General features: G+C 38.1%; 1 protein-coding gene across 2 annotated transcripts; it reads right to left on the reverse strand.

Moving 5' to 3' along the window:
* Positions 1-15,895: 15,895 nt before the first annotated feature.
* Positions 15,896-84,854, reverse strand: AP4E1 (adaptor related protein complex 4 subunit epsilon 1). 2 transcript variants are annotated; one of them, XM_043471994.1, is made up of 21 exons: positions 84,615-84,854; positions 82,748-82,819; positions 77,833-77,956; positions 73,465-73,538; positions 70,965-71,086; positions 68,209-68,368; positions 66,267-66,433; positions 63,240-63,313; positions 56,075-56,197; positions 55,862-55,971; positions 51,985-52,124; positions 50,601-50,713; positions 50,375-50,493; positions 43,754-44,056; positions 40,946-41,060; positions 34,085-34,208; positions 29,108-29,366; positions 25,134-25,691; positions 23,926-24,116; positions 19,876-20,033; positions 15,896-18,983 (listed from the first exon to the last, which is right to left on the reverse strand). In XM_043471994.1, the coding sequence occupies exons 1-21, from the start codon at positions 84,762-84,764 to the stop codon at positions 18,823-18,825; spliced, it is 3,417 nt and encodes a 1,138-aa protein (XP_043327929.1). In that variant the 5' UTR covers positions 84,765-84,854; the 3' UTR covers positions 15,896-18,822. The 2 variants fall into 2 exon arrangements, with proteins under 2 accessions (XP_043327929.1, XP_043327930.1); XM_043471995.1 differs by lacking the exon at positions 82,748-82,819.
* Between the last annotated feature and the right edge of the window lie 59,325 nt (positions 84,855-144,179).

The raw sequence follows: 144,179 nt of genomic DNA on the forward strand, positions 1-144,179 counted from the left end.
CTCCTCCATGCTCCAATTTTACACCTAGAGAATTGGACTTATCTATTCTATTGATCAGCAGACTTTGCTTGGAAGCCCACTTTAGAAAAGCAAGTAACAGAAAACTTCTGGCTGTTTCCAATCTAATGGTCTCTCTGAGCTTCTCTTGTTTTATTTTTGGCTTCCCAAACTCTGATCCATTTGAGAAAATGATAATCTCTCAGCAGAAAGGACAAATTTAATGAAAGCACCACATACTTGGTAAAATTTTAAGAGTTCCAAGGAAAAGTCTAAAACTCTAACTTTGGAACTCTTTCTTTTGAGTAAAGCATCAAATTGCCATACATTCCTGAGAAGGATAACACAATAATAAATTATCATGCCCCAACACCTTGGCATAGCTGTCTATCAAATAGCTAGCTGTTTTCTTGGAAAACAATGTAATGAGATACTGATGTGGCAAGTTTTGAAAGGAGATAGAGGATGGGGTATATAAAATACAGAAAACTCAGAAAGGGAGAGCACAATAAGTAGATCACCATCATGGAATAAAGTGGACAATATTAAGCACCTAAGGATTATGGCAAAAAGAAAATAAGAGGCGAGCTCTGAATCAATCAAGATTCAGTCAAAAAAACAGAAAGCACTCCAGATATTTCAAACAGAGAGAATCAAACAGGGAATTGATTATCAAGTTGGTGAAGGCTGGGAAGCCTAACAAGGTACATTAATGCACCCCAGAGATCAGCAATAACATGAACCCAAGATACCACCAATCTCTAGGTCTGAAGGGGCCATTAAAGGAGTCAATGCCACGAACTCTCAGGAGCTAGGGTATCCAATCTGAATAAAAATATGAAGTAGATTTTAGGTATGTTCCCACTTCCATTTCCATGTAACCCCCTTCTTCAGGACTCCGAGCCTGGGGATGAAGATTTTATAGATTATATAAAAGATTAAGGAAAGCCACTGAATCCCAGTGAGCTCAGTCTAGAACCCTCAGGCATCAAAGAAAGGTCGAGTCCTCTCTGGTCTTTAAATAAACAGGAGAGAAATGAATTTGATCAACCCTTGCCATTACCCTCCCCTATACCAGCTGGTTCTCACCCCCAGTCCATCAGAGGTAGGATGACCAGATATCCTTGGTTTGCCAAGGACAACCTCAACACACACGTGTCCTGGCATCACATCTTTTTAGCGTATGTCCTGGAATTTTCATCTTTTAATGAAGTATTATTAAGAGATAAAACTATAAAACTCTTAGAAGGAAATATAGATGAAAAATCTGCATGACTTTAGATTAGGCAATGATTTCCTAGAAATGACACCAAATGCACAAGGCAATCAAACAAAATAAGAGATAAACTGGATTCATCAAAATTTAAAACTTTGTGCTTTCAAAAAACACTATTAAGAAAGTGAAAATCTCAGAGAATGGGGAAAGTATCTACAAATCATCTGATAAGGGTCTTGCATCCCCAATATATAAAAAACGCATAACTAGACAACAAAACAACGAATAACCCAATTTCAAAATGGGCAAAAGGTTAAAAGACATTTCTTCAGAAAAGACATATGAAAAGATGCTCATCATGAGAATTAAGGAAACAAACCAACAGATAACTGGATACATCAAAATTTAAAATTCAAATCAAAATCACAATAATATATCACTGTTTATAAAGGTACCTGTTATATCTTCACACACCAGATATAACAGAAACAACAGATGATAACAATTGCTGATGAGGATGTGGAGAAATCTGAAGCCTCATACACTGCTGATGGGAATGTAAAATGGTACAGGCACTGTGGGAAACCATGTGATGGTTCCTCAAAAAGTTCAATATAGAGTTACCATATGATGCAGCAATTATACTCCTAGGTATATGTAACTAGGAAGACTGAAAACATATATTCATGTAAACATATAAACATTTATACACAAATGTTCATAGTAGCATTATTCATAATTCCCAAAAAGTGGAAACAATTAAAATGTCCACCAACTGGAGCGGATAAATGAAGTATATCCATATAAAGAAATATTAACAATAATAAAGCATTGTTAAATGCTACAACATGGCTGAGCCTTATGCTAAGTGAAAGTAGCCAGACACAAACGACTATATATGGTGTGATTCCATTTCTATAAAATGTCCAGGATAGGCAAATCCACAGAGACGAAATAACAGTGATTGCCAGAATCTGGGGAGAAGGTGAAACTGGTACTAACTGCTAATAGGCACAGGGTTTCAGTTGTTGTAGCTGAAATAATTATTTATTTCATTAAATAATTCCATATGTACCTCTGTGTGCTTTTTTCTCTGGATGTATGCTGCATTAAAAAAAATCACTCATTTATTTGGTGATGATTGTTCTTATAATACAAAGCAACCTACCCCCCCCCAAAAAAAAACAGTGGATAATCAATTATCGATGATTAACTTGCTATAGTTTTCCTCTGCTTTAAAAATACCTTCTTCAATTAAATAAAATAACCACAGTATAATCTAACTTCCTGACACAACTGCCAAATTAATCTAAAATAAAAGGAAATTATTGTAATTTCTCAATTTTCTTTAGCCTAGCTGGACTTTTGTCATTCAGAATGCCCTCCAATCTGAAAGTAACCAAGAAAAGAAAAAGCAAAATGTGTCTCTCTTAAGTAGAAAAAGAAAAACCCTCCTGGTGACAGGCTTGTCAATCTGCTCACAGAAGTTATGGCACCTTTTTATTGGCAGAACTACTAAAAGGCCAGCTGCTCCTCACCAAAGCCAAACAGTGTCAAAAAATTTAAAAAAAGGAAATAAGAAAACGGGCAGAGGATATTCAAGGATGATCATAAAATCCCAATCTAGGTCCTAACTCTACTGCTAGATATGTGTGACCCTAGGCAAGTCACTTAAACTCTCTGAGACTCAGTTTCCTCGTCAATAAAATAGGGAAATAATATCTGTCTTCAGGGAGATTAAGCCCCTGATAGTATTTTTGGAATAAGCCTCTGACCCAGAGGCACTCAATAAATGTTTCCTGGTTGTTGCGATGACAGAATGCTTTTCTTGGGAGGCCTTTTTGATTTAATTAGGGGTAGAAAGTCATTATAGATAGTAGAAACATTATATACAGGGGCTTGCTGAATACAAGTTGGGAATCCCCTAATGTGAGGAAAGTTGATATTTTATTTTTTATTTTATTACTAGCTTTTTAGCCAAACTACGTGGCAAGCAGGATCTTAGTTCTCCAACCAGGGACCGATCTCAGGGCCCCCGCAGTGGAAGCACAGAATCTTAACCACTAGACCTCTGGGGAAGTCCTGAAGGCTGATATTTTAAACCAACTTCATACTCTAATATAGAGAGGACAAATAAGTTTCATTTTGAGTGGCAACTCAGACTAACTAGTAGTGAAGTGCTAGGGCAGAAAGAATTCTGAAGATGAGTCATGAATCCAAGGGCAGAAGGGATGTGATAGATTCCAATGTTCGCCCTGATCTCAGAAGAGGAAGTGATGGCACATGCCATTCCTGATCTTCTATGCACAAAAGACAAATCTGCAGTGACTCTGGTAGCCAACTTCACAAGAGAAACTCAGATGAGTAATATAATAGTACTTCTTAAACAAAGAAATATTTTAGTTGAGAAACAATTTACTTAAAAAAAAACTAACAAGAATGCCAATACTGGTAAGATCTACGGTATTACAGGGACAGCTCTTCAGGGAAATCCTACTTTTCTGACTTCTGCCCTTGAAACTTGAGGAAGAGGGCAGAAAGGGATACTCTGTTGGACAGCCCAGGACCCGACACACTTTAAACATCCATGTTTCTTGTCCTTGGAAGAAACAAAAACTCTCTCCCCTCCTCCCTCACTCCCATGAAAAACCTACTATTTACAGACAAATCAGTAGTTCAAAGTCCACAGCAGTCTCCCACAAAGAACATTTCCTGGGACTTCCCTGGTGGTCCAGTGGTTCAGAGTCTGCTTTGCAATGCAGGGGATCTGGGTTTGATCCCTGTTTGGGGAACTGGGATGCTGCATGCTGTGGGCAACTGGCCTTGCATGCCGCAATGAAAGATCCCAAATAATGCAACTAAGATCTGACGTGCCAGGGCTAAGACCCAACACAGCCAAATAAATATAAATAAATTTTGGCGTGTTTTGTTTTTTTTTTTAAAAAAAAAAGGAAAATTCCCAGCTACAACTGCCAATACTGGGGCAAGTTCAGCTCAGACCAGCCTACCAAGGAGTTTTTAGCCTGGAGTTGCTCCAGCAAAGCCCTCTGCTTGTGCCCTTCTGGCCTGTTGAGCAATGTCTGCTGATGCAAGACTTCAGAGCTTCATTCTGATGGGAAGATTTAAAAAATCCCCTTCTGCTCCCCTTTCTTAATCAACACTTAGCAGCCACAATAAGGGGCTCTTCCTTTTGATGCTAACTGCACTGCCTAATTGTAGGATCATTATCTTTAATAACCTGGCCAGACCTAAAACATACAGAAGAGGGTTCTGTGTCTACAAAGAGTGACACATGCCTCTTTGCTCCAAATTTAATACTGAATTTGATCAAATGCCTCAGGAATTCCTAGCATAGTGTAGGAGTGTGTCCTTCATGAAATCAAAACCTGGTTAGGGCATTACCTCTTTTACAAGAACTAAATTTACCCTCTTGCCTTAAGTAACTAGGAAGCTGGAGAAATTATATAAAATTGTTATTTGTTGAGACATTGAAAACAACCAGCACGAGGCAAATTTCCCTGAGAGAAGGGAAACGAAAGCAAAGCAAGCCCTGTAATCATCTCACCTTACTATCTGGAAGCAGTTTTCAAGGCCCAGGACACAGAGGAAAAGTTCTAAAAGCTCAGGGAGGCCAGAAGGGCTAGATGTGGGGATGGAAATCGTTTATGTTTCCACCAGCCAAAGTGCTTCCATGATACAGAAGTGCAATCCTCAGAAAGGTGTCGCTTTAGCGGAGGATAATTTAACCCTAGACTAAAAACTGTTCTGGACCAAGCATAGTAAGTCTTTAAGGCGGATCTTGAAAAGATCAATCTGATTCCAAGTGCCTTAACCAAACACCAAAACAAATCCCAACACCATGTAAAAGAATACAGTAAAATCCAGCACTCAACAATGTCTAGCATCTAGTTTAAAAAAATACACACACACACACACACACACACACACATATATATATACACCAGACATGCAAAAAAGCAGACAAAATAGGACCAATAACAGAAGAAAATACAATCAATAGAAACAGACACAGGTCCCATATACACTGGTTAGCACTCTGGACTCTGAAACAGACACAGAAATGACAGAGATGCCAGAATTATCTGACAAAGACATTACAACAGCTATTAAAAATACACTCCATATGTTCTAGAAGAAAACCTGAGCATGATGAAAAAAACTTGAAGATATAAAAAAGACCCAAATGGCACCTCTATAGAGAAGAAAAATATTATGTCTGAATTTAAAAACATATTAGTAGCATTTTAGACAAAGGTAAGTTAGATATAGGAAGGAGACAGAGACAAGAACAAATAGATATCAAATTCTTCTAGAAGTTGAGGAAAATCCTTCCTTTTAAAAAGACATAATTCTCTCAGAATTACCATCAAAGATTAAGATTAACAGATTTAATATAAGGATTAGCAGCAAGGAAGGAACTATCACAGATTGTTTTTTCTAGATTAGACCTTTGTAGGTCCATAAATTGAGATCTTGGTTGAATGTTACTTCCAAGACAGCACTATCCTATAGACATATAATAGTCACATATGTAAGTTTAAATTTTCTAGTAGCTACATTAAAAAGAAATATGTAAAATTAATTTTAATGATATATTTTAGTTAGCCTAATATATTCAAATAGTACTTCAATATTATTAACAATTTTAATATTTTATATTTTTTGTACTAAATCTTTAAAATCCAAAGCCCATTTTATACTTAAAATACATCTCAGTCCTGACTGGCCACATTTCAAGGATGCAGGTACCACATCTGGCTAGTGGCTATCATACTAGACTGCATAAGTCTAAGCAGTTGCATTAGTCAGGGTCATGCTAGGTATTGTAACAAACTCAAAAATCTCAATGGCTTAACACAATCCAAGACTTATTTTCAATTTGGGTTACAGTCCAAGGAAGTTAAGAAGGAAAAGAACTCTACCTCATTCAGGGACTCAAGTTTCTTAAAGCCAGTGGCTCCATTGTCTCCTTTCTGGAGACTTTCACTGGATTCTCTTTATCCAGTCACCTAAAAAGCAGAGTAAGGGCATCCCACTAAAGCAGCAGCAGCTATGAGTGCAAACTCTCCTCGTAGCAAATCACCATCATACAAGTCACATATACACTTAAGACCTCCGTTTGTACTACAGGTGCTAACATTCAGCTGGCCACACCAATGAGAATGGAAGGAGAAAAGAGAAGGGGAATGAAATATGCTGAACAAAGATCTATCACAATGTGGACGGTTCAATTTGAAAAACCTCTGAAAGAGGAGAAATTAAAGCTGAGCAACTGATGTGTTTTCCTCGCCACTGGTAACGGTAGCCTTGCTGCTCCCATATTCTCTAAGATATAGCATGGACTAATAATAAGCAAAAATATAGTGTGAAACATGGATCATTACAGAAAATGGCTCAGACTGCATTACTAGGGGCCTCTTAATGATCTACCTTTGTTAGAAAACCCTGTTTTAAACTGTAAAATAAAACACAGACACAGAAAACCATACTATACAAATGGATAATTTCATACATTATTTTTTCAAATTTTATTGAAGTATAGTTCATTTACAATGTTAATTTCTCCTATATAGCAAAGTGACTCAGTTATACATATATATATATTCATATTCTTTTCCATTAAGGTTTATCACAGGATATTGAATATAGTTACCTATACTATACAAGAGGACCTTGTTTATCCATTCTATATATAGTTTGCATCTGCTAATCCCAAACCCCATCCTTCCCTTCCCCAACCCCAGCCCCACTGGCAACCACAAGTCTGTTTTCCGTGTCTATGAGTCTGTTTCTATTTCACAGATAGGTTCATTTGTGTCATATTTTAGATTCCATGTATAAGTGATATTATATGGTATTTGTCTTTCTCTAACTTTCTGTAATACGATCATCTCTATGTCTATCCATGTTGCTGCAAATGACATTGTTTCATTATTTTTCATAGCTGAGTAGCATTCCATTGTGTATATACACCACATCTTCTTTATCCATTCATCTGTCAATGGACATTTAGGTTGTTTCCATATCTTGGCTATTGTAAACAGTGCTGCTATGAACACTGGGGTGCATGTATCTTTTTAAATTATAGTCGTTTTTTTTTTTTGTTTGTTTGTTTGTTTTTGCACACAGGGCTTCCCTGCTTGTTCTATATTGCTGCTGCTGCTAAGTCGCTAGATAGGTCTAATTTTTGTAACTTCCTCACGCATCGAAATGGGATGTGTAGAAATCCAGAGAGTCTTTTACAGTGCTGTGTCTTCTCAGACTCTCGACCAACTGATACCACTTCTTCAAAGCACTCAGTGAGCCTCACATGGGCAGGTAGAGACGGCTGAGCCTTGGACCCCCTTCAGCTTCCTCTGGGGTTGATCTCTCCTACTTGTTCTCAGAGAAAACATTCATGAAGGACTATCACTAGTGCCAAGTACAAGGCCCACATTCAAAACAATCGTCAGACTAGTGATCTCTCTGGAAGAGCGTCCTGTCCACAGAGGCTCATAGGCCACTCCCTGTGTCTGCAGTGAAGGGACCGCTGAGCCGAGTTTCCTGCTCTTGGTTTGAAACAAGGGAAAAGCAGACTCTCTTTCCCTCCCGGAAGGATGTGGAACACAGCTGCCTTGAACAAGTCATTCCCAAAGTCTAAGGACCATTTCAGTCACGTCCTTGGTAAGACAGAGAAGCCACTCACTTTCGTGTAGGAGGGGTCTTTGGAGTCTGGGGTCAGACTCTGTGATGAGCGAGCAGAGTTGTTGCTTTCAGTGTTCATGAATTATAGTTTTGTCTGGGTATATATCCAAGAGTGGGATTGCTGGATCATATGGCAACTCTATTTTTAGTTTTTTGAGGAACCTCCACAGTTTTCCATAGCAGGTGTACCAATTTACACTCCCACCAACAGTGTTAAGAGGGTTTCCATTTTCTCCACATCCTCTCCAGCATTAGTTATTAGTAGACTTTTTAATGATGGCCATTTTGACTGGTGTGAGGTGGTACCTCATTGTAGTTTTGATTAACATTTCTCTAATAATTAGAGATATGAATGTCTTCTCATGTGCCTATTGGCCATTTTTTTGCATATCTTCTTTGGAGAAATATCTACTTAGGTCTTCTGATCATTTAATCAATTGGGTTGTTTGGTCTTTGTTACTGAATGGTATGAGCTATTTGCATATTTTGGAAATTAAACCCTTGTCAGTCACATCATTTGCAAATATTTTCTCCAGGTTCATAGGTTGTCATTTCCTTTTTTGTTTTTTTTCATGGTTTTCTTTGCAGTACATAAGCTTGTAAGTTTGATAAGGTCCCGTTTATTTTTGCTTTTAACTTGAAAAAATTATTTTAACAGGGAAACTGTTATAATACCACCCAGGTCAAGAAACAATACTTTGCCAACCACCCCAAAAAGCCCCTGCATGCATGCTAACTCACTTTAGTAGTGTCTGATTCTTCGCGACCCTATGGACTGTAGCCCACCAGGCTCCTCTGTCCACAGGATTCTCCAGGCAAGAATACTGGAGTGGGTTGCCATGCCCTCCTCGAGGGGATCTTCCCAACCCAGGGATTGAACCCAAGTCTCTTGGGTCTCCTGCAGGGGCATTGTGAGGCACGCTCTTTACCACTAGCACCACCAGGGAAGACACCCTCCCCCACAAAAAGTCCCTCAGTGGGCCTAATTCCAATCACAGTCTTCCCCCTGCCCAAGAGTAACATTACATTTATTACAATCACTTCCTCGCATTTCTTTTAAATACCCAACTGTGCATCCCTAGACACTACAGTTTAGTCTAGCCCATTTTTAAGAAACTTGACATGTTTCTTTTAATGTAAAAACTCCATCCCATCCCTTTCTTTTCCTTATTTGTTGAAGGTTTCTAGAGTTTTCCAGTCTGAATTTTGCTGACTGCAAACTTGTAATGTAGTTTAGTTTATTCCTCTCTCCTCTGTATTTTCAGTTGCAAGCTGGCACCTTCATCCAAACACTTGAACAAACTCAGATTATTCTATCACTTTGGTTAAGACTGTAGGTGATCTGTACTCTTTCATCAGGAGACACAATTTAGCTACTGTGTCCTTTGCTGTGACTTTAGTGGTCTTTGATAGATTCTTTGCTATCTGGTATAAAAAATATTTCAGGCTCATCTTGTATAATTTCTGTCCCAGACCTGGAATCAATAATTTCTCCAAGAAGCCTTCGTTTCTTTCAGGGGAAAATCCAACTGAGCAACTAAACCACCAAACCACCACAGTATAACAACATTCCAGGACCACAACTAGGCACCTGGGGCTTATGTGTATGTGTGTATCCTCAACACAAAATGAGAACTACAGAAGTTATTCACCATCTTCTATATTATTTCTATACTTACTTTCCTTACTCTAAGACTCCTGGTCTCAAGGATACAGACCATGATAAAATTGAAATATCCCACCATTAATCTTTTGTTTTATCCTACATGGTATCAGATAATATTACCACTATTGATATAGTTACAAAAAATATTTTCGATTTTGCATATGCTTTTTCTATTTCACCCCCTTCTTTCAGCTGTACTGCGTCTGCATTGTCAGTGCACACAGCCCTTACATACTCTATCTTCTCCTTTTCACTTATTCCTAGTTCTACAAACAGCCATATACTTAATGCTTACAACCAGCCCTTATGAATCTCATTTCTAGTAGCTTCCTCAGGAAGGGTTCACAGGGTTCATAGGAACCCTATAGGATTCCTATAGGATTCCATAGGGTTCATAGGAACAATATTCCTTGACTACTTATATGTTGATAGTTTGTGCTTGTTAAACTTGGGGATTAGTTTTACTAAGCATAAAATTCTTAGTTCACATCTTCAAGTATCTAAAATATATTATCCTATTTTCTTCTGCCATATATCATTTGTCAAAGTCTGATGATAAGCTGTTTTATAAGTCACTTGCTATTTTTTCTTAGATGGTCAAGGAATTTTTCCAATTTTTATGAGTTTAGTAATCTTACTAGAACGTCTTGTCTTGGTATTTATCAGCTGAGAGTCTCAGGTACACAGCATACTCTCTCTCGTTTCAAATTATTTTTAATTGTACTTTCAGGAATGTTCCCTTCAGTTACCATGTTCAGGATTTGTTTTGGTCCTGTGTTTTGGAATTTCTCCTTCAGGAACTCCTAAAATCCATATGCTGAATCCTCTTTACCTATCTTCAATATTTGTTGCTTTCTCTTGAATATTCACCATTATTTCATTTATTTAAAAAATATATCATCTTCATACTGTATTTCCCTAAGGCATTTTTTTGTGTGTTTATTCACACTTGTGACTCTTCTAGTTGCTTTTAGTTCTGAGATTTTTTTTTTTTTTGATCAACTTTGGCTCCTTTTTATTCAGGAAGCATACGCTATTTCATTTTATACATTTTTTTTTACATTCCAGAAATAAGCGAAAATAGCAGTTTTAAATATGTTACAAAGTTGGCTTTGGGGGCTAAAGAAGCTTTTCGAGAGAGGACCAGCCAACTGACCTTTTCATCAAAGCACCAATGTATCTTCAGTCTTTTACCAAGCTCTACCACAGGTGTGGCCACCTTGGATGTGTTGTACATCCAAGCCACGTGAAAGCTGTTAACGGAGAGTTGCTGCGAGTCTCTCTGCAAGGCACCAAGAACAGACAGTTCCAGCTTCCTTTCTTCAGACTGAATCAAAATTTTGGAAACTTTTCAATTGCTCTCTCAAGTAGTGCTCTCTCAGTGTGAAGACTGCTGCTGCTGCTAAGTCGCTTCAGTCGTGTCCGACTCTGTGCGACCCCTTAGACGGCAGCCCACCAGGCTCCGCCGTCCCTGGGATTCTCCAGGCAAGAACACTGGAGTGGGTTGCCATTTCCTTCTCCAGTGCATGAAAGTGAAAAGTGAAAGTGAAGTCGCTCAGTCGTGTCTGACTCTTCGCGACCCCATGGACTGCAGCCCACCAGGCTCCTCCATCCATGGGATTTTCCAGGCAAGAGTACTGGAGTGGGTTGCCATTGCCTTCTCCAAGTTCTGAGATTTTTTAAAAAATTTAATTTCTTCTCTAATTTATTACTTCATTTCAGAATTTCGACAGCACTAATATATGGTTGTTTTCTCACATCTTAATTTTTAAAATCTCATCTAGCTTGTTTTGAAACAGTAGGCTAACAGTTTTGATCTATTTTGTGAGCATGTTATACTAGTGTACTTTTATTTTCTGTAGGGATATTACCCCACCTCTTAATATCACCCTCTCTCTCATACATAATAAGTTTATATGGGATTTGATCATAGTATTTTTCTGTTGCCTATATTTCCTAAATATTTAGGGACATCATTGAAAACAGCTTTTCTAACTTCATGAAGCTTTCCTTTTTCTGCTTTTTTTTAAAAATTATGTTAAAAACTTTGGCAATTCACCTTCTGATGTTTCCTGGTTCCACTAAATTTCTTCACTTTTATCTGAACTCTTTCTTTCATCTTTACTGCCCACTCTTTTTTCTTTTTTCCATAATGATGTTATTAAACTCATACTTTAAGACATTGAAAGATTATAACATGAACCACTATGTGCCTTATGTCATCTCACAGTAATCCTATAAGGTAGGTATTATTATCCCCCCTATACAGAAAAGAAACTGGGGCACAGAGTGTTTAAGTATTATGCCCAAAAGCACAAGTTTATAATTAGTGAAGCCAAGAATTAAAATTTGACAATCCAACTTCAATTCACATGTTACCTAACAATGTCTACAGTACTTTCCTGCTTGGATGTGAGGGACCCTCATTTCTCAAATCCTACCATGCTACCATTTTAAGAGCAAGCCTAAGCTTGCTAAATTCAAACACTAAGCTGCTACTGTCACAGAACCTACAACTTTTTGTACATTCACAGAAGATTCCTCCTCTGTACCTACCCTAATCTTTCCAAATAATGCCATTACTTACCTTCCAAACACTCAATAGCTATTCTTAATCAGTCTCCATTGCAGGAAGGAGTGTGGGGAAAACATCACCAAAAACAATCCCACTGAGGAAAAGTAGGGTGACACAGACAGCATTTAAAACAGGGGTTCTCAAAGTTGGCTGCATGTTGTAATTATCTATGGAGTTTAATAATAGCATGAGCCTATCTCTGATCCCTCAAAGAATCTGATTCTGGTCTAGGGTATGGGATTTTAAAATTATCCCCAGTCTCGTGGATTGCACAATGATTTTGTGTTGTGTTGTGTATTAGTCGCTCAGTCATGTCCGACTCTTTGTGACCCCATGGACTGTAGCCCACCAGGCTCCTCTGTCCATAGAATTCTCCAGGCGAGAATACTGGAATGGGTTGCCATACCCTTCTCCAGGGAATCTTCCAGACCCAGGGATCAAACCTGGGTCTCCTGCATTGCAGGCAGATTCTTCACCATTTGAGCCACCAGGGAAGAATACCATATTGTATATTTGAAATCTGCTAAGACCCTAAGTGTTCTCACCACACACACAAAAGTAACTGTGTGAAGTGATGGATGCGTTTTAATTAATTTGACTGTGGTAATCATTTCACAATATATATTAAATCATCAAACTGGACAACTTGAAAAAAATCACATTGCACATCTAAATTTTTTTGTCAATTGATGCCTTTTCCCCCCACGCCACCAAGCAATTCTGAGTGGAGGCAAACTGGCTTGTTCTACCAATTAACTCTATTCTGTCACTATACACCTGGAGACAGAATCAGATCTTCTAAGTTAAAGGTTCAGTTCCACAAGACTGCTCCCCTTCAGACACCAACCACAAGTCCAGGTTGTCAACTACACTGCTGACCCAATGACTGTAAACTGGAAGGTCCCACAACCCACTTCTCAGGTTCAATTAATTTGGAAGAGTGGCTCACAGAATCCAGAGAAACATTTACTTACGTATACCAGTTTATTATAAAGGATACAGATGAAGAGGTATAGATGGTGAGAAACAGAAGGGTCCCAAGCACAGGAATTTCTGTCCTCACTGGAACTGGGGTGTGTCCCCTCCCAAAATGTGATATATTCACCAACACAGAAGCTCATCAAATCCCTTTGTTCAGTAAATTTTTTTTTTTTGAGCTTAATCTCCAGCCCTCAAATCTTTCCCTTCCTTGAGGTCAGTGGGTAGGGTTGAAAGTTCTAATTCTCTAAGTACTTGGTCTCTCTGGTGACCAGCCCCTTTCTGAGGCTATGGGTGAGCCACAGTCCAAAGTCTTTTAACTCAGGTGTGTTCAGAAAGGCTCTGTATAAATAATAAAAGACACTACTATTGCTTCTGGAAGTGAAGACTGGTCCAATATTTGGGTTCAAATAATTTCACCTTTCCTTTAAAGGCTCAAAAATTCTTCTACCTAACCCCATTAACCATCAACTAAGATGAAAAAACTAAGTTCTTACACATTGATATCCATGATCAATGAGGACCAGTTTGCTCTAGTCACGGATACTGCCCTTACCTTTATTAAATTACAAGGCAACACATCAGACCAAATGCCCCTCCCTAAGAATATATATATGCCTTGCCTCTGTTCCTATTTGTCATAAAGGGCGGAGTCAGCCATTAAGTATGTACACAATTAAAGTGTGGAGAAGATGTGCAATTAAACTTCTAACTCCTTTTCTCTCATGAAAGCATGAATAATCTCTAGGCTCTAGTCTCTATCCATTTGGCCTAAGACCTGTCAGACCCCATCAGGGAAAAAACTTTCTGAGGTCAGCCATTTAGTCACAAAGGCATCTTAAAGTTTAAGAAAGGAAAAATACTCATCCACTTAGGAAAATAGTTTAAAACAACTAAAGGAAATTGAGTCCTTCTCTTGGAGAAAAGCCCACAATCTAGCCACAATCAGTTATGAGGACCCACTAGTTTTCCAGTGTTATAAGTGTGCCAGTAAACTTTGACTTTCCCCACACACAGGCCCATCCTCTCTGCATCCAGGCCACAATCTTTAAGTGCTCATGGTTCTCTGGGACTCATTTTTGGGGGCATCCTCTTATCTTGGATCCATGTACCTACCATAACATTTCCCGTGTGATACAAATGAACATTTCCTTTTCTTGTGCTCTATCCCAGGCGGCCTGTTCTTTCCCAACTTTCCTAATGCTGTTGACCTTTTTAATATCAGTATAGTTGTCTCTCCCATTACCATAGTTCTCACTTTTCTAAAGAAATGGGTGATACTAATTTAGCTGGTAAATCTGCCTTATATTCATTACCTCCCTATGTTTAATTTCACTGACCAAATGTCTACCACTTTCCATCCTAGAAAAAGTTCTTCTAGACCAATAAGAACTCATGAACATCTGACATATTATAGAAAAGTTCCCCTTCTCCAAGTCATAATTTCTATCTGTAATCACATTTCCTTCGCAGAGAGATCTCTTAAATGACATGGCACATTCTCATGGGACTTAGACTGGTAAGGGTCTCTTCAACTGGTCATATTTCTCCTCCCCTACCTGGTACAAACTGGCACAAGTTATTTCCACTGGAACCCTTTTCTGCTGACTTCTATCTCTAAGCCAGTCAGTTCCCTTTTCTTTATTTCTGGGAGAGCCACAGGATTACTAAAATCAATCCCTGGATATTACCAGGTCTCAGATAGCTCAGTTGGTAAAGAATCCACCTGCAATGCAGGAGACCCTGGTTCAATTCCTAGGTCAGGAAGACACCCTGGAGAAGGGATAGGGCTACCCACTCCAGTATTCTTGGGCCTCCCTTGTGGCTCATATAGAAAAGAATTCCCCTGCAATGCAGGAGACCTGGGTTCGATCCCTGGGTTCAGAAGATCCCCTGGAGAAGGGAAAGGCTACCTACTCCAGTATTCTGGCCTGGAGAATCCCATGGACTATATAGTCCATGGGGTTGCAAAGAGTCGGACATGACTGAGCGACTTTCACTTTAACTTCAGATTACTTATTTTTAGGGAACAGGTCTTTTTAGTCATTCATTCAATACACTGTCAGGTACCAGACAAAAGGGACATAAAAATACACACCTGGTTCCTAGCTCTAAAAAGCTCACAGCCTCTTATTATGCACATACATAACAAGTAAATTTCATATAATCATTACCCCTGGCCCATTTGGCTGCAGGCCATCCTTCTTTTTAATGGTGTGAGGCATTTAAACCTCCTTTACCTTCTGTGCCCAAAATATCAGTTTCAAGCCCCAGAACATTTTCCTGCTGTGCATTATAGCCAACGAGAGTCATCTGTAAGTGAGATTTAAATATCATTTCTTTGTGTCTTAGGATACACAATGCAGAGATGGCCAGGAGACTCAGAGTCTTTAGATAAGAAGTCACCACCTGACTTACCGTGTTTCTTGCATCTTGAGATGAGGCAATATAGAAACAAAACACTGCTTTGAATGCTCTGGTCAGGCTAGGATGAAAGCAGGGGATATGGACAAGTTCCTGAGGATCAATCCATGCTCTAACCTGTCAGAAGCCCAGAAAGTTTTCTCTGAACATCATAAAGAAAGAGCAGTGTCTTTACTTTTAACCAATTATATGACATGCTTTGGGGCTATAATAAGTAAATCACTCTTTTCATCCCATTCCAATTGCTTCTGCTCTTTTTAGCTAATGCCTATCAAATCACTGAAAAGTATTACTTTTAGATGGTAAAGAATATATAGACCAAAGAACAACAACATAGATCACTTTGCATTTATTACATGTTTAACTGAATTTTTTCAAATTACAGAATTCAACTCCAAAATAAGGCAACTAATGCCTGGAAAGCTGTTATTCACTTGCATTTTTCCCTCCTAAAATTTTAAAACAAATGAAAACAACACCTTAAAAGACATGTGAATAGGTTCAGTGCACTTTCAGTGGCTCACAAACATGAGACAAAGATCACATTAATCCATAAAAAAAAAAAAATTGCTTGATATTTTAAAACACAAATGACATGAACTAAAATAAAGGAAAAAATAAAACTGCATTTTAACCAAAATTGTTTCCGTAGATTATAGAATATTTTTTAAATACTGCTCCTCTGCAGAGCACATGCTGTGCTTGGCATGCTTGGCACATCAGCACTTGGTAACTGTTCAGCTTCCATCTGCAGTTTTTTTCAGAAGGACCCCTACTCAGGGCCCACACTCCCCTGCGACTAATCTACTCCTCCGGTGGAAGCCTGCTCCTTCTTCCTCCACTGTCTCTTAAGGCTTTCCTGTCTTCCCTTTATTCTCCCCAGATTCACACTCATCGCCACCTGTGTTCTCAGCAAAGATGCCCAGCAGAGAACTCACCAGCTGCATCTCCCCTCCACAAGAGCTCTCACTCCAGATGTCGCCCCTTTACTTGACTGAATTATAAGATAAAGAGACGATCTTGCCCACAAAAAAATTCGTTCTTCCTACTTCATCGTCACATCTCCTACAATGCAGAAAAAGCTGGTGATGCCTGATCTAGAACTTAAAACATTCATTAGTTTAGGCAGAATATATACTGCTCTGAAGTTCTTTAAAATCTACTCCTTTCTATTATTGTTTTTAAAAACCATAAAAATATAAAAATGTAAACATTCTATTAAACATTCAGCAGAAATCCTTTTATCCTACTTTTTATGCAGTGGGTTCAGAAAGAACAAAAGTGACACCACGTTCCCTCTGACAGACGCAAAATCATACTCCCAGCCCTAACCTACCATTACACATTTCCCACCATTAGCACTGGAGGCCAAGCGTGTCTCTCCTGACAACTGCTGCTGCCACCCATGAACACCCTGTAACAAAGCAGCACAACAGCTCACTGTAATCTCTCCCAGCTAGCTGTCCACCTTACATGTTGGGCACCTTACATCCACTGCTCCACACTCCACCCAGACGTGGTGACCACACAAAAGGAAGCAGGGACACAAAAATATGAAGCACCTCTTTTGCTACACTCTACATTCCTTCGCAAAGTGAGAGGGCACTTCCTATCTCTTTGTCAGAGTATCAACAGGACAAGGTGGGGTGGGAGGGTGCTGCTGACAGAGGCAGCAATAAAGAGAAAGCCAACAGTGTCCACACTCTCCCGTCATTCATATTCCTGTCATCATGACACTGCTGGGAACTTGAGAATGAATCTGATCTTCTATTCAAAAGGAAAAACCTACTCAGGAAATTCTAACCACTTCTCATTGCTCTTGTAGCAAGGTCTTACTGCATGCTTTTTTAGAAGCATGAAATTAACAAGGTGTTTTTTTAATGAGTAACTTAAAAATTAATTTCTTAATGTGGCTTTTGTTTTTAGGAAGAGATATGCTAAACACAAATAACTAGTGAAGTCTATCAGCTTTGGGGAATTCCCTATCAGTTATGATTAATGAGACAACCTAAAACCACAATTCCACACCTGGGTGATAAACAGTACCAATTAACCAGAGTATTAACTACAATATGACTTAAAACTATATTACCTGAATAGTTTCTACCATGAAGTATCAGAAAAAGTGAAATAATAAATATTTTCCACAGCACCATAAGGTTTTATAAAATACTCTGTTTTTAACATAAATGTATAATCTTAAGATTCTGGTCTATCATTCAAATTAGGCTTAACCTCTTTTACTGATAATAGTTCTGACAGAGGTCATATAGGCACAACTGTAACATGAAAATCATGTATTTTACTGAAGAATCTGTATGGTAAACTTAAGACTATCACTCTTCTCATTTCATCCATTGAGTACTAGTGGATTCAAAGGCCAGGAAAGATGGTTTTGTCATTTGTACTCTATTCACAAATTTTAATGTGCCAAAAAAAATCTAAGTGGTAACTAAGATATTTGCCATAAGTGAAAAGTCCTCTTATACCTGTTTACTTTAGTACTGTGTGCTCTTACAGGTTTTGTTTCTAAATAATAATATTATGTAAACGGCTCTGAGTTTTTAAAACAAGAATACAGTGATTCATTTTGAATTTTAAAAATTAACGCAAGTGGAAAACAAATTTTGTAGCCAAATTGTTTGCAATTATGTGTATCAAGTTATAATAAAAACTGTACCACAGATTGGATCCCTCAAAATCCAACGTGCTCATGGGTCTCCTGAAGTATTAGTGTGTGCTGTGCCAACTTAGCTCAATACTGATCTAAGCAAAACATTATTGAAAGTAATGACTTGCTGACCAAAAAGCATACACTGCATTTCAAAGCCAAATATGAATTCGATCTGGGATTATTAAGTTCAGGTCTCCCCTCCATTAACGCAGAGAACTGAGACCTGGCTTTACTATAAATCAGCTTTAGCACTAGAGTAAATCTGCTATAAAATTATTTATAACAAAATAAATTATTTTCAGACCCTCTGCACTAAGTGATATATATAAATCATTAGCAGTTTATAGCATTAGCTTAGGCCGCTTTTTCAGGACCCAAACCTACTGTACAATCCTGAGTAAAAGGTTAGGGGTACAGTTTCTTGGGGATCTTTCTTGATCAGGAACCATAAAGAAAACACATAAAACCACAACCTGTGATAATCCCCATTTTCATTAGAAGTACCATTAATCCTTTTTACTTTGGTAAATAAGTTTATCTATGTAAACCATTTATTTTGATGGAGTAAAATATAAGCAGAGCTTTTGCTAGGATCCCTCCATCACTTTTTGACACTGATAAAGTAAATAGTCAGGAAGAGTAGAACAGGAGGATCTGAACCACAGGGCTAACATGTCACCATGAACTCGAAAATGCAGCAAGCAGGGGATGGATGGGAGCAGTTGACAGGCCAAGAGCCCTTCATTACCTACAACAAAACAAAATCAGAAATCCTTTAATTCAAAAAGACTTCAACAGACAGTTCTACAAAGTATATACAAATATCCAATAAGCACGTGAAAAGATACTCAACAACACTGATCATTAAGAAAATGCAAATCAAAACTAATGATTATGAATAAAATGAACACTACTTCATACCCGTTAAAACAGCAATTATCAAAATTCTACTTTGGGGTATATAACTAAAAGAACTGAAAGCAGGGGCTCAAACACAGATTATTTGTATACCCATGTTCAAAGCAGCATCATTCAGAACAGCCAAAAGGTGGCAGCAAACCAAATGTCCATCAAAAGATTAACTGACAAATGAAACATGGTGTATTCATACAATGTGACTATATTTAGGCTTAAAAAGGAAGGAAATTTTGATACATAACATGGATGAACCTTGAAGACATTAAAAGTGAAATAAGCCAGTCACAAAAGGACAAATACTGTATGAGTCTACTTAGATGAGGTACCTAGAGTAGTCAAATTCATAGAGACAGAAAATAGGATGGTGGCTGCCAAGGGCTACAGAAGAGAGGCAATGGAAAGTCAGTGCTTAATGGGTACAATTTCAGTTAAGAAAGAGGAAAAGGTTCTGAAAATGACAGTGGCAATGGCTGCACAACAAAATGAAATATATTTAATGCCACTCACCAATACACTTAAAAATTATCAAAATGGTAAAATTTTGTTATGTATACTTTACCACACAAAAAAATCTTTTAATAAAGTCTGCATTACACACTTATCAAAAAGATGTTATAAGAGGATATACAGCCCTAAGAAATCAGATACTTTTAAGAGTTTGTTTTCTGATTGTAAGAAAGGCCCCATAAACACAAGATTGCCTTCTCAAAAACTCTACAAACCTATAATGTCAACAACATGAAGTCTTAGTTCCTGTTGCAAGGCCTTTAAGGTAGAACTCAGAGCAGCTTGAGATTCTGACATCTTTACATTTTGTTTCACATCATTTGCGAAGGACAACCAAAGTTTACCAAAGTCTTCAGTCGAGATTTTTAATGGCCTGAAAATAATTGTGAAAATTAGATTTATGTCCATAAGAATGAAATGATTCTAAACAAATACATTTCAAATAACTCATGGGAATAAAAAAAAATCATTACAAATCTAAATCCTATGAAATCTATGTTTTTTAAACCAGATATGATCAGAATGCTTACTATCATCCTCTAACTTGAAGACAATGCTGAAAACAGATGTTATTACAGAACAAATGTCTTTTCAATACATCACCCAATTCTTTTTCTGCTCATTAGTCATTACAGTAAAATTTCACCAAATAATTTCATGAATCATTCAAATATAAAACTTTTCTTTCATGTATACTTTAGATTAGAGCTTCCCAGGTGGCTCAATGGGTAAAGAACCTGCCTGCAATGCCAGAGATGCCAGAGATATGGGTTCAACTCCTGGGTCGGGAAGATCCCCTGGAGAAGAGCACAGCAACCAACTCCAGTATTCTGGCCTGAAGAATTCCACGGACAGAGGAGTCTGGCATGCTTCAGACCATGGGGTCACAAAGGGTCAAACATGACTGAAGCAACTGAGCACACATACTTTAGATTTGGGGATGAGATACTCTATCAAAGTCAAAGTCATGTACAAAAGTATGAATACAAAGATCTAGAACCTTAGGCAAACTGGACCAAGAGAAAGAATTTTAACAAATATAGTTTTTAAATGGTTCAGGCAGCTAAAGATCAAATAGTTAACACTGGGATATCCCAGGAAGAATGGGAAAGTTTTACATTCTACTTATATTTGTCTATAACTTTTAAATTCTTATAATAATTAAATATTGATTTTATAATTAGAAGAAAAAATTTTAAGATATAGAGGATTTTACTCATAAGAACAGAATTGTTTGTGGCACATATGCTGTGCTTCCTCAGGTTACTAATGTTCACCATGGGACATAACCTTCATAGTCACAGAATGTAAGTTTTTTCAAGGCTGGATTTTATCTTTTCAGCACCACAGGTATAAATACATACTCTTTGACAGACTGATAAACATGTTCTCACTAAAAGACTTTGAAGAATGGGCAAAAATTATAGATGGATGTGTGAAGGTTAAAAAAATTTTTTTACAGATATTCATTGGTATTCTACATTCTTGGTTCAGGCATGCTTCATTTTAAAAAATGTTTGAACACAGTACAATATATTCATAATACTAAATGAGAGCAGAAAGTTTAAAAGGTTTACAATTATGTGGGTAGCACTGCACAATGCTAGTGCAATAACTAAATACTGTATGTCTAATAAAAGCTTAATAACTTTACTGGTCATAGCAAACACCCTCTTCCACAACACAAGAGAAGACTCTACACACGGACATCACCAGACGGTCAATACCAAAATCAGACTGATCATATTCTTTGCAGCCAAAGATGGAGAAGCTCTATACAGTCAGCAAAAACAAGACCGGGAGCTGACTGTGGCTCAGATCATGAACTCCTTATTGCCAAATTCAGACTTAAATTGAACAAAGTGAGGAAAACCACTAGACCATTCAGGTATGACCTAAATCAAAGCCCTGAGGATTATACAGTGGAAGTGACAAACAGATTTAAGGGACTAGATCTGATAGACAGAGTGCCCGATGAACTATGGAGGAAGGTTCATGACACTATACAGGAGACAGGGATCAAGACCATCCCCAAGAAAAAGAAATGCAAGAAAGCAAAGTGGCTGTCTGAGGAGGCCTTACAAATAGCTGTGAAAAGAAGAGAAGAGAAAAGCAAAGGAGAAAAGGAAAGATATACCCATTTGAATGCAGAGTTCCAAAAAATAGCAAGGAGAGATAAGAAAGCCTTCCTCAGTAATCAGTGCAAAGAAACAGAGGAAAATAACAGAATGGGAAAGACTAGAGATCTCTTCAAGGTGATTAGAGATACCAAGGGAACATTTCATGCAAAGATGGGCTCAATAAAGGACAGAAATGGTATGGACCTAACAGAAGCAGAAGATATTAAGAAGAGTGGGCAAGAATACACAGAAGAACTGTACAAAAAAGATCTTCACGACCCAGATAATCACGATGGTGTGATCACTCACCTAGAGCAAGACATCCTGGAATGTGAAGTCAAGTGGGCCTTAGGAAGCATCACTATGAACAAAGCTAATGGAGGTGATGGAATTCCAGTTGAGCTATTTCAAATCCTAAAAGATGATGTTGTGAAAGTGCTGCACTCATTATGCCAGCAAATTTGGAAAACTCAGCAGTACCCACAGGACTGGAAAAGGTCAGTTTTCATTCCAATCCCAAAGAAAGGCAATCCCAAAGAATGCTCAAACTGCCACACAGTTGCACTCATTACACATGCTAGTAAAGTAATGCTCAAAATTCTCCAAGTCAGGCTTCAGCAATACATGAACCATGAACTTCCAGATGTTCAAGCTGGTTTTAGAAAAGGCAGAGGAGCCAGAGATCAAATTGCCAACATCCTCTGGATCATCGAAAAAGCATGAGTTCCAGAAAAACATCTATTTCTGCTTTACTGACTATGCCAAAGCCTTTGACTGTGTGGATCACAATAAACTACTGAAAATTCTTAAAGAAATGGGAATACCAGACCACCTGACCTGCCTCTTGAGAAATCTGTATGCAGGTCGGGAAGCAACAGTTAGAACTGGACAAGGAACAACAGACTGGTTCCAAATAGGAAAAGGAGTACATCAAGGCTGTATATTGTCACCCTGCTTATTCAACTTACAGGCATAGTACATCATGAGAAATGCTGGACTGGATGAAGCATAAGCTGGAATCAAGATTGCCGGGAGAAATATCAATAACCTCAGATATGCAGATGACACCACCCTTATGGTAGAAAGTGAAGAACTTAAGAGCCTCTTGATGAAAGTGAAAGAGGAGAGTGAAAAAGTTGGGTTAAAGCTCAACACTCAGAAAACTAAGATCATGGCATCCGGTCCCATCACTTCATGGCAAACAGATGGGGAAACAGAGGAAACAGTGGCTGACTTCATTTTTCTGGGCTCCAAAATCACTGCAGATGGTGACTGCAGCCATGAAATTAAAAGACACTTACTCCTTGGAAGGAAAGTGATGACCAACCTAGACAGCATATTAAAAAGCAGAAACATTACTTTGTCAACAAACGTCCATCTAGTCAAAGCTATGGTTTTTCCAGTACTCATGTATGGATGTGAGAGTTGGACTATAAAGAAAGGTGAATGCTGAAGAATTGATGCTTTTGAATTGTGGTGTTGGAGAAGACTCTTGAGAATCCCTTGGACAGCAAGGAGATCCAACCAGTCCATCCTAAAGGAAATCAGTCCTTAATATTAATTAGAAGGACTGATGCTGAAGCTGAAACTCCAATACTCTGGCCACCTGATGCAAAGAACTGACTCATCTGAAAAGACCGTGATGCTGGGAAAGACTGAAGGCGAGAGAAAGGGACAACAGAGGATGAGATGGTTGGATGGCATCACCAACTCAATGGATATGAGTTTGAATAAACTCCAGGAGTTGGTGATGGACAGGGAGGCCTGGTATACTGCAGTCCATGAGGTCACAAAGAGTTGGACACGACTGAGCAACTGAACTGAACTGAAACATTAACATTAGTTTCTCTCAGAAGTTTTCCATAGGTTGGCCATGGAAACCTATACAGGGTCCCCCACACTACAATCATCCATCACACCATTTACTTCCTGTTCATAGGACAATTCACAGTTATACATGCATTTGTATGACTGTTCAATGTCTCTTCCTAGAATGAACCCTCCCCTCCCTAAAGGCAGAAGTGTGTCTAGTTTTGAGCTGTTATACTCCCTAGCACCTCATATAGTGCTCTGTCCAGAGAAGAGCCTAGTAAATAGCTGCTGAATGAATGAAGAACTTGAATTAATATTCCAAAAAGTATTTACCTAATGAAATCTAACAGTGATAAGTTTACTGAAAATTCAAGCTGAACAGAGTGAGTATCCATCACTTGGTAAGTTATAAAACCAGACAGATTTCCTTCTGCAAAAGGTTTTTCCATCTGCACACTGTATTGAAAATTTTTGGTGCTTTCTGCTTCTATTACGGGCAAACAGCATCCAGGTTGCTCAGTGATCTGTAAATAAAAATAAAGTAAGTACTGAAGAAGGTATCAATACAGACTTTCACATGAATACCAATTTTCTATTTAACTGAAGTGGTACAAAAGCATACTATGGTGAGATATTAATAACAAACCACAACATAAGGATAACTGACAACTTCACTTGAGAAAAATTCACTAGCACAGATAATTAAGAAATAATAATATATTGGTCAGAATTATGTAACAAACAGCATTACAATGAAAATGTCTGTGTGATTTAACAACCACCACCCAAAAAAAAACCAACAGTAGTCATGTGGCTCTCAATACTAACTAGTACCAGGTTTTAAAGCTAGGAGAGTTTAAAGAAAAAAAAAAAAAATAGGTATCTTTCCCTCTCATTCTCCACCCTTACTCAAATCAAGTTCTGATGGTAAAGCTCAGACAACTGAATTGGGTTTTGGTTTGTGCTTTTAGGTTTTTAGAATTAGGTGATTCTAATGCACATCTATGGGCTTCCCTGGTGGCTCAGCAGTAAAGAATCCGCCTACAATGAGGGAGTCGCAGGAGACATGGGTTTGATCTCTAGGTCAGGAAGGTCCCCTGGAGGAGGGCACGGCAGCCCACTCCAGTTCTTGCCTGGAGAATCCCGTGGACAGGGGAGCTGGGCGGGCAACATCCACAGGGTCGCAGAGGTGGGCACGACCGGAGCACCTAACACAGCAGGGCAGCACAGCGCGTGCGCCTCCAGCTCGGGATTCTGCCAGGCCCGGGATGTCCCACTTAACGCCTTCCAGCTCACAGAAGAAACTGGATCAGCTTCCTCAGTATTCTCCAGTACAATCTTTATTATGTTCCCTTGTCTCTTTTGAATTATTTGTCCCACCTAAAGTAATTTTAAAAATCTGTCACACCTTTCACTCTTTTTGCTAAAGAAACAAAAAGGATGTGGGAGAAATTTATAAGCCATCAGAAGAGTCAACAGCAGAAACATTAAGGAAGCACTGTCTATTTAAGGCAGAAATAATAAACCATTCATTGTCTTACCTTGAAATTTTCTGCAGGAGCAATTTCTAAGTTAGCACTTTTCAGTTCCAAACCACTTTTATTAAAAACTGACCAGACCACCAACAAACAATCATCTTTCCAAATTTTGTAAGAAGACACAGATATGGTTTCATTATTACAGACCTCCATAAGATCTGAATGTATGTGCTCACTAGTTTCTTCCAACAAAGAAGAAGCTAAAGAGATTTCATTGGCAACTGAGGCTGCAGTGGCTTGAGGAGGGTGAAAAATTTCCATGTTGTTATCAGCAAACAAAGATGGTGTAGACAGCCTGCAATTTGAGATTTTCTCAACCAAGGGCAGTTCTGTCAGTGACTCCGAATCCAAAAGTTCTGAACTGAGAGGAAACTTCTTTAATTCTTTGTCTCCTCTATCCTGCAAATTATCCAAACAATAATCTTCTTCATAAGTCACATTTGATGAAGAACTAAAGGAAGAACGGATTATATTTTGATCAGTGGTTGTTTCCTCACTTTTGGTTTCTTTGATTTTTGATTTCCTTCTAAACTTGTGAGAAATGGTATCTGCTTTTCCGAGCTGCAAAGATAAAACATAATAATATAAAAAGAAACCATTCTACTAAGCCATGAGTCAAACTTTTTTTTAATAATTTCAAATGAGCAATGTAGTAACTAGCTAAGGTTCTACATATTAGAGATGGATAAAATGTTAAGCCCTAAAATTCTGACAGCTACACAACTCTGAACTATTAAGCTAAATCTACTTCTCATTAAAAACACATAAAATCAGAAAAAGAAATAAGGTCAAAAAGTCAACAATGAACAATTCTAAGTCTTGTTAGACTTCAGAATGCTAGAGTACAGAATTGCACAAATTAAAAACAGTGCAAAAGTTAGCAAATTTTTGTTTCCAGAGTTGTCCTGTAGAAGCTAAAATACCCTTAAACATAGGGATGGCTCAAACTTTGGTTCAGCAATCTATAATAGTCCTATTTTTACGACCTGTGAGTCAATAAACAGGGAAGAAAAACTGACTTTACCTTAATAATCAACTAGCACTGGCTAACTAGAACACACAGAAGGAAAGAATTCTAAAAGTGACTAGTGAAGTATGTTACAGACTCAGGGGATGGGAACAGCAAATTTGCTATTCTTGAGCTAAGCCTCCCAAGGAAATGGCTGAGAATCCATGCAAAAAGAGTGATGACTCAAGCGACCTCTTGCCTCACAAAGTTCTATCTAAAGTCAGTGCAGCAGACTGGCACTACTTTAAGTTCATCCTCCTGCGTGGCCATCCTTCACACTATTCTGGCTAATCAGAATTCTAGCTCCCTTTTCACATCCTCTCATCCCCTCAAGTCCCAACATCTCTTCCAACTCTCAGCAGGTTAAGTCCATCTCTGACCTTTTAATTCAGAAGTCATCAAACAAGAACTAACACTATATTAACACAAAAATGAAAATAAGTTGAGGGATGGGGGAAGGAGAGGACTTTCATTTTGGGTAGCCATGGAACTTGAATTAGATATGTACTAGACCACTCAATTGGAGAAGGAAATGGCAACCCACTCCAGTATTCTTGCCTGGAAAATCCCATGGACTGAGGGTGCTGGTAGGCTACAGTCCATGGGGTCGCAAAGAGTCGGACACGACTGAGCAACTTCACTTCACTTAGACCACTCGATATTGTCCTCAGATCACTAATGCTGTGGGTTTTTTGTTTTCTCTTTTCTTTCCGTGTTTCATTTTGGATAGTTTCTATTACTTTGTCTTCAAGCATAATGATCTTTTCTTCTACACTATCAAACCTGCTATTAGTTAGAAGCTACACAAGCCAGAAGACATGGGAGTAACCTATTTGTCAGATTACTTAAAAGAAACAGTCAACCTCAAATTCACAACCCAGAGAAAATACTTTTTTAAATGATGGTGAAATAAAAGGCAAAGATGTGGGGGAAAAAAAACCTTTAACCCCCACACTAAACTATGCTAAAAAATTAACTCAAAATGGAACACAGACTTAAAAACTAGTTAAAATGAAATACTCAATATAACCTTGATCTATGTAACTGAAAACATTAAAAATTAGAAAAATAGGAAAAGAATAGGATTGGTAGAGAAAAGCAGCTATCCAAAAGACTTGTCCATTTTGCCCCAGTGAGAGAAAAGTTAAGATTGCCAGGTAATTTTACATGTTACCCCGCATGTATTATTACATTGGAAAAGTCCCTAATGTTGGGAAAGATTGAGGGCAGGAGAAGAGAGCGTCAGAGGATGAGATGACTGGACAGCATCACCAATGCAATGGACATAACTTTGGGCAAACTTTGGGAGATGGTGAGGGACAGAGAGGCCTAGAATGCTACAGTCCATGGGGTTGCAAAGAGTCAGACATGACTGAGCAACTGAACTACAACATTATTACATGTAGTATTAAAAAATAATATATGCTAATTTTATGTACTTATTTGCTTCCCCTCCTTTCTGCATGACGCCATCTGAGTTATAACATAGTTCCTCACATATTTCAGGGCCCCCTGAAACAGGGAAATACACTCTTTTTTTCCAACTAATTCTAGTGATAGCTGAAGAAAAAAGAAAAGTGTGAGGGGTAATGCAGAAAGGATTTAACCTAACTTAAATAGAAAAACATCCTACTTACATTTCTTATTTTGAGCCCACCAAAAAAAAAAAAATAAAAGTCTAATTAATTTATCACCCTGAATGTTCTCAGGAGAAATACTCTGAAAGCTATGCACTTTGTTGTGAAGGTAGAAATCCTTCAACACCCGGAAAAAGGCTCACCAATGAGGACTTCATAAGCCTTGGAGCACCCTGACCCTGATGCACTCTGACCACCGAGAACTTGTCCTATTAGTGACAGATCATTCAATGGAAACTTCATCACAGCCTGCCGGAATAGCTCACGGACTCCAGATCAGTCACTGTGCTGCCGAACTACACGTGCTGAGACAACATTAAGATACATTAATTACCTATTAATACTTTTAGGATGAATTCAATTCACTTTTTCTGATAGTCAAGTCTGACAAAAATAAGCTCTGGAAAAGAAAGAGATACAGGCAAAGAATGTAGCCTAGAGACTTGACTAGTGTTGACAGAGATGGAGGGAAAATTCCACTAAGGGAGATGAAGGATGAAAAAAACTGTGATATAAAACTGAACAAAATATAGCTCTAATCATAATTTTGCACTAGATGGGATCATCTGCCCACCAAATGGAAAATTACATATGGAATACGTAGACACTCAAAAATGGCACCTGTCCTTCATGCCACAGTTTATTCTTTTACTAAGAGAATAATAATAATATATCAGCATAAAAAGTTTTGCAAATCATCATAATCAAAATTTCTGAATATAATTATCACTTTTGCATAATTCCTTTCAACCTCAATACACTTTTATCTTAACAGTTATAAGCAATATAAAAAAATAATATTCTGGGGGTTTTTTGCTTGATATATATAAGTATTTTTTAATTTTACAGTGCAGTATTTATCATTTTTAATGACAAAGTCATATTCAGTGCTAATATAATTTATGTACCCATTCTCTTAAGACATCTAAATTGATTCCTATTTTTCATTATTAAAAATAACCATTTTAAGAAGTACTTTTTCCATAGACACATCAATATTGTTGAACTATTACTATTTTTAATTTCCATCAAGTCCACTTTCCATTGAGGCCTGTCCTTTCCACCCATGAGGGTGATAATATACATGGTCATATTTGCAACTTAATCTGGACTCTGACCCTTGCACTGACTAAAGAGAACACATGACTGAAGCTGAGCCAGTAAGATTTTCTCCTTCAGGAATATAAAAGGTATGTCACTTATGGCCCTGGAGCTGCAGGAGCCATTCCCAAAATGTGTATAGATTAACAGTCATGAACTTTTGTAGAACCAGTTTTTTTGTTCAAAACAGGGGACATAAGATTCTCAGAGGTATATAACTGACTACTTACCAAATTGATTGTACTTTCTGATCCTAGCCCAACAAACAATGATGATGCCAGCAGCTGCTTTTCTTTCTCCTCTTTAGATTGGGTAAGGACTTGAGACTGATCCTTTTTTGTTACAGTTTGATCTCCATTCTCCATTATTATACTCTCCTGAGGAACTGGAGGGGCTTCCGTTTCATCACCAGTTTTGCTTTCCTTCTTGGGAAGATAGCCCTCTTTCCCCCACAATTTCTTTATACCTTCCAGCTTCAAGCCATTTGTCCTAAGGAGATTGATAATGAAATCAAGTCAGTTTAAATAACTGCTAAACAGTTACCTTCATGAGGCATTTTTTAAAAAACACATCTTTGTTGTCATCTTTTAGAAATAGCTTTCAGATTATATGCCAGAAATAAAATTGAGATTTGCAGTTTTTTAGTTAAAGCCAACCTCCCAGTCAAAATACTTAATGCAACAGAACTCAAGACTCAGTTTAAAATTTCAGATCATTTAATTTTCATTTAACTGTTTGAATAAGACGTCCAAAAACAGAAATACTATAAATCAGTTCCTTTCAATGTATGGACTTTTCAAAATTATCCTTACTTCTGATGGGTTAAAGATCAGAAATGACATAGTCTCATAGCTATAATCACTTAATGAAGGAATTAACACTCTATAAATTCACTACATAAAATCCTGTGGAAAGAAAAAAAAAAATTCATTCAAATCTACTCCTATGTGTAAATTTACCTTTAATCCAAAAGGTTTTCTTAATGTGAACACAATCTACATTTTCACCTATTATTGCTGTTGTTTAGTCACTAAGTCATGTCCAACTCTTTTGCGACCCGGTGGACTGGAGCCTGCCCAGCTCCTCTGTCCAAGGGATTTCTCAGGTAAGAACAATGGAGTAGTTGCCATTTCCTTCTTCAGGGGTCTTCCTGACCCAGGGATTGAACCCACATCTCCTGCATTAGCAGGCAGATTCTTTACCACTGAACCACCAGAAAAGCCCCATTAACTATTATAATGTACATTAATAAAAATGAATGAGGTTTGACCTATAAAAGATAAAAGTATTAATGATACTTTTGGAAAAAGCATGAATGTGAGGAGTTAATACCTGAGGTGAAGAAGAATAAAGCAGTGATTAGGATTAAGACTCATCTACTGTTGTCCCAAAAGCTACAGCTGCAAATCATAAGTGCAGGCTCAAACAACCAAAGACTGCCTCTACTGTTTTCATTTAAGAACCATGTGTCCTTGGCACCAACTCATGTTAAGTATCTCTGCCATGATCTAAAACTGCATTTTTAAAATTTGCGCTATAAGATAGGCAGACCATGAAATGACTCTAAAATAAGATTTCAGAAATATCTGTACTGATTGTTATTCTACTTCAATTTGTTGGAATCATGGTCAGTTTGATTTTCTGTAGTACACCAGAAACAAAAAAAGATCATTATACTTCATACTGAGTGGAGAACTAATGCTATTAAGTACCAATTGTCTAAAAGAAAGTCTTACGTTAATAAAGAACACCCTACAGGATATCAGTTCATTCCTACTCAACAAATTTTACTGTTGAATGTCCCCTTAAAAATATCTTCATTTCTGTCTTTCAGGTACCAAAGAGTTTTCTAAAAAGTTAAAAAACAAACAAAAACCTGGTATTTATCTATCAACCCTTTCAGAAGAAAACTGGCTGATCTTGTGTGAGCAGATAAAAAAGTCATCACGGGAGCCACTAAAATGATCCCAGCATCTCTAGGATGCTCAACACCAACAACAAGGGATTCACGAATCCCCCAGGAGAATGACAGTGTTTTTGTAAACTTGTTTACCAAAACATATCCTTTAATTATTAAGGGGTAGTTTAAAAAAAAAAACAGCAACTCTCCAAATGATTCAAATATTAGTTTAATTTAAAAAACTAAGTGTAGTAGATCCTGGGATGTTCCATCCAGATCCCCCTTCAATGAAGAAGTCACTGGTGCAGCTGCTGGGAGTGTAGAACCCTTAGGGATTTGCCTCAGTTGCAGAATCACATCAGTTGCAGAACATGCCTTTTCCCAGGCCACCCACATCCAATAATTAATGAACAGACATATAGAGTCCTGGCCACCCATTTCAGCCCAGCTCAGGACAGCTCTGATGGGCCATTCTAGCTCCAGAGCTTCCAAGGGAGCTGGCAGACACTGTTGTTGGCACTGCATTGATTCCTGACTACTTCTTCTGTTCAACCCTCTTCTCCCTTCCTTCCATCGTTGTTGATGCAAAGGACACTCCTTAATATTTTGCATGCTAAATTCCATCTCCAAATGCACTTCCCAGGGAATTCAACCCACAATAACAGGCAAAAATGAGAAAGGGGAGGAAAATGGAGCCTGCATTGTTGCTGTTGTTCAGTTGCTAAGTCGTGTCTAACTCTTTGTGACCCCATGAACTGCAGCATGCCAGGCTTTCCTGTCCTTCACTATCTCCCAGAGTCCGATCAAACTCATGTCCATTGGGTCAGTGATGCCATCCAACTATCTCATCCTCTGTAATAGGCACACATGCCTATAATCAACATAAATTTTCACTATCACGCATTACATATAGAAAGTCTAAACAGGAAGTATATGAGAGCAGCATAAAACCATTTCACACACAAAATATGCTTCTTTCTGATATTAAACATATTGTAAAAAAAATTTTAAACGTGAGTCATCTTTGCCTGGATTTTGACGATAATAATATCAATATAATACATGGTTTTATATGGTATACCTTTGTGCTATTTTTAATCAGGCCATTCAAACACAGATGTAAATTATGGCCAAGCAATCTTCAAAATTGCTGCCTGCCAGGCTCCTCTGTCCACGGAATTCTCCAGGCAAGAATACTGGAGTGGGTAGCTGTTGCCTTCTCCAGGGGATCTTCTTAACCCAGGGATCAAACCCAGGTCTCTCACATTGCGGGTGGATCCTTTACAATCTGAGCCACCAGTGAAGCCCAATGAAGCAACCTTCAGAAAGGGCTTCCCTGGTAGCTCAGCTGGTAAAGAATCCACCTGCAATGCAGGAGACCCCAGTTTGATTCCTGGGTCAGGAATATCCGCAGGAGAAGGGATAGGCTACCCACTCCAGTATTCTTGGGCTTCTCTGGTGGCTCAACTGGTAAAGAATCCACCTGCAATGCAGGAGACCTGGGTTCGATCCCTGGTTTGGGAAGATCCCCTGGAGAAGGGAAAGGCTACCCACTCCAATATTCTGGTCTGGAGAATTCCACAGACTGTATAGTTCATGGGGCCAAAAAGAGTTGGACACGACTGAGCGACTTTCACTCACTCAACATTCAAAATATTGGGAATATACTTTGAACTCCAAAAATTCCCATTTGAGGTAGGGTGCTGCTCTACAATAGGACTTAAGGTAAGAAATTCTAAATTGGCTTGCTATACTTTATTCTCAGCTTTCCAGAGACTGAAGAAGAACCATCATCTCCTCTCTAAAGCTGATTCACCTTGCCAATTACAAGGTTCCTAATCCGAAATACTGTGTGAACTGTGGTCCTTTTTAGATAGAAATTTTAAATTCATCCCTCACACTGCATTTCATGATAATACAGCATATGTATAATTCCTTAGCAGCTTTGCCTAATGTGATTTCTCTGAGAGCAGTACATGTACACATATAGAATGCACAAGGTCCTGTCAAGTCCCCCAGACCCTAGTTCTAATACTAAAAAAGCAGATGCCATCATCTGTTGTTCAGTAAAAGGGACTACGTTTCCTCCCTGGATTGGGAGGGTTTGGGTTTTCTGTTTCTCCTTGCCTTGCCTCTCTATTCCCTGTCTAAGGTACTTAAATGCTATCACCACCACCACCATCACATGTTCATGGACCCTATCTGCACCCCATGCTTGTAATGCTGACATTAAATGTCTGGGAAAGAAAAGGGTGTCAACAGAGCAGGGGAGAAAAAGGTTAGGAAAAAGGTTTTGAACTTATGCCATTTCACTTAGCATATCATTCTACGTTCCTCATATTCTGTCATTCTTCTGATAAATCCTTCTTATAACCATCTCACTGGAAGGCTGACAAATGCAAAGATGAACATAAAATAAGGTCACCGAGTCAGTTCAAATGTCATCTCTCAAAGTTGTCACCGATGAGATTTTATCATTTATTCCAACAATGCTGCCATTACACAAAATATTTTTTAATTCTTTTAGAAGAAGCTACTTCACAAACAAGAAAGCCATTTTCATTATTTTATGTCACACTTGTATACTGACCAGTTATCCAGAGTGACTACTAATTTTATGTAGTAAATTCAGCTTTTGGTTAATAACAATAATGACAGCAATGACAATTATTAATTATATTAGCTACCATTTATCAATCACTTATTATATACTGGGTTGTACAAGGCACTTTGCATACATTATCTCATTTTATTAACTTGATCATAATTTCTACTAATTTATTCATATTTCAAAAATAAAAATTATCTAAAAAGGATGAAGATTTGGTTCCATATCAAGACGTTTAGACAAACATATCACCAAATTTCACGGTGGCTGAAAGAAGCTCTGAAAGCATTCTGAACAAAATATGCAGCTTTCTCAAGTGAAGTCTGTCACCTTATTTTATGTTCATCTATATATTTGGCAATTTCCAATGAGATGGTTTTAAGAAGCAGATTATGAAAAATGTGGAATGATATGTTGAATACTCACCTAGGTATATAAGTTCTGATACACTACTTTAAAAATGTGTGTGTGTATACATGATATATAGTAATAACACACACAAAGCATGTATACTTTCTATACTGTCTTGGAAGTAAGCAAGCTCTCTTAAAGTACAAGGACAGGCTGTACACTATCAGCACTTTGAAAGCAATAAATAGAAACAACAACCCATGCAGAATTTAGCTTTCAGGAACCCTTCAACATTTAAAGACATTTAAACACGCCCATGTTCTCAATTTTAATAAGAAAGGAACTTACTCTTTTAGTCCAGTCTCTGTACTATTCCCAGATATATCTGAACCAAGAGAAATGCCAGCAGGAGACTGTCGTCCAGTGAAGCCAGATGAAGAAAAAGAGAGTCCATATGGTTCAAAATTGAGAACTAGAATTTTAAAACAAAAACAGAGGTTCATATTTAAAACAAAGCAAAAATTATGAAAAAAAAAGCAAAAATTATCAAAAGCACCATTTAATACTGAAATAAAATAACTGAATTTTTTAATTCAGTGACAATTTTTAAACTGTAAAGGGCTTGGAAAATAATCTAATATTTATAGTAATAATAATAACAAAGCAGCTATTATTTACTGAATCTCTACTACAGTTTTCAGACAATTAATTTATCAAAGACAAACAGTCTTTCATTTTTTTATCTCCCTCCAAAGTTAAAAACAATTCAACCAGGAAAGACAAATGATAAACCAGGTCTACTGAAAAGTTGCTCTTCTCATGCAAAAATGTTTAATGAACAATGAAGAGCTGACTGTGTTTTTGTTTCACAAAATGCTCTTAGACACATTCCTGTACCAACTGGACTGATGGAACCTTCAATGTAAAATCTCCCTTACTGACAAAGAACAAGGTTTACCCAGGTTCAGATTCCTTTGAGTCTGTATACCCAAGTGATTCATCCAGAGCCATAAAATTCATATGGTGACTGTGGTAGAGCAGATACTGATATCCATTCTCCTCCTCTTTATAAGTTACAGAACCCTCCATTCTTAACTAGGTAAATGCTGCTGCTACTGCTAAGTCGCTTCAGTTGTGCCCGACTCTGTGCGACCCCATAGACGGCAGCCCACTAGGCTCCCCCGTCCCTGGGATTCTCCAGGCAAGAACGCTGGAGTGGGTTGCCATTTCCTTCTCCAATGCATGAAAGTGAAAAGTGAAAGTGAAGTCGCTCAGTCGTGTCCGACTCTTAGTGACCCCATGAACTGCAGTCTACCAGGCTCCTCCGTCCATGGGATTTTCCAGGCAAGAGCACTGGAGTGGGTTGCCATTAAGTTACAGAACCCTCCATTCTTTTTTTTTTTTTTTCAGTTTTTTAAAAAAATTTATTTATTATTAACTTTACAGTTTTGTGTTGGTTTTGCTATACATTGACTTGAATCTTCCTTGGGTGTACATGTGTTCCCCATCCTAAACCCCCCTCCCACCTCCCTCCCCATCCCATCCCTCAGGATCATCCCAGTGCACCAGCTCTGAACTCCCTGTATCATGCATCGAACCTGGACTGGCAATTCGTTTCACATATGATAATTTACATGTTTCAATGCCATTTTCCCATATCATCCCGCCCTTACCCTCTCCCACAGAGTCCAAAAGGCTGTTCAATATATCTGTGTGTCTTTTGCTGTCTCACATACAGGGTTATCGTTACCATCTTTCTTTTTTTTTTTTTTTTTTTTTTTTTTTTTTATTAGTTGGAGGCTAATTACTTCACAACATTTCAGTGGGTTTTGTCATACATTGATATGAATCAGCCATAGATTTACACTTATTCCCCATCCCGATCCCCCCTCCCACCTCCCTCTCCACCCGATTCCTCTGGGTCTTCCCAGTGCACCAGGCCGGAGCACTTGTCTCATGCATCCCACCTGGGCTGGTGATCTGTTTCACCATAGATAGTATACATGCTGTTCTTTTGAAACATCCCACCCTCACCTTCTCCCACAGAGTTCAAAAGTCTGTTCTGTATTTCTGTGTCTCTTTTTCTGTTTTGCATATAGGGTTATCGTTACCATCTTTCTAAATTCCATATATATGTGTTAGTATGCTGTAATGTTCTTTATCTTTCTGGCTTACTTCACTCTGTATAAGGGGCTCCAGTTTCATCCATCTCATTAGGACTGAGAACCCTCCATTCTTAACTAGGTAAATAGCCACCCAGAAAAGAGATGACATTTCCAGACTCTTCTGCCATGTGACTGAATTCTGACCAATGAAATTATATGCACATTTTGTGCATAACTTTTGGAACGAATCCTCCCAGAAGAAAAAAAAACTTCCTCCCTTCCTTCCTCTTTTATGTTCATAAAGCCATACTAGCCTGCCTACTTCCAGATTTCTTTAATGGGAAAAAGCAATACCCTCTGCCTTGCATAAGGCCCCGTTTTCTAACATGCTATGTAACTAAACTTAATCCTAAGTGGCACATTATCTCTTTGGATTGCCTATTTACAATAAAAAATGAAGTTGCTCAGTCATGTCTGACTCTTTGCGACCCCATGATCTGTAGACTGCCAAGCTCCACCATCCATGGGATTTTGCAGGCAAGAATACCAGAGTGGTTTGCCATTAAAAACTTTCTTAAATAATAAAAAAGTATCTCAGAAAATAAAATGTAAACTTCTGCAATTATTATCCTCTCTTTACAAATGAGGAAACTGTGGTCAAACTGAGCCTACCATGAAGACACCCAAGAGTACAAAGACAAGAAATGAAAGAGGCAGATTCAACATCAGATACTCTGGTTCCAGAGCTGCACCCTCAATCATATTACACACTGTCTCCTTCAAAGGAAACACCACCTAATCCAAGTGTACTAAATAAATCAGCCTGTTTGTTAGCTAAATGAAAGATATAGAAGAGAACTACTTCTCAGTAGAAAAAAATAATGGGCTCATTAATAATAATCAAGAGAACCAGTTCTTGATGTAGGTTGGGTGTTAACTAGATTGTGAAATAGAACTTAATTTCTTTTGTCTGTAAAGTGGAGATCAGCAGTTTCCAAGATAACCAAGAATAAGCTGACTTCACACAACCTACAGATCTTTTTATACCCACAACCAGGCTTTCAGAGACACAGATACAAAAGATATAGGAGTAAGAATCAAAAATCTGTATCATTTTTTCAAAACTCTCTTTGTGATTCTGATTCTTAAACACATTTGGAAACCACTTGTCTAAGTCTTTATAAGGTCCTTTTCAGCTAGAATATCCTCTCATTTTAAGCTTTCAAATCATCTGGTTTAACCTTCTATCCCATATTGGCCTCTTTTAAATAGCATCTGTGACAGTCAGCCGTCAGCCTCTGCACTGACACTTCAGTAATAGTAGAGCTCAAGAAATGTTTCAAGAGTTTAAGACAAAGAGGACATTAAGATAAAAATTTTAAGCAAAGACAAGAAAGAATTCAAAATTAGAGGTAAAAAGTTGAAAATAGAGGGGGGGAAAAAGACTAGACATGAAAGAGGACAATATCTGGAGAATAGTCAGATAAGATTCTGATTGTGATACAGAAGAATTAAAGCTTGTCATCTAAGAAAGGCTGAGAAAGGCTTAACATTGAGAATAACATTCAAACCACATTATTTTTACTAAGTGAAAATTTCCCAAGATTCTTACAGAGATAAATGACTAGAGAGACAAAAAATAGGAGAGAGTTAACTAGATGAATATGTGCAAACTGGGGCGCAGGAAGAGAATAATGCTATACAGAGAGTCAGGAGAAGACAGAAGATGGCTGAATTGAAACTTAGTGAATATGTAGAAGCTAACCAGATGAAGAAGGAGGACAAAGAGCAATTCATACAGAAGAGAAAGCATGAGCTAGAAGCAGAGAGAGTCCTCGGGAGTTGGGAGCTACCAAGAGTAATCCAGGTGAGAAATAAAAATATAAACAATCCTGGGAATAAGTAATTCAATATTTAACTTGTTTATATCCTTCACAACTTTAGAGGCCTTGACTATATGCACATTCCCTCTTTATCTTATCTTGTACTGCAGTTCTTTTATACCTTGATCACTTGGCTATACGTCTCGGACTACTTCCAGCTGTTATTAATTTTATTTTTTGAGAGACGAACAGTCTCAACTTGATGTGGTTTTCAAAAATCCTTAATTTTGTAGATAGGAGTTGCTGCTGCTGCTGTTCAGTTACTAAGTGGTGTCCAACTCTTTGTGACCCCACGGACTGCAGCATGTCAGGCTTCCTTGTCCTCCACTATCTCCTGGAGTTTGCTCAAACTCACTGAGTCGGTGATGCTCTCTAACCAGCCCATTTTCTGCTGCCCCTTTCTCCTTTTATCATCAATCTTTTCCAGCATCAGAGTCTTTACCAATGTCTCAGCTTTTCACATCAGATGGTCAAGGTATTGGAGCTTCAGCATCAGTCCTTCTAATGAATATTCAGGGTAGAATTCCTTTAGAATTGACTGGTTTGATCTCCTTGCTGTCCAGGGGACTCTCAAGAGTCTTCTCCAGCACCACAATTCAAAACCATCAATTCTTCAGCACTCAGCCTTCTTTAAGGTCCAACTCTCACATCTGTACAGGACTACTGGAAAAACCATAGCTTTGACTATATGGACCTTTGTTGGCAAAGTGATATCTCTGCCTTTTAATATGTTGTCTAGGTTTATCATAGCTTTCCTTCCAAGGAGCAAGTGTCTTTTAATTTCATGGCTGCAGTCACTGTCCACAGTGATTTTGGAGTCCAAGAAAATAAAATCACTGCTTCCACTTTTTCCCCCATCTATTTGCCATGAAGTGATAGGACTGGATGCCATTATCTATTTTTTGTTTTTTTAAAGAATAATCTACACCAATTCCTCAATGCTTCTCTTGGGTACAAACTGGTAGTAAGTTTGTTCCCCACTATTCCACCCATTTTTGCCAATTCTCAGTATCTTACAATATTTTCCTGAAACTTGTTGTTAACATGCTTGGCATTTTTCTACCCAAGAGAGTGAAGTACTATATCCTTCATAAAAGTGACATTTAACTATAAATTATTTACAAAAATTTCAAACAAGATCAGCATCAGAACCAATTGACACTTCAACGATTCCAGAATTAACAACTTTTTAGACTGAAAGTACCTATTTTTCACCAACTTTTTACTTCCTGTCATTGCCATCAAATCATAAGATACATGACTTTATAACTTACCACTCAAGTACTTACTAAAGCACTTACTATGTCCTGTCTTGTAACTGATTTCCTTTCCATGACGGAACAGACAGTCTAGGCTCATAAAATTTCAATTTTACCTTAGAGAACTTTTAAGAAATAGATTTGGGAGGAGAGGGGAAGAGTCTAATTTGACAGTTTAAACCCATTTATAACGATGAATCTATGATTAAAAATGTACTTGGCAAATTAATACACTAGCCTGGGGAGTTTCAGAGCTCTTATATTTGTCTCAGCCACTTAACTTATTTTAAAAAAGAAGTCAGGGGGTGCCAGAAATCAGGCTCCTTGTCGTACCTCCCCCTCTCTATTCTAGCCTTGAATTGCAGTAATAAGAGCAACTGATGGGGAATTCCTAATGGTCCAGTGGCTAGGGCTGCATGCTTCTGCTACAGGGGGCGCAAATTCAGTCCCTGATTGGGGAACTAAGATCCCATATGCCATAAGGCACAGTCAAAAAAAAGAGCAACTTATAACCCCCAAACATTTGAAAATAAGGAAATATGGCAACTGGACCACGTCTCCCACTCCAGAACTCTGCATTTTTCACTCTGTGCCTTGGGTATCATAAGACATGCACTAGAGTCAGAGGTTGGGTAATTATAATTTAAAACTTTTATTTCCTCCTCTATATGAGGGTTAAATAAGAAGAAAACTGATTACCCTTTGAAGGAAAATAGAACTTTCTGTGCCATTAGGTTTCACTGTACTAATAATGTACTAAACTATAAAGAGAAGCTGAGCGCTGAAGAATTGATGCTTTTGAACTGTGGTGTTGGAGAAGACTCTTGAGAGTCCCTTGGACTGCAAGGAGATCCAACCAGTCCATCCTAAAGGAGATCAGTACTGGGTGTTTACTGGAAGTACTGATGTTGAAGCTGAAACTCCAATACTTTGGCCACCTGATGCAAAGAGCTGACTCACTGGAAAAGACCTGACTCACTGGAAAAGACCCTGATTCTGGGAAAGATTGAGGGCAGGAGGAGAAGGGGACGACAGAAGATGAGATGGTTGGATGGCATCACCGACTCAATGGACATGGGTTTGGGTGGACTCCAGGTGTTGGTGATGGACAGGAAGGACTGGTGTGCTGTGGTTCGTGGGGTGGCAAAGAGTTGGACACGATTGAGCAACTGAACTGAACTGAAACCGTAAAAGAGAAAATACTTCTACTTCTGCAAAAAAATACCATGAAGCCTATCATATACAAGTTTATACTTTTTGGTTTCATCGTAGGATCATCCATTTACTTGAACTCATATGCCTAGCACAGAGCCTGGATTAACAAGCACTCAACAAAATCATTAAAGAATGAATAGAACAAAAAAAGGACCTTTCAGCATTAAACTTTTTAGTATTAATATTCTGAATTCCTATATATATAATAGTCAATGGTCTCCCTTTATTCATTTCCCATCCACCATCAAATATTTCTATAATCTCCTCTTGACTAAAATCATGAGAGAAGTCTTTCCCTGACACCCTACCTTTTTAAAATATAGTTATTATTTCTTTTCTTAGACATTCCTAAACTCACTGATTAGATACACAAGATTGTTCAGAATGAAAATGAAACTCACTAGTCCATAGTAACCAGCATTTTTTTTCTGAAGCTTTTCTGCAGATATGCTCACAGGAACATCTGTCAGCCCTTTAGCACAGTGACCAACATGATAATTCTACCTTCAAGTTCTTTTAAAATTATAGGATGATCTGAGGCACTTATGTACATGAAACCTAGGACTTTGGGAACCCCTCTTTTTTTTTTCTGTTTACCCCAAATAAGGCCAGGGTGAACAAGTCACAAGCAGATTTAAAGAGGGATAAAAATTCTTCTCAGTTATATACTTACATGACTATGATATTAATTGCATGAAGAAGTGATGTCCCTACAATGTAACTTATTATAAATTCATGAAAAATTACCTTTTTCCTGAGAAAGCTTTTCCTCCTGCCGTTGGTGGTGAGGTTTGTAAGGTGCTGCCCCCTGTGTTAGTTCTTCAGCCACAAAACCATCCAGAAAAGATAAGGAAGCATCTACCTAAGTAAAGCAAAAATTAGGAATTAAAACACTTACCCTAAACAGCAGACTGCACACTCATGTAAGTAATTTTAGCCCACATTTCCTAAAAATAATTTTTAAGTGAAAAACAGAACTTCAATTCTAAAATTGCTACTCAACTCTCTAGCTTTTTGAAACATCAATAATCAAATCCCTCAGCTCTAAGAATCTAATAATATAAGTCATTTGTACTTATTAATTCATTGCACTGCAGAATACATTTTTGAGCATCCAATATGTTAAGGAATCATGTTGGATGTTGGATGCTATGGTTCAGAAAAGGGAAGACACAAGACCTGCCCTCATGAGACTTGTAACTTACTAGAGGAGAAGACATATACACTATGAGCTATACTGTCTTCATTAGTTTCCTCCTGAAGTGAAGTGAAGTGAAGTCACTCAGTCGTGTCCGACTCTCTGCGACCCCATAAACTGTAGTAGTCTACCAGGCTCCTCCCTCCATGGGATTCTCCAGGCAAGAATACTGGAATGGGTTGCCATTTCCTTCTCCAGGGGATCTTCCCAACTCAGGAATTGAACCCGGGTCTCCTGCACTTCAGGCAGACACTTTAACCTCTGATAAACCAGGGAAGCAGGGAAGAAGTTTCCTCCTGCTGGGGGCTAAAAACAAGGTGGTGGCAAAGGCTAGTTCCTTCTGGAGGCTCCAGGACAGAACAGGTTCCGTCTCTTTCTAGAGGCATTCCTCAGCTTGTGGCTATATCACCCAATCTCTGCTTCTATTGTTACTTTGCCTTCTCCTCTCTGACCTCTTGCCTCACTTTTATAAGGACACTTCATGATTATAACATGCCTACTCAGATAATCCACATTAATCTCCCCATTACAAAATTCTTAATCAAACCTACAAAGTCCCTTTTACCACATAAAGTAACACATGCACAGACTCTGGGTTTCTCAGGTGGCACTAGTGCAAAAGAACCCATCTGAGAATGGAGATATAAGAGACATGGGTTTGATCCCTGCGTCAGGAAGATACCCTGGAGGAGGGCATGGCAACCCAGGCAAGAATTCTTGGCTGGAGAATTCCATGGACAGAGGAGCCTGGTGGGCTACAGAACAAGGGGTTGCAGAATCGGACACAACTGAAATGACTTAGCGCACACACACATATGCACAGGCTACAGGGATTAAGATGTGAATATCTTGGGGAGGGCTGTTATCCAGCCTCCCACACTGATTTCACTATCCTATTCCTTTCTATCTAGAAATGTTTTTTCACAAATCTGTGGAAAATTAACTTAATTTCAACAAAGTACAAGAATAGAAAGGTTAAATGAAAAGAAATAAAGAGATGAAAAAAGAGTAAGAGGAAAAGGAGAAAAGAGAAAATTAAGTGAGAAAGGAAAACAAGATACACAAGAGGATACAGCAATAATGACCTCAGAAACCATAGATCTGCTTCTCCTAATTTAGCTAAGCGTATACAACCAGCCCAGATAATTTAGAACAGCAGGTAATTCTCAAACATTTAATTGGCATCTCACACTCTGAATTTGGAAAAGTTTCATTTTGATAAGATTCTTAAATAGATGAAGCTATGTCATCATCATTATCTTTCATTGACAAAAAGGGAAGGAGAGTTACTAACTAGTTTAATAGCATATGTATTCATATAGTCTCAGGAATGTTAAACCAAGGCCTCTGCCCACAAGGAGCTAATGAAAAAAATTAATGTACAAAGGTTTAAAATGAATACAAGCCATGAATGTGCTCAGTCACTTCGGTCATGACCGACTCTTTGCGACCCTATTGACTATAGCCAAGTTCCTCTGCCCATGGGATTCTTCAGGCAAGAATACTGGAATGACATTTCCTCCTCCAGGGGATCTCCCCCCCGCTAGAGATCAAATTTGCATCTCCATCTGAATCGTAATTAGTGGGAATGCCCATCCTCTTCTCTAGAATATGACATCTAACATGAAAATCTGAAAAATCTGACTTCCTCCTCGAAGTTTTCAGATTTACACCAATCTAAGGGAGAACTCGAAGTGAAAAGTAACTAAGTGCTTTGCCTAAAAGGGGCAGGTGCTGAAAACAGGTGGGAGAAGGAAAGATGAGTGATAAAGTTCCAAAGTAGTAAAGATTTAGATAGTAGACGCATAAAATAAAATGGAGTAAATTTTTTTTCTTACATTCTCAAAGAGAGTAATAATAAAATGATATATTTAAGAGAAGTTCGAAGGAGATAAAATTTTGAATTTCTCCAATTATTATATGTTAAAAGAGATTGTCACAGAATATAAACCCCTTCCACAGCAGTTCTCCAGAACAGATTAGTCTTCCTTACTATTTAGGATCACTACTGAACAGAGAAGAAGGGAGCAACAGAGTAAGAGATGGTTGGATGGCATCACTGACTCAACAGACATGAGTTTGAGCAAATTCAGGGAGATAATGAAGGACAAGGAAGCCTGGCGTGCTGCAGTTCATGGGGTCGCAGAGTCAGACACAACTTAGCGACTGAACAACAACAACTGAATAGAAGCTCTCAAATGCTTTCTCACACTAATATGAGAAAAATGCCAATCTTCATCTTAAGTGCTACAGAAATTACATTTTGGTACATTACAGATATATCACAAATGCAAGAATTATTCTTTTCTTTTTAAATACAAGGCAACCCTTAAAAAGACAGAATGCAGATGTCTTACCACCATGTCTTCACAACTCTTATCAATTGGAAGTAAGCTCTTCATCAGTTTTACATTCTCATGCAAGTGTTTTAATTCAAATGCATGCTGTCTCAAGCAAGTATCCAACGATGTGGTAAATTCCTGGATTAATCTCTCAACTATATTAGAAGAGTGTGCTTGGGGTGTCAACTTGGTCACAGCAGCTATTATCCAGGCTTTTGTTTCTGAAGAAATGGAGTCATTCATAAGTAACTTGTAGAGCTTGGTTATAACTTCCTCTGGTGTTTCCTTATTTAAGAGATAGGAATACTCTCCTAACACCTGTAAGTAAAACAAAGAAATGAATATGTGCAAACATCAACTAAGATAGCAATTATACTCAGAAATCTAAACAAAGTGTCTGCAGAGTAAATTTAATCTATACTAAGTATATTCTCATGGTAAAAAAATTATTAAAAATAAAATTGCATATATTAGGTCAAAATTACACCATGAATTGGGGAGGCAGAAATGGCAACCCACTCCAGTATTCTCGCCTAGAAAATTCCATGGACAGAGGAGTCTGGCGAGCTACATTCCATTGAGTCACAAAGAGTCAGACACGACTGAGCAACTAAACACCACTACCATGAACTGGAAGTGAATACAAAAAGGACTTTCACATCTTTATCATTAACAATATATAAAGCATCAAGCCAGACATCCTGGAATGTGAAGTCAAGTGGGCCTTAGGAAGCATTACTACGAACAAGGCTAGTAGAGGTGAGGGAGTTCCAGTTGAGCTATTTCAAATCCTGAAAGATGATGCTGTGAAAGTGCTGCACTCAATATGCCAGCAAATTTGGAAAACTCAGCAGTGGCCACAGGACTGGAAAAGGTCAGTCTTCATTCCAATCCCTAAGAAAGGCAATCCCAAAGAATGCTCAAATTACCGCACAATTGCACTCATCTCACACGCTAGTAAACTAATGCTTAAAATTCTCCAAGCCAGGCTTCAGCAATACATGAACCATGAACTTCCAGATGTTCAAGCTGGTTTTTAGAAAAGGCAGAGGAACCAGAGATCAAATTGCCAGCATCTGCTGTGGATCATTGAAAAAGCAAGAGAGTTTCAGAAAAACATCTATTTCTGCTTTATTAACTATGCGAAAGCCTTTGACTGTGTGGATCACAATAAACTGTGGAAAATTCTTAAAGAAATGGGAATACCAGACCACCTGACCTGCCTCTTGAGAAATCTGTATGCAGGTCAGGAAGCAACAGTTAGAACTGGACATGGAACAACAGACTGGTTCCAAATAGGGAAAGGAGTATGTCGAGGCTGAATATTGTCACCCTGCTTATTTAACTTATATGCAGAGTACATCATGAGAAACGCTGGGCTGGAGGAAGCACAAGCTGGAATCAAGACTGCCAGAAGAAATATCAATAACCTCAGATATACAGATGACACCACCCTTATGGTAGAAAGTGAAGAAGAACTAAAGATCCTCTTGATGAAAGTGAAAGAGGAGAGTGAAAAAGTTGGCTTAAAGCTCAACACTCAGAAAACTAAGATCATGGCATCCCATCCCATCACTTCATGGCAAATAGATGGGGAAACAGTGGAAACAGTGGCAGACTTTATTTTTCTGGGCTCCAAGATCACTGCAGATGGTGACTGCGGCCATGAAATTAAAAGACACTTACACCTTGGAAGGAAAGTTACGACCAACCTAGACAGCATATTAAAAAGCAGAAACATTACTTTGCCAACAAAGGTCCGTCTAGTCAAGGCTATGGTTTTTTTAGTGGTCATGTATGGTAGTGAGAGTTGGACAGTAAAAAAGCTGAGTGCTGAAGAATTGATGCTTTTGAACTCTGGTGTTGAAGAAGACTCCTGAGAGTCCCTAAGACTGCAAGAAGATCCAACCAGTCCATCCTAAAGGAGATCAGTCCTGGGTGTTCATTGGAAGGACTGATGCTGAAGCTGAACCTCCAATACTTTGGCCACCTGATGCGAAGAGCTGACTCACTGGAAAACACCCTGATGCTGGGAAAGATTGAGGGCAGGAGGAGAAGGAGACGACAGAGGATGAGATGGTTGAATGGCATCACCAACTCAATGGACATGGGTTTTGGTGGACTCCGGGAGTTGGTGATGGACAGGGAGGCCTGGCGTGCTGCGGTTCATGGGGTCGCAAAGAGTCAGACACGACTGAGTGAACTGAACTGAACCGAACTGAAAGCATCATATCTTTACAAGTTAGCTTTCTTCTGAACTTCCAGTTTTGGATGTTGGTTTTTACAAGCACTTTCACATTCTGTTACTATTTTCCAATAACCATTTAAACAAGTGGTGACTACACACTAGCATGCATAAAAGCCACCTGAAATGTTTCACAGAAATATAGATTTCTGACTCTACTCCCAGATAATGTGATTTAGTATGTCTGTGGTGGGGATCTACAATACACATTCTGAATAAATACCATCTGATTTTGATACAGATGATCCACACAAGAGACTCTGAGGAACACTGATCTATGTTATACATTCTCTTTTCAACATCTAACTTATTCAGGTCTCAACACCATCACCAAAAGAATTTAATCAACATCTATAGAAAATACCACCCAACAATAAGCAGAATACTTTTCGAGCACCCAGAGAACATTTAACAAGACACACTATATCTTAGGGCCATAAAATAAACCTCAAGAGACTTAAAAGAAGTGAAATCATAAGTGTTTTCTCTGACAACAAACTAAAAATCAGTAACAGGAAGGACAATAGGAAATTTTCAAGACACTTAAAGACAAAACAACACCCTATCTTTCCATTAAATAGTAGAGGAAAGAACACTCCCAAACAGTCTATGAAGCCAGTACGACCTTGATACTAAAGCCAAATAGAGTAGGAAAAACACAAAACAAAACAAAGGAAAAAAAAAAAAAGAACACTACAGACCACTATCCCTCATAAACAGAGATGCAAAAATTCTTAACATGGTCTCAAGAAATCTACAAAAAAAAAAAAAAAAATTCTAGATTAGAAAGTGAATTTAACAAGACTGTAGAGTATAACATCAAAATACAGAAATAAACCACTAATCTATGAAAAAGGAGGCAAGAGTATAGGATAGAGAAAGGAGCAGTCTCTTCAATAAATGCTGCTGGGAAAACTAGACTGCTACATGTAAAACAATAAGATTACAACATTTCCTCGCATCATATACAAAAATAAACTAAAAATGGATTAACGATCTAATTGTAAGACCTGAATCATACAACTCCTAGAAAAGAACATTCTTTAACATAAATTGTAACAATATTTTCTTGGATCTGTCTACTAAGGCAAAAATAAATAAATGGGACCTAATTAAACTTAAAAGCCTTTGCACACTAAAGGAAACCATCAACAAAATGAAACAACAACCTACAGAATGGAAGAAAATATTTGCAAACAATGCAACCAACAAGGACTTAATTTCCAAAATATGCAAACAATCCATACAACTCAGTATCAACAAAACAACTCAGTGAAAAAATAAGCAGAAGACCTGAATAGATATTTTTCCAAAGAAGACATAAAACTGGCTAACAGGCACAAGAAAAGATGCTCAACATCACTAATTATTAGAGAAAGGCAAATCAAAAACCTCAGCGAGACATCACCTCACACCTGTGAGAATGACTATTCTCAAAAAGCCTACAAATAACAAATGCTAGAGAGAATGTGGAGACAAGGGAACCTTCTTATACAATTGGTGGGAATTTAAATTGGTGAAGCCACTACAGAAAACAGTATGGATGTTCCTTTAAAAAATACAAAAGAGCTGCCATATAATCTAGCAACTTAACTCCTGGGCATATATATCCAGAGGAAACCATAATCTGAAAAGACACATGCATCCCAATGTTCAACAAGGCACTATTTACAATAGCCAAGATATGGAAGCCACCTAAATGTCCATCAACATACTGAATGGTTAAAGAAGATATGGTATATACACACAATGGAATACTACTCAGCCATAAAAAAGAATGAAATAATGCTATTTGAAGCAACATGGATGGAACTAGAGATTATCATACTAAGTGAAGTAAGTGAGAAAGAAAAAGACAAATACCATAGATATCACTTATACATGGAATCTAAAGTGTGACACAAACCAATTTATCTAAGAAACAGACTCACAGATAGAGAAAACAAACTTATGGTTATCAAAGAGGGAAGAGGTTGGGGGAGATATAAATTAGGAATTTGGGATTAGCAGATACAAACTACTATATATAAAATAGATAAATAACAATGTGCTACTGTATAGCACCAGGAACTATATTCAAAATCCTATAATAAATCATAATGGAAAAGAATATGCATGTATATGTATAACTGAATCACTTTGCTGTATGCTAGAAATTAACACACTGTAAATCAACTATATTCAATAAAATAAAATAAAAATAATAATAAAACAAACCAGTGGTTACCAGTGGAATGAGGGAATGGGGGAGGAGCAAGTTAGGTATAAGGGATTAAAAGATACAAACTACTACGTATAAAATAGATAAGCAACAAGGATGCATTGAACAGTACAGGAAATTAGACCCATAATCTTGTAATAACCTTAACGGAATATAATTTGCAAAAAAAAAGAATCAACATGCTGTACACCTGAAACTAATATAATAGTAATACTGTAAATCAACTATACTTCAATTTTTAAAAAAAGAATTTGAAGTTTCTCCTAAATTTGTATCACTTTCGCATCACCATAGCCCTAACCCTAACCTGAACTATCTTAAATCAGGGACCATCTGTATCTACGTATAAATCTAACAAAACAGGTACAGGATTTGTATGCTGCAGAAAAAGAAACACTCTAAATATATGAACATATACAAATGGCTACCAAATACAGCAATCAATTTAGGCAAAGATTATCAATGCTAAAACCATTGAGGAAAGACAGCTAAAGGACAGATGTTCACACAGTCTCCTAGAATCACCTCACAGATCAGTTCTAAATTAGTAAGAAGAAATGGCACCTTTACAATGGAGAGAATATGAAGATCACCAGCTTAACCAAAGAAATTAACAATCACCAATAATTGGAGGAACTGATGTTATACGCATCCTAATACAATGTAGTGGGAAGTACATATTGACAATGTTGTATTCCTGCTAAAAATGTTTACCTCAACCAGACATAGTCCAATTCAGAATGCTGGACTTTCTACAAGTCAACAGTATTCATACAAAAAAAATAACTATGTCATGAAAACAAACAAAAAAAAACACCTGAGGATCACTGTAAAATAAAGAGGCTAAAAGAAAAACTAAAAGGAATTTGTGAACCTTGACTGGATATGGGGTAAGGAGGAATAGAAAAATAGTCATAAGAGACATTTTTTTGACAACTGGATTAATGTAAATATGGACTGTATTTTGGGTGACATTAATGAATTAAGGTCATGTTTTTCAGTTGCAATAATGGTTTTATGGTTATCTAGAATGTGACTCTTGGGAGATTCATATTGAATTCTTTTATAGGGGAAGTGTTATGATGTCTGCAACTCAATTTAAACTGGCTCAACAAAACAAATGCATATACGTAGACCCAGCTATATATATAGATGTAGATAAAGTAAAGCAAAGGTAGTTAAAAACATTCACTGGGAATCTAGATGAACAGTACAGGGGTATTTATTATGCCACTTTTTCACCTTTCTAATAGATGAGCAAACAATTCTTAAATAAAAGTCTGGGTAAAATTTAATTTAACATGCTAACATTTGACAAAACCATAAAATATTAAAGTGTGAATATCCTATGACCCAGAGATGCACTTCTCCAAATCTCCGCCTAGAGAAATGCTCACTCACATGCACAGGAAAGAATATACGAAGGTGACAGGATGTATATGATTATGTAGGTTTATACTCTACAAAACTGTAACCTCACTTTGCAAAGAGATGATCTCCCTTGCAGGCTTCGATGAAGCAAGCCACCATGTTCGGAGGCCCACATGGCAAGATATTGAGGACAACTCTTGGAGCCAAGGGCAGCCAACAGGCAACAATCTGAACATCAAACCTTCAGCCTTAGAGCTACAAGAAACTGATTTCTGCCAACAACCACATGTGAGCCTGGAAGCAGATCCTTTACTAATCAAGTTTCAGATGAAACAGCAGCCCCAAGGGACACCTAGAGCCTTAGGTGCAACCCTAAAGAACCTTAAACAGAAAACCCAGCTAAGCCATACCTGAACTCCTAACCCACAGAAACTGTGAGGTAACAAATGTATGTTGTTTTAAGTTTATGGTAACATGATTATGCAACAACAGAAAGCCAGCATACCACAGCTTCATGAGTATTCACATATTCATATATAGATTCACAACAAATGCATTGAACACAGACAGGCATCTAAATAAACACCCATATTTAAAAGACTACTCAAGTGAGATGGCAGAGAGAATGAATACACAAGAAAATAGGTAAGTGATAGAAGGCAGCCAGTGGGAAAGAAAATCAGCAGCTGAAGGAGTTAACAGATCTGAAATAAATGATTTCTGAAGAAATACATTATTAGTGTTTGTCTTTATAAAAAATAATACAATAAACATTTATGAGTCAATGTACTTTGCTTACCCAACTCATAACTTGAAGAAATCTCTGTGGATAGAACACATTTTCCACATCTAATAAAGTAAGATAAGACTGAACTGCATAAAGTCTTAATTGCTGATTTTCTGTTTCATCATCAAAACCTACAAAGGAATTGATATAACATTTTAATTTCCATTAAATTCTCCAAGGACTCTGTAATAAAAACATTTAATTTTAAAATCTTTGCAGAATGCAATAGTTTACTAACCTTCTGCTAGCAGTCTCAGAAAGTTATTGGGAATATCAGGATGCATCACATCTCCTCCCACTGAAAATACAGCATTCATTGTCTGAATAAACCACGCATTATCAGGAGCATATGTGTCCACAGTGTTAAGAACAAGTACATTTCCAAATGCCACTTATTAAAATTACCCTTTCTGAATCAATCTTTAAAAAAATAACCCTCAATTCATCCCAGTTTGGCATTTATAATTTTAACTTCTGCCAATAAATTTTTCTATACCCTAGCTTTGTGCAAAATAGGTGCTCACTAAAGCTTATTTAGTAAACTTAGTAAACCAGTTTATGGTGCTTTATCTAGCACCGTATCTTAGACATAATAGGCACTCAATTAAATGTGAAATAACTGAAAGAAATATTCCAGTTGACTGTGGACAAATACATAATGGAAAATGATATGCACTTCAGAGAGGTTAAGTGTTGTGATATGTCTTTCTGAACAATTGTTTACCCTCTTTTCTAATCTGCTCCTCTTCAGTTCTAAAATTCCACCATTCTGCTAGCCAGGGCTATAGCCCTGGCCAGGACAAAACTATACCTAAGCATTCAACTGACATTACTCATTCATTCATTCAATCTTAAACAACAAACATCTTAAAAAGAATGTTGAGTGACCTTGGGGCCTGTAAAGTTTGTCTGACTCTTTAAAAACAAATGTGAAGAAAAGTAACATGTAAATGGAGTTTGTGACCATTCCCAGTATAAATAATCATGTAAAGGCTAAACTTTAGCATACTGATATCCTCACCAATCTCCCCCAAACAAGAACTTTTACTCAGGAAAGAAACTGAGTAGGAAGTAAAGTCAAAGACAAGAAGGGATAAAAGAAGAATCAGAGATTCCTGTATACTCCTGCTGATAATACTGCCCAGTGGAATAAAAAGAACCAGGAAAAAAGTCATCCCCCAGAAAGTCTACACAACTTTTTTGTTTCTGACAATAAGAAAGGCTTGAACGTCAGGAATGGTTATTGCTGGGCCTCTGAACTTAACCTACAAGTGACTATGTCTATACCAATCATTTTAAAGTCACTGTGTAACACACTGCTATATTTAAAATGGATAACCAATAAAAAACTATTGTATAGCACATGGAACTCTACTCAATGTTATGTGCCAGCCTTGATGTGATGGGGGTTTGGGGGAGAATGGATACATGTATATATATGACTGAGTCCCTTCAGTGTTCACCTGAAACTATCACAACACTGTTAATCAGCTCTACCTCAACACAAAATGTTTTTGGTGACCAAAAACTTCAGTTAAAAAAAAGGAAAAACATTTAGTTTTTGAAAAATAAAATCACTGTGTAACTAAAAAGTGTTTTATGACTCATGGCCCAAAAGATATTTCTCAGCCAGCTCAGCTATTTTTCCAACCAAATTGACGATAATATATTCTTCTTTGCTCTGATGTAAATATTCAAGCATTTTCTGGACAATCACTGTTATATTCTGTGCATTAGTAATTCTGTAAAGAAGTTCCAGAGTCTATTCAAGAAAGAAAAACAAAAGCAGTGTTATAAAACTATGCATAATAACACCAATAAATACTGTAAAATAAAGGTTTATACCCCGCTTTGATTCCTGGTTGGGAAGGAATCCCAACCTGGGTTGGGAAGATCCCCTGGAGAAGGGGTAGGCTACCCACTCCAGTATTCTTGGGCTTCCCTGGTGGTTCAGCTGGTAAACAATCCATCTGCAATATGGAAAACCTGGGTTCGATCCCTGGGTTAGAAAGATCCCCTGGAAAAGAGAAAGGCTACCCACTCCAGTATTCTGGCCTAGAGAATTCTATTGACAGTACTGTCCATAGGGTCGCAAACAGTTGGACACGACTGAGCAACTTTCACTTTCAAAGGTTTATAACAGTTGATTCTTCCACTTTTATGTAGCTCTACTGGGCAGTTAAGAGAAATACACATTTTAACCAGAATAGAACTTTAGAAAGGTAAAACCATTGTTAAAAAAAAAGGAATTATAATCAATTCAAAAGTCTAAAACCCTTCAACTGATACAGATAATTATGATCTGACATCTCTACATGACAGGCCATGCAAACACCAAAAAGTTAAAAGGTTTATAATCTATTTTCCAAAAATATAACAGCTTCTTCAGTTCAATTCAGTTCAGTCACTCAGTCATGTCCGACTCTTTGCAACCCCATGGACTGCAGCACGGCAGGCCTCCCGGTCCATCACCAACTCCTGAAGTTTACCCAAACTCATGTCCATTGAGTCAGTGATGTCATCTCATCCTCTGTCATCCCTCTCTCCCGCCTAATCATTTCCCAGCATCAGGGTCTTTTCAAATGAGTCAGCTCTTCGTATCGGTGGCCATAGTATTGGAACTTCAGCTTCAACATTAGTCCTTCCAATGAGCGCTCAGGACTGATCTCCTTTAGGATGGACTGGTTGGATCACCTTGCAGTCCAAGGGACTCTCAAGAGTCTTCTCCAACACCACACTTCAAAAGCATCAATTCTTCGGTGTTCAGCTTTCTTTACAGTCCAAGTCTCACATCCATACATGACTTCTGGAAAAACCAGTCTTGATAGACGGACCTTTGTTGGCAAAGTAATGTCTCTGCTATTTAATATGCTGTCTAGGTTGGTCATAACTTTCCTTCCAAGCAGTAAGCGTCTAAGCCTACATTACACATGCCTGCGTACTATGCATGTGGGTGTGTTTGTGAGTACATACATACATATACAAAAATCCAGTCTTGCAAAATGCTTTTCCATACTTCCTAAACAGAAAAGTGCACTTGAGTGGATCTGTCAGCTAAAGGCAAATGGTCTCTCATGGATGGATAAGGTAGCGCAAGCACTTCAAAGAGCAGCAAGGCCTATGTTCAGAATCTCAGGTATCAAGGAAGAACTGCTTTACAGTTTTCTCAGTGCTGAGTAATACACCTCTTGCTGCCTCAAGTAAGATGAAGGAAAACCAGTACCAGAGTAAACTCCCATTTGCCTAGCTTTCTGAGGCCCTACATTAAGGTTCCACAAATATCATAGTTTCCAGAAATCAGTATGAAACAAAGGGCAACAATAAGAAAGCATCCTTTACTAGCATTTCAGAATCAAAAATATTAGCTGTAAGAGAATTTCTATATACCCTACTTGTTAAATCTGTTCAGATTTCTTTAGGGTTCTTCCTAATTTTTCAATCCTTATACCCAGGACTTCAAGTACAAAGGATAACAGATTTTGAGTTTTTTTTTTAAACTGTTCCAGTTAATCCTTAACACCATTTAAAATCTATAAATACATAGATCCCCCATCACTAGCTTTCCACTTATAAAGCTGCTTCAGACATCCTTCCTGTAGGCTCTGTAAGTCATGTATTTTAAGATAATCTACACCAAATTTAATTCCTACTCTAAGACTATGAAACTTAGCATTTCCAGGACTGAATGGGGCATGGTATTAGGAATTGCATGGCAGAAGGTCTTTTCTATTAACTCCTTCATGCTTTCTTTTTTCCTGTTATGAAAGAAAGGTAATACAATCAGGTAAAAGAGAATCCCAGACCCAAGCAACAGGTCACTCCATACCCCAGGACCAAAGCTCTTGCCACATAATTACTGATGGAGGTGAGAAATGGCAGTGGAGTTGAGGAAACAGTACCACAGTGCATTCTTTGGGCACCACTGATACCCAGTTCCTTTCCCAAAGAATGCAAACTACTTTTCTCACTGCAGACCAGACCTGATAATTTTAGAAGTTGTCTGTTTCTCTTTAACTTTCCTTTTAAAATTAAATCCCAATAATTAAGCACAGAACTAAGAAAACTGTACCCAAGTCAACCCTGTTCAACATACTACTTAACCACGCAAAGAAAAGGCATGCTCTGTATCCATTCAAAGTAGAAGAGTCATATAATTATTTGTTACTGTCCCTTGGCATCTTTGCATTTTTCTACGATCTCTACACATAGAAATTATCCATAAACTTTCTGGATTCATTCAAGGCAGGTAACAATTTTTTAGAATATCAAAAATATGAATCCAAACTATATATGCATATATATTGCATATATGTAGATGGCAATTTCTCAGAAACATTATTTCAAAAATAGTACCTTTAGAATTCAACATTCACAATCTTATTTTTGTAAAATTATAATTATTCAATGTAATAATGTTCTTTCAATAAACTTTTAATTCAGTGCTTTTAAATAATTTAATGTTTACTAGAATTTATCTTTTTATCTTCATTATTTTTAAAATCAAAAATAAAACAATCACTCTTCTTAATTAGGTCCCAAACCATTTTAAATGAAGGTATAGAATCATGTCTCTACATGAGAATTACCAGATCTAACTAGAACACCCAAGCAGATACTGAAGCAATTTTATTAAAGGAAAAAGTTGAAAAAAATTAAGTAGATTTATACACCTTTCCTTCCAAGAAGTTCAAAACAGTTGAGGGATATCTTTACTAATTCTTTTTATCGTTTTTGGCCACACCATGCAGCATGTAGGATCTTAACTCCCTGAGCAGAGACTGAACTTGTGCCGCTGCAGCAGCAGCATGGAGTCCCAACCACTGAAACACCAGGGAAGTCCCTATCTTTATTAATCCTATCAACATTCTTACAGGTTCAATAACAAATAAAGTAGCCCATTTTACAGATGTTAAGGAAAATAATGAAAAAAATAATTATCCTAAATTATGTCTTAAAATTATACTAATAGGAAGAACTGGAAATAGAATTCTGGCCTTCTATTGATACACTCATTGGACCAATAAGATATTAAGGAATCCTATACAGGTGTGTGCATGCATGTGTGCTGTCACTTCAGTTGTGCCCGACTCTTTGCAACCCTATGGACTGTAGCCTGCCAGACTCCTCTGTCCACGGGATTCTCCAGGTAAGAATACTGGAGTGGGTTGCCGTGTCCTCCTCTGGGGGATCTTCCTGACCCAGGATCGAACTCATGTCTCTTATGTCTCCTGCACTGGCAGGGGGGGTTCTTTACCATTAGCACCACCTAGTTACACCTTCCTCACTTCTCCAACTCACAATTTAAAACCATTCTTGTGGTTATTGGTACAAGTACTTTTTAGAAAAGTCCCTTAAACTTCAGTAGAAAAAATAAAATGCATTCAAAAGTTAAAATACACACATGTGCACATGCCCATAATTTTAATTGTTCTCTGTAAAACCAACAAAATGTTTAAAAATTGTAACATTTCACATATACTACTCAAAATACCAGTTTACCTCTCTTTTAATAATGGGATCAGGATGATCTAAGCATTCAATTATTGTCATCTGATGTTGAAGAGCAAGAGTGGGATCCTGTTGGATAACATAAGTAAGAGCCTTCAGTCCTAGAAACAAAGATTAAATAACATAAAGTGACTTAAAACAAATATTCAGCAAATTTCAAAAAGCTCTCTTAGTAAATTCCACCAAAAGAACCAATCATCTTACCTAAATATTTGAGATTTATTTTAGGTGACAGAACAAACTTTCCAATGCATTTGGCAGCCTTCTCAAGCAATTCCGATTTAGGATAAATAGAATAGACTGTATGTACACATTCAAACAGAATAGCTAGAAAAATAAAATATTATAACTTCAGAGATCATATTAAGCCATAATAAAAATATATCTGTGTAGAACTCTTAACAAAACAAACTAATCAGAAGGTCAGTTTTAGTCAAAAATCTTATGGAAATTTTTCAAAGATAAGAATTTTACTATTTTCAGGCTTTATACGTTGTTAGGATTATGTTGCCACAGTACAATTTAGAGAGAACTATATATATTAAAAGATAAGAATGATATATTCATCCACGCAACAAGTCTTTTCTGAAACCTCCTATGAGTCAGACATCGTTCTACTAGTATGAATACAGCAGAGACAAAAACCCTTACCCTCGAGGAACTCACATTCTAATGGGCACATAAGTAATATATTCATTACTCCTATATAAATAGATACTTCCAACACTCCTTGAATACTTCAAAATAAGTTATTCTCAGGCAGTTTCTACCACTTTTACACAGAAACTGGATATATAGTTTATTTCAATGTGGTTTAGTTCAATATAATCATTTTAGAGTGCTCTAGCATTTATTTCAAAATTTTTATACTCAAAACTCAAGTCATTTTTTAAAAATTAACTTAAAAATTAACCTCCAAGGTTATAGAAAATCTACTGAACATCTTGATAGTCTTCAAATTTGATTTTCTAGTCTCATCAAAGATCTGGTAACTATAATAGATGATCAAAATGGACACTAAAATATTTTTCAAACTCTCTTAAAGATCAAGAGTCAAAGAGCTGGAGCTTGGTCATGGTAAAGAAGAATCATTTAGGCACCATTAAACAAAAATAAGCAGACTTCAAAACTGTTCAACTACACAAGAGTTGAGGGCTTCCCTGGTTGCTTAGACAGTAAAGAATCTGCCTGCAATGCAGGAGACTCTGGTTCAATCCCTGTGCCGGGAAGATCCCCTGGAGAAGGGAATGGCAACCCACCCCAGTATTTTTGCCCTGGAGAATTCATCCCATGGTCAGAGGAGCCTGGTAGGCTACAGTCCATTGGGTCACAAAGAGTCAGACACAACTGAGCAACTAACACACACGGTTGAAGCATATCATATCTTTGAAAGAATCACTCCTGCTCTTTTTCCAAAAGTTTAAAACACAATAATCAAACATTTATTCATATACAAGATATAAAATAGAGCCTGAATATTCAACTAGCTATGTTTTTTACACTGCTAAGTTGCCTATCAACTGATACACATAAACATTTTGGGTAAAAACTTTTTAAAAAATAAATATTTTCTAAATAAGGAGAGAGGAGAAATTGGAAATAAGCATTTTTAAGAAATAAACATCTTTTTAAAAAGTGAATCGACTTTAATTAAAGGAAAACCTATAAAGTCAACTGAACCTAAAAAGATGTTTACAGATATTATGCTGTAAAGTCTTTACTCTGTGCTATGAAAAAAAGTTGACTTTGGACTTCCCCAGTGGCTCAGTGGTAAAGCATCTGCCTATCAAACCCCTGGCCCAGGAAGACTAAGAACAACTGCAGAACAACTAAGCCCCTGCACCACAACTATTGAGCCTGTGCTCCAGAGCCCAGGACCTGTAACTACTGAGCCCAAGTGCCCCAACTACTGAAGCCCACGCACCCTAGAGCCTGTGCTCCCCAACAAGGGAAGCCACCACAATCATCAGCCCTCCCACCACAACTAAAGAACAGTCCTCACTCCCAGCAACTAGATAAAAGCCCTCACAGCAATAAAGACCCAGCATAGCCAAAATAATAAATAAAATTCTTTTTTTTAATAGATGTGTTTTCAAAGAAAATTTTTTTTAAAGTTGACTTTATGACTTCATGAAGTAAACAGAGAAATTCTTGGTCAATTAACTAATCAACTAAGGCAGGAGTAGGCAAAATACCACTAAACCCAGCTTTCAGCCTATCTTTGTAAACTGTGAACTAAGGATGATTTTTATAATTTTTTGAGATATAACTGATATATAAAAGTATTAGTTTTAGGGGTACAATTACATTTTTAAAGGTTAAAAAAAAGGAGAATATATGCAGAAACCTATATGACCTACACAAAACCTAAAAGAACTGCTAGTTTAGGTATAGAATAAAATTAATAGTTCAAAAATTACACTTATTAGTCAAGTTAGGCATAAATGAACTCAAATAAAAATAGGCTTTTAAATTATTTTTAAATGATTTAGAGGTTAAGACTGTTTATACTCCAACTCTACAAAAGTCTAAGTCCACAGATAAAAAAGCAGTCACTTCACTGTCTCCTCACTGCAGTGGTTAAAACAAAAGTGCCTCTGAGGACTTCTAAAGGAAAAAATGCAATGTGGAGCTTTGCTTACTCCTCCACAGCAACCCAGGTCCTAACCAAATCATTAAGTAAAAATTACCAAATTAATAATGTTCTAACATTTGTGATACACTGTGGCTTTATCATAGATATTCTGGGTAGGATTATGCACAAAATTTGAAGAAGTTCTACTGATTACTCTAGCCTTCAGACTAGATTTTACTTTCATTTTAAATAAGTTATCTACTGTCACCACTCTGGCAAGGAGATGGGGGTACCAACCAATGAGGATGGCAGCCCAGTTTCTCCATTCTGCCTCCTTTAACACTTGGAATGTCAGGGGCACCCTGGTACTGCTCCCAATGTGACCTGTACTGGGAACAAGGGGGTGGCTCTAGTGTAACTGAACAGTAGTAAAAAGCCCTATCACTCCACCAAGTTTCCTCTACCACCACCCCAGGAAAGATGGGAGGGGTACCTCATTGTTCTCTGTTCCTTGATGATGTAAAACCCAGGCTTCCCACATCATCTCCACTGGCAATGCCAGGGAGGGTCCCTCTTGACACACGACAGGGATCAAACTGCAGCTGCCCTCTTGGTCTTCACCACTTGGGGCACCTCATTACACCTGATGAGGACGGAAATCTTGATTCTTCATTCAGCCTTTGCTGCTCTGGGTAGTCCATAGTTTTTTCTACGTGGTGCTTGACTGCAATAGAAAAACTATTGTCTAAAAGTTTTCCATCTTACTACTGCTAAGTCTGCTAAGTCACTTCAGTCGTGTCCAACTCTGTGTGACCCCATCCCTGGGATTCCCCAGGCAAGAACACTGGAGTGGGTTGCCATTTCCTTCTCCATTGAATAAAAGTCAAAGTGAAAGTGAAGTCGCTCAGTCATGTCCGACTCTTCGCGACCCCATGGACTGCAGCCTATCAGGCTCCTCCATCCATGGGATTTTCCAGGCAAGAGTACAGGAGTGGGGTGCCACTGCCTTCTCCGTTCCATCTTGCTAGTCTGCCCTTTTTGCCTGAGTCCTCTGGCTAGAGAGTAGGCTTTTCTCAGACCATTTTTGTCTGCACCTGTTGGCATTTTCAGACTGCGGGGTCTCCAGTACCCAGTCTGGGGCATACAAGGCAAAAAGAAAACCCAGGGTACTAACCTTGGAGTCATTCCTAACATGCCAATGTGCCTAATCAGTCTACCTTCATTTATCCATGTTTCAGAGTCTCATGTGTTTATTTTACATATAACGTTCAGAGTTTTGTTTTTTTTTTTTTAATTCATCTGTATTTGTTACAACTTTTTAAAGCAGAATGTGACTTGAGCACTACATTTCCATTCACAAAACTTGCTCCAAGTTACTTTTCCAGCGGCTTTACAACATGCCTGAGCAGGCTTATAAGTTTGCTACTCTAAACAATATTTTTCTTTGGAAAACAAGCCCTATGTACGGACAGTGAATCCAATCAAGTTGGTTCAGCTTAACACACTAACTTCTAGAGGCCTGGCACATGCAGTCATAACTATGTGTACTTAGTGGGTAGAGTGGAAAAGGCAATGGCTCCCCACTCCAGTGTTCTTGCCTGGAGAATCCCAGGGACAGGGGAGTCTGGTGGGCTGCCGTCTATGGGGTAGCACAGAGTCAGACACGACTGAAGCAACTTAGCAGCAGTGGGTAGAGTACACCTAAAGTACTTCTATCTACTTTCAATGGTTCTATCCTTTGTATTTCATTTTATATTATCTCCCAGTTTAGTAAATAGTTTACTAAAAATGTCCTTCTCATCTTATCAGTTTCCTGCTCAAAACTATTCCACATCTCCATATTTACAGAGTATAAAATCCAAACTCCTATGGCTGCCATAGGAGGATGTCTGCAATATACCCTTCCCACTGCTCCCCCTATTAACTGTCCAGTCAAGCTGGCAAGTCACTGTTTCTGAAACAGTGGGGGGTTTTAAACACCCCCACTTCTGCACCTTCTTTCATGTTCCCGTTGCCTAGAACTGCTTTTAACCTCCTTTCCAGCTATCTCAATCCTATCTTTCAAGGTCCTATTACATCAATAAATCTTTAGGTGCCCTGAAGCCCACAGTGATCTTAACCACCTCTGGAATCCTATAATATTTATTCCCTTTACCTCCCCCTTTGCATTCTGCCTTATACTGGTATTATGCCTTCTTAAATAAGTTATCTCCTCCATTATACTGTAAATTCCTTGAAGGCAAAGCTTACATTTTATACTTCCTCATATCCTCTATATCACTTTACAATGCCTGGCACATAGTAGATACACTCAAATCATGTTTCTTGATTTGACACTAAGGTAAGTTATAATAATGAAACTTTAATTTAAATATGGTTTGGAAAGTATTAAGACTGAAACCCAATGAGATAACTGATCAAAAGTAAAATAACTTTTCTCTTCTATTAATTCAATTAAAACATATCACTCACTGATTAACCCAGTGCCAGATACTGGGATATGCTAGCCAATAAGACAGAGACATTCCAGCCCTTATGAAGTTTATAACTTAATATTCATATGTTTAAGCAATATTTACATTAAGTTTATTAGAGAATACTCTACCACTGATAAATGTAAGCTATAAACTGTATCAGTACAAATTTGGGGGGAAATGCAGAACAAACAGAAGTAAATAAAGGAAAAAAGAAAACAACAGAAACTAAGTTTCTCTGGCAAGGTTAAACACTGGACTGACAGACTACAAAGAAACAAACTGTTAGCACTGGTCTCCTCAATCTTAATAAAAGAAGGATGTCCTAATGGAGAACATTAAAAACTATTTCCTCAGGTATACAATATTCTCTAAATCAAGAGGAACAGGTAACAGCAGTTATCTACAGGAGTGGGTGAGAAGGGTTGAAGGGACACTTTTGTTCACTCTATACCCTTTCGTACCTTTTGATTTCTGAACCATGTGCATATATTACCTATCCAATAAAATAATTATATCTCAAACAAAGCCTTTTAATTTACTTTAGCTGCCTGGAAAAATTCTGACACTACTTTGGATTATTCCGACAGCTCCTAGCCAAACCACCTGCCTCAATAAGGATCATCCTTATCTCTGGTGCCTTATTCTTCTCATTGCATAAGAAGATCCTGTGTGTGTGCTAAGTCGCTGTCATGTCTGATTCTTTGCAACCCTATGGACTGTAGCCCGCCAGGCTCCTCTGTCCATGGAGTTCTCCAGAACCCAGGAGTGGGTTGCCACGCCCTCCTCCAGGGGATCTTCCCGACCCTAGGATCGAACCTGCAGCCTCTTACATCTCCTACGTTGGCAGGCGGGTTCTTTACCACTAGCGCCACCTGGTAAGTTCCAGTAAGATCCTAGATGACATCAACTGTTCATTATACTATACACTTAGAAGGGCAGGGCCTGTGTCTACCTTATTTTTCCTTTAATTTCCCACAGTTAGCAGGGAGGAACACGTAAGTAAATCAACTCTTTCCTCAACTTGTATCTAGTTTAAAAATTAAGCTTTTGTTTTGTAGGAATTCAATAAATACTGGTTGAACAAATGAACACCATGCTTGTTACCTTAACTACCATTTATACATGCAAAACATAAATCTATCCTTCAAAATTTACTATCCCAATTCACTACCATATACACTACTTTTCTATACTAGTCTTACAGATGCAATCCTTTCTTCAATTTTATTACAGTTAAAACTGGTTCAACTTCTGCCCTCTAATTTTCTCTACATTTCTACAACCATTATTCTTTAAGATTTGCAGTTTATCATTGCCTGAAAGAACAAATACTCCTCTCTATCCCCTATTTCATGGTATTTCACCAGATTAAGAAATGACTTCTCATTTGAGTTACATGTCTCAATACCTCTTCTACTGCTCATCTCCATAGCAGGCAAAATTCAAACTGTTTCACTTCTATCACTTAAATATCTCAAAATATCCCACTTTCTTCAATAAGCTTTCTCAAGCTGATCAATAAAGAACTAAGAGTTCTTCCCTCAGGCTATTAAGACTGGTTACCTTTCTCAGTTCTTCTCCCTCCTCCCCCATTTTACTCTTGTTTCTTATCACTAAAAGACTTTTAAAAATTGTATTTAACATAAATAGCTGCTGTCTCTTCATTATAAAGTTCATTATTCCACATCTATATATTCTTATCTATCTCAACTTCAAACTTTAGTTGTCTTAAGTATCACTTTTTCAGAAAAGCCTTCCTCATCCTTCCCCTCATGGAAGAATAGCTGCTATATGCTCCACAGTACCCTGTAATTTGCCTCTATAACATTCATAGTACCTGTCCCTTTCCATCTCTCTAGGCTAGGAGCTCAATGATAAGACGGTTTTGTTCACAATTGTATTCCAAGCATCTTGCACAAGGCCTAGTAAATAATAAAACCTCAAATATTTGGTGACTAGATGACTGATTGCTTTATTTGAAAACTGTTTTCTTAAGTATGGAATAGATCTACTGGGTTATCTTCACTGTCAGATGCTTGACTGATGAACATTTTCAATAAATAGACAATTTCTCTTTAAAAATGAAGTCTTTAAAAGAGAGGCAATTATAATAGTTAATTTATGTCAACATTTAAAACAATGCCATAATTTCAAATTATTGTTATTAGTTATTCAATACTTTCAATGAAAATTAATAACCCAAAACCACCTTAAAAATTAACATTTAAAATTTACTGGAATTCACAGTATTCTAACACAGATTTAGCTATAATACTGAAAACATTATTACAGCAGCATTTACACAAATATTACCTACCATATGTGACATTGTGATTTAACTCAGCTCTTCGTAAGGATTCATCAAGAACATCATACATTAATTCACTTGTCCTGTTTAAAAGATATTTTATTTGCAGTAGAATTATAGTATTATAACCCAATAAAACATAGTTTTTCAAACTTCTCTCTCTTTAAAACTGAGGATCTACAGAAAAGAAGTGAAAGAAATTCATTTTATGAAGTTACAGGAATTTCACTTCTTAAATATTCCACTTTCACTTTTAAGAGTTTAACCTTCTGCTTTATCAAAGCTGACTAGCCAATGAGGAAAGTCAATCAACTCTTTCCTCAATCTGTACCTACTTTAAATATGGCTTTTCATGTGATTGAACACTCTATCTTTTATCATTTTCTTTGTAATATATTTCTATCTGTTTAAAGTTACTATAGTAATACTTCACATATCCAGATTATTCCAGACAGTATATTATATGTATTTTAAATACTTTGTTTTTTTAAAAAATATTCAAGTATCAGTCTTTCTTTGAGCAGCAGTAGGTTCTTCAGAAAGAAAATTTTAACTTTCATTTATGTTAAATATAAAGAAATTGTATTTTTATGAAATTAACAAATTAATACCATTCTATGTCTCTATGGTCAGAGATTACAATTACAGTAACTGAGTTGAGATAGAAACTATACAAAAATGCAGTGCCTTATAGACCCCTAGCACTCTGCCACTACACCTTTTCTCCAGGGAAAAGTCCTCTCTAAAAGGCCAATGGTGAAAAATATGGCTTCTCAGCTGATATTTTTGTATGTTTTATAAAATCAAAAAGCACTAATAGAAAAAAAGCACCATCAACAAAGAAATACACAGTAGTTTCTTGTAGAAAAACTATACTACAAAACAAAAAGATCAAAATAATCTTGGGCTATGCAAATTATTTATCATGTATGTTACAAGTTTCCAAGAAAATTTCTTCTTTTTTAAAAAAATATACAGCTATAAAACTCAATTTGAAGTGCATGTACTTTTATTGCACCTTAACTGAAGTATACATATCAACTGAGAATTCAGAACCATATTTTAAAATCCCTCATTTTATTATATAAGCATTTCTTCCAAAGACAACAATCATATAGTAGACATTATAAATATTCCCCCCCGAAAAAAAATCTGGTAATACTACACTTAAGATTACAGTATAATTTCCCAATTTTAAAAGCCAATGTAGGAGTTATAATTAACCACACAAAATGTGGAAACATTTGCAGACATGATGGAGCTAAATGTTAATAACCTAAAAAGCAGGTTGTGATATAAAACACAAGAAAATATTCAAATAGATATAAAAGACCATAAATGTAAGACTTTTCCAGTAAATTAATACTTACAATTAAATATATTAGAATCCTGTTATAAAATAGCAGTTTTACTTTGCCACATTGAGCATAGCATGTCTTAAGAAATACATGTTAACATAAAATCTCATTAGAGTTGGGACAAAAAAGGAGAAAACATTCTAATGTCCGTAACACTGTAAAAGAGATATATTCTTTACTCATTTAATTAAGTCTAATTTCTATTCAACTGAGCTCTCTGAACTCTGTAAATATATTCATTTTTGTATGTATTCTCCAAATTCATCCTTGAAGGAAAGGAGGACAATAATGAGTTAACTAATTTAGTAAATTCACTAATGCCTACAAAGTAACTTTCTGACAACATATGATGGCATTAAATCTTTTTGGACCAATGAGATCTGAATGCATTACTATGAAATTAATGGTTTTAAAACAATTCTAGTGAGCTTCAACTAGAGCTCCAAAATGGACAAACATTTCTAATGTGTGTGTCTGCTCCATCAACTTCAGGTTTTCACCCCAGGGTTCAATCAAGGTTGAGATTCATAAAGATAGAAAAAAGGAAAATAGCAATACCAAGAGTGATACAGCCCAGCTGGTGTTCATTAGGAGCTCACCAAAGATGGATTCTGACTGGAAGCTGAGAGGGCTTTACTAGGAGCAATAGCCTGGAGGACAATTTGGTAGTATGGCAAGACTAAAGAATTAGCAAAATACATGTACCTTACTGTATAAAACAAAACCGTATCTATAAAGTCAGAATCTGATTAATAATATGTTTTCAAGATAGAAACACATCAGGGACTTCAGCCAATGGTCCTTGCTCTTGAGGGGAATAAACTGAATTGCTTTCAAACAGCTCAGAAAAAAAATTTAAATAAAAATAATGTGTGCACACATGCACATACAGGCAAAGAGAGAAAGAATGATAAAGCAAATATAAATAACTGATGAATCTAGGTAGAGAGCTCCCTGTATTCTTGGAAATTTTCTGTAAGTTTAAAAAACTACAGCAAAATTAAAAGTCACAAAACATATATGTAACTGGAAAGACATGCATAAAAAGTTTCATAAAATTACTGCCTAAAAGAGTAATTCAGACAAAATGAATTGTTCCACTATAGCAATAGTGTCAGCAAACTATAGTCGGCATGCCTAATCTGGCCAGATGTCTGTTTTTATATTGGCTATAGGCTAAAATGGTTTTTACATTTTTAAATGGTTGAAAAAAAATCAAAAGAATAAAATTTCATGACACATAAAGTTTATATGAAATTCAAGTTTTAACGTCCATAAAGTTTTTTGGAACTGAGCTGTGCTCATTCATTTACACACTATCTATAGCTGCTTTTGAGCTATATACCACAGCAGAGTTAACACGTTGCAATAGACAACATAGAGCCCACAAAGTCTAAAATATTTATAATCTTGCTTTTTATTAAAAAGCTTCCCAACTCCCAAACTAGAATGATTCAGAAAGTTTCACAGAAGATATGGAGCTCCAAAGGTAACTTTTTCTGTGAGTGGACTTAGATAAGCAGAAAGCCAGGATTATCTCAACAAGCTGAATTTATACACTTCTTACAGTGGCTTACTTATCACTACTAAGTCAACTAAGCATTGGGAGAATCTGGTTTATCATGAACCTCTACATGCCTAAAGCCTAAGACTATTAAATTTACTTAGAAGAGTTTACCTTTGATCATCTTTTCCCAGAAGTCCTAGTATTCTCAACAACTGAATTTGTAACCATGGTGCTGGTACACTGTGGTAATTGAAATCTACTGGGAGCTTTCCTCCAACCACTTGCTTCAAAATCGTTACAAAACTCCCAGTCAAGTCTTTATATGCAGATGAATTCTCCTATATCCAAAAAATAAAACAAAAAAAACTTTCTGTTAGTAACAATATCTTAAAAATAAAACAGACCTGCTTGAAATGTTATGCAGAATCTAACTTAGTATATGCTCATTTAGAAATCTCATGTTCACATTTAATGAAACAGTCCTCTGATTTGTGTAATTTTTTCCACAATGAAACTCTTCTGGTGACCAGATTCAGAAGTGAATCATGCCCCTAAAAGCTTCCACCATTCCCTACTTGTCCCCACACACCAGTTTAATTACCTTTCCAAAGTTCGATAATTACATCTTAGAACTTTTAATAGCTAGTATCAGCAATTAAAAATTGAAAAGAACTGGCATACTGAAAAAAAAAGCAGTAATCTCTCTACTTTAGATGAAAATCAAGGCCGTTTGCAATCTCTGAATTTTGTTTGCAAAAGACTTCCCATGCAATTGAACTAAATTATATTCTGGGTGGAAGAGCACAACCAACATTACTCAAACATTCAAAACTCCCCAAATCAGCAAGCCTGCTTATTAAAAATTAATTAACTCTATAGTATTTAAACATATTTGTGATTCTGAATGAGTGTGCCTTGATTATCTATCAGACTACTCTCTCGGACTTAGGAAATTTTTTCATCTTATATTCTTTAATGAAGTATAGCTGACTTACAATATTATATTAGTTTCAGGTGTACAACATAGTGATTCAACATTATATACATCACAAATTGATCACAACTATAGGTCTAGTAACCATCTGCCTGAATTAGGGAAATTAAATACATATTCCTCAAAATGAATGTTAGACTCTTCACTGTAATTTTTATATGTATCAAGGACAAATTTTTGGAAGGGAAAGAAAAGCTCTCTCAGAGTTTAATAAATGTTAGAGGAAAACAAGATTTAATATCAATTATCTATTTATACCATACTACTTTGGAACATGTAACACATAAAAGTGAAGACAACTTTCAGTTTGTATAATTTTAAATTTATTTCAATAGCATTATGAGGTATGATGTTTGTGAGGTATCCCTCACAAACATATACTTTCAGACACAAAAGGTTTGAAGCAATACACTGGGGCTGAATTAGTATAAACTCATATCACCATTTAGAAAAAAAATTTTTACTATAACATTTAATCTTCCTTCCTCCTCTAACACAGAACCAATGTATGGAATCAACACAACAGACCAGGGGTCCCCAACTCTGAGATCTAATGCCTGATGAGCTAAGGTGGAGCTGATGTAATAATAATAGGAATAAAGAGCAAAATAAACATAATGTGCTTGACTCATCCCCAGAATCATCCTCCCCAAAATCATCCTCCCCCTCCCCAACCCATGCAAAAATTGTCTTCCACGAAGCTGGTCTCTGGTGCCAAAACAATTAGGGACCGCTTCTGCAGACTGTGCCTTACACATTCCCCACCAGCTCTCCTCATTTTTATAAGCTGTTGTAAGTATCCCATGAGGCTGTATAAAAAGGATCCACTTCTTGAAAATCCACAAATCTGCAAATTTCAACCACCTTCCAGAGCTACCATTTTTCCGTGCTTCTTTCATAACATGAAAAAATTTCAGGCATTTAAAAAAGAAGACTAAATCTATAATGTGTCTGCAACTCATGCTATTAACAACATGCAAAAATTACTATTAAAGGGTCAATAATACAAACTTCAATGTGGCTTATGCATTTTACTGAAAAATATGAGTTTTCTTTTAATTATATAATTATATTTTTCTAATGATAGCTACTCAGTAACTTCACAAAATGTCCACTTACCTTAATCATCCTAAAGTATATGTGCAAGGAAGCAGCCATGACTCCAACATCCCTGTCACAAAGTGCTTTTCGGAACTTAACGTGGATATGCTGTACTTGATTAGGAGCAATGAGATAAAATTTATATAATGCCAGAACAGCTTTTCTTCGTATAATCTCCCTAAAGATAAAAAATAAAATCTAAATAAACCATCTGGAAATACCAGGCATTTAGGCTGAAAAGATTATGGACCAGATGATTTCAAAATACCAGCTATTACTTTAGTCTAAAAAAAGAGAGAGAATTACCCATTTATTATTCATTTTTATTCTAATTTACTAAACTATAAAATAGTGGTTATCTCTAGGAGGTAAGACCTCAAGAGACTTTAAGTCTCCATGTTATATAGTTCTTTAGTTACAACATTCTTTGACAACAAGCATATATTACTTTTGAAACCAAAACAAAGCAAGAAAGATAAACACATTTCTTAATTCCCAATTTCCATTTCTGAAAGCCCTATCTCCAAAGATTGGGAAGAGAATAAATAGGAAGTTTAAGTGAGTAAGAGGTAATTTCAGCTAGTAATATTAAACAGTCTCTTCATTAACACTGAAGTCTCCTTAACATTCTAGCTTTTTATATTTCTTTTTTTATATCACAGGTAAACATACTCCAAATACTTAAGTGGGGCAGGGGAGAGTATAAGGGGGACTTACATTAAAAGATGTTACTCCTCTCCTTGCCCAGCTCATGTTTCAAAAACCTCATTACAATGAGGAGGAAAGTATATACAAGTCGTGCACTTCATTTGTAACAGATAATGTCTAGCACACAAGAAGCAAAAATAAAAGAGTTGCTATCCTGTGAACACAATGTCATTTTCAAGGAATTATATTCTTGTTTTTCTCTCTCATGCCTGTTTCCACATGGCTCATATCTGCAGATTATGCTGGCAGTGCTCACAACAGCAGTAGTGAAGTATTTACTTTTAGGATTCCTTAAGACATATTTCTATTACCTAAAATCACAGAATCTCAAAATTGAAATTATTCAATGTAGTCCTCTGTGTTCCATTCAAGAATACCTTTTATAATATTCCTAACAAATGGTCATCCAGCTTCTGCATTAACAAGCAACCCACTATCTTCCTGGGTAAACTATGTCATGATGGAAAATCCTTTTCACATAAAAAGAAAGCAGATTAACAACAGATTTGCCACTAGTATTAATACTATGGTAACTGGAATCTACATCCCAATGTGTTGCTATTGGGTATTAACCAATATGAGTCCTAGGACACAGTAAATAAATGAGGTGAGGAAAAAGAATACAAACCCTCATCAGGCTCAGGAATCCCTTGGTCTGGCCCAAAATGGTGGCAATAACACAAAGTATCAAAAAACCTGGATTTGGGCTATAGGTCTGGCATGCAAAAATATAACCAAGGATTCAAAAGTCAAATCCAAGCCCTGTCTCACAGCTTCGTTGTGACATCTACTGGCCTATCTGTAGCTGTGGCCCACAACTCTGTCTTTAGCTCTTTACTCCACAGCAAGGAAGTAGATACGGCCATAATTGCAAAAGCAGAGTTTCAGAAAGTCTAAATTCTAACTAGTAGAAGACAGGAAAGGCCAGGATTTGAAATGAGAGTAGATGGGAAGCAACATGGAAAAAATTGAACGGGTAAATGGGAAGCAACAAGGAAAAAATCCAAATCTTTCTCAGAAAGATTTCATACAAAGGGTAAGTATGGCTACAACAAAACAGTGGTGGTATGGAAAAATTTCATAAAAATATGCTCAGCTATGATCAGATCAACTTCTAAATAAAGAAAGGCTAATATTTTATTTCCAGTAGTTAACTGTCCATGCCCATCATTTGTTCTAAACACCGATTCAACATAAACAAAACAAGTCTGAAAAATCTATAAAGTTACTCCATAATTCTCAGTAAAAGCTAACATTTTTAGCTGGAAGATTCATGATCCAAGATTTCTTAAAGAACACAAACCATAAGACAACATTTTATAATCTTAGAACACTAAAAATATTGACTTAAAAAAGCATAAAGAGATATATGGGTAACAAAAAAAATCTTTAACAAAAATCTGTATACAATAAAGTACTGCAATCACAAAGGAAAAATGGCTAGTGACTAAACATTTTCCTAGCTATAAAGGTTATGAAATCAAGAGGCTTGAGCAAAAACAAAATAATTCCAAGTCTGGAAAAAAATACTAATCAAGTTAATAAGGAGAGAGTTAAGGAATCATTCAAAATTAGCAAAATACCACAAGTTAAGGTTTATTTGTACATATCCTGCTATAAAATAGAATTTGAAAGCTGCAGTTTTGATATAAAAGCATTTCCAGTACACTGAAGCTATGTATTCATGGCATCTGAACCACTTCCAAATGTTTTCCATTATTTCACTTTATATAAAACAACTCTGTGAGAATGAAGGAGCTTCAATCAACCCCATATAGCCAAGGAAAAAACAGGACCACTAATAGTTAGCAGCAGAAGTGGAAAGAGAGCCAAGGAATCCTGATGGTAAGCCTCACTGTCTCAGTTTAACTTTAGAAAGCTGCCTAACATTTTTCTAAACCCACATAAAAATAAAGGACAGTGCTATTGGGGACTTTTGTATTATACCTGGCAGTCAAAGAATATCCTCTATCCTGGTAGCATTAAAGTTAGAAAAAAATTTTTAGTATAAGTTTTTCTTTTGAAATACACAGTGTAAACACCTATCCAAAAAATAATTTACTTACTTAGAATGTTGAAGTTTATCTTCTATCAATGGAAGAACAGCTGGAATCATTTCTCGAGGGAAAATCTGGCTGACGATAGTAAGTGCCATACATACTTCTACTAGGTTAGTGCTCTGCAAGTCCTGACATAATTATTAAGCAAAGAAAACATTCAGTGCAAATTCTGAAACTAGGGACAGTGAGCTCAACATTGCAATGGTCCTATACACTTAATACTGTAGTTTTCAACTTATTTGTCCATTTAGGAATACCTCATATTTTATAGGAGTATCAGTGTTTCACTTGCCTTAATATAGTCAACAGAGAAAACAGCCCAAAAGTAACTGATCTAAAGGAAACTGTATTTCTGTTCTGACACTGACCAAAGTAGTCTTTTTTATTACAGCCTTTAAAACTTTTCTAAACCAGTAACAAAAAAAATTTATGAATTTTTATTGTTAAAGCAGTAATATGAGTGGAAGTTTAAAAGGAAGCAATTTTTAATACATACTATAAAATGCATGCATTTATATATACTTATATAAGCACAAAGTTTATAAACTATTTTAATAGAAACTGAAACTATGTTTTTGAAAGTTTGGAAAAGTTTAAAGCTACTAGTAACCTTAAGAGAGTATATGACTTAAAATTCAGAAAGTACTACACACACACACACACACACACACACTCTCTCTCTCTCTCTCTCTCTCACATATCAGAACAAGATAAACATGAAAAAGTTCAATTCAATTATACTTCATTACCAATTTTGTCTAAAAGTTTAACAGAAAAAAATACTGCATGTGGATTAAATTGTTTTTATTATCATAATTTCAGTTACCCAATTATACTCTATTCTCCATTAAATTGACTTTTAGAGTTTAAAAGACTTCAATTATTCAGTTTATATCACATCCCTTTAAAATAGATCCTAGAGAAAAAGACAACAGCATGGAAATGCACCTGACTAAGAGTCTGGAGATCTGAATCATAGTTCCAGCTCTGCTTTTTTTATTTTTATTTACCCTTTTACTGACGTATAGCTGGTTTACAATATAGTATCAGTTTCAGGTGTACAGCATGGTGATTTAGAAAATTTTTGCAGATTATACTCCATTGTAGGCTATTACATGATAAATGGGTATAATTAATTCCCTGTGCTATCCTCATTCCTTATCTATTTTATATACAGTAATTTGTTATCTATTAATACCATACTCCTAAGTTGTTCCTCCCCTGTTATCCTGTGGTAACCCCAAGTTCATTTTCTGTCTGTGAGTCTGTTTCTATTTTGCATATACATTCATTTGTATTATTTTTTAGACTATACATATAAGTGATATCACACTGTATTTGTCTTTCTCTGTGTGACTTATTTCACTAAGCACAGTATTCTCTAGGTTCATCCACATTGCTACAAATGGCAGTATTTCACTGTTTTCAATGCCTGAATAATACCCTATTATGTACATATGCCAAGTCTTTTTAATCCAACCATCTGTTGACGGGCACTTGGGTTGTTTCCATGTCTCGGCTGCTATAAACAGTCCTATGAACACTGAGGTTATGTACCTTTTTAAGTTAGTGTCTTCGTTTTGTCCAGAAAGAAACCCAGGAGTGAAACTGCCGGATCATATGGTAGTTCTTTTTTAGTTTTTTAAGGAATCTCCATACTGCTTCCCATAGTGGCTGCCCAATTTACATTCCCACCAAGCATGTATAAGGGTTCCCTTTTCTCCACATCCTTGCCAACATTTATTTTTCACAAACTTTTTGACAATAGCCATTCTCAATGAGGTGATACCTCACTGTGGTTTTGATTTTATTTCTCTAATAATTAGTGACATTGAGCATCTTTTCATTGCCTGTTAGCCATCTACATGTCTTCTTTGGAAAAATGTCTATTCAAGTCTTCTGCTCATTTTGTGATTGTGCTGTTTACTTTTTTTTATATTGAGTTGTATGAGTGTTTGTATATTTTGAATATCAAGCCCTGTCAGTCCCATCATTTGCAAATATTTTCTCCCATTTCGTAGGTTGTCTTTTCATTTTATCATTTATTTCCTTTGCTGTGCAAAAGCTTTTAAGTTTAACTAGGTCCCATTTGTTTATTTTTTGCTTTCTATTTATTCTGCCTTAGGAGACTGATCCAAGAAAATGTTGCTACAATTTATGTCAAAGAGTATTCCACCTATGTTCTCTTCTAGGAGTTTTATAGTTTCAGGTCTTACATGTAGATCTTTAGACCATTTTGAGTTTATTTTCCTTAACTCTGCTTTTTTAAATAAAACCATTATAACAGCAGCAGTAGCAAACGTTGTTCTGCAGAGGGTTTCACTCAACCCTCACAACTTGGGTAAGTTCTATTATTACCCTCATTTTACAGATGCAGAAACTGACCTAAAAGATCTTTCCAATAAACTCATTCTGCAAGCTTACATTCTTTCAAAAAATATAAAAACTGTCAAATGCCTGAAGGAATAATTCAAGACTTTATATTAACCAGCATACAATACAGTACCTTTACAACTGTATTCACAAGGAGAAGCAATAGTTCATGATTTTCATGTAGAAATAAAGATACAGCCAAATAACCTTAAAATTTGAGAGAAAAAGTCTCATTACCACCTGTCAAAAATTAACTCTTCTTAAGAAGTTAAACAAAGCAATAATATATTCCAATGTTTGAATGTCAAAGACAGCAGTTACAGGTAAATATAAAAACAAATAGTAAAATAAGAAAGTTCAAAAAAATTCAGTAAGGAAGATTTCAGGTGTTCTTCATCCTGAAGTCTCTCATAATTAGGTATTTCACAGGATATAACTAAAATGGAAAAAAGGCTATGTGTACCAGCTTAAGGTCTTGTAAATGACATTAGGAATATATACCTCCTATCTTCTGTGCAAATTTCTACACATCAAAACATTTTGTCTTGTAGCCAAATACAATTATCCAAAAACTAACAGCTGTTATAGTCAATAAATAGTGAGTTACCAGCTATTTGTATTACTGAAGGAGCTATTTAATACCAAACCATATGACATAAATAATACAGTAAGCCATAAAAAATACCTTGTTTTCTCAATTTGAAGATGAACTATTGAGTGAATAGATGTTGAGGCAAAAAACACTGTCTACCACATTAAATATACTCGTTGACTTAAGCATTTTTAATAATATCAAAACATTAAAAAGTACATCTTAAAATTGAGGAAGTACTTTAATACCATGACAAATACCATGTGTATGGAATCTAGGTGCCCCATTTCATTTTCCTGTCACCCTTCATATTGATAACATTTGTTAGACAGTTACTATGGGTCAAATACATTACAAGCCTATTGAATCTTTACAATAGCTCTATGAGGTAGATATTATTATTATCCCCAGTATAAAAATGAGGCCCCAAAAGGATAACTGCCCAAGGTCTGCAGCTACTACATGGTGGAGCCAGGACTACAACCAAGCCAGGAGGAGTTAGGTCACGTTTTTAATCCTTATGCTATTCTGTTTCTTCAGTCTCCCTTGAGACCAGATTCCCTGTTTCCCATCCCGGTTGTTTTTCATTCTTTTCAATTCTTCCAGCCCTTTTATTGGGGATTCTAAGGTTAACTATCCCTATCACTACCCAGCATTCATACTGTCTGTGCCTGTTGTGGTAAGTGGGAAAACTGTCAGAAATTTCCTTTTCTCATAACCAAGCATCCCCACTGAAGGTCAGAGGAGCAGAGCTATCACTCCCATAATCAGGACAGAGAAAAAGGAACAAACCAGGACCAGGGAAGAGAAAAATCCTAGACAGCATTTAAAGCAGAGATTCCAGGAGGGGGGAACACATGTATACCTGTGGCCAATTCATGTTGCTGTATGGAAGAAACCATCACAATACTGTAAAGTAATTATTCAATTAAAATCAATAAAATTTTAAAAATAAATAAAGCAGAGATTACATCTTATCAGACTACATACATCTGTTCAGCAAAGATATTATCCACAGTTAAGTCACTAGTACCACAATGCAAGAAGATCAACAAACTAATCCAAAGACCACCTTGAAACCTTACAAAAAATCTTAAATCTATCTGTCAAAGAATGTCCTATTTTGACAACCAGAGAAAACAGGGAAACTATTTTGATAATCCAGAAATAGGGGGAAAAAATATTCTGTGACTCAAAACATGAAAAAGCCTTCAGGAAAAGAAGACTTCCCTGGTGGCTCAGACGGTAAAGCATCTGTCTACAATTCAGGAGACCCGGGTTCGATCCTTGGGTAGGTAAGATCCCCTGGAGAAGGCAATGGCACCCTACTCCAGTACTCTTGCCTGGAAAATCCCATGGAGTGAGGAGCCTGGTAGGCTGCAGTCCACGGGGTCGCGAAGAGTTGGACACGACTGAGCGACTTCACTCTCACTTTTCACTTTCCTGCATTGGAGAAGGAAATGGCAACCCACTCCAGTGTTCTTGCCTGGAGAATCCCAGGGACAGGGGAGCCTGGTGGGCTGCCATCTATGGGGTCACACAGAGTCGGACACGACTGAAGCGACTTAGCAGCAGCAGCAGCAGCAGCATAGGATGAGAATACAGGCTTGGATTCATAGAAACTTGGGTTCATATTTTGGCTCCACCATTTAGTAAGCTCTATGACCTTGAACAACTGACTTGACCTTTCTGAGCTTCAGTTTTCTCCTCTGTAAAACGAAATACCATCTCACAAGATAAAGCACCTAACATAATACCTGACTTAGTGGATTACTGAGATTTATTTATTCAACAATATTCATGTGAAAAACAATAAGACATTATCTTTCAGACAAAGCACCAAAGTTAGCCATAGAACTCTCAGGAGAGTAGATGATGCAGAAGTACTAATATCAAGATATAAAAGATTTAAATGCTACCTTACAAAACAAGGGCTTCCCTTGTGGCTCAGCTGGTAAAGAATCCGCCTGCAATGCAGGAGACCTGGGTTTGATCCCTGGGTTGGAAAGATCCCATGAGGACGGGAAACGCTAGCCACTCTAGTATTCTGGTCTGGAGAATCCCATGGACTCTACAGTCCATGGGGTTGCAAAGAGTCGGACACAGCTGAGCGACTTTCATATCACACATCACATTAAAAAACAAAACTTCCAGTCATTAGCACACATAAAGAACATCTGATACCCACAAACATGTCTCTCTAGGTGGCAAGAAAATACTTTCCTAAGAAAGACCATGAATCTCAATGAGTCTGGGGTCTCCTTAGCCACTTTAACTATGAAATAACACATGTACAAGGTCATTCACTGCAACATTGGTTATGAGAGCAAAAAACAAAAGACAAACTCATATATCCACCAATAGAGACCTGACTGAAAATACTGTGGTATATCCACCCACCCAATGAAAACTATGCCAACTGTATAAAAATATAAAGACATCAAAACAAGGTGTAGAATAATCTCTACAGCAAGCCATTTTTTTTGTTGTTAAGAGAGAGTATATAAATGTGTACTTGTTTGCTTATTTTCAAAAAGCAATGGAAAGATTAATCAGAAACTAGTGAAAATGGTTACTCATGGGGTAAGGGGCAAACCTCATACAGGAGCTAGAAATAAAAGTAAAAATTTGACAAATCAGAAATTTGTCTGATTATACCTTTTTATCAGGTCTTAACTTTGGACCATGTAACACAAGTAATTTTTACATATTTTAAAAATAAAACTTAGAGAATTCCCTACTGGTCCAGTGGTTAGGACTCGGCGCTTTCACTGCTGGTCTGGATTCAAACCCTGGTCAAAGAACTAAGATCCCACAAAGTGCACAGCACAGTCATAAGTAAATAAATTTTAAAAATGTAATTGAAAATGAAAAAATTACATGAAAGTCTAAAAAGAAAAAGACAGCAACAGATGTACAAAGTATTGACTAGCTATTGTTTTCAAAATTTCCTGCTGTCAGAGATTTTAGAATTAGGTTAGAAAAGATAAATAGATGGTAGGAGCCACCTGAGTGGTCACAGAAGAGTTAAAACTTGGTTTGAAACACAGACAGGGAGAGAGAGAGAGGCTGCCAGAGGACACTGTACTTGGAGGGAAGAATATAATGAAAGACAGAAGAGTATTTTTGGTGAAGTGAGGTTCAACAAGTAGAATACTGTGTGAGCACAGTCTCAGAATCTTTACCAAGACATCTCCCACACTTTCCCCATCATCTGACAGCACAGGTCAACATAACATATAACATAAGAAGAATGTTGGTCCCCGACAACATAACAGTATCAACTTCTTTAAATAAAGAATATGTTCTACTCCTATGTTATTCTAAAGTACTTCCTCCTTAAGTTTCTGATATGAAGCTAAAGCTATAAGAAAACAAGATTTAAGTCTTTGAAAGGAGTTTTACTAATAGCCTTGAAGGCTGATTATAGAGATAACAATTTTTAAAAGATACCTGAAATCCTTATAACTAACATTTGTGAAACTAGGAGCAAGATATCTAAAATTATTCACAGCAATTTCAGTCTTATTCTATTAAAAAAATCATATCTGATCACTAAACTGCTGAAATTGAATAGACTTTTTAAAATCAGCTTTACTGAAGTATAATTTACATACAAGAAAAGTAATCCTTTTTAACGGTATAGTTCAGTGAGTCTTGACAAAGTCATCTAACCACCATCATAAGAACAAGCAACTTTTAATCTTCTATGTAACTCCAAAATGCTAAGAATCAGGAAAATTGATTTCATTTATAGGCTGTAAGTTTTTGAAATGTTATCTTTTAAAGGTAAGGAAATCACAAGGCAGTGTTCTAAAAACATACTACATATCAGTCATCATTCATTTTATATAATAGCCAGAACTTTAAGGACAAGATAAAGTGCAAAAGTCTTAAACGCATACATACCTACTCTTTTTTCTAAAAGATTTCCTTGTTGTGCCAACTTGATTGCATGTATATAGCCAAAGGAAGCATCATATCCAAGCATTTCACAATATATAAGTCTCACCATACATTCCTTCATCATTTTCTGAAAAAAAAAAAAAAATCCAGTAATCATATAAATAAATAGAATGCTTTGATTCTTTCTTTAGTATGTTGTAATCATTTAACAGTAGAATTCTCTAATCCTGGCACTGAAGAAACAACATATGTAAATTATCACCCAAAGTCAGACTTTGTAAACAAGTTTCTCCCAAATTTAACTATCAACAGTATTCATTTTAGTAAAATTATTTCAATATTTTGTTAGAGGCAACAATATAAAATAAATCAACTATAGCCATTTCTAATTCTAGGTCACCCTCCTGAAAAATTTGGTTATAATGTGAGACGCATGGTCCTCAGAAAAAATTTCACTCATAGGACTCTAACTTGGCTTCTAGAATGCAGCATATCATTTAATATACTTTGTCAAATGAAAATATCCATGAAACCCTCACAGGTTGGTAACAATTTCTGTAATGAAAGTATTTTTCACATTTAAAGACCAAATTGCATCTGGAGTTTCTTCAGAATTATTATGCTGTATATGATATGCAATAATTTACTGTAAGTATTACTTTTTCAACAACTCCCACAATTATTATGACTTTATTAATGGTATGTGTATCTGTTAGTTGCTTGGTTGCATCCAACTCTGCGACCCCACAGACTGCAGCCCACCAGGAGCCTCTGTCCACAGAATTCTCCAGGCAAGAATACTGGAATGGGTTGCTATTCCCTTCTCCAGGGGATCTTCCCCACCAAGCGATCGAATCCAGGTCTCCTGCACTGCAGGTAGATTCTTTACCGTCTGAGCCACCCAGGGAAGCCCTATTAATGGTAGAGTCATTCCAATATTAAACTTAATTGAGTCTTTCAATATTTACAACATAAGCAAATAACTTGTTTTAAGAGATTCTATAAATTTATTAGTATGAGAATATCTGCATTCTCAATATTGACAGCAAATTTTAATCAAAAATTAAAAATATAAATAAATGTTTCAAAATATATAAAGCTCAGACTATTTTACTATCTAAAAATTAATTAGGGTTAATAAATAAATCCTAATATATAACAGAATTATAGAATTCCTAAATCACAAAATGCTTAAGAAGAAATAGTAAAATAAAATGTTTTAAACTAAGGACAACATTTAATATTTCATATATATTATATATAGATAGATATACACACACATTTAAATATGAAAAGTTTAAAAATAAATCACAGGAAAATCTTAAGGGAATAATATTTAATGATTTAATTTAGGTCACTTGGGTTTAAAGTAATAAAAGTTAATTCATTACCACATTAACTATTAAATATTGAGAAAAATTGGTTCCAAATTGGGAAAGGAGTACATCAATGCTATATATTGTCACCCTGCTTATTTAACTTATATGCACAGGACATCATGCAAAATGCAGGGCTGGATGAAGCACAAGCTGAAATCAAGATTACAGGGAGAAATATTAATAACCTCAGATATGCAGATGACACCACCTTTATGGCAGAAAATGAAGAGGAACTAAACAGCTTCTTGATGAAGGTGAAAGGCAAGAGTGAAAAAGCTGGCTTAAAACTCAACATTCAAAAAAATAAGATCATGGCATCTAGTCCCATCACTTTATGGCAAATAGATGGGGAAAGAATGAAAAGTGACAGACTTTATTTTCTTGGATTCCAAAATCCCTATGGATGGTGACTGCAGCCATGAAATTAAAAGATGCTCACTCCTTGGAAGAAAAGTTATGACAGACCCAAACACCAAATTAAAGAGCAGAAATATTACTTGGCCGACAAAGGTTCATATAGTCAAGGCTATGGTTTTTCCAGTGGTCGTGTATGAATGTGAGAGTTGGACTATAAAGAAGGCTGAGCATCAAAGAACTGATGCTTTTGAACTGTCGTATTGGAAAATACTCTTAAAAGTCCCTTGGACTGCAGGGAGATCAAACCAGTGGATCCTAAAAGAAATCAATCCTGAATATTCACCAGAAGGACTGATGCTGAAGCTCCAACACTTCAGCCACCTGATGTGAAGAGCCAACTCATTGGAAAAGACCCAAATGCTGGGAAAGATTGAAGGCAGGAGGAAAAGGGGACATAAGAGGATGACATGGTTAGATGGCATCACCGACTCAATGGACTTGAGTTTGAGCAAGCTCTGAGAGATGGTGAAGGTCAGGGAAACCAGGCATGCTGTGGTCCCTAGGGTCACAAAAAGTTGGACATGACTGAGCAACTGAACGATGACAACTGAGAAAACATGTGTAAAAGATACTGGAAGTTTCTTCAAAAACTTCTGTATCAGGACTTCCCTTGTGGTCCAGTAGCTAAGACTGCATTCCCAATGCAGGGTGCCTGGCTTCAGTCTCTGGTCAAAGAGCTAGATTCCACATGTCGCAACTAAAGATATTGCAAGCTGCAACTAAGACCCGTTGCAGTAAAATATATATATGTATATTATATATATATATATATATATATATATATATATATATAAAAGCAAACTTCTGTATCAGTGAGGAGTCAAAGTGTTCATTTAAGCCCTTAAATATCAACCTTGATTTTGTAACATTTTATCTCATAGGTTCTCAAAAGTCATTAGGAACTTTAGGTAAAATTCGATTGCATACACTATTATTCTCTTATTTTTGGAGAAGAAAATGCATTCTCCAATGTAGAAATTCAGTTCAGAATTTCTTTAATAAACTGTAACTTCTACATGACCACCTCAAGGATAGACTATTCTATAATATACCCTTAGAGTGATTGGCCATAATTATCATAAAATCTTCCTTCAAACAGTGGCTCCCTAACTTCTATCAACTTGTCTAAATTCTGTCAACACCAGGTTTATACCAAGTAACATGAAAAACTGTACTTAATGATGCCAACTATAGTAAATGGAAATCAAACCAAGTAAAGAAAGAGAAGTCACTGCTTAAAAAGAGAGAAGTCATTGCTTAACATATCTTTCAAGTATCACAATGCACAATGATTTTATTCCTACACATACAAACATATACATATCCATACACACACATATATATACATGTACACACACAGATATATCACATTGGAGGCCTCCCTGATAGCTTGGGCAGTTAAGAATCTGTCTGCAATGCAGGAGACCTGGGTTCGATCCCTGGGTGTGGAAGATCCCCTGGAGAAGAAAATGGCTACCCATTCCAGTATTCTTGCCTGGGAAATCCCATAGACAGAGGAGCTTGTGGGCTACAGTCCATGAGGTCACAAAAGAGTCGGACACGATGGAGAGACTGAGATTGAACACTGTATCATATTGATTATGCTTTGAGTTTCATTTGTCCACCTGGAAGAGTAACTTAGGCAGGTTGACAAGGAGTCCAAACCTAAGTAGGGCCCCTTTAAGGAGCAAGTAAACATTCTTTCTTTCTCACATTCTTTTGCCTTAGACAAGTAGGTCTCACAGGCAGCAGCATCTCTTGTTCAAGGACATGCCTTTTTTTTGAGCTTTGGATGAATGTTATGGGAGAAGGCCTCGGTAAAACTTCCACAGCCTTGAGCTCTGGGTTAACCTGTTCCTTCTGGCTAATCTCGTGCTGATGTCATCCCAGGATGAATGTTCCAGCAAAAGGTCTGGGTGAAATTCACACAGCCTTGAGGCATTTGTTATCTATTCTCAGCAGCTGGTTGAGAAGTATAAAAGGTCCCGCTTAAACTAGTGAGGCAGGTACTCTCCTGCCCCATTCTGATGTCTATGTCAGAAGCTTTTTCTGTCACTTTCACTTTAAATAAAATCTATACAAAGTTCTGAGTGACTGTGACTATCTTTGGTCCTGGAGTTAAATCTCCTCCTTTGGAGACCACGAATCTGGTAGCACCATTCACCATCCTATTCTTATAACCAGAAAAGGAAATACACATATTCTCTCAGACTTTACAAGTGTTATTCACACACATGATCATGTATACACACAAAATGATCACCCTAGTATTTTTATTAGAAGTGTATGCCACAGCAACTTACACAAAGAAAGCACTCACTAAATCTTTGCTAAATAAATGTTGCTTATAAAATCTCATTATCTAAAACCACGTAAAAATTAAAAGAAAAAAAAAAACCTAGGCCTTAATCTAACTATGTAGGAATAGTCCCACAGTGGCCACTGCTTAAATGCTGAATGAATGCTGTTTGAAAATCAAATAATAGGGAATCAATTTTTTTAAACTAGATCTTGATTTAGCTATTATGCAATATACTCAGTTTTACAGCAAGAAAATCATTTTTATACTTTGTCAGCCAACCTATACTCCCAGATGTAGAAATGCAAAATAAGAGATTTTTACAATGTATCAATTCAGGTCTGTATTAAAATAATATTATTTTAATAGCATCATGTTATATATATTGTACATTGTATATATTTATATATTATATATTTTAATATTATATAATGTATATTATCTATATTTATATTTACTATATATTAAATATTATATATTTTATAGTATTATAATACTATTTTAAATTATGTGTCCTAACCTTCTTTCAGTGCACAACATTAAAACAATAAGATCAGTTATGGGGGTCCCAGGAGTATTACCACATTTAAGTTAACTATCATCATGTTGGCACTGAACTGACATCAGTCACGCCAAGTTTTGGTCTGGTGCAGTCAGTCAATAATAAAAACGCCAAAGTTAACATCTGACTTATTATCATCCATAACTGATTTTGACTGTGATATATTAGATTTTAGCAACTCATCAGTTAATGCCACCACTGAGTCAATAGTAGACCAGATTTCAAATTGAAAACACACTGACATTGACTACGTAAACTTACTAGAGTTGTAGTAGGAGCAGAAACAGTTGCTTTCAGATTATTCAGTTCCTGCTGGATTAATTTCTCTTCCTCCTAAAAAAGTGAAAATATTTGACTCATGAATAACTGTCTTTTTAAACTGTTACAGTATTTTTAAAAGGGAAAAATACAACTCACAATATTATAAATAAAAAAGAAACATTATTTTAAAGGAGAGTTATAAAAACTATGTGCTTCAGATTTGCCTAAAGGGATTTCTCCAACCCTCAGAATCATTGCTGCAAAGAATAAATATTTTCATGCTAACTCACCACTCCTCTTTTCTTCACTCAGTTACTGTCCCCTTAAGGACGGTTTAGCAGAAAATGTTTTGGTTTTTTTTTTTTTAACACTGGAGAGTAAGTAGAAAAGAAATTCTTCATGTAGTGGCCCAGAATAAGGTTCTCACACCTTCTTCTTCATGGAATGGAGAAACAGGGTAAGAAGACAAACAGAAACCAATCCTTTTCTCTTAAACTATATTCTTCTTCCCTACCTTTTTCCCTTTATTCCTTGCATCCTTTCCCTATCCTTCCATCTCTTTCTCACACACATAGAATAAATAAACAGATAATGGCTACTTCTATCATCTGTATTGTATTTCACCTCCTTAAGCACTTGAAAATGGGTCCAAATTTTGCCCAATACAATGCTATCTCTAAGTTACACGATGAACTAGCTAGCAGATGCCCATTAAGTGACTAACCAAAAAATACTAGTGAAGTACTGCCACATTTAGATACCTTACATACAGTTTCAAACTGCAATTTAAAACCAAAAATATTTTATTTCATTTACCATCTCACAAAAATTAGCAAAGGACAAAATGTTAAACAATATTAAGTCCACAAATAATTGTTTTCTGTGATTTCTGAATGTGAAACAGATCCTCTCCAGTACATCATCCTATTTCAGTTTTAAAAAAGTCTTTAAACCCTCAAAGCACTTTGAAGAAAAACCTCCTGTCTTTCTCTTTTCTTCTCTCCTGACACATATTTCACCATATAGTGCTTATACCTGTCTTAAGCCCAAGATGAAGGACCAATTCTTTGGAAACGGAATGTTTTAGACTATTTCCTTAGGGTTTAACACACAGCTTCTTCCATAAGTATTTTCTTAACAAACAAATTATGCTATACCGCATGATCTTTTTTTTAAGATACAAAATCCTTGAAGCTTTTTATCAGCATCTTACACAACCCATACAACTACAGAAAGTTTGTGGGAACTTAAAATTTTCTATTATAAATGTTCGTTTTCAAAGCCCATCAGAGGCAGAAACTTACTCAGCAAATACTGAGATTGGGAAGAATTACGCTTTTTCTTTGCCCAATCCAGAGGTCTAACCTAAGAACCTCGAGCTCCCCAAACATATTCAACAGCAGGTTCAGATAGCAGGGTCTGTTCTAATGTATGTTACCTAGCATACACTAAAAAACTGGGCGAAAGCAAGAATAATCCGAGTTAGAAAGAAACTTTTTAGAATAACGCTGACACTTCCATGGCACCTGGTATTTTCAACTGGTTGGTGTCTCTTCTAACCCTCGAAACAATCTATGAAATATGTATCGGTACTTTGACACTTCAACGTTCGAGAAACACATGGAAGCTCAAATACTAAAGATTTTGCCCCAGGTAATAATGAGTCAATGTCAGGGCCAACTGTGGAAACCTGGCCTCCTAGTTGTCTGTCTGTCCGGACAGCCCAAGTGACGCTTCCGGAGAGAAGCCAGGACCGACAGACACACCCGCCGGAGAGACAGCTCCGGGGGTTCACCGGGGGACCAGAGCCTCCCAGAGAGGGGGCCTCCCTCAGGCGCCCCTGACCTCCGGCCCAGCGGACACCTACGTGCTTGGAGGTGAGCGCGGTGATGCCGCGGACCAGGCCGCCCAGCCGGGAGGAGAAGGACGCCTTGGCGGCCGTAGGCCCGCCAACCGACTGGTTCTGTAGGAACAGTCCCGGCAGCGCCGTCAGTGTTTTCTCCACTATGTCGCTCATCGCCGCCGCCCGCAATCCGGTCGCCACCCGGCCTCATGCCCGGCCCCTGACCTGCCGCCGGCCCGGCCTCCGTAGGCACTTCCTGTTTGTTTGAAGAAGAAATCTTTATTCGCGTTCCGCGCGGACAAGTACAATGTTCGTCTCAGAGACGCCGCTAGAGGGCGCAAGAGTCTGCGAGCGAAAGACCGCGCTCCAAGCCTGCGCAGATGTTGTCTTCTTGTGGTGGAGGAGAGGGGCGGAAGAATTGATGCTTTTGAACTGTGATGTTGGAGAAGATTCTTGAGAGTCCCTCGGACTACAAGGAGATCCAACTAGTCCATCCTAAAGGAAATCAGTCCTGAATATTCATTGGACGGACTGATGCTGAAGCTGAAACTCCAATACTTTGGCCACCTGATGCGGAAAACTGGCTAATTGGAAAAGACCCTGATCCTGGGAAAGGTTGAAGACAGGAGGAAAAGGGGATGACAGGGTGAGATGGCTGGATGGCATCACCGACTCAATGGACATGAGTTTGAGTAAACTCCGGGAGTTGGTGATGGACAGGAAAGCCTGGTGTGCTGCAGTCCATGGGGTCATGAAGAGTCGGACACGACTGAGCAAGTGAACTGAACTGAACTGAGAAGGGCCGGACGCTCCCGGTTTCGATGGCAACGCCAGCGTCTCGCGCGTCTCTGGCTCCTCCTAAGGTAACCGCTGCCGCCCGTCCTTCCTTCATACTTCGCCCGCCAAAGTCTCGCTTTCCCTTTAGGCGCCTCCGCGCTGCTGGGGACACCACAGGGAGGTGGACATTCCTGGCCCTCTCTCGGCCACCGCTCACTGCCTGGGGACCGTCGGCAATCCCTACACCTCCCGCCGCCGCACCCTGAGGGGCGGAATCGACAAGGGACCGCGGCACCACGTGCGGCCCTGGTCCTGGGGGGCCGGGACCCTGGTGGAGTTGAATGACAGCGCGGCTGTCCTATGGACTCATCCTGCCGGGTTCAGCCCCCGCCGCGCACGGGGACTCTTGGCCAGTGTCCCTGCCCTTCCGCCGCCCCTCTTCTAGGATCTGGGGAGGCAGCCAGCAAGGGGAGGTGGCCACCGCCACCACCGCCCCCGACCTATCGTCTCGCAATGTTCTGTTATTTTCTATTTTAAAACGGATGACAGTTGCCACTACATCAATATTTATCTCCCTGTACTGAGGATGTCTTATTCATTGCTGTTATCCCAACTTCGGTCTGGAACAGAATCTAGTACAGTGGTTTTGAAAATGTGGTCTGATGACTTCTGAGGATCTCTGAGACCCTAAGACAGGATCCAGGAAGTCAAAACTATAGTCACAACATTACTTTAATGTTATTTGCTGTTTTCATACTTATCCTCTCCAGAGTGTGTAGAGACTTTTTCAAGAGGGTAGATGATTTACAGCCTCTAGTAGCTGGTGAAATGCGTGTTTGAATACTCCTCTTGTATTTTATAGATTCAACTACAGTTTAGGATATGTTGGTAGATAAGTGTGTTTTCAGAGATTAGCTCGTTTTATCCTCAGTACTTCTAGTGGGTTCTTAGCATCTTCGTGATGCAATAAAAATTCATATTTTAAGGCAAGACAAGAGAAATTTAGACATAAAATTTTTCTGTGTCTATTTGGGTCGGTCCCTCCCCTCTAATGTGCATTGTGCAACTGCATTATGCATTAACCAGACCTCCCCAATGGCAGAAATACCTACTCCACCATAAACATCAATTTTTCTTTTCTTTTCTTTTTTTTGGTGCCAGTTATCTAACTCTTAGAAGATAACCTTGCTTTCTCAATCTTGTAAGGGGTCACAATGCTCCACCATTCACCTTGTACCTGTAGACAACTTTGGTGAACTTTATGTACAATGCCAGTGTATCATTTCCTGTACAAATAGCTGATGGTGTGAAACAGACTGGTGAGATGACCAGGGGAGATTCTGGGTCACACCTAGTAGAATTTCTGAGCTTAAATATTTATTCAGAATGTTACTAACTATATTAATTGTATTCTCATTGATTTTTTTCATTATCAACTGTGTGGCCAAGCCTCAGAAAAAATTCATGATGACTATTATTGTTCACTCACTCAGTGGGGTCCAACTCTTTGCAACCCCATAGACTGCAGCATGCCAGGCTTCCCTGTCCCTCACCATCTCCCAGAGCTTGCTGAAACTCATGTCCATTGAGTCGGTGATGCCATCCAACCATCTTGTCCTCTGTTACACCCTTCTCCTCTTGCCCTCAGTCTTTCCCAGCATCAGGATCCTTTCCAGTGAGTTGATTCTTTGCATCCAGTGGCCGAAGTATTGGAGCTTCAGCCTCAACATCAGTCCCTCCAATGAATATTCAGGACTGATTTCCTTTAGGATTGACTGATTTGACCTCTCGCTATCCAAGGGACTCTCAAGAGTCTTCTCCAACACCACAGTCAAAAGCATCAATTCTTCAACCCTCAGCTTCCTTTATGGTCCAACTCTCACATCCATGCATGACTACTGGAAAAACCATAGCTTTGACTATATGGACCTTTGTAGACAAAGTAATGTCTCTGCTTTTTAATATGCTATCTAGGTTGGTCATAGGTTTTCTTCCAGGGAGCAAGCGTCATTTAATTTCATGACTGCAGTCATCATCTGCAGTGATTTTGGAGCCAAAGAAAATAAAACCTGTCACTGTTTCCATTTTTTTCACCATCTATTTGCCATGAAGTGATGGGACCGGATGCCATGATCTTTGTTTTTTGAATGATGATTATGTTATTTAAAACAATTGGTCAAATATGTAGTCCTATGAGATCAATCATCTTAGTAGTGTAATTCTAGATATGGGAAGAAGCAACAAGAGGGAACCATTTCCTGAACCATAACAGACTAGTAAGACAGGCAGTCCAGAGGCTTTTGGTTACCGTTAACAATGCCTAGTCCAGCAATAGCACACAGTGAGGGCCTATCAATGGAATCTGTGCCTGACCTGGGAATGAGCATTCCTAGCACCATGGAAAAAATTGATCATGAAATTACTCCCAAACCTTAGTCAAAATTAAGACCAAAAGAAGATATTTTAAAATAAAGAATGTTAAAAAAATAAATAAAATAAAATAAAATAAAGAATGTTACTCACCATCCAGTTCTTCAAAAATCAGGTCATTAGCCACAGCAGTTGCTGACTTAAAATATACCCTGAAAGGAATTCAAGGCAAAGGTCAGGATGAGGCACTCTGTGCTCTGGAAAAGTGGCAGAACTGGCTCTCAGATAACTATTTGTAGGAAAAAAATTTATGAACCCAGTTTGTTACATCTTCTTATTCTTAGATGTGAGAAAATTGGGAAAGGGGTACGTCAAGGCTATACATTGTCACCCTGCTTATTTAACTTCTATGCAGAGTACATCATGCAAGCTGGTGGGCTGAATGAAGCCCAAGCTGGAATTAAGATTGCAGGGAGAAATATCAATAACCTCAGATATGCAAATGACACCACCCTTATGGCAGAAAGCGAAGAGGAGCTAAAGAGCCTCTTGATGAAGGTGCAAGAGGAGAGGGAGAAAGCTGGCTTAAAACATTCAAAAAATAAGATCATGGCATCCAGACTGTCACTTCATGGCAAATAGATGGGGAAACAATGGAAAGAGTGACAGACTTTATTTTCTTGGGCTCCAAAATCACTGAAGATGGTGACTGCAGCATGAAATTAAAAGACACTTGCTCCTTGGAAGAAAAGCAATGACAAACCTAGACAGCATATTAAAACTCAAAGACATTACTTTACCTACAACGGTCCCTATAATTGAAGCTATGGTTTTTCCAGTAGTCATGTATGGATGTGAGAGCTGGACAATGAGAAAGGCTGAGCACTGAACAATTGATGCCTTTGAACTGTGGTGCTGGAGAATACTCTTGAGAGTCCCTTGGACAGCAAGGAGGTCAAACCAATCAATCCTAAAGGAAATGAATCCTGAATATTCACTGAAGGGCTGTTGCTGAAGCTGAAACTCCAATACTTTGACCTCCTCATGCGAAGAGATGAGTCATTGGAAAAGACCCTGATGCTGGGAAAGATTGAAGGCAGGAGGAGAAGGGGACATCAGAGGATGAGATGGTTGGATGATATCACAAACTCAGTGGATATGAGTTTGAGCAAGCTCCAGGAGAAGTGTGAAGGACAGGGAAGTCTGGCATGCTGCAGTCCCTGGGGTGGCAAAGAGTCAGACACAACTGAGCGACTGAACAACAATACTTAGAAAAGCACTAAAACCATTAACTAATATATTTGTTCCTCACAAACAGCGGTAACCTTCTACCAAGATGAGGGCTTAATTGCACATACCCCTTCATCAAACTCACATATACTACCGGCCTCACCCTGTACCTCTTCAGAACTATTCTCAGAGCTCTCTGAGAGACTGTCTTCCAGGTTATAATCCTCATTTGGCTCAAATAACATTTTCCATTTCCTCTAAGAATTTTGTCAATGTTTATTTATATCTTATTTCTCATTAATCATCCAATAAACGGTATTTTGAAATTCCTAAATTGTGACTGTGCTTATGCAAAAACACAAGGGAAAACATTTTGTTGTTTTGCAAGAATATTTTTAATTTATTAAAAACTTTTCTTAATATTTAAATTTTATCTAAAGCTTATTTTTTAGAATTTAATATTTTATTCTAAAATAAAATTTTATTTGTAATTTTTTAATTTTAGGTTTTTTCATTGACACACAAGAGAGAAATTAAAAGATCTGCTTTCTCAATCTCCCACATGTAAAGATACTAAAAAAGATGATACATCAGTATCAGAGGATTCTGACTCAGGTAAAGGGAAAAATCTAAGTGAACTGTAAATCAGAAAGGAAAGTGTGACCAAATCTTATTTCTTTTCCTTGACTTTAGAGATATTAATGGTTTCCCTCAGTCAGCAGAATATTGTCAAACACTATCATGGTGCCAGGTAGGTTGAGGCATCATTTTGAGACCAGTCATTCTCAGTTTAAAGAAAAGGAAATTGAATATTTTAAAAATGATAATCTCTCTAGAAAAACAAATATCACATATTAACACATATATGTGGAATCTGGGAAAATGGCACTGATGAACCTATGTGCAGGGCAGGAATGGAGACTCAGTCATGAAGAATGGACCTGTGGACCCAGAGGGGGATGGAGAGCGGGGGACGAGCTGGGAGAGTGGCACTGATGTACATGAGCTACCACGTGTAAAGTGGATAGCTGGTAGGAAGCTGCTGTGTAGCGCAGGCCTCAGCTCGGTGCCCTGTGACAACCTAGGGTGAGATGGGCGGTGTGGTGGGAGGGAGGCTCAAGAGACAGGGGATGTGTGTTCCTTATGGCTGATTCACGTTGTTAATACAGTGGAAAATAACACAGCATTGTGGAGCAACTATCCTCCAGTTAAAAATACTATTTTTTAATGTAGAAAAAAAAGCCTGCCGAGAAAGGTGAGAAAACGTTAAAAAAAAATAATAATAAATAAAAATGTAAAATCAAAATGACAACCTCTTTAAAAGCCAAAGCTTTTTTGTTACCACTTTTCAAACTAGAAATGAATAGCCAGCTGGAACATTTTACAGGTTAAATTATTGTATTGGCCTGGCTGGAGAAGGGCATATGATAGCTGAGAGACTAATAAAACCTGCACATTACTGAATGAATGCTTGCTAGGTGAAAAATCTGTGAAAGAAATCATGTTTTCCAAAGATGCAGTTTAGAAATTTAGTTGCAGACATAAAGATTTTAATTTAATACCCTATCTGCAGAATTATACTGTCAAGATAGATAAAAATTATATAATTATAGATGTAGCTAGACTCGTTGCTTTGCTTGTATCTATCAAGTGTCAGCACGAGCTAATCCTTGAAGATCTTTTATATAAATTCCTGGCATTAAACTAAAGTTGCTAAAATGAAGCATTATACATTTCTTTTAATCTCATAGTTTATACTGGAACAATTTTGCTGATATTTTCACTAATTGTATAAAATCAGTACCTGGCAAAACTGCTGGCACCTTGGCACAAATCAAGGCAGAGGCTCCCAACTGTACTCTTCACCACCAAATACTCACATTTTTTAAAAAAATCCAGTTAACAGAAGAATATCTTTTTTAAATTAATTTATTTTTTAATTGAGGGATAATGGCTTTACAGAATTTTGCTGTTTTCTGTCAAACCTCAACATGAATCAGCCATCAGTAGAAGCATATCTTTAATGAAGCAGTGAGAATTTTTAATTTTATTTAAGTCTCATTCAATTTAAGTGCATTTTACCTAAAATGCCTATAGACCAATGATTTTAATGTAACCCTATATGAAAAGTTCACTGATACATTTTCAAATTCCATATTGCAACAAACCTTTAAGAAACTACTGCTTGTTGAGTTTTGGTATGGTGTCAAGAATATCCTCAGTTATTTGAAAAGGCTATTAAAATACTTTCTTTTTTCCTGAGCAACATAATATATGTGAGACTAGGATTTCTTCATAAACTTCAAACATACCAACCCGTGGTAGGCTGATACTGTCTGCCAAGGATATGGTCATATCCTAATCTTTGGACTTTGTGAATGTTACCTTATAGAGTGAAACTTGCACAGATGTGATTAAGGGTCTTGCAAGAAAGCAACTAAACTATCCTGGTTTATCTCAGGAGGCCCTAAGTGCCATCATAAATGTTATAAGAGAGAGACAGGGAGAGATTAGCCACCACACATGAAAGAGAAAAATTTGATATAAAGATAGAAGCAGAGATTGAAGCAAGTCATCACGAGTTAAGGAGCACCAGCAGCCACAAGAAGCTGGTAGAGGCAAGAAATGACTTTTCCTCTAGAGCTTCCAGGGGGAGTACTTCCTGGCACACACCTTCATTTCTGTCCAGTGAGACTGATGTTAAACTTCTGGCCTCCAAAACCATTGTGGTTGTTCAGTCTCTCAGTCGTGTCCGACTCTTTGCTACCCCATGAACTTCAGCACACCAGGCTTCCCTGTCCTTCACTATCTCCCAGAGTTTGTGCAAACTCATGTCCATTGAGTCAGTGATGCCATCCAACCATCTCATCCTCTGTCGCCCCCTTCTCCTCTTGCCTTCAATCTTTTCCAGCATCAGGGTACTTTTCCAATGTTTCAGCTAAAACCAAAAGGGATTACATTTCTGTTATTTTGAGCCACAGATAATTTGTTACAGCAGCCCCAGGAAACTGCTACAAACCCCAAAGTGATGAATTAAATGCAGTACCAGGCATGAGACTATCCAGCTGTCTTATATTCAGCCTGACATAAACAGATATGCAGGTTTGCAAAACAGAGTTACTCCTCTCACTTTTTTCATTTTGAATATATAGCTTTTTTTTAATGTTGCTAACATGTAATATGTTTATTGTTGCTTTTTTTTTAATTTTAGTTTTTTTTATTTGGCTGTGTCAGATCTTACTCGTGGCATGGGGGATCTTCTTGTGTCACTCAAGGTCTTTCATAGCAGACCCCGGACTCTTTGGTTGTGGTGTAAGGGCTTAGCTTGCTCTGTGGCATTGGGATCTTAGTTCCCCAACCAGGGATCCAAAGGATCAAACCCTGCATTGCAAGGTGGATTCTTAACCACTGGATAACCAGGGAAGTCCTTATTGTTTCTATTTTAAAATCAGCTATTAGCTCAAATTTTTCTGTTTTACTTTGTTAATTCAATAAAAGATTATATATATATGTAACCCATATTAGCAAAAGCTGTGGGGGGGTCCTCAATAATTACTAAGCATGTGGAGGGGTCCTGAAACCAAAATGTTTGAAAACTGCTTATGTAGTACTTAGTAGGTGCTCATTTTGTTGAAGTAATCATTATATTTATAATTCAATCATAATTCAGTCAATAGGTGAGTATAGGCTAGTAAACAGCAAAAGAATATAGAGGTAAGGTAAATGGTCACAAAGGAAAAACACAAAAGAGTTCTCAGAAGAGAGAAAAATTTGGGAAAAAATACAAAATTATCTCCAGTTGACTAGGTTATGAACAGTAGTTGCTGCAACATAAAGATCATTGAATATCCACCAATTCCTACTATGCTCCCGCTAGCTTCCACCTCCCAATGCTAAAAATTGAAAGTAGAGAGCTAAGAAACAAATGTCAAAAGCCCATAAATGAAATACCTGTTAGGAAAAGCTGCAGAACTATATGGCAGGCTCTGTAAGATTTAAAATGATAAGATGCGGGAACTGTAGAATATTTGGAGTTCACCTACACATCCAATTACTAATTTTGTGGAAAAGGATACTGCTACTTAGATTGTGGAAGCCACTTGTCTAAGATCATGCAAACTTAGAGGTAGAACTGAAATCACAGCCCTAAATCTAGACAGCCTGGAACATTTCTCCTGAACTCTCTTGGTATTGATGGTGAAAATGTTGTCCATGGCTTCCTGTTCTGAGGCTCTGGCTCCAAGTCCTGCCCTGAAATGAAGGGGATGTGGATGTTCTTTTTTAAGCTTGTAATTTAAGACTATACATTTTTTTCCCGTAAATATGGGCTGTTCTTTCTCTTTTTCCCATCTCTACCTCTGTCCCAGGTAATTTCACTCAGAATGACATACCATCACCGGGATTGAACTTATTCAATTAAACCCTCAACAAGTGGATTTCCTCTGTGTCTTCTTCCAGTCAGGGAGGAAGGTGGCTCTCATTGAGCTGAAAATAGGGCAGAGAAGTGACTCAGTACATTTTAATAAGGTGGTCCTAGGACAGTAGTGGGCAAACTAGTTTATTCTCCACAAGAATATGAACAGTCCCACCACAAACTTTCTAAGCAGGGCTGTCTTGCTTGAAAATACATACAAATGTGTGAGGGAGTGATAAAATATTTTTCTCCAGTATATTTCCTCAGCTTCTTTTTCTGAAACTTTTATTTTGAGTAGGTGCTAAACTCACTTTATTCAAAACTCATAATGTACAAAAAGTTATTCTAAGACAAGACTTGTTCACTTCCCATTCCCAGCCCCCGACTTCCCCTCCATAGAAGCAACTGTTATGATCTATTTCTTCAGAAATATTTTGTACATGAACTTTAGCTTTTGCTTTGAAAGCCTTGGATTCCACTCCCATGCCCACAGAGAATTCAGCCCCCTTCTTTTCAGGATTTATCTCCAGGGAATCATTCCTTCATCTAACATTTTTCCAAAAATTTCTGCCCTGAGTCAATGGGTCTGTTGAAGACAGACAACAGTTGTTCACGCTCTCCTATTCCAAGGTTTCCGTGCTGTCCTGAGAATGTGCATGGGAAGTACCTGAAAGAAGAACTCCAGGACACACACCCCACACCCCCACTGCCCAGTTCTCACTCTCTATTCTTGGCTAGACTCCTGTCTAGACTCTTAGTCATCCATCCAGTCCCCAACCCCGTCAACTTCTAAACTCCATTTAGCTTTCTTCATCACCTTGTTCTCTGTGTTTAACATCTGGCAGTATTTTCCCTGAAAAGACCTCGTCAGCTCCCACCAATAATTCTGCTTTCCGCTCAAGCTAAATTGCCTCCACTTACCCCTGATAACATGCTTAAAACATCCTCTTGCTCTATTTCCCCTGCCATCTTGCTTTAATATCTCATCTCTATCCTGGATTATTATTTTTTTTTAAAAAAACTTTCTAATTAGCCACTTAACCACCACCAATTCTCTTTTCAGCTAAACCTTTAAAAAGAGCTTTTTATTTCAGAATCTGATCATATTATTCTCAGTTTAAAATAGTCTGGTAGATAAATTGCAGATATTATTCCTAAGAGCCAAAAGCTGGAAACAACCCAAATGTCCATAAACTGGCAATAGATAAATAAAATGAATCCATACAATGGACTACTTTTCATATATAAAAAGAAATGAAGCCCATACTGCATGGATGAGCCTCGAAAACATGCTCAGCAAAAGAAGTCAGTTACAAAACACTATATATTGTATGATTCCATTTATATATGATCAGAAAATGCAAATCTGCAGTGACAAAAATCAGATCAGTAGTTGCCTGAAACTGGAAATGAAATTGACTGCAAATACTCATGAGGGAACTTTATGGGGTTTTGGAAATGTTCTAAATCTAGGTTGTAACAGTAGTTGCACAGCATACAAATTTACTAAAAATCATTGACTGTACACCTATAATGGGTGAGTTTTATGGCATGTAAATTGCATCACAATAAAATTATAAAATATTTAAATGGATTTTAGAAATGCTCATTGATTTATTGATTTACAGTTTGCTACAGGATCTTTTTTGCCTTTTCATACTGTTCATGGGGTTCTCAAGGCAAAAATACTGAAGTGGTTTGCCATTTCCTTCTCCAGTGGACCACATTCTGTCAGACCTTTCCACCTGTCCGAACTCTCCACCATGACCTGTCTGTCTCGGTGGCCCTACACAACATGGCGCATAGTTTCACTGAGTACCTGAACCGTGAATTTCCAGATGTTCAAGCTGGATTTAGAAAAGGCAGAGGAACCAGAGATCAAATTGCCAACATCCATTGGATCATCGAAAAAGCAAGAGAGTTCCAGAAAAACATCTACTTCTGCTTTGTTGATTACGCCAAAGCCTTTGACTGTGTAGATAACAACAAACTGTGGGAAATTCTTCAACAAATGGGAATACCAGACCACCTGACCTGCCTCCTGAGAAATCTGTGTGCAAGTCAAGAAGCAACAGTTAGAACTACACATGGAACAACAGACTGGTTCCAAATCGGGAAAGGAGAACATCAAGGCTGTATATTGTCACCCTGCTTATTTAACTTCTATGCAGAGTGCTGCTGCTACTGCTAAGTCGCTTCAGTCGTGTCCGACTCTGTGCGACCCCATAGAAGGCAGCCCACTAGGCTCCCCCGTCCCTGGGATTCTCCAGGCAAGAACACTGGAGTGGGTTGCCATTTCCTTCTCCAATGCATGAAAGTGAAAAGTGAAAGTGAACTCGTTCAGTCGTTTCTGACTCTTAGCGACCCCATGGTCTGCAGCCTAGCAGGCTCCTCTGTCCATGGGATTTTCCCAGCAAGAGTACTGGAGTGGGGTGCCATCAGCTTCTCCACGATACAGAGTACATCATGCGAAATGCCGGGCTGGATGAAGCACAAGCTTGAATCAAGGTTGCCAGGAGAAATATCAATAACCTCAGATATGCAGATGACACCACCCTTATGGCAGAAAGCAAAGGAAAACTAAAGAGCCTCTTGATGAAAGTGAAAGAGAAGAGTGAAAAAGTTGGCTTAAAACTCAACACACAGAAAACTAAGGTGATGGCCTCTGGTTCCATCACTTCATGGCAAATAGATGGGAAAACAACAGAAACAATGACAGACTGTTTTCTTGGGCCCCAAAATCACTGCAGATGGTGACTGCAGCCATGAAATTAAAAGACGCTTGCTCCTTGGGAGAAAAGTTATGAGCAAACTTGATAGCATATTAAAAAAAGGGCAGAGACATTACTTTACCAACAGAGGTCCATCTAGTCAAAGCTATGGTTTTTCCAGTAGTCATATATGGATGTGAGTGTTAGGCTATAAAGAAAGCTGAGTGCCAATGAATTGATGCTTTTGAATTGTGGTGTTGGAGAAGACTCTTGGACTGCAAGGAGATCTTAAAGGAAACCAGTCAATCTTAAAGGAAATCAGCCCCAAATATTCATTGGAAGGACTGATGCTGAAGTTGAAACTCCAATACTTTGGCCACCTGATGTGAAGAACTGACTCACTGGAAAAGACCCTGATGCTGGGAAAGATTGAAAGCAGGAGAAGAAGGGGACGACAGAGGATGAGATGGTTGGATGGCATCACCACCAACTCAATGGACTCCGGGAGTTGGCGATGGACAGGGAAGCCTGGCGTGGTGCAGTCCATGGGGTCACAGAGTCAGACAGGACTGAGTGACTGAACTGAACTAACAGGATCTTTCTTGGACTTCGTTACCAGAGATGCATGCCAAATGGAAAGAAAGAATTTGTTAGAAAAATGAGTATATTGCGAGGGCATATAGGAAGTGGCCAGAGAAAAACTTCAAGAGAGAAGCCTTGGGAACGGCCAACTATTGGTCAGGAAATGCTCCACACTGAGAGGCAAGGTCTTGAACATTCTCGGTAGAGTACTGGTGCAATAGTGGGGATTTAGGAAACTTAAAGTACACAATTCCACTCTCATGCCCAAGGGGGCACCAGAGGAGCACGTCCCAGTCCTGAGTGCAGACATTCCCAGCTAAGGGAGGGCACTCTTCTGGTTTCATTCAAAACCCCACCCAGGTTCTTCAGAGACCAGGACTCTCAATTTCCTTGTATTTTCTTTCTTGGTTGGAAGGGGGGATTTGCCTGAAGATGGCTTCCTTTTAAGTCTGAAAATGGGGCAGGAAGAGCCAGAGGAGGCCCTGTGACTCTCTCCGGGAGAGAGGCAATTGTTAGAGCCAAAAGAAACTGCTCTAAGAGGACCTTTTTCAGAATGACACATACTATTTTCTTCCTCTCCCTCTGTGACTCAGATTCGCGTTTCACACAGACCTTTGCCTGTGTTTTCTTTCCTCTGCCTTGACTGCTAGCCAGCAGACTGTGTCCGCACTGTTTTCCCACTCCTCTTCCCCAATCTGAAACAGCCTGGTGGAAACATTAGCTGGAGAGATCTGTGTTTACCAGGTAAATTCCTCTACAACAAATACATTTGCAGTGAAAATCTTTATTCAACCAAGAATCCTCCATAGCACAGTTTATGTCTAACCCAATTTAAGTCATAGTCAATGAAGCAAAATTCTAATCCATACCATATATTTGTACAGCCCAGTGGAGCTTTCTTGTAAAAAAGATTTGACCTGCAATACTTTCTTTTCCCTGAGGAGCTTGAGAAACAAGTAGAGGCAAAAACAGAGCCCCTTCGTACTTGGAGAATATTTTCCCACAGATACTTGTTTTAAAAATCCAGTTCCCAGGAAATCTTTGTGAGGACTTTTCCCAATAGTCTACCAGATCCTGGACAAGAAAAAGAGATAAACTCTAGATTTGATAAGCAGGATCTTCTCAGAAGGAAACCATGGGAACTTTCTCAATCTTCAAGCAGTCTCTGATCCACAGCATTGTAAAAAATAATCAGGAGATCAGAAATGAATCAAGGAAAGAAGAGTAGCATTCTGAAGAGATGATAGTACTGTTGAGGCCTGAAGCTATACTAATATACTGATGAGAGTAGAATCTTTAAAAATACAGTACCTAGGTCATACGGAAGAATCAATTACATCACTTTTTCCTACCAAGATATTTCTCAAAGGGTGTTATTGCAAGGGGAGGTCATTTTCTCCCTCTCCCAGCTCCACAAAATAAAAACTTCACTTCTTGAAAATTCTGAAGAGCATTAACTTTCCTGATAGTTCCTTTTCAGTTCTCCCCGAGGCAGGAGGGACTCAGTTGACTGGACCAGTGTAAAAGGAATGAGCAAACTTCTGTGTCTTCTCCTAGTACTAGCCTGTCCATCAGACAGATGTCTCCAACCCTGAGCCTGCACACACATGCACCTACCCCTGCCTCCTCAGAAGGTCTAGGGGGCAAGTGTTGGGAAGTCTGGTTGTAAGCCCTGACCTGTGGGGCTCTTCCTCTGTGCCTTACCCCTACTAAAGTTGACACTTTTATCTCCATGTGTCTGACTTACGTGTCCGTTTCTCATAAGGTTCTGAACACAGAGGGGCTAAGAGCTGCGCTTTGTTGGCATATTCAAAGCCCCCAAATTAAGACTTTAAGTAACTCTGCCATTGTAGAGTTCAAAAACCAGTGAATAACGCAAAGAAATGACTTTAGCAGGAGACTAAATTCACCACGTGCCCTTGAGCAAGAGCTGAGCTCCGCAGTCAGGAAGGGAGGCACCTTGCCCAGAAGAGGATGCAGCGTGAGGGCCCTGCCCGTGGGACAGCAAGGACACAGAGACGCTTCCCAGGGCGCTGAGGTGGGGAGAAGGACATCACCGCGATCCCCTTGTGTCTGAGGTGTGACGTGGTGGCAAGAGCCATGAACTGGGATCCAGAAAACCTGTACTGAAGTCCCACCTCTTATCAGATGTGCAGCCTTTACTATTTTGAGCCTCAGTTTTCACACTTGTAAGGAACATAAATATCATTCCCACCTACCCTGTAGAGTTACTGTGAGAAACATTAATCAGGTATGTGAATGTTCATGTACACTGGAAAGCATGATAAAAATATAAGGTAATATGAAAATATATAGTGAGGACAGGGTACTTGAAGATACTATCAAGTGGAAGTGCTGGTATTTTCCACTTACTTTTCCAGATCCTCTCTCCGCTTTAATCTGTGTCCTAGAGGCTGAACTTTCTGAATTGCATCAATAAATAGGCCCCTTTGCCATTTGGCTACTGGTTGAGTTTGGTCAAAGAGTCCCCTGGTCTCCTCCCTGCTGGGTCTCCTCAGGTTGGCTGCATCTCTCTATGGAGGACACAGCTGGAGTCAAACTGCCTTCTCCACACAGTTTTCTCCCCAGAGCAGCAGCATTGCCATCATCCAGGAATCTGTGAAAAATGAAACTACTCCAGTCCTACCCCAAACCTACCGCAGCTGAAAATTCAGGGTGAGGCCCAGCAATCTGTTGTATAAGCCCTCCAGGTAATTAATTCATACACAGTTTGAGAACCACTGCTGTGACTAACTACTCTTTTTTTATCTGCTCACAGCTACTAACACTGATACTGTCCAGTCCTTTGTTGTTTCCCCTCAAACTTTCTGTACTTTGGAAAACAGTCCTTTTATCACTCTCCTCACATTACTCATTTTGAGTATGCCATGGTTTCCTACAGGACCCTAACACTGTCTACAGGAGCTTCTTGGGATCCAAAAGAGACAACTGATTTTTTGTCCTCTGCCTGTGAAAAGCACAGGCCTGCTGATCAAGGTGAAAGAAAAAAACCTGCAATGGGATAGCCAAGTAATGAGATCTAGTTACAGGTCACCCCCAAAATCCTTTAGGCAAAATCTTGCAGTGGGTGTCTGTGTTTCAGGAAATGTCTCTGACGGGTAAACTAAGAAATGATGTAATATCCTTTTGAGACATATGACTAAAATCTGAGGTTTTTGTGTAGGCTTGGGCTGTAATGCTGGTTTCTGCTGAGGGCTTTAGTCTGAAGAGGAAAAATGCTAAAATAAATTGCTACTTGCAAAAGGAAGCTGCTGGTATTTCTTTCCTTTGGCTAAGGCCAAAACTTAAGCAAGGTAAATTCATACCATCTATCACTCACTATGAAAGTCATATGGGCCAAGAGGTAACATTTGAGCACCAACAGAGAATAAACAAGTTCAAAGGGTCAGTTTGACCAGAATGTGTAAAACCTAAGACAAAGAGAGACTGTTTCTAGGTGTTTGTTTCCTCAGGTCTCTTGTCACAAAAACTCGGCTTGTTTCCAGGGCATAAATCCAAGGGAGAAATACTCAACAGAGGTCAGGAAAGCAGCCATGAGTAAAACTGAGAAGTCCCACTGCAGCAAGTCATTTCCTTTGGAAATGTAACAGGTTAATAAACCTGGAGTCAGAGTAAGAAAGAGGCTTTGGGAAAACTCAGCTTAAAGCGCTAAACTAACCCAGGTTTTTCTTACCTTTGTGGATTGAATATTTTGCTTCTCCTACAAATGAAGAAACCGGTTTTCAAAGTAGCATTTCTTATTTAGGCCTTATGCTTTATAAATTTTGCAAGTGATAACTGGACCATGAAAAATGGTGAGGCACGCTAAACTTGTTTTCAGATTTTGTCTTTAATTCCCTTTTTAAAAACAATTCCCCTCCATCTGCTCCTTCGCTTCTCCCTTTCCCAAAATCTCTGCCCCAGAGACCCTTGGTATCTTCAGGCAGCAACCTGTCTGTTCACAACCCACCACGTGAACAACCTTCCCAGATTTTCCCTTGTTTGAACTTTTCCAGCGCACACTCAGAATTTAAAGGAACTGGGCCCTATCCCTCAGGACCTAATGCAGACAGTGGTTATCTAATTGCCTAGTAACCCTCTTCCCTGGGGCAGCTACTGGATTGAACAGATCTCAGAGATAGAAAGCCTTACCAATTAGTAGCTGTGAGATCTTGGGAAAGTTACAAAGAAAGATGCAAAGAATCATAGATTTCTTGGGGCTGAAAAGGATCAATGCCTGAACAGAGTCCAACACCTTACAGAGGTGTATCCTTGTTCTATTTTATGTTTTACTGAAAAAAACTTGCATTAGTTATTGAGCCCCTCCTATGGACCAAGCCCTGAGCTAGGTGCTTGTATACATTGTCACTAATCCGGAAAATATCCCAGCAAGGAAGTTAGCATGTGTGCGTGCTCAGTCACTCAGTCGTGTTGGACTGTAGCTCACCAGGCTCCTCCGTCTGTGGGCGTTCCCGGGCAAGAATATTGGAGTGGGTTGACATTTCCTACTCCAAGGTAGTTAGTACTAGACCCATTTTACAAATATGAAACTGAGACGCAGAATGACATAGTTAGTCCAAATAAGTGCAAGGCCAGGGTTCATGCCCATTGCAGTTAGCCTGGAAGTCAATGTTCATTCCACTTGACTGTGTGATCTTATGCGAGATCCCATTCTAACCACCGAAGCATCCTTTACAATGAGCTGAATTTGTCTTCCTCTATCTCCCACCCACCACCACCTCCAAGTTCTACCCATGTGGGTAGAGAAACCACTCTTTCAGGCATTTAAAGACTGCAAACTCCTTTGACCTTCCTGAAAATATTCAACCTTTCCTCTTATGAAAGTTTTAAATCCCTTCACTCTCCTACTGATTCCTCTCCAGTTCATCTATATCCCATAAATCAGCAACAAAAATGTGAAGTTTAATATATGTACAGAAAAGTGCACCGATTATATATGTATGCAGTGCAGTTAATTTTTGCAAAGTCATTCCTTGGTCAAGAAACAGAAGCATTACCAGAACCCTAGAAGCCCCTGCGGTCTTGTCTCTGCGTCCCCTAGAGGTGACTTTTAACACATGGATTGTATAGAGGGAAGCACAAAATTCTGCATCCTTTCGTGTCTGCCTTCCTTTGCGCAACATTTTTAGGGTTTCATGTCATATTGTGTGGAGCTATCGTTGGTTTATTTTCATTCCTTTCTGTGTACCTTTTTTTAAAAATGTGGTAAATAAAATTTACCATAAAATTTACCATGATAACCATTTTTAAGTGTTACAGTTCAGCAGTGTTAATTATATTCACAATACTGTGCAACTGTCACCACCATCCATCTCCAGAACTTTTTCATCTCCCAGAATTGAAAATCTGTGTTTATTAAACAGTAACTGCCTATCTGCCCCTCCTCTCAGTTCAGTTCAGTTCAGTTCAGTCGCTCAGCTGTGTCTGACTCTTTGCAACCCCATAGACTGCACCATGCCAGGTTTCCCTGTCCGTCACCAACTCCCAGAGCTTGCTCAAACTCATGTCCATGGAGTCGGTGATGCCATTCAACCATCTCATCCTCTGTCATCCCCTCCTCCTCCTGCCTTCAGTCTTTTCCAGCATCAGGGTCTTTTCCAGTGAGTCAGTTCTTCACATCAGGCGGCCAAAGTATTGGAGTTTCAGCTTTAGCATCAGTCTTTCCTTTAAGATTGATTGATTTGATCCCCTTGCAGTCCAAGGGACTCTTAAGAGTCTTCTTCAACACCACAGTTCAAAAGCATCAATTCTTTTACACTCAGCTTTCTTTATAGTCCGACTCTCACAACCATACCTGGCTACTGGAAAAACCATAGCTTTGACTAGATGGACCCCTGTTGGTAAAGTAATATCTCTGCTTTTTTTTTAATACGCGGTCTAGGTTGGTCACAGCTTTTCTTCCAAGGGACAACTGTCTTTTAATTTTATGGCTGCATTCACTGTCTGCAGTGACTTCAGGGCCCAAGAAAATAAAGTCTGTCACTGTTTCCATTGTTTCTCCATCTATTTGCCATGAAGTGATGGGACCGGATGCCATGACCTTAGTTTTCTGAATGTTGAGTGTTAAGCCAACTTTTTCACTCTCCTCTTTCACTTTCATCAAGAAGCTCTTTAATTTTTCTTTGCTTTCTGCCATAAGGGTGGTATCATCTGCATATCTGAGGTTATTGATATTTCTCCTGGCAATCTTGATTCCAGCTTGTGTTTCATTGAGCCTAGCATTTCACAGGATGTACTCAGCTTAGAAGTTAAATAAGCAGGGTGACAATATACAGCCTTGACGTCCTCCTTTCCCGATTTGGAACCAGTCTGTTATTCCATGTCCGGTTCTAACTGTTGCTTCTTGATCTGCATACAGATTTCTCAGGAGACAGGTCAGGTGGCCTGGTATTCCCATCTCCTGAAGAATTTTCCACAGTTTATTGTGATCTGCACAGTCAAAGGCTTTGGAGTAATCAATAAAGCAGAAGTAGGTGTTTTTCTGGAACTCTCTTGCTTTTCCTGTGATCCAATGGATGTTAGCAATTCAATCTTTGGTAACTCTGCATTTTCTAAATCCAGCTTGCTACCATTCTACTTTTTGTCTCTTTGAATATAACTGCTCTAGGTACTTCATATAAGTGGAATCATACAGTATTTGTCTTTTTGTGACTGGCTTACTTCACTTAGCATAATGTCCTCAAGATTCATCTATGTTGTAGCATTTCCTTCCTTTTTATGTGTCAGAATTTCCTTCCTTTTTAAAGCAAAATATGTACCACAGCTTCCTTATCCATTTGTCTGCTGATGGGCATCTAGGTTGCTTCCATGTCCTGGCTATTATAAACAGTGCTGTGATGAACATTGGGGTACACGTGTCTCTTTCAGATCTGGTTTCCTCGGTGTGTATGCATGCACTGGGAAGACCCAGAGGGATGGGATGGAGAGGGAGATGGGAGGGGGGATTGGGATGGGGAACACATGTAAATCCATGGCTGATTCATGTCAATGTATGGCAAAAACCACTACAATATTGTAAAGTAATTAGCCTCCAACTAATAAAAATTTTAAAAATTAAAAAAATTTAAAAACATAAAAAAATAAAGCAAAATAGCATTCCACTGTACAGATATACCATGGTTTTTTTTTTTCTTCTTTTTATTCTGTGTGCTTTTTAAAGTGTGTAGCCTTATATGGGACCAGGGTCCCTCAGTGGATTTGACATGAGAAGGTCCTTTCACAGCTTTACCATGGCACTCCCACACTCTTTTTTCTTGCTTTCAGGTCTGGCTCCCCTCTAGACAGTGTGCTCTTTGGACCTTACTCTTCTTTGCTTCCCCAGCACCTAGGTCCAAGTAGAAATTCATTGAACTTGAATGAAAATAACAGCCCTGTGAAGTTCCTGTTGTTTATCTCTCTGAGCCTCAGTTTCCTCATTCTTGAAATGAAGGGTTCCAATTACTGATTTGTCAAGTCTTGACTAGCTTGACACTCTTGATTTTATGACAGACTTGCATTGGTGACCTATTCCAAGGGTTTGACAAACACAAAACAATAATTTTTTGAACTATTATTTATGTGTTTCAGTTTATATAGTTTCAGGTATCCCCTTGGTAATGGTGTTAGGTAATATGATACTTTTAAGGCTCTGTGAGAAATATTTGTAGACAAATTTCTCTTATTCTATGTTTCAGTTGAAAAACTTCCCAGGGCTGGGGTCAGAGGTGGAGGGGGTGCTGTAGGGAAGCTGCAGTTCAATTACTGCAGCAACTCAACCACTAGGCAACCATTTAACTACACCCAGAGGGAACAGGTGAGGAAAACAACTCCAGCCCCAGAGCCAGAATGGTCCCAAAGTGGCAGGAAACCAAATATTAGGCTTTTTCTAGGAGATTTTGCATGTTTAAAATGGTTAGGAGGCCCCAAATATTCTGAAATATGCTAGCTATCACTGGCATTTGACTTAGAATGCCGCCCCCTCTGCTACTGGATAAGTTGAAATACAACAATATTTTATCCTCCATCTTGTGACTTCTCTCCTCTCTTCTTTCTCCCTCATCCAGTTTATAAGAGAGGCATGAAGCCAAATTTTGATGGACCCATGACTGAAACACACTGAGTTAAAATGTCTCAAGGGACAGTAAGTTTACAGGCAGATCAGTAGCTCTCCAGCTGGAATTTTTAAAGGAGACTGAGCTTACTATCTTATGAAAGAGAACACTCTCACACATATTTCGAGAACATGTGGAAACTTCTGTGTGAGATCAGATCAAGATCCATACAAATATTCTCTTCTTGACACTTGCTGCTAATAAAGGGGTGTATATGCCTCCAGATGCTTTTTCCTAAGTACATATAAGCATATGTTTCTTCTTTGTAAAAAGAAACTCTAGCACTTTCAAATGATCTTTAAAACTTTATTATAAAAAGGACTGTTGATTAAACTATGACATCTGTTAAACTCACTCCCCATTCTCTTCTCTTACTTTGAATATTCATGGATTTTGGTAAAGCTGTGTTCAATTATTTATTATTTAATCTTTAAAAAAGTTATATTTTGGGCTCCTTCTGAATTCTTAAGTGCTATTGGCATTTCTGATACAAAAGTATTTTTGCCAGTTCCTACCAACTTTATCTTATCCTTTCAATTTACAAATTTGATGACTGAACCTGGTTTATATTTTTTTAGATTAATTCATAATTTTTGAAACATTTGTTACTCTATTTTGTTATTGTTCCTTCCTTAGTTTTAAGCACTTCCAACTTAAGGTGGGCTTACAGAAATTAATTCATAACTTTTGAAACATCTGTTGCTCTGTTATTGTTCCTTCCTTAGTTTTAAGCACTGCCAACTTAAGGTGGGCTTACAGAACACTCCTGTTCTTCATTCTATTATCTTCAAAAAAGTTCCGTGACCCTCATGTTCTATTCATTCTTTAACACTTGCAGTGTTATGGTGGGTTAAAAGCAGACAGAAAATCCGAGACTAAATAAATAGCTGTTTTGGGAGCCCACAGAGAATAACTTCAACCTACACATTACTGTCATATTGGGATAAAATAAAATAATGAACATGAAAGCCCTTTGAAAAATATAAAAGCATGCTATGTACATGTAATATTTGGCTTGACTTCAAGAAGAAACCAAGCTGAAATGGCTTATTAGGATTTCCCAAATGCCTAGGGTCAGACATCTGAGGAAAGAGTTTGGACACACATAGCTAGCGTTATTTCTTGAATTGGTTGAATACTCTACATTGTTTACTTACAAGTGTTCTGCCTACAATTGTGACTTAACACATTTTAGTAACAGAGCAATAGGGAGTGTTTTTTTCTTTGTTTGTTTTTTCTTTTTTTTTAACAGTAATCTAGACATTCCAATAAATATCAGGGGATACAAATCAGCAGAAAGTCTTAAAAGTGGCTGGTCTGACAAGAAGGAGCCAGTGTAATGTGGCTTTTCTATTAGCTTGGCCATAAAGTTGGCTATTAACTTAGCACTTAATTGGATCCTCCTACAGTGGAATCATAAAAGCATTTAGTCCTGCAGGCTAGAGAACATGTTGTGCTGCTGAATGGTGTTTAAGGTACTTTAAAAGTCTGGTTGTAATTGAATGATGACTAAACACAACTTTATTATATCAGATATTTTGAGGTGGTAGGCATGATGTCTGCCTATACAGAATTGTGTCTGAAGGGCTGCATCTATACCCTAGCTCTACTGTTTACAAACTGCGTGATTTTGGTCATATATTCTAGGCTTTATGAGCCTCAGCTTCTTCCTCTGTATAATGAGGATAACAGTACCTGTCTTTCTTACTTTGTAGAGTTAAAAGAATTAAGTTTGAACAGGCACCGAAAAGAGCTTTACTTATGGTGGTAGAGGTAAATTTAGAACACAGATCTCCACAGCCTCTTTTTTTTTACAGTATATCAATCAGTACTGGTTTGGTTTTTTTTTACATTTTCTACAAACTAAGGTCTGTATCCATGACTCATTTACATGTCATTTACTGCCCAGCTATAAAAGATCATTAAAATTTAACTTTAAGTTTGTTAGAAGTTAGATTTAATTACCATGGATGTATAGATGCATTACTGAGCTTCCAACTAAAACTATAGCTAGGCTAGTCCCTGAAGGAAAACATTTTTTGTTTTTGTTTTGCATGTCAGTACTTGGCTAAAACCTGTTTTTATAGAAGAGTCACATGAGATAATCTAAACCCCAAATCTAATTACAAAGAAGAATCTACAAAACAAATTAAAATCTTGTATGAAAGCCAAAACTTTCATTGTACTTTGATGGTCTTAGTAACATAAATTTTTTCACCTTCATCCTAACATATATATTTTAAATTTTACCATTAATGTAAAAGGGCAAGTTATATTGTTGCCTCAGAGATAGCCTATTCTAGTATTATTTTTGTCTCAATAGATTCATTTGTCAATAATGTGTTGTCAAAACATTTTTTTCTAAAGGTGATTTTTTTGTTTTAAATAAGGCTATTCTGGATTTCCTTTTATACTTAAAATTTATGATAGATTGGACTAAATAATGTCTAAAATTTGCTTACAACTTTAAACTCCTAAGATCTAGAATTTAGAATTATAGGAAAAAATGAGATCAATATTTATTCTTCCAGCTATAGTCATGTAGAAATTTGGGGCTAGTTTCTTTTCCACACACACACACACAAAATACATAGGGGAATGTTCAACCTTGGGACCTGATTAAGAAATATCGCTCAAATTCTTTGTGAGTTTATAGTAGTTTAATTTTATAGTGTTCTATGGTGGAAAACATGAATTTATATCTAAAAATTATTTTTAATATCTAAAATTTGAGCACATGTCTTGCCTGGTCTAGAGGATATCAAGTCTATATAGATCTCAGTTTTCTAATCTTTTAAATGGGGTTGTTTTGGCAGGATGGCCAGAACTTATAATTTGGGGAGGGTGGGAGGTGACTGGAAGAAACTAGAATAGCTATTGCTTCAAAGCTAGAGAATTTTTCAGTTTAGAAAGAGGTTAAAACTTGACTATTCATTGTTGACACCTTTTCACCTGGTGAAATGACCCAACTAACCCCTTTACAAAATGTAAAACTCATAGCTCCCTGGGTAGTGGAAAGCACTTTGAGGAAACCTAAACACAGATGTTCTCAGTGGAGAACTTGGCTAAGTATTCTCATTGGTAACACAATTGTTGTTAGCTTCCAAGTCTGTGCTTTCTGTCTGCCTACTTTGTCACTTTTGAGGTGGAGGCAATGCTTCTTTTCTTTTCGTATGAATCTAAATGGAACAGGGCAGCCCTGTTGCTTGTCTCTGGGGAAACATATATTCTTGTGGGAGAAGGTACTATCTAGAAATCTGAAACTGGGGCCTTGGAGAGAGCAGGGTGTTTATATTTAGAAAGTGAGGACAATGAAACTTACCTTGGAGTATGGTTGTGCAAATTAAGTGAGCTAATGTGTGTAAGGCTTCTGGCACATAACAGATACTCAGCCAGTAGGAGCTAGTTTGAAAACGCCCAAGATTGGTTTCCGAGTCCTACCATTGTCTTTTCATCTGGGATACATGGTGGATGTGGCAGAAAGGAGGGCAATACTATACAAGGGCTGGCCTGCATGGTTGCACCCCACCCCTGGGAAATGAACCTGCAAACCCGAGGCAGGGGTCTGTGTGGCAGCTGGACAGGGTTCATAGCAGTAAGAATTGAAAGCAGCTGGTACCCCTAGCGTCCCCCCAGTGCTGGCCCAGGAAGACAGGCTACCCGCAGTTCAGCAGAAATGTAGGCCCTGGGCTTCCCAGGTGGCACTAGTGGAACCCGCCTGCCAATACAGGAGACATAAGAGACACGGCTTCGATCCCTGGGTCAGGAAGATCCCTTGGACAAGGGCATGGCAACCCGTGCCAGTATTCTTGCCTGGAGAATCCCAGGGGCAGAGGAGCCTGGCGGGCTACCATCCATAGGATCGCAGAGTCGGACATGACTGAATAGACTTTGCACGCACAGGCAAGGGTCACATGCTCAGTTCCTAGTTTGCACAGGTTTGCATTCACTTTACTGAAACTTCAAACAGAAGAGACACAGCAATAAAAGGCAAAGGCACACTACTGTCAGGGAATGTGCCCAGAACAGTGCTATGCTGATGCTCTCTGATTGTTTCAACCTCCAGTAACTGCTTTTAAGTAAACAACAATTAAAGCATGAATTCAATGCTGAGCATCATCTTCCAAGGATTTAACAGATATGAATTGTGGGAGGATTAGGGTAATGGGAACACATGGAATTTTTCTCTAATTTTGCATATAAGGAAATAGTAAGCAAAGTGGCCCACAGAGTAAGAAGGAGCAAGCATGAACTAGTTATCTAGGGGAGTGGAAGATGCAACACAATAGGCAGGCAGCATGGAGGGAGGGCCATGGGATGTCGATGACCACAAATTTAAATTGAGTCCAGATGGCATGGTTGTATGTTTCTCCCCAACACTTGTAAGTGTGAAATAGCCAATGTGTGTGTGTTAGTCACTCAGTTATGTCTGGCTCTTTGTGACCCCATGGACTGTAGCCTGCCAGGCTCCTCTGTCCATGGGATTCTCCAGGCAATAATATTGGAGTGGGTAACCGTTCCCTTCTCCAGGAGGTCTTCCCGACCCAGGGATCAAACCCAGGTCTCCCACATTCCAGGCAGATTCTTTACCATCTGAGCCATCAGGGAAGCCTGAGCAGGTTTTATTAGAGTTGGGAATTTGCCAGGCAAGGAGAAAGGAGGGAAGGCAAAGAAATTGGGGGTTTATGCAAGGTCTATCAATGGAAGTTGGGTAAGGAGGAAAGTAAGGACACAAGGAGAAGAGTGGGGGATGAAAGTGGTGTCAGGGTCAGTGGATTCTAGGTCCCTAGTGGGCTTGAGGAAATTCTTTAAGCAAATCTTGGCATTAAAATCTTAATCCATTTTTTAGGTGTTTTAAGAGTGGGACACTTCCTTGCCATCTTCCCAATTTACCTTTTTCTTTTTGCTCAAGTATTTATTGAACACCTGCTATGTGCCACTGCTGTTCTAGACACTAAGGATACACACACACACACACACACACACACACAAACAAATTATTGTTTAAGTAGACAATGTATCTCTGCATACATATTCTCATTTTTATACTTAAAACCACCACACAAAGTGAGCTGGTGAGGCCAGAGATGTCAGTAGACTTTACCAGGATCAGAACAAGTTCCCACTTTACCTTTTTTATTCTCATTTGTTTCTTCCCCTTTCCACAGTTTAAATAGTAAGTTCATGAGATGTTGCTTTACTGAAAGAGACATTTTCCCCAGTGCAGATTCTTGCACTTCTGGCAAAGAAAGAGTTAAATGGTGTTATTATGTTTGGAAGTACTTTAACATTATCCAGATTTGGCTTAAAGATAGGATTATACTGATGTCCTTTATTTTTCTCTTTAATTTACAAAGAGCTCTTTTATCTCAGACATTCTGGTGCTTTATTGGAATTTTCTAAGTAATGCAGCCTATCACAGAGCAATTTTTTGGGAGAGCTGCAATCTGATCCTTAAATTGGGGCAAGATTCTAGCAAAATAGAGGCCTCCTGGCCAGAGCATCTGCTCGGACTCCTAGCAGGAACACAGTTCTCATCGGGAACGACTGCAGAAGATCAGATGACAGAAGCCTTCTATCGGTTTGTTGCACTGGTCTTTCACCTACCTGAAAACTATCTTAAAATGATTGTTTTCCAAAGGCAATGATACAGCAGTCTGTTTTCTAGAGGCCTTACACTCAATGAGGTCCTTGCTCAGAATGTTTGCCCCGAATATTCCAGAGCTTTCAGGTAGAACAAGTGGTTCACAAAGGCACAGCAAAGAGAGAGAATAATAGACTGCAAGATTCTGAAATCACAAAAGGTGAAAAAGTCTCCTGAATATGTCTATCATCCCTGCTTTGCTGGAAGGGACCCTGAATGGTCTCCATGTCCATCTTTCTGCATCTACTGCTGCTGCTATGACTAAGTCGCTTCAGTCGTGTCCAGCTCTGTGCAGCTCCATACACAGCAGCTCACCAGGCTCCTCTGTCCACAGGATTCTCCAGGCAAGAATACCGGAGTGGGTTGCCATTTCTTTCTCCAATGCATGCATGCATGCTAAGTCGCTTCAGTTGTGTCCAATTCTGTGCAGCCCCATGGACAGCAGCCCACCAGGCTCCTCTGTCCACAGGATTCTCCAGGCAAGAATACTGGAGTGGGTTGCCATTTCCTTCTCCCTCTGCATCTACATGGGACCACAATAAAGCTTTTAGAAAGACAGCTTTCTGCCCACTTAGAAATTAGCTCTCACGTTCTGTCAATGCCTCAGTAATTTTTTAAGGTTGATCTTATATTTATCTTTAAGCTAAGTCACTCTTTACTTTTTCTCGTTCTTCTATTGACTATTAAAGGCTATTTCTAATTCAGAAGATAATTCGCTACTTTTTCCTATAACAAACACACCTAATTTTAAATTTACCTCATTACCCCCCCAAGAAATGAATCATCATAATCCAGGGTTTAAGTCTTGACTTTCTGTGTTTTTGAATCAGTGAAGGGCATACCCTTTTGTGAAGTGACTGGGATTCTCCCTCAGTACACCCAGCTCACCTTTCCTAGCATTATGGAATGGTAGACAGAGAAATACAGCTGAAGTCAGAAGCCTCTAACCCCAACTTTGCTATTACAAGCTGCATCATCACAGTTTATATTATTCTTAATTTATAGCCCCAGTTTGATTATCTGCAAAATGTGAAGCATACCTATACTCCAGATAAATCAGGTAACAAATGTAAAAAGCAATTTGTAACTGGTAAAATATTGTACAAGTCGATCTATTTTTATGATTTACTCCCAAATGCTCCATGTTAGCTTGTGTGGGGTCCTCCCAGGACCCCTCTCCTTCCCTCCTCTCTTTCTTTGCCCACCCCTTCCCCTCTCCTTTCCCTAGTGTCCAGCTGTCCTCCATGAATGTTGCTGTAGCAGAAATCTCAGACTACACAAAAGCTAAAAATCCAGTCAAAGAAGAAATTGATACCAGAGAACAGAAACTTTCCTGTTAATCATATTTCTTAGAAGGCGCTGTAAGACTGGGCAAAGGAGGAAAGAGAGAGGGACAAACAGACTGGTGACAAGAGCAGGAAAGGAATGAAAAATAGAAGAAGCAGAAAAGAATCCACCAGAAGTGGGGAAGCATAGAACTCAGCATCCCCCCAACTCTCTGAACCCAGCTGGGATAAGAAGGTAGAAGGACAGAATTATTCCAACAAACCATGAAACTATAACAAGGGAATTTGAACAGAAAAGAGAAAAGGAAGCACAAAAGAAGAAAATTATTCTCAGGGAGAAGAGTATCGGGTAGCATTGCAGTAGGCACTGTAATAAACTGAAGTTACTATACAGTATAAACTGCTGAGATTAATAGATTAATAAGAGTATGTGATTCGTACCAATTACTGGAAAGTAATATAAGTCACTGTTATAGATTGTATTACAAGTAAAATACACTATGGCCAATACAATATAGAAAAGATATTTGTTTAAAATGTAGTTGACTTCAGCACAGCAAAGGAAACCATAAACAAAACAAAAAGACAGTCCACAGGATGGGAGAACATATTTGCAAATGAAGCAACCAACAAGGGATTGATCTCCCAAATATACAAACAGTTCATGCAGCTCTATGTCAAAGAAATAAAAATAACAATCCAATTTAAGAAAAAGGGCAGAAGCTCTAAATAGACATTTCTCTGAAGAAGATGTACAAATGGCCAAAAAGCACATCAAAATTACAGAGACATCACTTCATACCACTCAGAATGGCCATCATCAAAAAACATCTACAAATAATAAATGCTGGAGAGGGTGTGAAGAAAAGGGCACCCTCCTACACTGTTGGTGGGAATGTAAACTGGTATAGCCACTATGGAGAACAGTGTGGAGGTTCCTTTAAAAACCAAAAATAGAGCTTCCATATGATCCAGAAATTCTACTCCTGGGCTTATATCCAGAGAAAAACATGATTCAAAAGGATATCAGTTCAGTTCAGTGGCTCAGTTGTGTCTGACTCTTTATGACCCCATGGACTGCAGCATGCCAGGCCTCCCTGTCCATCACCAACTCCCGGAGTTTACCCAAACTCACGTCCATTGAGTCAGTGATGCCATCCAACCATCTCATCCTCTGTCGTCCCCTTCTCCTTCTGCCCTCAATCTTTCCCAGAATCAGGGTCTTTTGAAATGAGTCAGCTCTTCTCATCAGGTGGCCAAAGTGTTGGAGTTACAGCTTCAACATCAGTCCTTCCAATGAACACCCAGGACTGGTCTCCTTTAGGATGGACTGGTTGGATCTCCTTGCAGTCCAAGGGACTCTCAAGAGTCTTCTCCAACACCACAGTTCAAAAGCATCAATTCTTCTGTGCTCAGCTTTCTTTATAGTCCAATTCTCACATCCATACATGACTACTGGAAAAACCATAGCCTTGACTAGACGGACCTTTGTTGACAAAGTAATGTCTCTGCTTTTTAATATGCTGTCTAGGTTGGTCATAACTTTCCTTCCAAGAAGCAAGCGTCTTTTAATTTCATGGCTGCAGTCACCATCTGCAGTGATTTTGGATATATGCACCCCAGTGTTCATTGCAGCACTGTTTACAATAGCCAAGACATGGAAGCAATCTAAATGTCCATCAACAGAAGAAAGAATAAAGATGATGTGGGACATATATATAATGGAATATTACTTAGGCATAAAAAGAATGAGATAATGCCATTTGCACCAACTGGATGAACCTAGAGATTCTCATACTGAGTGAAGTAAGTCAGACAGAGAAAGACAAATATCATAAAATACCACTCATATGTGGAATCTGATTTTTAAAAATGATACAGTACAAATGAACTTATTCCCAAAACTGAAACATACTTACCGATATTGAGAACAAACTTATGGTTACCAAAGGGGAAGCGTTGGGGGGGTGGGATAAATCAAGAGCCTGAGATGAACATATACTAAACCAACAAGGACCTACTGTATAGCACAGGGAACTCTACTCAGTATTCTGTGATAACCTATATAAGAAAAGAATCTTAAAAAAGAATGAATATATGTACATGTGTGTGTGTGTGTATATATATACATATAATTGAATCATTTTGATGTATACCTGAAACTAACACAACATTGTTAAATCAATTATACTTCAATAAAAAAATTTTAATGTGGTTGGGTCTCATGCTTTTACACTCTATCCATGTCGTAGAGAGAATGAATGTAGGAGATGAAGAAACACGCATTACAATCTGCCTGTTCCCACCTCTAAGGAATCAAATGGCACTCTGCAATCACTTGTAAGTAGGAAGACAGGCTTTTGATGGACACCAGGTATGGGAATTGGAACAATGAAAGAATTGGAGGAGGAATCACGACTTAAAGGTATGGGCTGGGATTCACAGAGGGAGAAGAGTAGCCCAGATGGAGCAGCAATCCTATAAGGGACTAGACTCTTCTAGTGGAATTTCTTTAGCAGTGAAACTGCTAATACCTAGTCTAACTTGTAATCTAAGGGAGCTGCACAAGCCCATTTGCCCGCCTAAATTCCTATGGAAATATCACCACCCAAATCCTCAGTCTCTTCTGACACATATAAGATGTCTTTCTCTGAACCTGGCTAACAACAGTAGCAGGCTACCTTATGTCTTGATCTCCCATCCCCACCAAGACTATTTCAGAAACTAACACAAGGGGTAGCAACCAGGATAGTGAGCTAAGTTTGAGACAATTATATTCTGCATCTTCAAACTCCCCAGGGAACAGAAAACCACAGAGGTAAACTATTTCTGTTTCATATTCCAAAAGTACTCTGTGACTCATTCCATTCTTCTTTCTTGATTGGTCCTCTTTCTGATTACATCCATCTCAGGCAAACTGAACCTTTGTTACCCCACTGTGAGCATGAATATGGGTTTCTCATAGAGTACTGTTTTGAGATTCATCAAGATAATTTCACTTCTGCCTTGCTGCTCTGAAATTATCCATCTTACGGAAAATTGAATGTAGGTATGTTATCTAAAGGTTGAATAAGGTGCCAGTTTAAAGTGAGGCCATCTTTTGTTGGCTGGGAAGACTGGGTTTTTTTCTTATATGATTCAGGTAAATACCTCTGCCACCAGGCTTCTAGGCAGCTTTTATGGCCATAGGTTATCTGCTTATGCCCTGTGCAAACATGTTATTTGTTCAGTCAGGTCCAACTCTTTGTGACCCCATGGACTGTAGCCCGCAAGGCTCCTCTGTTCATGCAATTCTCCAGGCAGGAATACTGGAATGGGTGACTGCCAACAAAAAGAGAAAACATGCACACACACACACACACACAAATTCTAGGCTCCTCATTTACCTCAAAACTGGCACTTGATGACTTCTGGGCTCTGACCTCACTTGCAGGTTCAGAATCCTAAAGCTGTAGATTCTACCTTCACATCCCATTCAAACAGTTAAACAACATTCAAGTCTGTTTTTCTGGATTATTGTATAAGGCAAGTACAGAGAGAGAATTTTTGCCTAGAGGGCAAAACCGTTCAATTTCCACTATGAATAGAGCCAGTGAGACTGAGCAGAGAACATCTTCCTCTGCTACCTGCTAGACTTATAACAAGAAGGCAAACAAGGAGAGCCACAGGGACGGTTACTTTGTATAAATCAGGAGTGTCTGGTTTCTTGAGATTGGAAAGCAAACTTGGGAGAGCCAATATTACACTTACAAATACTCAAATTCAGAATAACTAGTACACAGTGAAACTCTATGTTATGAGGTTAAGAGGGATTTATCCTTTTGTTTGTATGTGAAAATTAATAACAAATTCTATTTTGTGCACACGTGTGAGTGCATGCTAAGTTTTTTCAGTCGTGTCCTACTCTTTGCAACCCTGTGGACTGTAGCCTGCCAGGCTCCTCTGTCCTTGGGATTCTCCTAACAGGAATTCTAGAGTAGGTTGCCATGCCCAACTCTAGGGGATCAGTCCCACACAGGGATAGAACCCACATCTCCTGTGACTCCAGTATTGCAGGTGGATTCTTTACCTCTGAGTCACCAGGGAAACCCTTTGTGTACATATCAATTACCAAATATGTCCTAAATACAGCCCACTATATTTCCCTTGAATTTTTAAATAGGCAGCTAGGTTTCATTTCAGTAGCTTCCCTTAGTATAAATACGCTCTCAGCATTACATCCACACTTCATTACGGGACACTTTATCGTTTTGCTCTTGATCTAATAGATTAGAATTTAACTGTTCCTGTTTCTTTATTATAATCCTCTCCCCCTCTAAATTTGAAAGAATAAAGAGTATACAGAGGAAATGCATTATTTTAAAATAACAATAAAGAATGTAACTTCCAGTCAATGAAAACACCTTTCCTCCCATCCCAAACATATAGGAATAAAACATGCATAGCAATACAAAAAAATTAAGTATAATACAACAGTTCAGTTCAGTTCAGTCACTCAGTCATGCCTGACTCATTGCAACCCCATGGACTGCAGCACACCAGGCTTCTCTGTCCATCACCAAATACCAGAGCCTACTCAAACTGATGTCCATCGTATTGGTGATGCCATCCAACCATCTCATTCTCTGTCATCCCCTTCTCAACCTGCCTTCACTCTTTCCCAACATCAGGGTCTTTTCCAATGAGTCGTTTCTTTGTATCAGGTAGCCAAATTATTGGAGTTTCAGCTTCAGCATCAGTCCTTCCAATGAATATTCAGGACTGATTTCCTTTGGGATGAACTGGCTGATCTCTTTGCAGTCCAAGGGACTCTCCAGAGTCTTCTCCAACACCACAGTTCAAAACCATCAATTCTTCAGCACTCAGCTTTCTTCATAGTCCAACTCTCACATCCATACATGACTACTGAAAAAACCATAGCTTTGACTAGACGGACCTTTGTTGGTAAAGTAATGTCTCTGCCTTTTTTTAAATATGCTGTCAAGGTTGCTCAAAGCTTTTCTTCCAAGGAGCAAGCATCTTTTAATTTCATGGCTGTAGTCACCATCTACAGTGATTTTGGAACCCAAAAAAATAAAGTCTCTCACTGTTTCCATTGTTTCCCCATCTATTTGTCATGATGTGATGGGAGTGGATGCCACGATCTTAGTTTTCTAAATGTTGAGCTTTAAGCCAACTTTTTCACTCTCCTCTACACTTTCATTAAGAGGCTCTTTAGTTTTTCTTTGCTTCCTGCCATAAGGGTGGTGTCATCTGCATATCTGAGGTTATTAATATTTCTCCTGGCAATCTTGATTCCAGCTTGTGCCTCATCCAGCCCGGCATTTCTCATGATGTACTCAGCTTAGAAGTTAAATAAGCAGGGTGACAATATATAGCCTTGACATCCTCCTTTCCCAATTTGGAACCAGTCTGTTGTTCCATGTGCAGTTCTATCTATTGCTTCTTGACCTGCATTCAGGTTTCTCAGGAGGCAGGTAAGGTGGTCTGTTACTCCCATCTCTTGAACAATTTTCCAAAGTTTGTGGTGATCCACATAGTCGAAGCCTTTGGCATAGTCAATAAAACAAAAGTAGAGTTTTTCTGGAATTCTTTTCCTTTTTTGATGATCCAATGGATTTTGGCAATTTGATCTCTGGTTCCTCTGCCTTTTCTAAATCCAGCTTGAATATGTGGAAGTTCTCAGTTCACATACTGTTGAAGCCTGGCTTGGAGAATTTTGAACATTACTTTGCTAGCATGTGAGATGAGTGCAATTGTGTGGCAGTTTGAGCACTCTTTGGCATTGCCCTTCTTTGGGATTTGAATGAAAACTGACCTTTCCCAGTCCTGTGGCCATTGCTGAGTTTTCCAAATTTGCTGGCATATTGAGTGCAGCACTTTCACAGCATCATCTTTTAGGATTTGAAACAGCTCAACTGGAATTCCATCACTGCTACTAGCTTTGTTCACAGTGATGCTTTCTAAATCCCACTTGACTTCACATTCCAGGATGTCTGGCTCTAGGTGAGTGATCACACTATAGTGGTTATCTGGGTCATGAAGATCTTTTTTGTATAGTTCTATGTATTCTTGCCACCTCTTCTTAATATCTTCTGCTTCTGTTAGGTCCGTACCATTTCTGTCCTTTATTGTGCTCATCTTTGCATGAAATGTTCCCTCGCTATCTCTAATTTTCTTGAAGAGATCTCTAGATTTTCCCATTCTATTGTTTTCCTTTTTTGCAGTGATCGCTGAAGAAGGCTTTCTTATCTCTCCTTTCTACTCTTTGGAATTCTGTATTCAAATGAGTATATCATTTCTTTTCTCCTTTGCCTTTAGTTTCTCTTCTTTTCTCAGCTATTTGTAAGGGCTCCTCAGACAACCATTTTGCCTTTTTGCATTTCTCTTTCTTAAGGATGGTCTTGATCACTACCTCCTGTACAATGTCATGAACCTCCATCCATAGTTCTTCAGGTCTAATCCCTTGAATCTATTTGTCACTTTCACTGTATAATCACACGGGATTTGATTTAGGTTATACCTGAATGGTCTAGTGGTTTTCCCTACTTTCTTCAATTCAAGTCTGAATTTGGCAATAAGGAGTTCATGATCTGAGCCACAGTCAGCTCCCGGTCTTGTTTTTGCTGACTGTATAGAGCTTCTCCATCTTTGGCTGCAAAGAATATAATCAATCTGATTTCAGTATTGACCATCTAGTGATTTCCATGTGTAGAGTCTTCTCTTGTGTTGTTGGAAGAGGGTGTTTGCTATGACCAGTGCGTTCTCTTGGCAAAACTCTGTTAGCCTTTGACCTGCTTCGTTTTGTACTCCAAGGCCCAATTTGCCTATTACTCCAGGTATCTCTTGACTGCCTACTTTTGCAGTCCAGTTCCCTACAATGAAGAGGACATCTTTTTTGGGTGTTAGTTCTAGAAGGCTTGTAGATCTTCATAGAACCATTCAACTTCAGCCTCTTCAACATTACTGGCCAGGGCATAGACTTGGATTACTGTGATATTGAATGGTTTGCCTTGGAAATGAACAGAGATTGTTCTGTCATTTTTGAGATTGCATCCAAGTACTGCATTTCAGACTCTTTTTTGACTATGATGGCTACTCCATTTCTTCGAAGGGATTCTTGCCCACAGTAGTGAATACAATGGTCATCTGAGTTAAATTCACCCATTCCAGTCCATTTTAGTTTGCTGATTCCTAAAATGTCGATGTTCACTTTTGCCATCTCCTGTATGACCACTTCCAATTTGCCTTGATTCATCGACCTAACATTCCAGAATCCTATGCAGTATTGCTCTTTATAGCATCAGACTTTATTTGCATCACCTGTCACATCCACAACTGGGTGTTGTTTTTGCCTTGCCTCTGTCTTTTCATTCTGGAGTTATTTCTCCACTCTTCTCCAGTAGCAAATTGGGCACCTACTCACCTCGGAGTTCATCTTTCAGTGTCATACCTTTTTGCCTTTTCATACTGTTCATGGGGTTCTCAAGGCGAGAATACAGAAGTGGTTTGTCATTCCCTTGCCAGTGGACCATGTTTTGTCCATCTTGGATGGTCATCTTGGGTGGCCCTACATGGCATGGCTCATATTTTCATTGAGTTAGGCAAAGCTGTGTCCATGTGGTCGGTTTGGTTAGTTTTCTGTGATTGTGGTTTTCATTCTGTCTGCCCTCTGATGGATAGGGATAAGAGGCTTATCAAATATCATGCATAGATAAGTTCAAAAGCAAGAGAGCAAAGTCTCTGGAAGCTAAAACTGAAGCAGAAACTAAAAGCCATAACAAGAGAGAAGTGAGAGCCAAGGTAGTTAACTGTTTAGGTGTCTTTGCATAAATCGGAAAATGGACCACCCTCTGAGTAGATTCACCCACATGGCTGCTGCAGGGCTCTATGAATGGTGCTCAAGCCTGATTTTGCCCTAGTATACCACTTTGCCCAGGTGCCCTTAAATAGGACATAATCTGTACAATTTTACTTAGTGGCCGTGATGAGTGGAAGCCGAAGCTAAATCACTTAGAGGGGTTTTGAAACTGGAAATTTCAAAGGGGGGATAGAGGGATAGAGTTAAGTTCATCTTTGAAGAAAGGACCATAAATCTTAAGTCATAGAGATCAGGAAGCTGATTGTAAATCAGTTCTCATAGCAGCATTATTCACAATAGCCAAAAGTGGAAGCAACCCAAGTGTCCACTGAGGGAAGACTGGAAAAACAAAATGATATATACATACATAGAATGTTATTCAGCCTTGAAAAGTAAGGAAATTCCTGAAGGAAATGCTGCCACATGGACAAGCCTTGAGGACATTATGATAAGTGAAATAAACCAATCACCAAAACACAATACTGTATGATCCCTTAAAATAGTCAAGCTCATGAAGACAAAAAGTAAAATGGTCACTTCCAAGGGTTTAGGGGAAGGAAAAATGGGGAGGGAGTTATTGTTAATGGGATGGAATTTCACTTCGGGAAGATAAAAGTTTTAGAGATGGAGGTGGTGATGATAGCATACCAATGTGAACATAGTTAATGACATTGAACTGTACACTTAAGTACTGTACACAACTTTAGAACTGTACACAACAGTTAAAATAGTAAAATTTTATATATTTTTGCCACAATTTTTAATAAAAATTATTTTAATAAATACAAACCTTAAAAATAAGATCATAATATTAATAAAAGAAAAGGAGCTGAAACCTAGGTCCCCACATAATGCCAGGAGCGAAAAAAGGCTGCCCCTGAAGTAAATCTAAAGTACCATGGACTTCAGCAGAAGTAACAAGGAATCCTGCTGCGAGCCTGTGTGTACATGCTCAGTCACGCAGTTGTGTCCAACTCTTTGTGACCCCATGGACTGTAGCCTGCCATGAAGGAGGGATAAAGCACAGAGAATTTTAGGACAGTGAAACTATTCTGTATGATACTACAATGATGGGTACATTTGCCAAAACCAATAGGGTGTTCAACACTGAGAATGACCCCTAATGTAAACTCTGATCTTGTGGGTGATAATATTGTCGTTCATCGATCGTAACAAATATACCACATGGTGTAGGATGTCAACAATAGGAGAAGTTGTGGGTGTGTGGGGACAGAGGGTATATGGGAACTCTGGGCTTTCCACTATAAATATAAAATAGTTGAAAAAATAAAATGTATCTTATTAAAATAAAAAAAATACCAGAGAGAAAAAAGAAAATACTTATAAGAGAATGTTATCTGAGAGATAATAGATTCTTCCTCAAAACAGTAGATTTTAGAAAACAGTGGATTAATATCTTCAAAGTACTGAGGAAAAATAATAGTAATGTAATCTACATATATATCCTTAATTAATAATGAAGCCAAAATAAAGACTTCTTCAGACATTTAAAGACTAAGGTAATTTACTGCCCAGCTCCTCATTGAAAGAACTGCAAAACTTTCTAATTTGGGAAAAATAAAATTAAAACTTTAAGAAGCTTCCATTGGCCAAATATAGGAGAAAAAGTGGGCATCGAATAAAATATTGACTGCCTTAGATTAAAACATACTAAATGTATAAAAATACCCAAGTTCATAATTTTTCAGAATCAAAATCAAGTAAGATATGCAATCACACACCATTTTCATGCATTGGTCATTATTGAAACCTAGAATACAAATGCTTATTTTGAAAATTGGCAATTAAAAATAATAAGACTTATCCTGCCTTTCCTGAAGGAGCTATGCCTCACGATAACCAAATAGTTGGTGAGAGAAATTTCTTCACAAAAAACTTCAGTTAATAAATATAAAGCAAAAATGGAATTAGAAATTCTCCAATTTTCAACCTAATCTAATAGTTCATACAAGCAAAGCTAATCAATGGTCGAAACCCTAAATAGAAGGTTGATGGAGAACTTTACAATGAAGGGATCAGACTGTCACATCTGAACCTACTGATCAATCTTAGCACCACTAATAATGATACAATCAGACATCTTAGGCCTCCTGATTTGATACAATATGAAGTCCAGTATATGGCACCAACTCTGAAGTATTTCTGCTGGAAGTATTGAGTCTAACTTTGCCTCCCTTGGGCTTCCCTTATGACTCAGACAGAAAGAACCTGCCTGCAATGCAGGAGACTTGGATTCCATCCCCGGGTCAGGAAGATACCCTGGAGAAGGGAATGGCTACCCACTCTTAGAGTTTTACCTGGAGAATTTCTTGGATGGAAGAGCCTGGCAGGCTATAGTCCATTTGGTTGCAATGAGTTGGACACAACTGAGAGACTCACACTTTCACTTTTTTTTTTTTTGCCTCCCTTAACCTAGTTTCCAGAGACAGGAATAAGTGATAGAGTAATAAGGTAGATGATCCCGGGTGCCAGCAGACAAATTCAGAATGTGGGACATTGTACAAAACAACTCATCTAATTTATTCTGTAAATTAATGTCATATTTAAAAGAAGAAGAAGGAGGAGGAGATGACTTATTAAATCAGTTTTCTCAACCAAAGATGATTTTGTCCTCAGTGGGGGTAACAATGTCTGGAGAAATTTTTGATTGTCACAATGTGAGGAGTGCTACTAAAATCTAGGAAGCAGAGGTCAAGTATGCTGCTGTACATCTTACAATGCACAAAACATCCTCCACTCCCACCTCTATATGAATTATCTGGTCTGAAATATCAATAGTGCCACTGTCGAGAAACCCTGAACTAAAGGAGATGTTTTAAATTAATTAATTATTTTATTTTGGCTGTGTTGGGTCTTCATTGCTGCTCAAGAGATTTCTCTAGTTTCAGAGAGCAGTGGCAACTCTCTAGTTGTGGTATGTGCTTCTCCTTGCAGTGGCTTCAGTATTTGTGGCATACAGGCTTAGTTGCTCTGTGGCACATGGGATTCTCCCAGAGCAGGGATCCATCCCGTGTCCCCTGCATTGGCAGGTGGATTCCCAATCACTGGACCACTAAGGAGCTCTCTAAGGAGATTAAAGAGACAACAATCTAATTTAGTGTTTGGCTCTTTTTTGGATCCTGGTTTAAACAAACCAAAACCACAAAGAGACATTTTTGAAACACTCAGGGAAATTTGAATATAGGCTGGGTATTAAATGATACTGAAGAATTACTTTGGTTATGATACTGATATTGTCTGTTGTATACAAGAAACTGTCTCTAATTTATAGATATCCCTACCAAAGTATGTGGGGATAAAATGGCATGATATCGGAGATTTTCTTTAAAATATCTCAGCAAAGAGAGAGAGCGAGAGAGAATAGATAGGTTATCTATGTATAATAAAATACTGATAATTCTAGAATCTTGGTGATGGCTTTGTGAGAGTTCCCTGTATCTTTGTGTATATTTGACAAAATTTTCACATAAACACAAAGGATATTCTTCAGAAAGAAGGAGTTTAGCAAGGAACAATGGTTGCTATTCATGGAGGAATCCTACTGGAGTGTAAGGATTAATAGGATTCCGGTTCAAACCTGAATGAGTAGAGTAAGCAGTTGGTGCCTTTACAGATCCTCATTCGGCATAGGGGTGGCCAGGTGCTTATAATCGCAATTCAGTGAGAAGAAACAAGGCCTCCATGCTCACCAAAAATGTTATATCTGAAAAAAATGGATTATGATGGGTTCATTCTAATTCAGAAGCAATACATATCTGCTGAAGAATTTTTCTCACTTCACTTCTGTAGCAGAGGCTTTTGAGAAATTTGAACATTTTTAAAAATTTTCAATATTAGGAAAAACCATTGAGCCAGCAAGGAAGGAATCTTCTAGTGTGCTTCCTGTTTCTCTCTATTCTCAGAGAAACTGTCATTTTTTACATCTTAATTTATTTGATAACAGTACCTCTCAGTATATTAAGGACAGATGATTTTCTATTCGTGATTGCCCTTAGCTTGTTATCATGCAAGGTCCAGACACTTAATATGACTTCAATAGTGTGGGTGCTGTGTTCCTCATGATTGATGGTAACATGTGTATCAAGTCAAAGACACACTTGCACTGGCCAAATAGAATCTTACTGTCTGCTGGAAAGTGTGAAAAAGCTCATTCACTTGCATTGCATAACTCAAGTCTGAACCATAGTATGAGTGATTTTCACTGGTGCAATGTGTTGGATAATAACCTGCAAAATGAGCTTTCCAAGTTCTAATCCCAATACCTGTGAATACAATTATTGGAGGATGGAGGGAATGAAAAGTACCCACCAAACTGAGAGGATGTCTTGTGACCAGAAAAGGAGGCAGACAGCTCCATATAGTGAATGGATCAATATACCATTGGGTAATTTATAGGATGACTTCCCAGGTGGCACCATGGTTAAGAATCTGCCTGCCAATGCAGGAGATGCAAGAGACTTGGGTTCAATCGCTGGGTCAGGAAGACCCCCTGGAGTAGGAAATGGCAACCCACTCCAGTATTCTTGCCTGGGAAATTCCATGGTCAGAGAAACCTGGCTGGGCTAAAGTCCATGGGGTTGCAAAAGAGTCAGAGATGATGCATCAACTAAACAACAACAATAACAAATTTATGGGATTGGCTGGACAACGATTTGAAACATTTGCAGCTGCACTCTGCACTGTGGAGAGGGCACTGGGACAATTTTATAGTTAACTGAGGGAATGGGGATGCCTGCTAGGAAACAGGAAATGCATTCCGGAGTCAAGATGACTGAATGAGTAACTAGTCTTAGGCGCACCAGGAATATGTCAACAAGTCTTCATCATTGTTTGGGAACTAATGAAGCATAGAAGCCACCTACTCCTAATGATTATTAAACAGTATCTATTAATTACAATGGTCTTGACAACAGGGAAGTGATTTACCACACAGTACGGTCCTGAGTAGGGTCAACAGAAGAACAGGAGAAACTGCGTGGGCCTCAAGATGCCATCAGTTATGCTCACACCCATATAGCAACCTTATCTGGAAATATAGTCTTTGCAGATGTAATTAAGTTAAGAATCTTGGGGTGAGATCATCCTAGATTGAGGGTAGGCTCTAAATACAATCGCCGAGTCCTTAACAAGAAAAAAGAGAAGGAGATCTGAGACACAAGAGAGACACAGGGGAAAAAGCCATGTGAAGACGCAAGCAGAGATTGGAGTTACACACCTCAGACGAAGGAATTCCAAAATTTCCAGCCACCATGAAGAGTTGCTAATAAAAGATAGGAATGGGGCACAGAACGGACTTTTCCTCAGAGCCTCCAGGGGAAACTAACCCTGCAAATACCTTGATTTTGAACTTTGGGCCCAAGAACTATGAGAGCTAATTTACAGTTGCTTTAAGCAAACCAGTTTGTGGTAGGTAATTACAGGCAGATTCTCACAGAAATATCCTGATGAATGAAAACAAATGACTCTTAGATTCTTAAATGGCCTCCATTTGGTCATGTATTCACTCATTTTCTCATTCATTCATTCATCAAATATCTCTTATATACTTGGCTGTAAAATATGGCTGAGACTTTCTAGATTCTTTGATACTTTATTAACCAGGGTAAATCTGGTTACTACTAACTCTGTAGGTGGGAGAAAGCTTACTGTAGATATTTGTACTTCAAAAGAGCTGTCATCTTCTGAATTCTTCATAAGTTACCTTCATATCCTGCCTAACAGTTGGCTAACAAATGGCAATAGCAAGAAATAAAATGAGATTTTTCTGTTTTCTCAGAATTTCCTTTAAGGACATAAGGTTGAAAACAAGGGAGAATAAATACTCCCACCCTGAGAGGAAAGGTGCTAGATACATCTCTGCAGGATTATGAAAAGACAAAACCCTTATCCACACATACTCTAAACATAAGGGAAAAAATGTTCGTTAGAAAAAAGTCATTGAAAGAAATTCGTAGTATCAAAGGTTTCTGTTCTTGGGAACACCCCTACAGCTGAGATAAGTGCATATTGCGCAACCACAGGGGGCACCGTTCACCTCACAGTCAATGGAGATTTGTATTGCACTACACCACCTTACCAGCAGATGGCAGTCAAGTATCTTGAGGAGTAAGATATCTAATTCACACAAAGGCGTATGTGCTAGCAAAGGCGCTATTTCTTTTCCTTCTTCTCTATACCCTCCCCCAAGCCAACTATGTAGAGTTCAAAGAAAATTTCAGAGAAGTCAGGATAGCCTGCAACAGGAGAGACTAACATATCAGTCCCTGAATGAATGCTGGCTAAGTTACAGAAACTCTCAGGCCTGCACCAAGCTGTGTACTATCAGAGCGGAGCCTGGGAGTCCTGGGAGAGTCTGATAAGTGTCCCAGGAGTCTTAGGCTTAATGCTTGCTCTCTATCTGGAGAGGTCTGAAGGCGGGAGACTGGCTAGAGCTACCATGATAGAAAATCAAGGGGAGGGGAGTCAGAACTTGTCAAAAACTGCTCTTCTACCACGTGGCATGGCAAGAATACACGAATTCACCAGGCCAAACGGACACCTGGGTACAGGGAGCCAGGTGTGAGCTATCTGAAAGAACCTTGTCTGAGAGAACTGATCTCTGAGTGACAGTCCCCACCTCACCAAAAAGAGGGAATGCACAACAAGAAAACAGAAAAGATGAGGAGAGACCACCAAAAGTCACCCAGAGAGATCACCTTTGGCACAGAAAAGTGTGAGGAGGTCCACCACAGGTTTGCCGAAGAACCCGTAAAAGTGCCGAAAAATATTTGGTCACCTGCTGTTATAGAAGGCATTCCAGAGCCAAGAGAAAACTATAAACAGCACCAGCCTTTGCTCACTGACCTCATCCATTCATCCCTCCCTGTTCTGGAGAAGTCAGAAACGGCGAAAGAGTAGGAGCAAGAAAAGTGAAAAATAAGCCATGTCCCACCTCCCCTTCCTCAGTGTGGGTTCCCATGGCACCAATCAAAGCCTAAGGAATTACTTCTCACTGTATAACCTTTTGTTCTGTCTGAAGAGAATCTAGATTTTTATTTGTTAGCCTCCTTTCCCGCATGCAACTCATGTGCATTAGGGGAAGCTAAAGATCTTACTACCAGCAACAACCTACACTCCACCATCCTAGCACTAGTTCTTATACTCTGAAAACTGCAAAACACTGTTAAAATAGATTTTTTTTAAAGGTCTGACTAAATGGAAAAACATCTTATGTTCATGGATAGAAGACTTAATATTGTTATCAGTAAGCAACCCTCAGGACTTCCCTGGTGGTCCAGGGTCTCCCAATGCAAGGGCCCTGGGTTCAATCTCTGGTCAGGGAACTAGACTCTACATGCTGCAACTAAGAGTTCATCCCCCATGCCACACTAAAGATTCCGCATGCCACAACTAAAAGACCCAATGCTGCCAAATAAATAAATTTTTTAAAAAATTTTCTTAAAGAGTAAGCTATTTTCCTCATAGTGATCTACAGATGGAACATAATCCCTATCAAATAAAAGTTGGGTTTTTTTTGCAGAAATTGACAAGTTGATGCTAATTTTCATATAGAAATATAAGGACCTGAAATCACTAATCTTTGTTAAAAAAACAAAGTTGGGGGACTTCACTGGTGGTCCAGTAGTTAAGACTTGTCACTTCCACCACAGGGTGGGTGTGGGTTTGATCCCTGGTCTGGAACAAAGATTCCCACATGCTGCCAGGTGTGGCCAAAATGTAAAAAAAAAAAAGAAGTTGGAGGACTCACATCCTGATTTCAAAACTTACTACGAAGTTACAGTAATCAGACAGTGTGGTACTTGTAAAAGAACAGACATAAAGGTCAATGGGATAAACTTGAAAGCCCAGAAATAAATAATCTCATTTACAATCAATTGATTTGGTATAGGATGACAAAACAATTCAATGAGGAAAAAATAATCTCTTCAACAAATGGGGCCAGGACAACTGGATAGCCACATGCCAAGAGTTAAATTGGACCTCTTCCTTGTACCGTATGTAAAAATTAACGAAGATGAACCATAGACATAATTACAAGAGCCAAAATGATAAAAACTATTAGAAGAAATTAAAAGAATACATCTTTATGACCTCAGATTTTGCAAAGATTTCTTTGATATGACACCAAAGCACGTGTGGCAGAAGAAATGGATAAAATTGGACTTCATCAAGATTAAAAACCTTTATGTTTCAAAGGATATCAACAAGAAAGTGAAAAGACAACTGACAATATAGGAGAAAATATTTGCAAGTCATATATATGATAAGAGACTTGTATCTAAAATATATAAAGAACCTTTACAACTCAATGAAAAGAAAACCACCCAATCTTAAAATGAGAAAAATCTGATGCAAACAGACATTTCTCCAAAGAAGACATAAAAATGGTCTATAAATACACAAAAAGTTGCTCAATATCATTAGCCACCAGGGAAATGCAAATCAAAACCACAAAGAAATATCACTTTACAGCCACTAGGATGACTACAATAAAAAAGACATGATAATTATTGATAAGGATGTAGAAAATTCAGACCACTCATATATTGCTGGTGGAAATATTAAGTGGTTCAGGCACTTTGGAAAACAGTCTGGAAGTTCCTCAAAATGTTAGGACTAGAGTTATCACAGGAGAAGGAAATGGCAACCCACTCCACTGTTCTTGCCTGGAGAATCCCAGGGACAGGGGAGCCTGGTGGGCTGCTGTCTTTGGGGTCACACAGAGTTGGACACGACTGAAGCGACTTAGCAGCAGCAGCAGCAGCAGCAGAGTTATCACATGACCCACCAATTCTACTCCTAGGTATATGCCCAAGAGGAATGAAAAATATGTCCACATGAAAACTCATACACAAATGTTCATAGGCTCATACCTAATAACCAAAAAGCAGAAACAACCCAACTGTCCATTAACTGATGAATAAATAAAAGTAGCATTCCATACAATGTAATATTATGCAATCATTAAAAAGGAATGAAGTACGGATATATGCTACAACATGGCTGAATCTTGAAAATGTTATGCTATGTGAAGGAAGCCAATTACGAAAGACCACATGTTGAATAATTTCATTTATATGAAATGTCCAGAATAGAAAAATCTATAGAGAAAGGAAGATGAGTGATTGCCTAGGATTGCGGGCTTAGGGGAAATGGGGAATGACTATTAATGAGAGCTTTTGGAGGTGATGAAAATGCTGTCAAACTGACCAAGGTGATGGTTGCGCAACTCTGTAAATATACTACTAGGAATCACTCAATTGTTCACTTTAAATTTTATATCTCCATAAAGCTACCATGAATATATCTATGTGTGTATATAAATTATTGGATCCATCCCCAGAAATCGGAATTTAATTGGATTGGGGCATATTAGGATTTTTAAAAACTTTGTTAGGTGATCCAAATGTGCAGCAAAGCTTTATAACCATTGAGCTGAGCTAATCATAGTTAGTTTTCCAGGTGGGCAACTCTGGCCAATAAGATATAAGAAATTTTCCTGGGATTTCTGGGACAGCTTTCTATGAGTTACAGGAAAAGAAACCACCTCTTCCTTTGAACATTATATCTGGAATTGCAGCAGCTGCCTTGCAATCATGAAAGGAGTTAGTCCAAGGACAAAGTTAACAAACTAAGGATGGCAGAGAAGAAGAAATATGTAAAAGAATCTGGGACTTCAGTTACTTAATTGAGCCACTAAATTAAGCAACCCTTAAATCACCTGAATTCTGAAACTCCTTATTTTTCAAATTTCTTCATGGGTTTTCTGTTGCTTGTAGACCAAAGTATCCTCACATGCTGAGGCACATTTAAGTGGAAAGTGAAGAAGACCAGCCTGTAAAAGAGAATGAGAAGCAATGGACAAAGAAGCAGAGAGAAAACCAGAAGAGTGTAGTATCATGAGAGCCAAATACAAAGAACAGTTTAAGAAAGAAGGAATAGTCAACAGTGTAAAATGTTTCAAAGCAGTTAAGATGAGGTAGAGAGTACTGTGAAATCTAATTCATTTTGGCTTCTATCCAGCTGCAACTGTACATTGGCATAGTTGGCCTCCACATATAGACCTGCACCATCCAATACAGTCTCTAGAAGCCACAAGCATCTTTTTAAGTTTAAATTAATTAGAATTAAATAAAATTTAAAATTAACATACTCAGTAACATTAGCCAGGATTTCCATTTGGGCAACAATCATGTGTTAGTCACTTAGTCGTGTTCAACTCTTGTGACGCCATGGACTGTAGCCTGCCAGGTTCCTCTGTCCACAGGATTTCCCAGGCAAGCATACTGGAGTGGGTTACCATTTCCTTCTCCAGGGGATCTTCCTGACCCAGGGATTGAATCCAGGTCTCCTGCAGTGCAAGCAGATCCTTTACCATCTGAGCCCACCAGAGAAGCAACAGTCATAGTATTGGGCAAATATAAAACATTTCTATCATCACAAAATCTTTCTTGGATGGCCCTGAGCTAAACAGTTTGGAGCTTTTGACTTCTAGCCATTTTTAATCCCAAGGTCAAGCTTGTTATTCCTTCCATTCACATTTCTCTCTCTAAAACCTAATCTTTGGAAAACAGCCACTGTACTATCCACCTTAATTTTCAGAGATAAACATATTCAATCTTTCTTTCTGTGTCAGATAGTTTTTATTTTTCCTTCAGATGTACCCTCCACTCTTTTTCACACTGCTCTGTACCCCAGGAGGCAGATCAACAGCTTCCTTTCTTCTAATTTCTAGTAGGTTTTAGCCAAATGGGAAGCACCTGCAGAAGATCAAGGGGAGGAGGGAGAATGACATCAAAATATTTATACCCTGGCCCACTCCCTGAAGGATTGTTATGCATCAGGTATGTCCCTCCATTTAAAGTCTCAGCCTCAGTCAAGTGGCTCTCTTCATTCATCCCTCTGTCTCTAGCATCCATCTAGCTCCAGATACTCTCACTCTCTACTTGAAGCCTTCAAGTACTACTGAACAAGTAGTACTGCTGTTATCAGTCCCAAGGTACTACATTCTCCCTTGTGATTTTCCTGCAACATGCCCACACCTTTTAAAATACTCACTTTATTATACTCTCCTATCATTATTATGGGCTTCCCTTATGGCTCAGCTGGTAAAGAATCCACCCGCAATGCGGGAGACCTGGGTTTGATCCCTGGGTTGGGAAGATGCCCTGGAGAAGGGAAAGGCTACCCACTCCGGTATTCTGGCCTAGAGAATTCCATGGACTGTATAGTCCATGGGTCACAAAGAGTTGGACACAACTGAGCGACTTTCACCTTCACTTTTCACCATTATTATAATTTGAGTGTACAGTGGGACCCTAGCTAACAGACTTTCTTATATTCATTAATTCTCCAAGAAGATGACCCCATAGGTAGGGTGACCTACTCTCTCATCTTTGCTCAGAATTGAGTACTTTCTCAATACAAGAGACGTTCTGTGTTAAAATCAGGACAGTTAACAGAGATGGTTAATTATTCTACCTGCAAATATCTTTTAATATATTTATCCACATACTAGTATTTAAAAATTCCTGGATACAAAAAATTATCACTCCTTTATAGAACTACCTGTTTAATTTTTGCTCCTTTCTATCTTGATTTTAAATTGAGAGCTATTGGTTACTGTCAGATTTTTTTCCATCTGCTTATATTCAGTGCCTTTGTTTCTTGCTGTTTTGTGCTTTGATACCCCAGTGGTATCTTCTTTCCAGTGTGAGTAGAAGTCATACACAGTAACTGTTTGGAGATACACACCATGTAACATTTTAAGATGTTTTCTTAATTCTATAATGTAAAATTTAGATTATTTTCTTGCTAACCGCCTTCTTAGGATCAGCGAGTGACCATTAATCCAGGATATCTATAAGTTGCTTGATGATTTCTGGTATAGATAAAGAGAATACCAAACTTGCTTTAAGGGTCACCATAAGTACAAAGTGACTTCAGCCCACTCAACCTTTATCCTCCAGGGTGCTGGCTCCTGTTGTTGTTCAGTCACTAAGTCATATCTGACTCTTTGCAACCCTATGGACTGCAGCACACCAGACTTCTCTGTCCTTCATTATCTCCCAAGTCTGCTCAAACTTATGTCAAATAAGTTGGTGATGCCATCCGACCATGTCATCCTCTGTCGCCCCTTCTCCTGCCCTCAATCTTTCCCAACATCAAAATCTTTTCCAGTGAATATACTCTTTGCATCAGGTGGCCAAAGTATTGGAGCTTCAGCTTCAGCATCAGTTCTTCCAGTGAATATTCAGGGTTGATTTCCTTTAGGATTGACTGGTTTGATCTCCTTGCTCTCCAAGGGACTCTCGAGAGTCTTCTCCAACACCACAGTTGGAAAGTATCAATTCTTTGGCACTCAACCTTCCTTATGGTCCAACTCTCATATCCGTACATGTGTACTAGAAAAGCCATAGCTTTGACTATACAGGCTTTTGTCGGTAAAGTGATGTCTCTGCTTTTTAATATGCTGTCTAGATTGGCTCCTAGTTAAAAGATAAATATCCCCCTAAATGGGTACCATGTTTTCTAGGGACTATTCTCATTTTTGACTGTTCTATATTTGACCCCAGGGTCTAAGACCCCAGAACTATAAACAGGAACTGAAATGGAATGCATTACTGCTTTAATCCTGAAGGTGAACATGGGGTTAAATAGGACGTAGGGAGGCCCTGGGAATGACAAGTTCCCCCTTTCCTGGAAAGATTGCACAACAACCTTCCTGACTCTTCCTGACACTACTGCGTATTATCTACTCAAAAGATCAAGTCATACTACTTTATGAAATTTCCCTTAGGAAGAAAATCTTGATTTTCCACTCTATGATACTTCCTTTTCATTTTGTTTTATTTTTTCCCCTTTCCCCAGATAGAAGCTTTGTTTCCTGTCTTTTCTCTTTGCTGAGAGCTAGACCTTCTACCTATCAGACCAGTTGATCAACCAAAATCTATGTCTTCTGCTGGAAGAATGTAAAAATTCAAGGAGTTGGAAACCCTTAAAGGGCGAACTTGCAGGGAAGGAAGAAAAAGTTTCCTCCCAGAAGCTTAGTAAAGCTTAACTCACGATTCAGGCTGCCCTCCCACTCCATGGTTCTTGATTGCATATTTAGAATCACCTGAGAAGATTTCCACTTCCAGACAAGTGAGTCAGACTACCTGGTGTTGATAAACCCAGGGTGGTTATTTTTTAATCACTCTTCAAGTGATTCCAGTGTGCAGACAAGGTTAATAATCCCAGCCTTACATATAAGAATATAAATTCATATGCATACTATGATTGTCTCTATGAGTAAGCAGACGTCATTGTTCAACCTAAGAAACACATGGAAAGACTTTAATTCTCTTTGCTTCTCACCATATTAAAAAACTCCCCAAACCAACACTGCTCAGCATGGCACCAGGGGACTGACACAGCACGTCCTGACAGCCATATGCTGAGGTCCCTGTGAGTCATGCACAGGTTTTTTTTGTTAGTCCTGTTTTCTTCCCACAAGCGGGCACAGGAGCAGCTGTCTACGTTGTAATAAACGTAGTGGATTTAGGAAACAAAAGGTGTGGATTCTAACCTCACTCTGCCCCTAACTAGTTGTGACGCCCGAGGCAGGGCATTTAACACTTCCAAGACTTTATTAAATGGCATCATTTAACTATCTGGCCTATCTACTTCACAGACTTGAATGAAACGTAAATGAAATGTCAAAATGATGCATTTTTGCAGTGTTTACAAAGGAATACCATGTTCTCATTGCAAAAATGAGATAACTCTATACAACAAACATGGGATGATGTTAATGATATATTGTTAGGTGAATAAACTAAATTGCAGCACAATATGCAGGGTATGATCTCATCTAAAAAATATATAAGGAGATGTTTGTTAGTGCATAAATAATGTCTAGAAGGATACATTCCAATTTGTTAACACCAGGATTGACTGGGGAGACTTATTTTTCATTTGTGCAGTTCGGTAATATTTGAGTAGTTTAATGATAAACATATACCATTTCCATAATTTTAAAATACATACTAAAATGCAAATCAAGGGGAAAAAGATGTGGTCAGGTTATTACATCCTAAAGTTAGTAAAGAGTCAGAGAAAATGTAATTGCTTTAAAGTTGTTCTGATGCCTACACCCAGACAAAACAAGCATCGAAGTGAGGAACAGTCCAAATATGTTGAGTTCTCACTGTCTGTTATCAACAACCTTAAGAATTCACAAAAATAAGAGTTGGCAGAGCTGAAAACAGTCAAGGGCTCTGGCTTCCAGAAAGAAGGAAAGAATAGTTTCTGGAAATTGCAAACCACAAAGCTTCAGACTGATCAGTATAAGTCTAGAATGGATTATTAAACAGTTGGTTTGTGAACATTTAAAAAGGGCATGTGGTGATTATCAGCAGCCTACATGGATTCACTAAGAACAAACCATGACAAAATAACTCATTTTCTTTTTGGTAGAGTAACTAGATTAGTAGCTCAGGGGAATATCACAGATTTCAGCAAAGTTTTTCACATATATTTGGACATTGTATCCAACAGAGAGCCGATGCATGAAAGAAAATAGGTCATTTCAGGATGTCATAAAGCATGGAAGCAGGACTAACATGGCATTTTCAGAGTCAGAAACTGACTGGCCTGGCTAAGGCTTTAGTGAGTAAGAAAAGATAGGTGGAGGTGGGATCACAGAGGATACGAAACCAGGAAAGGAATTTATATGCTTCGTATGGTAGAGAAGGAATCAGTCTGCTCCTGCCTGAAAGCATCAGAAACCAGCTCTTGCAAATTTCAAGAGAGGGGTTTAGTGGAAAGATACCAGGAGTGCCTAGAATCAATGCCATAGCTAGAAAACAGAGTTCGGAAACATTAGAAAGCAAAGCGGCCTCCAAGGGCTAAAAAGCAGGAAATAGAAGAGTGGTCTTAAAGCAGACTAAAAGTAGGCTTCCCTTGTGGCTCAGCTGGTAAAGAATCTGCCTGCAATGCAGTAGACGTGCGTTCGATCCCTGGGTTGAGAAGATCCCTTGGAAAAGGGAAAGGCTACCCCCTCCACTATGCTGGCCTGGAGAATTCCAAGGACTTTTAGTCCATGGGGTCGCAAAGAGTCAACATGACTGAGCAACTTTCACTTTCACTTTCTTAAAGTAAGCCAGAGCTACTTGCTAGTATGAATGAATACACAGCCTTGTTTGATCTCTTTGTCCCATTGCTATCGATTCAAACAGAGGGATAAACTGGTCCGAAGCCCCAGTGTGTAACTTAGGTCACATACCCTTCTCAGAGCTGAAGAAGGTGAGTTCTAGATTAACAGTTTTTCCAAACTATAGCTAATGGGAAGAGATAATTCCTCAAAGGGAGTTGAGGTGTGAAAGAGAAATAAATGCTGAGCAGCCAAAAGACAACATATTGGCACCACTGGGGGTTTGAAGCAAGGTAGCAATATGATGAAAACAGTGCTACAGAGAGGTTTGGCAATTTGCAAACGGACTAGAGGGATGGAAACCTAAAGGTGATGGGTGGAGGTGAATAGGCGAGGCACTGAGAATTTTTAAGGTAATGAAATACTACTGCACGATACCATAATAATGAATACATGTCATTATGTGCTCATCCAAACCTATAAAATGTATACCAGCAAGAGTGAACCCTAATGTAAACTATGGACTTTCAGTGATTATGATGTGTCAATGTAGGTTCATTAATTGTAAAAAACATACCACTCTGGTAGGAGATGCTGCTAATTGGGAAGGCTATGCATATGTTGGGCAGAAGGTATATGGGAAATCTCTTACCTTCCTCTCAACTTTGCTGTGAACCTAAAACTACTCTTTTTAAAAAAAAAAATAGTCTTAAAAGAACCTAATGACAGACGGTGAGTTCTCCAGGTGTAGAGTGTCGCAATGAGAAAAAGACAGCACTGATAATCAAGGTAAAAGCAGCAAGTCTTGATAACTGCTGAGACGTTAAGGAAAGAAGAGGGGAGAATCAAAGATGACTATAAATGTTCCTCTCAGAGACTGAAGGATTGATGGTGATAGAAGCAAGAAAACTTAGAAAGAGCAGTATCTAGGTTGGAGGTGAAGATTATGCTCATGGTGTTAATAGTAAAAATGTGCAGTGAGAGGTGAGAAGATTAAGTACTACAACAGAATCTTGTTGGAGATATAGATGTAGGAAGATTTGGCATAGAGAAGACTATTGAAGCAGATAAGGCTGTCTTAGAGAATAAAGTGGTGAGCAGGAATGGTGAAAACTCTCCTCCAAATTACAAGGAAAAAAAGAGAACTCCCCAAAAAGAATCAGTAGAAGAGGTCTGGGGAATTTAGAATGAGGACTTCCATATAGTGAACTTTTTTTTTTTTTTTTTTAACCATAAGCTATATTACATTTTTCCATTTTTATTCCTGATCTGTTTTCTCCCCTCTACCCCAGATGTCCACTCTCATCATATATCCTTAAATATGTATATATTCCTGTAAAATGTGTGGGGGAATTGTGTGTCTGAATGTAAATAAATGGTATTGTGCTGTAGAACTCATGTTATTTTTTCTCTCACCACATCATGTTGCTGTAAGCACAAAAACTGACATGTAATGAAGTGTAAAATATGCACCAAATATTAAAGACTCATGCAAAAGTAATGTAAAGCATCTCCTTGGTTATATGTTGAAATGAAAGTATTTTAGATAAAACTGTTTTAAACAAAATATATTGTCAAAATTAATTTTACCTGTTCATTTTTACTTTTCATAATATGGCTATTAGAAAAATTAAAATTTCATAAGTGGCTCACATTTGTGGCTCATATTACTACTGGGCATACTGTTATAAAGATAAATTCTTAGTTGGTTTCAAACATTGGAAATATTGTCTTTCACTTTGTGCTCCATCTTAAGTTTGTTTATGGTGTCTTTTAAGAAATCCATCAATTTTCCACCAGACTACTACATTCTACAACTCTGGGAGAAACATTCACATCAAGATCTAGGTAAATGGTCCCCTGGAGTTGTGCAGTGAATAACATATACAGCCATACGTAGCCCTGATTTTTTTTTTTTTTTTTTTTTTTGCCTTGTGGATTGCACTTTGTGTATCTTGTTTAAAAAGTCCTTCCCCACAACCAGATCATGATGATATTTTCCTGGTAATATTTTTACAGTTACAAAAGAAAAACAGGATGATGTTGTACCATAAAGAAGCCATCAAGAGAGAGTGGATTTTTTGGCATCATAAAGATGCCAATGTAGATTTTGTGGCATCATAAAGATGACTATAGCAGAAATCATTTATATTAGATTTTATAATTTGACAGCAATGTTATCTTTCTAATTCTGTTGTGGATAGGCAAATGTTAAAATTTGAATTTCAAAGAGCATGTTAACAGATGATGAGGAAGGAAAGCCACAAGCATGCTGAATGACAGGCTGATTCCAGTTTTTAGTCTAAATATCTACTGAAGTTAATTCTCACGATAGGTAGATAACTTTGATATAGATCATTAAAAAAAAACTGGCAGTAACTACGAAGATCGTAAGATAATGTTTGGATTTATACTTATGTCACTCTGAAACACCATTTTGGCACATCACTTGATTCCTCTGGCAAGTCACAGGTCTCCATTCCCTATCAGGTCAAATCCAATTGCTCAAGTCTGTCAGTGGAGACACCTGTAAACTTACCTCATTCAGTTTCCCATTTCTCTTATCTCCCCAGCAGATTGTATATTCCACATAGATAGGTACCATGTCTTATACCTCCTCACCAATATCCTGGGAGATGTCATGATTAAAAAATGCAGCACCAGGCATTTAGGACACCCTATTCCCTGGTGGCTCAGAGGTTAAAGCGTCTGCCTGCAATGTGGGATACCCGGGTTCGATCCCTGGGTCGGGAAGATCCCCTGGAGAAGGAAATGGCAACCCACTCCAGTATTCTTGCTGGAGAATCTCATGGATGGAGGAGCCTGGTAGGCTACAGTCAACGGGGTCGCAAAGAGTCGGACATGACTGAGCGACCTCACTCACTCACTTATTTCTTAAGTCAGCTAAAATTTACTCAATTATTTGAGTGCTCTATGCTCTATGCTTTGCATGAAATGGCTAAAATTCACTTGAGCAACTATTTTCACCTTGAATTAACTCACCTGACCTCATACAAAGAAAAATACTAATGGCAGAAGCAAGTAGAAAATAACATGTTCAAAATGAGATAGCAAATGATAAGGTATTTAAAAGTTGAGGTCAACCTCAGAACTGCTAATATGCCCATTACAACCACAGAAATATAGGTTTACAGTAGTAAGTATTGTAGTCTTCTTCAAACCCTTTAATTCAAGAAAGAAGTTGAAAAGTTTACAAAAAGTCAAACGTAATGAGGATAGGCTCACCTTGGACCAAGTTTAGGACATTTAGAGATTGACGTCATTTATTCTTGATTAATACTGGGAATTCTATCTCACTTTAGGTATTAACACTTACTAGAATTTAAAACAGTTAAGTCCAAATTAAAAGCTGACCCTTCTTTTTTTCTCAGCCTCTAGCTATATGCTTAATTATGACTGTGTAAATGTATAATTTTCATTTTTAAGAGTTTGTGATACTCATAGTACAAGTCTGGGCATTATGTTAAGGGAAAAAAATGTTTTTGATCCATCTGATGACAGCTATAACTTCAGTGTTTACTGGAAAAATTTGCAGAAGCAAGAATTTGTCTTTCAACATTATATTTGACATTGAATAGAAGTGCATTTCCCAAGGCAAAATGGAAAGTTACACACTTTTTAAAGTTCAGCTGTGATTTTTCCCAAATTCAGTGCTTATATAGGTCCACTCTTCCTTCTGTACTCATTCTCCTTGCAAAGCACATTCTTCCGTAGTTCTTTCATCCAGTATCTATGGATATGGGACTTCCCTAGTGGTCCAGTGATTAGGACTCCATGCTTCCATTGCAAGAGGTGAGCATTTAATCCCTGGGGTTCAGGAAACTAAGGTCCCATAAGCTGTGTGGTACAGCCAAAATTTTTTAAAGAAAGGATCTATGGATGACAAACTCTCTTAGTGTTTGTACATATGAAAAAGTCTTTTGTGCTTATTATTCAGTGGTAGTCATGATATAGACATTAAATTTGACAATTATAAAAAATGAAATTATACAGTCACACAATCATATTGAAATCTCAGCACATTGAAGGTATTATTCTACTGTTTTCTAGCATTTATTTGCTGATGAGCAATCTGATTGTTTTTCCTCTCTAGTCAATCTCCTTTTAGTTTTAGGTTACACACATTTTTATGTTTGTTTCTTGATTTGGGCCATCCAAATTTAGGGTAACTCTCACTCTGAGCAGTACCCCCGGTCTCCATCACTTGCGTGTCATCTTGTTTTCATTCATGGCGAGTTGGATTACGTTTGCAAGAACTCTGGGCCCTTGGGCTTTCCTGGTCCTCATTCTTGGGCAGTGTAGTAGTTTCACAGCTCCCTGCAGGCGCAGGACCAACAGCCTCAGCTTCCACGCCTAGATGTGCCCACCCCAAAGGCACAGGTCAGTTTGGTCCCTCCCCTGGACAGCAAAATGTCAACTCCTTCTCCCTGCTATGTCTATAGATTTCTGGAGAATTTTTTCCCCCAACTTTGAACTTGGGTATATATTTCTTCAATTATTATTTAACCTAGCATTCTGTGTGCTGAATAGGGTAAAATGTTTCTCTTTCAGTTCACCATCTTGGCTGAGTTCCTCCACATTACTTCTTTCACTTTGGTTCAGACAATCTTGAGAAACCACAGAGTAGATCCAGAAGCAGATATTAACTGGTGCTTTCTGTCTGTTTGCCCTTCCGTGCTGGAAGTTCTCAGTTAACTATCAAAACCATTGAAACAAAATTGAAAGAGTTTTTTTTTTATTCAGAGTAGGTAACTTAAGGACCACAGTGAAATCTAAAGTGACAACTATATGATGGTAGAAGCATATGAAAGCGTTGGTTTGGCAGTTACACAGGAGTTCAAGTGGAAAATGGATCTGGGGACACAAAAATTTCTGAGCTCCATAAATTCATTTTAATAATTCCTGTTAGTTAAGCCCAAATCGGAAGGGAATAAAAGCCAATCCTCACATTAAAATCAATGCAATGAATAGTCATTGCTTTTCTGAAGCACTGACGATAGTCTAGTCCAAGCAGAAGCCTGTCAATCTCATATTGTGGTCTATATTTAATAAAGTCTTTGTTTCCAAGTGCACAAATACTAGAATTCCGTCTAAGATTTACACATTGCTGACTCAAATATCATCAACTTGTAGCTTTGAAGTTTTGTCTGCTGGTCCATAGGGCATGTGGACGTGGGGGTCTACACAAAAGTTCACCAAACTTTTCTCAACAATATTTTGGATATAAATCAAAGAAATACAAACTAAGAAGGCTTTGAGATACCATTTTATATCTATAAAATTAACTTAAACACAAAATCAGTACTTAAGACTAGAGTAAATTCCATATTCAAATCTTACTGATAAAACCCTACAATACTTTTGGAAAGTAACATAGCAACTTAGGAAGCAAAACCCATATATTTATTTCTTGAAACCGTTAAGACCACTTCTGGGAGTTTATACTATGGAAAATAATTTAACCAAAGATTAAAATTATAAGCATGATATATATGTAATTTAGAAAGATGGTAACGATAACCCTATATGCAAAACAGAAAAAGAGACACAGATGTACAGAACAGACTTTTGGACTCTGTGGGAGAAGGCAAGGGTGGGATGTTTTGAGAGAACAGCATCGAAACATGTATATTATCAAGGGTGAAACAGATCACCAGCCCAGGTTGGATGCATGAGACAAGTGCTCAGGGCTGGTGCACTGGGAAGACCCAGAGGGATGGGGTAGGGAGGGAGGCAGGAGGGGGGATCGGGATGGGGAATACATGTAAATCCATGGCTGATTCATGTCAATGTATGGCGAAAACCACTACAATATTGTAAAGTAATTAGCCTCCAACTAATAAAAATAAATGGTAAAAAAAAAATTATAAGCATGAAGCTGTTTATATAGAATAGTGAAAAACCAGAAACAAATGGTAAGTTATGCTCGTCTAAATTTCAAGTCATGTTAAATAGTGGTAATTTGTTGAAAGATAATAGCATGGCTTGTAGCAACATCACAGTTCCAGAACTGCAAAGTCTTAAAGTATAAGACATTAAATTGTATTGCCATCAGGAAGCAATATTAACATTTCAATCCCAACTTTGGTACTCTGCTTTTAAGGAGATTTGGATACTCTTTAACTTTGCTTCTACTATTTCTACTACTACCTATTTCTAGTACTAACTATTTCTCTTATGTCTCAAGCTCAAACGCCCTCAAAAAGAGTATCTGATAGGTTTGGCCATTCAGTATGTAATATTGGGGTGAGGGGATCTTTGTTCAGCAGAGCTCTTATACAAGACTATATCAGAGATCTCTGACCAGGATCCAATGTCCATAGCCCTAGTCCAATTAATAGTAGCAAGGACAGCAAGTTTGTACCATATGCTTTTTTTCTTTAATCTTGAAGTTACATTATTTTTGCAACCTGAAAGACAAAATTAAAAGTTTTTTAATGAGTAGTATTTAGTTATGCACTTAATACAAGTTGCACTTAAGTATTCATTTTTTAAATAAAACAAAACCATACATGGTTTATCATGATTCTTATTTGCAGAGAGACTTATGAAATAAGAAAAGGTCAAAGCCCAGCAGGGAGAGATTTCATTATGTAACAATTATTGTGATTTTATAGTAAGAAAATATAATATATTTATTTCTCACTTCATAGGTCTTAATCTGTTCCTAATAATAGGCTGTCGCAAAAGTAATTGTGGTTTTGCATTGCTGAACTTTGCTATTTGATATTGAAATACATTCTTAAATAAATGTGGTTATGTTATATACCAGGCTTCATTTTAATACACATTTCTCACTTTATATGTTTTTTTTTTTTTGCTAAAGACTAATTTTTTTGCTAATTTGCTGTTTATTTGTGTATTTTAAACTATAGAAATTATATGAAACAAAAAGCAAATTTGAGCATTTTTTTTAATTCGAGTTCAAAATGGATAGTAAAACAGCAGAGACAATTCACAACATTAACAAAGCATTTGGCCCTGCTAATGAATGTACAGTGCAGTGGTGGTTCAAGAAGTTTTGAAAAGGAGAGGAGAGCCTTGAGGAGCATAGTGGCCAGCCATCAGAAGTTGACAACGACCAATTGAGAGCCATCTGTGAAGCTGATCCTTTTACAACTACATAAGAAGTTGCTGAAGAACTCAGTGGTGACTATTCTATAGTGATTCAGCATTTGGAGTAAATTGGAAAGGTGAAATAGCTCGATAAGTGGGTGCCTCATGAGCTGACCGCAAATCAAAAAAATCATTTTGAACTATTGTCTTCTCTTATTCTATGCAATAACAACAAGCCATTTCTCAATCTGATTTTGATGTGCGATAAAAAGTGGATTTTGTATGACAACCAGTGACAACTGGCTCAACAGTTGGACCAAAAAGAAGGCTCCAAAGCACTTCCCAAAGCCAAACTTGCACTGAAAAAAGGTCATGGTCACTGGTGGTCTGCTGCCTGTCTCATCCACTATAGCCTTCTGAATCCTGGCAAAGCCATTGCATCTAGGGGTGGGGTGGGGAGGGAGACGGGAGGGAGTTTCACAAGGGAGGGGATATATGTATACCTATGGCTGATTCATGTTGAGGTTTGACAGAAAACAGCAAAATTCTGTAAAGCAATTATCCTTCAATAAAAAATAAATAAATTTTTAAAAATTACATCTGAGAAGTATGCAGAGCAAATCAATGAGATGCACCAAAAACTGCAATGCCTGCAGCCAGCATTGGTCAACAGAAAGGGCCCAATTCTTCTCCACAACAGCACCCCACTACAAGTCACACAACCAATGCTTCGAAAGTTGAACAAATTGGGCTACAAAGTTTTGTTTCATCCACCATTTCACCTGATCTCTGGCCAGTCATCTACCACTTCTTCAAGCATCTCAACAACTTTTTACAGGGAAAATGCTTCCACAACCAGCAGGAAGCAGAAAATGCTTTTCAAGAGTTCGACAAATCCCGAAGCACAGATTTTTACAGTACAGGAATAAACCAACTTATCTCATTGGCAAAAATGTGTTGATTGTAATGGTGTCTATTTTGATTAATAAAGATGTGATTGAGCCTAGTTATAATGATTTAAAATTCACAGTCCAAAAATACAATTGCTTTTTTATCAATCTAGTATAAATTCTCAAACTACAGCTACAGGAAAAGACAAACACTTGTCAGATAGGAAGAAAGGCTGCCAAGAGAGAATTACCCAAACAGTATCAGAGCAAAACATGTCTAGAAAAGAGTTCCCATGTTATGCATGGGCAAGATGAAAGAAAACATATAACAGCTACGCAAATATACTCATTAAAAAAAAAAGCTCCCTAAAGCAAACAAACAAAAAAAACCCAGTAACAAGGAAAGGAACATGGGAAACCAAATGCAATCTGGAAAATGTAACTCAAAGTGTAGGAAAAATTTAAGAGTTCTTTTTGCTGGCATGTTTATTACAAAATTAATACCTATCATAAAATGATAAAATAACAAAATGAGCTTTGTAAAAGAGAGATCATAGAATTTAGGAAACAAATTAAGACAGTTTTAGTCAGGATCCAATCAGGAGCCAAAAACCATACCAGCTATTTTAACCATGATAATTAAAGAACTGTTGACTAAGTACTGAAGAACTGAAAAGGGAAAAAGAGAACACTAGGATTATAGATAGGTAAAGATAAATGTAGACATAGGTATAGACATATCGCAAGACGGAGCTTCCACTCTTGTGGCTGGGGAACAAAGGGAAGAGGTTAGGGTAATTAAAACTTGGAAGCTTTGAGGAAACCCAAGAAACTGAGCACCAGACTTGTGAGCATGGAGCATTGCTTAGCTGGTTCTAATGTCTCTTAGTTCAGAAGAGGAGTTCAACAAAACCATGACCCAAACATCTAAGGAAGGGGTGTTGACCAGCTGGTGCTAAGGTCTTTGAGGAGCTGCAGTGAGGCTAGTTCTGCAAAGTTAAACAATGACTGTAAATGGGTCTCTGTAACTATGCTTCTCCTGGATCTAAGCAACACTGCCCTAGTGAAGAAGTAAGGCCAGGGTGCCACTGAAAAGAGCAGGAAAACAACCAGAAAGGAGGGAATCCATTCTCCAGTCTTTAGGTCTCTTTCTGACACTCCCTATTATAAGCACCTAATAGAGGGAAATTGGCAAAGTAGAAATGTGGTTTGCATGTTCCCAGCTCCAACATCACAAATCAGGAGCATTAAAGGGTGGTATGGAGGGGAGAGGGACTTCCCATATGGCCCAGTGGTAAAGAATTCACCTGCCAGTGTAGGAGACTCAGGTTTAATCCCTGGGTCGGGAAGATCCCCTGGAGAAGGAAATGGCAACCCACGCTAGTATTCTTGCCTGGGAAATCCCGTGGCCAGAGGAGTCCGGTGGGCTACAGTCCATGGGGTTGCAAAGAGTCAGATACAGCTTAGTGACTGAGCACAGCA

The sequence above is a fragment of the Cervus canadensis genome, chromosome 6 (genome assembly GCF_019320065.1).
Source record: "Cervus canadensis isolate Bull #8, Minnesota chromosome 6, ASM1932006v1, whole genome shotgun sequence".
Lineage (NCBI taxonomy): Eukaryota > Metazoa > Chordata > Mammalia > Artiodactyla > Cervidae > Cervus > Cervus canadensis.

Coding starts and splice junctions, on each gene's coding strand:
- AP4E1 (XM_043471994.1), bottom strand. CDS start 84,764: ATGAGCGACATAGTGGAGAAAACACTGACGGCGCTGCCGGGACTGTTC. Junction 66,434..68,208: donor TATACTTTAGGATGATTAAG/GTAAGTGGACAT, acceptor TTTTGGATATAG/GAGAATTCATCTGCATATAA. Junction 50,714..51,984: donor ATAGCTGAGCTGGCTGAGAA/ATATCTTTTGGG, acceptor CACTGTGGACAC/ATATGCTCCTGATAATGCGT.